Source organism: Peromyscus eremicus, chromosome 4 (assembly GCF_949786415.1).
Source record: "Peromyscus eremicus chromosome 4, PerEre_H2_v1, whole genome shotgun sequence".
In the NCBI taxonomy this organism is placed as follows: Eukaryota; Metazoa; Chordata; class Mammalia; order Rodentia; family Cricetidae; genus Peromyscus; species Peromyscus eremicus.
In genome coordinates, this window is record NC_081419.1 from 127,993,222 (window position 1) to 128,137,400 (window position 144,179).

Consider the following 144,179-nt stretch of genomic DNA (forward strand, 5'->3'; position numbering starts at 1 on the left):
CCAGTGCTGGGATTAAAGGTGTGCCACCACTGCCCAGCTTATGATCATTCTTACGGTTGTATTGGTTAAGCATTGGGCTCAGCAGGGAAGCTGCCATGATTCTCCATGTGGTTTTAGTCTCTTCTTATGTGTTTGCTCTATATGATCTCTCCATCATGGCAACTAGACATCTCATATAGTTGTCCAGGGTTCCTAATTCCAGGAGGACAAGATTTGATGTGCAAACATTTATCTTGCTTCTGTATGACTTATGCTTGCTGAGGTTGCACAGGCCCATTCCCAGCAGATGTCAGGGTGTGAGTACCAGGCTGAAGATGTTGCTCAGTGGTAGAGTCCCTGGTTAATGCGTGCAAGGCCCTGGGTTCGAACCTCAACCTCACAAAATGGACTGTAATACTGGAGCCTAGCACTGGAGGCTACCAGAATAAGAGTCTACCACATTATTTTCATGATGTATAATGGCTAGAGGGAGTTGGCCTTTACTTTTACGGTGAAATTTGATAGTCTATATCTCCTTTCTCAGAGCTTTTTATCTCTGAACCAACCTCGATTTAAATTTTGCAGTTCTGCCTGGAAAGTTCAGGCTTTCAGAGAGCCAGACTAAGTTTGAACTAGTTTTTAATCACTTGGATTGCCATGACTGTGTTCGTGTGGAGAAGGGTTCCACTGTGGGCAAGAGGACAGAATGTTCCGATTGGCAAGGTCTGAATCAGGCACCATCTGAGTCCCCTGACCGGATTCAAAACTGAGAAGTTTTTAGGCTACCTGATCAAGAATTACTGAAGTGCAGCAAAGAGAACCATCTGGGACCCACATCCAGCCACGAGCTCCTAAGGTAATATGGAGAAGTGGGTTTGGAGAAGCAGATGCGGAGTATGATTCGTGAGACCTGCAGACATGTACCTGGAAGGGAGAGCAGAGCTAAGGTAACTGGAGAGTCCCTGGCAGTGTATGTGCCTCTTCTGAACACTAGCAGTGGGCCGGGGCTGGAAGACCTATGTGGCTGTCGTTTCTTGGACACTTGGTCTTTTTCCTTCTCTCTCTCTTTCTCTCTCTCTTTCTTTCTTTCTTTCTTTCTTTCTTTCTTTCTTTCTTTCTTTCTTTCTTTCTTCCTTCCTTCCTTTCTTTTTTTAAATAAGATGCTTCAGAAATGGGTCTTCTAGTTAAAACAAATGCCACAGAATGCAGTGTGTCGTTGTTTGTATTCCTTCTAATGTGCTTCTGCTTGAGCAAGCAAGCCCTTAATGTCCGTTTCAATTAATGCGGCTGCCTCTGATCTGGGTGCTGCCGCTCTTGGATGCAGTGCAGGGCGGGGGAGGTCACTAGGGTGTGGGAGGCAGTACTGCTCTTGTGAGGGCGCTTACAGGCCCTTGGCAAAGAGGGGAAGATGGGGAATGATTTACTGCTTCCTTAATGAAGACCATACTTTAAAGATGCCAGCCTGCCTCCTGTTTGATATAAAATGAATGTGGAGACCATTGGCAGGACAGAACGGAGCAAAGGCTCTGAGAGCCCAGCCAGTGAAGAATGAGAGACACATGCCTTGCTTAACTTAGGAGAACTGTCCCTCTAATCCCGAGACCCCAGCAACCAGTCACAAGGGCGGAGGCTGTGTGCTACAAGTTTGTCATCCTCGGGTGCCCTGATTCTGCCACATACACTGTTTTCTCTCTCAGCCAACATGGCTCAGAGCTGTGGTCTCATACCAGCACGTCTGCCTGTGGCCTGAGGTCAGCATGGTGGTGAGGAGGTTGGGCTGAGAGAACAGAACAAGGTTTGGAGAGAAACAGTCACAACCTGCCAAATCCTCCTCCTCCTCCCCCCTTCCCCTCCCTCCCTTCATCCCAGAGGATTTGTTTAGGAAAAGAATATGGATTTATGCTCTCCAAGAGTCAAGCTTCAGAATGATTTCCCCCTTTAGGAAGTCGGAGCTCTTGCTTTTCAACTCATGACAATCATTACAAGCTCTCGTTTGAGAGCACCTTCTATGTGTCAGGGAATAATTATTTCTAGTTTTAAAAATAACATTTTAGGTAAATGCTATATGTATCCACTTTATATAGAGAGGACAAAATTGGGGTCCACAGAACTACAGGAGCTTGTCCCATAAGTGGCAGGATCGGAGTTTCAGCAGAGGCCTGCTCATTTCGATTTCTGGCTCCAGTGTCATCCATTATTGAACAGTAGGGAGGGCCAAGTTCCTGGCCAAGGCTTGCTAATGGATGCATCTGAAATGAGAAATGTCTTCAAGTTTCAGACATTTACAGTGACAAGGATTCAACACAGACTAGTCTGCATTGTACTAGGAGTCAAGACGTGAAGCTCTTGCCCTGTTCTGTAATTCTTTTGATAGGCAGCTTTCACCCTAAATGAGTTCCCTCCTGTGGACCTCCTATCTCTGTACAATGGGAAAGTTAGACTAAATATTCTAAGGGCGTTTGGAGTTCCAGTTCATCTCAATGCAATCTGACAGCAGTTATCAGCAACATCCTGTGTGATCGTGCTGAAGGACACAAAGAGACTCAAGGCCTTGGTCCTAGGACAGCTGGACACAAATGCTCTATTAGTTGTATATAAAGATTACACAAACTTGGGAAGACAGAGTGTTTCATTTCAATGGAGCCAGAGGCATGTGTGTGGAGGATGGTAAGATGAGATTCCTGCAAGAGGCACCTTTGGCACTTGAACTTGAAAAAGAAGAATCAGAACATATGGAGGTAGCAATAGAAGGGAGGTTTCCCAGCCCAAACCACATGAAACGGAAGATGACCAGCCCATAAATTTTTAAGAAATAACAAATCAGGGGTTAGAGAGATGGCTCAGAGATTGAAAGCACTGATGTCCTTCCGGAGAACCCAGCACCCACATGTGGCTAACAACCATCTGTAACTCCAGTTCCAAGGAGATCTGAGGCCCTCTTTTGCCCTCCAAGGGCACTGCCTGCACATGGTGTACATACATACAAGCCGAACACTCATACACCCATAAAATAAATTTGAAAACAGTAAAAATCACTGTTTTAAGTCACCAAGTTTTGAGGTGGTTTATTGCCAGTTTTTAGACCACAACCTACAATTATTGGTTAGCAGACATTATTTGGCTTGCATAGGGTTATTTTAAAAACATGATCTGATACTTAGAAACTGGGAGATTTCATGTGAAAATCCATATTTAGAGGTTCTCTTGAAAAAATCTCGTATCTCACACCTGCATCCTAGCAACAGCTGGCTAGCTGTCACCTACCTATGTCCGCATTCTCTAGTTTACTATGGTCCCTCCACTCCTTGTTATCTGACTCCTAACATGCTTTCTGACCCCTGCAGGCATTTGAATTTTTGATTCATGCTGTTGGCATGGCAATGGGAAGGCACTGGAGGCTTCTGAGGAGAGGAGAAAGGATAAGAGCTGAGCAGTGAGTAATGCATTGGTGGGGGCGATTCTGGGGCATGTGTAGTAAAAATCTATTCTTTAGTCTGTCCAGAACCATGAACTCCATCTTATGGGAAATGCTCCTTCCCTTTCTCTGATTGTAAGGCTCTAATTGAGCCTCTGAGATCTCCCTGTATCTCCCACTTTCCCATACAGTAGGATAGGTTAATGAATGGCACTCAGATGTTGAGGAGAGAAAGTGGCTGAATGTTTGCCACAGGGCTCAGATGGCTTTGGGTTTAAATCCTGGTTCCCTCACCTACTATCTGTAAGATGCTGGCCATGTCACATTCCCTCATCCTTGAAATAGGGGAGCAACTGACTTTGTAGGGTTGATACGATTTAAAAAGACAGTTGAATAAAATTTATTTTAAATGTTTTCCCACCCTTGACACTTTAGAAACCATTTTTGTATCCAGTTGAATGTAGAAACCAGTCCCTAGAGCTAGTCGACTTTTTATTCTTATTTTCCTCAACCCATATGCCACTCTCTAGAGCCCTGGAGCTCTTTTATGCCCATCTTCACGTTTGCTTTTCCTTCTGTGTGGTGTAGGGAGACTTCTGTAAATGAAATCCTTATAAAAATGTGGATCCTGCCGGGCGGTGGTGGCGCACGCCTTTAATCCCAGCACTCGGGAGGCAGAGCCAGGCGGATCTCTGTGAGTTCGAGGCCAGCCTGGGCTACCAAGTGAGTTCCAGGAGAGGCACAAAGCTACACAGAGAAACCCTGTCTCAAAAAACCAAAAAAAAAAAAAAAAAAAAAAAAAAAAAAAAAAAAAAAAAAAAAAGTGGATCCTACTGGTCCTACTCATCGGTTTTAGTTAGGAAATTACAGCTTCAAGTTAGAAAAACCATTCAGACTTGGAAGGTGTATCCATTATGGCTGAAGCTCAGAGGTGGGCTGGTGAGACGGCCCAGTCACTAGTGTGCTTGGCCTGCAAGCATAGGGACCTAGGTTGAATCTTCCACACCACAGAAAAGCTGGGCACAGCAGCACGTATCTGCAATCCCAGTGCCGGGAGCCAGAGACTATCCAGCCAAATTATGAGCTCCAGGTTGAGAAACTTTATCTCAAAAAATAAGGTGGGGGGGCATTGAAGGTGGCTTAGTCGTTAAGAATACTAGCTGATCTCCCAGAGGACCCTGATTTGATTCCCATCACCTGTAAGGTGGCTCACAACCATCTGTAACTCCAGTTCCAGGGGGATCTGATGCCCTCTTCTAGCCACCGAGGGCACTGCACACATGGAGTGTACAGACCCACAAGCAGGCAAAATGCCCCCACACGTAAAATATAAATAAAGTAAAAATATATCTTTTTAAAAAGTCTCTTCCTATACTTATAGTGTAAGTGGTCCAAGGTGACCTGTGAAATGGTCCGATACCCTCTTAACCAAGAAAACACTACAAACTCATGCAAATCAAGTAGTTCAAGCCTTCATGCATATGATAAGAATACCCATAAAAATGCCCAGGCAGCTGATCAAGGGTATGCATATTTGAAAAGTCACCAAGTCTGAAAGGTGTCACTTTAAAGAAGCAATGTGTGCCATTCTGTCCGTATAATGGGGGAACTAGGGGGTGTGCCAAGGCCAAACACTATGGCTGGACATGATAGCCTGAAAAAGGTGTTGAGATTTTGCTGCACATGTTTAAAAATGCAGAGTAATGCTGAACTTAACTATTTGTATGTGGAGTCTCTGTGGTCTTTGAACATGTCCAGATGAACAAAGTACATAAGATGCAGCCTTGAATTTACAGAGTTCAAGGTCAGATTAACCCATACACAAGCTCCTGGAACAAACAGTTCCTAAGCGAGAAGAAAAAGATATCCCAGAAGAAACAAAAACTTACAGTATGGGAATAAATGCAGCATAAAAGCTGCATTTTTTTTAACGGGGAAGGGGGGGGAGATCTCGGGAAACACCCATGTCAGCCTCTGTACACACACATGAACACATACACATGTACCACTACCAAGTAAAAAGTCCAGAAGTAAGTGAATCTTCTGAACAGTTTCATTAGGTTTTTGGCTCAATTTTTCAGAAATATTGTCTAGGTTCTGTCTTCCAAAACTTCTACAACGTCTTGTGTTTTGCCTCCTGTGATAACTGAGAAAAAAAAAATTCTGCTGCGATGTTGGTATCATACTATGCTATCCAGAAAACAAAAGAATATCTCTTTTTCATTCTTCCCTTTTATTGATCAATTGCCCTGGGTTTTAAACATTTTTTTATTTATTTTTAAGACAGGGTCTCTCCATACACCCTGGCTGTCTTGGAACTCAGTATGTGTACCAGCCTGGCCTTGAACTCACAGAGATCCACCTGCCTCTGACTTTCAAATGCTGGGGTCAAAGGTGTGTGCCACCACCACCTGGTCCTGCCCTGGGTTTTTAAGAATTAGAAAGACTGGAGATCTGGCTCAGCAGTTTAGCACTTGTTGTTCCTGCAGAGGACCTGAGTTCATTTCCCAGTACCCACAAGGTGGCTCACAACCATCTGTAACTCCAGTTCCAGTGGATCTGATGCCCTCTTCTGACCCCTTCAGACAGCAGGCATGTATGTGGTTGCACATTCACACATGCAGGTAAAACACTCATACACATAAAATAAGTGTTCAAAGTAATTAGGCAGGACATAGCACAGTAGACTCTAAAACTGGACGTCATCATTTTCTAGCTGCATGGTTTTGGGAAAGTCAACCTCTTTTGTGACTGCTTCCTCGTCTACGGGGATTTTAGTAATACTTATTTCATAAGGCTGTTATGGGGATTAAGTAAGCTTGAAAAGCAGTCAGTACACTGCCTGGTAACTAGTTAGTGCTCCATAACTGTTAGCTAGTGTTGCCAACATATTTCCTTCGGAACACCTCCCTTCAAATTCTTATTTCGTTAGATTGTTTTAGGCAATACTGAGAGTCTTTCTGACATTTCTTTGTTGAATTTGTTATAGCCAACCATAAAACAAACATTGAATGAGGGGTCTACTATTTTATGCACTGAAGAGCAAATAAAACAGACAGCAGCCTGTCCTTACATTCATCACACTGTAGTGGAAAGTGGGGTATGGCAGACAGGCAATAAGCAAATATTCAGATTGCCTGTGGGACATTGCTGTGAAGAATCCAGCGAGAAAAGGTGTAAGTAGTGAAGGGTTGCTATCTAAAATGTGGGCAGATAAGACTTTTATTATTCATTTATTTTAAGATAGGATTTTGTTATATAGCCTTGGCTGGTCTGAGAGTTGATATGTAGACCAGGCCGACCTCAAACTCCCAGAGATCTTTCTGCCCCTGCCTCCCAAGTGCGGGGTTTAGAAGCATGCACCACCACTCCTGACCACGAAAGACTTCTTTTTACAAAGCCTGAAGATGGTTGGCCATAGTGGCACACGCCTTTAATCCCAGCACTCAGGAGGCAGAGGCAGAGAAATCTCTGGGAGTTGGAGGCCAGCTTGGTCTAAAATAGTGAGTTATGGGACAGCTAGAGAGCTACATAGTGAGACTGTGTCACACAAAAAAAAAAAACTTAAAAAAAAAGAAAAAGAAACTGTTAAGATGGTGAGGCGTGGGCTGTACCAATATCTAGAAGATGATATTTGAGGCCAACGCCACTGCAAAGGCAAAGGCCCAGAAGAAGCAGTGTGTTAGAAGACCAGGAAAAGGGCCAAAATCAAAATGTAGCTGGAGCAAGATAGCAGACTGAAGCTCCTACCACGTCAGAAGGGTAGCCAGTGATAAGTCAGTCACACAGGACCTTGAAGAATGTGAACATGCTCCTCCGTGCCAGTGAGCATCTCCTGCAATGTCTTATAATGGAAGCCATGAACAGAGCAGGGCCACAGCTGCAACTTTCCTAACAGTGGGGTGGAAAGTTCAGATAAGGCGTCTCAGAGGAGGTGGCTCCTGAGCGGAGCGCGGGCGAACTGGAGGTATCGGGAGAGAAGCCGGAAGTGAAAAGGCCACAATAGAAGGTGTTAATGGATTGGTATATTCAAAGCCTGGTGGTGGTGGTGGTGGTGGTGCACACTGTTAATCCTCGGGAGGCAGAGCAGGTGGGCCTCTGACTTCCTGACAACCTGGTCTACAGAGCGAGTTCCAGGACAGCCAGAGCTACACAGAGAAACCATGTTTTGAAAAAAACAAAACAAAACCACAACAAAAATAGACAGATATATTCGAGCAAATACAGTAATAGTGCATAGAGAAGGGAGTGAGGAGCAGGGGTAAAACAAGACCAAGTAGGCTTGACTGACGGATGGAAGTGTTTATTGAACACCAGACATTTCTTACTTAATCTGTGACAGGCACTGTACAGGTTTGAGAACACAGTAAAGTACAAAAATCAGTAAGGATTCCTGGTCTTGGCGCTGGGGAGACAGCTTAGTGGGCAAGAATGATTGTTCTGCAAGGCTGAGACCCTGTTCGAATCACCCATTCCCCACCTAAAAAGGCCTGGCATTGCTGCTTATTCCAGCAACTAGAAGGTAGAGGCAGAAGGATCAGGAGTTCAACATCACCCTTGGCTACAGAGCAAGCACAAGGCCAGACTGAGCTACACCAGTCCCTGGCTCAAACTCCCTGTCTCCTTCCCCAGAAGGTCATTTTTTAAATCACAGGTCTGAAGGGGATGGGAGAATACAGCCTTCTGGGAGGTCTGTAGCTAGAGCTGACAATGGTCCTCTTGTGCTCTCAGAAGACCTCGGATTGTCAGGAGAGGCCAGAGCGGGTATGTGGGTGGGAGACCGAAATGGGAGATCCTGACACAAGCAATATTTAGGAGGGAAAACCAACAGCCAGGTTAAGCAAGAAAACATTTCATCCAGTATGGGCAAAACTACTCCACTAAGCTTCTTTTTTTCCCCCTTTGAGGAGCAAGCACCCAGACCCGGGCCACGAAGCCTCTCCGCCCCACCTACCCCAGCCTTTGCAGAGAGCGGCAGCACTCTAATTCCTAGAAAGTGAAATAACCCGGCTCCAATTCCTGCAGGACCCTGCCCGCACGGCCCGCAGCTACCCCGAGGGCCCCAGCTCCTGGCCTCGCCCACTCAAGCACCACCCCGCCGCTCCTCCGGGAGGATCCTCCTCCTTCCGGCTCCTGCTCGGGGTCCAGCACAGACCCCCCTCCCGCCGGCTCGCCGTGCTTCCAGGCCCGCCTCCTTCAGGCCGGCAGCCACCTCGCGGCGCCTGGGCCGCTCTCGGCACCGCCTCCGCTTCCGTAGGCCGGCGCCCGGGCCCCCGAGGCTCCTCCTCCGGGCACGCTCTCCCGCTCGGCTCCGCCCTCAGCCCGCTCCTCCCCACCCCCGTGTCGTCCGGCCCGGCAGCCCTCGGGACCCCCCGCCAGCCACCTCCGCCCCTCCTCCCGTCAGGCCCCGCCCCGGGCCCGCCCTCCTCCTCTCGGCGCCCAAGCTCGGGACCCTTCCAAAGCCGGGCGCGGGGGTGTGCAAGGAGCCCACGCGTTTGGAGAGCCGGGCCCCGGGCCGGGCGGCGCTGAGGCTCGAGCGCGCGGGTGGCTCCGGTGGCACGATCCGTCCAGGTGGACGCCGCCGAGAACCGGGCCGGAGCCCGAGGCGGCGGGCAGGCCGCGTGCCGAGGCCCGCCTTCCCTTGCCCTCCCCGCGCGCGGCCGAGTGGTGGCGGCCAGGAGAGGGACTCGTGGCTGCGGGGCCCGCGCCTCTGTCAGTGCGGCGGGGCGCGCGAGCGGCGCGGGGCCGAGGGGAGCCGAGGGGGCGGAAGCGGTGGCGAGTCGCGCGCGTGTGCTCCGCCGGCTCCTCACGCGGCGGCCGGGGCCGCCTCCTCCCTCCCTCCCTCCGTCCCTCCCTCCCGGCCTCCGAGAGCGGCCGCGCCGTCGCCTTCCGCGCCGCGCGGCTTCCCCCGGAGCTCAGCGCGGGTGAGTGGGGGCCGCGGGCCGCTCCGGAGGAGTGCGGGCGGGCTGTTCCCGGTGCCTTTTCCTTCCTCCCCTCCTCCGGCAGGCCGTTGCCTATTTTTAGAAACTCTTTTTTTCGGCCGTTCGGGGAGTCCTGGGAGCCGGCGTAAACTCTCGGCCCCCCGTCCCTCTGAGCTTCCCCCTCCCAGGCCCGCCGCCCCGGGGTCGCCTGCCCGGGGCCACCTGCGCTCGCCCCTGGCCGCCTGGCGTTCGCAGCTTGCTTCTGATCGGCCCGCCGGGCCGGGGCCAGGAGTTGGGGGTGGGCGGGCGCCCGCTCGGAAGTTGGAGTCTTTTGTGCTCGCGCCCCGCCCCGACCGGCGAGGGGAGGAGGGGAGGAAGCGGAGGTTGCGCCGGGGAGGCCTCGGGCGGGCTGGGGCCTGGCCCTGGCCTCGGTCGGGGGACCCGGGCTTCTTCCGGCTTCCCAGCCCCGGCCAGTTCTTTGGGTTCCCTTAGGCGCGCCAAACTGGTCCTTCCCTCCCCCCCATCCCCCCCACGGGTGTGAGAGCCTCGCTCGCCACCCTTGTCCAGCCTTCGGTCGTTGTCACCTGGGGCGCGGAAGGGAACGACCAGCCCTCGAACTGGGACCGGGTCCCACACTTTATTACAGTCCTCTACGCGGGAAGCCTCAGTGTTCTCCTCGGTGAAATGGGGTCAAGAATTGATGCGGCCTCGAAGGGTGTTGGTGAATTCAGGGAGGGAGTTAGTACATGAACAGAAGCGTGAAATGCCAACAGGTAACGTCCTATGAGACCGACCCAGGAACTTCGTGAATGTGTCACCTAATGTCCACAGCGCTCTTCCGGAGTTGTCCCTACTCAGAGGAGCGGAAATCGAGGTGCAGAGAAATGAAACAGCCGTAGAAGTGCAAAGCTGTTAGTAACTTATTTGCTGATATGAGTATGTGTCATCTCTTGTGCAGAGGGCATTTTGATTTACCGTTAGGATTAGCACCGTATAGTTAAGAAACCCAGTTAACTCTGGGTTCCTCCCTGACACATTGACCTATCTGCTCCTTTTGTTGCTATCAGAACTCTGAGGGAAAGGTGATTAGGATGATCTCCCCCCCCCCCCCCGCCCCCAGACAGGGTTTCTTTGTGTAGCTTTGGAACCTGTCCTGGAACTCACTCTGTAGCCCAGGCTGGCTTTGAACTCACAGATCCGCCTGCCTCTGAATTTTTTTTTTTTAAATTTTAAATTTTTGCTAGTGTTGTGGTTAGACAGATCCAGAAATCTATAAGCCTCAAGCACAAATGAAGTTCTGAGCTTATGGATCTCACCGAAGTCCACCTTTTACTTTATTGCATGTCTCCCTCTTCTGCCAACCTCAAATGTTGTATGTTCTCCATGATCTTAGTTGGAAGGTCAGGGATGTAGGCAGCTCCAGTCAACTGCTTCAACTCCCTGCCTTCAAATAGTGTTATTTTTGTTTCCAATAAGGCCTAGAGGGGGTAAAGGGAACTAAAATTAACTTTGGTGACTGCTTTCCTTCGGCAGTGAGTTTGATACTGGTTGTGGGGATCATCTGAAAAGTCAGACAGGGCTGAGTCTTGAGGAGACCTCATGTTTGCATTCGTTCTTCGGACCTGGAGGTCTGCTCTGCTTCACCCATCCCTTAAGAGTCTAGATGGGTAGTGGTGGAATATGGGAGGTGGGTGGCTCAGTAGACCACCCCTTCTTTGCTTTTAACTGATCCTCAAAGGGGAAGGTTGTCTAAATAAATTGACTACCTTGGTGATTACTAGACTTTCTGGTAGCCTTTCTATCAGTCAGTTTTTTCCCCCTCCCATATGTTGTCGTTTGTTGAACATGAACTACTTTTTCAGGCCTCAGGATCAGGAGTCTCAGGTTATTGGACATCTCAAAAGACCTTGTGTAGTCTCAGCCTCTTTCTGTACCTCATGTCTAAAGGGCAGGTGTCTGTCTGTGTTTGCTTTAGTTATCACATTTGTTTGTTTCCTACTAGTTTAGGTACTCTTCTGTAACTTATCTGGATTCTAATTTAGTGTGAAGTAGTTTGCAGGGCTTGACTTCTGTCTTTGTGGTGTCAGGCAGTAGAGACAGATTAGGACACTTGCCTTAGGATCCCAGAATTTAATTGGTGGTGACGTCTACAAGGAGCTGAGCCATTCCTTGTGGCCCTTTGAGTCTGTGTGCTGTGGAGACAAAATGATTGTGAAAATGCTTCTTACAGAAGTAACATCTATGAGTCTGTCATAGGACTGAAGATTTTTAGTGGGCCATGTCATCTGATCCTTGTAACAATCTGTGAACTAAGTATTACCCCTGCTTTACAGAAGAAACAGGCTTAGAGAAGGGCTACATGACTTGCCCAGGGCCATGTAATTGGTCAAGCTGGATTCACTTTGGGGACAGTAACATTAAAGTTAGATCCTTTCAGAAATTGTGGTGTCATATATGTATGTATGTCATATTTTAAACAGTTTTACAGTGTGCAAGTCTGTGGGATTAAGTATATTTACATTGTTGTACAGCTGACATCTCCAAATTATCTTAACCTTCCCTAACTGAAACTCTCCTGGTCAAACACTAAGTTCTTGTTGAAGACACCTGGCAAACACCATTCTGTTTTCTGCTGTAAATTTGACTACGAGGACCTTCACACTGAAGTGAAATAATTCAGTCTTTGTCCTTTTGTGAGTGCCAAAGCTAGCATTGCCTGTCTTCATTTCACAGTGTTCGGTAAATGCAGAATGATTTACTAGTTTGCATCTATGACAGAGAATGACATCCCTAAAGCAGGAATCCAGGCCTGGTTGAACTCCAGCAAAGCCCCCTTCTCCACAGTACAGTTTAAGCTTTTTTGCTGAAGCCAGTTCTGGAATTATACTAGCCCCTGTATTTTCAGAGGAGACTTTCTATCCTTGAACTAGAACCCAGACTATTTCATATTCTCTGTGCATGCTTATTTGGCCATTCAGGCTTTGGCATATAACTGTAGTGATCAGGAATAGCAGGACTGTGACAGCAGCTTGGATTACAATTTGTCAGCTGATTAGGTGGATTAATTACCTCAATGACAAGCTCCCCTTTTGTGTCCCTCTTTCCCTAAAGGCACACAGAAAGGATTAGAGTTTGGAGTCTAGATAGAGTCTTAGATGTTCTTATGGTTCCTCACTGCTGTAGGTGGTTAGGGTGGGGTTAGGCATTACATTTAGCCTTTCAAAATTCACTTTGGTTACTGTTTCTGTGTCTTTATTTATTTACTTATTTATTTGTTAGTTTGTTTCTCAGACAGGGTTTCTTTGTGTAGTTTTGGTGTCTGTCCTGGATCTTGTTCTGTAGACCAGGCTGGCCTCAAACTCAGATCTGCTTGGCTCTGCCTCCCAAGTGCTGGGATTAAAGGCGTGTGCCACCAATGCCCGACTATTTCTGTGTCTTGTAGTGAGATTTTTATATTTATGAAAGTTGGCTGGAATTTTGTTCTGATAGTAATGTGGCTTTGGAGTAGGGAGTGTTCCATAGATGGGGAATGGAACAACAGTGATTATGTTATGCTCTCTAAAAATTTGATAGCCCATTTTATCTATCTACTAAAGTCGGAATGTGTTGAATAATATGTTTGATAAAGTGCCATTTTTTTTTTCTTTCTTTTGTGGTGCTTGAGATTGAACGTGGAGTTTATGCATAGATTTGTTTTTATTTTATGTGTTTGGGTGTTTTGTCTGCATATGTCTGTGCACCATGTGCATGCAGTGCCTAAGGAGGCCAGAAGATAATGTCAGATTCCCTAGACAGACTGGAGTTTCAGATAGATATGAGCTACCATGTGGGTGGTGGGTTATTGAACCCGGGTCCTCTGAAGAGCAACCAGTGCTCTTAATCATTGAGCAATCTCCAGACCTTGGATAGACCTTGGATAGGTCTGCTTGGCTATTTAGACCAGACTTCTTTTTAACATTCCAAATGTAATTGTTTCAGTGGACACATCATTATTGGAAAGTTTTTTTTTTTCATTTCCTGAATTAAAATAGTTTTTGAGAAAGGGTTTTACTATGTATAGCTAAGACTGTCTTGGAATTTGGGGTACTTCTCAGCCTGGAGTTACAAGAAGTATCACTGATGATTCCTTCCTTCATAGACTAGTTTTGAGGCATTTACTAAACATAATACTAGGCTTGAGGATTTGGGTACATACAGTCAGGCAAAGAAACAGGCATATGAGAGGTGTTGTGATAAGGATGGGATCATGAAGGCATAGAGGAATGACATTCAGTTCGACATTACTGGGTCAAGAGGGCATCTTTGGAGAAGCTGGCTAGGCCTAAACACAAGCCAGGAAAATGAAATTTGGGGAGCCACAGTAGAGGCAGAGATACGACTATTCAAGGCAGAAAGAACTGTAATTCTAGAAATGGTAATAATATTATATGAGACTTTTGGTTACTTACTGTATCAGGTACAGTTGTAGACATTTAACATTTGTTAACCTCTTCCCTGAGAGGTAGCTAAAATTATCATTGCCATCCTGTAGGCAAGGAAACCATCTCAGAGGGATTAAATGAATTTCTCAAGATTCTCGGATGAGTGGATGTGGTGGTATCGAGACTGGCAAGGTAGAGTAGAAGTCAGCTCACAGAAGGGCCCTGTTGACTGTGTGAAGGACATTGGACCTTCTTAGCTTGAGGTTAGGGGGCCCATGACTTTGTGCATCTTTTGGAGGCTATCTCTGGTGACTTACTAGGGGAGTGGACTGAGAGCTAGAGCACTATGGGTAGAGACCAGTTAGACAGGTGCAGCATCACTGGCCCAAGGTTCTGGTGTTTCAGATGACGGAAACCACAGACTTATGTATATGTGAAAAAAGTGAACCAAGTAATAAGAAAGATTGTTGGAGTGGAGGATATGGAAAGAAGCACATTCTAATCAGTCCTATAGGTGAAATTTTAAGTGGGAACCAAAAAAGGAATACAGAAGGGAAAGGGGAGGATTTGTCATATAAGGTGGTTATCTTATGTCTCCTTTCATTAATCTCTATTATAGACACCAGTTCTTTATCAGAGCTGGGGGCAGTGGTGAAGGGAGATGGGGGTTAGTATGACTTCAAAATCTAGTTTGGCTAAACCAGCAGTCAGAACCATCGGAAATATGTGCTTTCCAATGGTCGTAGGCACTGAGATACCACTTGGAAGCAGAATTAGTTATGAAGTAGCAACGAAAATGGCTGGGGGTCACCATAACACGAGGAACTGTGTTAAAGGTTCAGAGTGTTAGGAAGGTTGAGAACCGCTGGGCTAAACTGAGTGGTGGAAACCCTAGTTGTGGAAAGGGAAATATTAGTTGATAGGCATGTAGATTCTGTCCAGCTGCAAAGACTGCTTTTGTTAAGCCAGGATAATCTTATATTTTCCCTAGACAACATCTTGTAACACACTCTTCTGTTCTGGTGTGCTGTTTCATAAGTTTTATCACCTTAGCTAGGCACCAGAAAACCAAAAAATGAGTAAAAGAGCCCAAGGAACTCCTTTTCTAGAAGAGCAACAGATTTTAGTGATTTTGATAATAGCAGCGGAATAGGGAGAGGAGAGGATGATGGGATTGAACAAGACAGAACAGGATGAGATGGTATCAGGGACTGTTTTTTATTAGGGATAGGAGTCTAGAGACCTGCTTTTCAGACTTTCTATTAGGTGGCAAATTTTCAGGTTTGTTCATCTGAATAACTAAGGTCCTTTCTAGCAGTAACGTTTTATGACTAGGTCGTTTAGACACTATATCTCCAGGAAAGGTATTTCCCTCGCAGACATCTTAGACAGTGTTAGGGCTTGGGTAGGGGAGGAGACAGCAAGAGGGCTTAGGTAGGAAAGGAAAATTTGAGATCTGTGTTCCAGGTGCAGCTCACAGAGAGGACACAGTCATAAATTGGAAGGTTGGTAGCCCCAGAATTATCTGGTTTGTTCCTTTGATCCTAAGTGTGTTGGCTTGAACAGGCCTCTTTATTCACTGATCTTGTTTTCTTCATAAAGTAATCTAGGAGAAAGAGATAGGAAGTGGTGACAGAACAGAACTGGAAGTCCCTTCCGACTCCCCCTCCCTCTTTCCTCTCAGGTGAATACATAGGGCTGTGCCCTGGCACCATCGTTAACTTTCCTCATTGTTTCCACGGCACTTAGGTTAAGTGTCTTGTCATTTCATAATTGCTTTTGTGGTAAAATATGTGCTGTACCTTTTGGGAGGAAAAAGAGGAAAAGGAGATGTGCTCCCTTTTTTCCAGTTCCACCTCTTAGAAGAGCACTTGAAGCTTTCTACTGTGTCCTGCTCTAGATGGTAGGATAAGGAGTCAGGGTTGTGGCTGAATACATAGGTTTCCCAGAAGACATGCGTATTTGGAATGTTCAGAGTTGATGACAGTGCATGTCTAGTGAGTTCTCTTAGGGTTAAAATAGCATTTGGTGGGCTTTTGATGCTGTCTGAACTCATGTTAGTTACAATTACCTAAGACTGGAATTTTAGTCTTCCTTCTGTAAATTTTATTATATACTATGTGTGTGTGTCTGTGTCTGTCTACACACACACACACACACACACAGAGTATGATGTATTTGTGTCAGTTATGGCTCAAGTGTCTTTTGGGAGTTGATTTTTTTTTTTCCTTTCACCCTGCATTCGGAGGATCCAATCATGTCCTCAGGCTCTGCATTGCAGGTACTTTGACTTGCTGAGCCATCTAGCTGGCTCTGGAATAGATACCCCCCCCCCCCTTCCTCTGTAGAGCCCTAGCTGTCCTGTAACTCACTTTGTAAGCAAGGTTGGCCTTCATCTCAGAGATCTGCCTGCCTCTGCCTCCAGAGTACTGGGATTAAAGGTATGTGCCACCACTGCCTGGCTTGAAATAGATAATCTTTTTTTTTTTTTTTTTTGGGAGACAGGGTTTCTCTGTGTAGCTTTGCGCCTTTCCTGGAACTCACTCTGTAGTCCAGGCTGGCCTCGAACTCACAAAGATCCGCCTGCCTCTGCCTCCCGAATGCTGGGATTAAAGGCGTGCACCACCACTGCCCGGCTTGAAATAGATAATCTCTAATGATATTTCTACTACAGTTTTGTGGAAGTGGCTTAGGAATTTTTCTTTGGAAGGAGAAAGGGCTTTACCCAAAGCATTAAAAGATATCTCAGGGTTAAATTATAGGGTCATCAAATAAACCTTTTACTGTATAAACAGGTGGATACTGCTTTTAAGAGTAGACAGATAACTGAAAAAATGAGGTTAATTTATCAAATTATCTGCTGAGTTCTATTATAATCTTGGAGCTGAAATCCTATGTGACAAACTTGGGAGCCTAAAACTCTATAGAATATTAAATTTAAATATGTGACAAACTGTCTGAAAATTCACATAATGAAAGGAAAGTAGAAACAGTAGGAGTGGAAAGTACTAGCTCCAAGACATTTGTTTGTTTATTTGTTATTGAGACAGGGTCTTTGTAGCTCTGGCTGTCCTGAACCTCACTAGGCAGAGCATGCTGGCCTCGAACTCATAGAGATCCATCTGCCTCTGCATCCTCAGTGCTGGGATTAAAGGTGTGTGCCACCATGCCTAGCCCCCAGACAAGCATTTTTGCAGAGCTTTAGCCTTATGAGGTAGGTAACCCTATTTCAGGACACCTGGCCTTTGAAATAACATCTATAGAGAATGAATGTTAAGTTTGTCAAGCCAGGAATGATTGCTTTACTCCAAATATTCTCTTTTAGAAGGCCAAGTTTAGCAACTTAATGTTTTTGGCCAGGTTTTCTTCACTCTGGAGGCATTTATCTGGTATTTAGCTGTCTCCTGTTTATTAAAGATTTTTGTAAGCTTAGTTAAAGGTGATGTTTGCATGGTTACTCTTCATCTGTTTGTCTAGTTTGCTTTGTAATTCTTCGTGCTAGTGAAAGCAAGCCCAGCAGTAGATTTAAAAGGGTCATTTCTGCAACTCATCGTTTTGTAGGTCTAGGTTCTTTGTTAGGTCTGATCACGCTATACTGTGAAGTCAAATGTTGCTTGTTCCCACAGACCATTTTCAGGCTTTTGGACTTTGTTCTTCTAGATAGCTGTAAGCTATCACTGAGAAATGGTGCTGCCATAATAATGAGAGCTGTGCATGAGTCAGTGGAACACAAGATAACTTTGCTTAAAATCTTAAAATCTCACCTTAAATTATTAATTTTTCACAATTAAAATAGCCCCTTTTTTACAGTTAGGGTTGTAAATAGGGCTACTGTGTTACCTTAATGGTGTATCACGATTATGTTTGGAAACCCCAACAGCCTGTGTTCCATCTCTAGCTTAGCTAGTTACTGTAGCAATTTGTGTACTTACTGTGTGTTCTCCTAGTAGAGAACATAAAAACCAAGTAAGACATGATTTCTATCTGCAATATTTTCAATGTTGGGAGGGAAATGGGTAAGTAAAACAAATTGGGTAGGGCTAGATGGCTCATTGGATAAAGAAATTTGCTGCTAAGCCTGATGACCAGAGTTTGATTCCTGGGGTCCACATGTGGTGAAGAACCAGCTCTTGCAGATTGTCCTTTGACCTCCACATGGGTGTCATGGTGAGAACACTGTACGCACATTCCTAATACAATTGAAAAGAGTGACAGTCTATATCCCATTCCTACCTTTGCTTCTCTGGCAAGGTCCTGAGTTGAAGTTCATACTGGAAATAGCATAATTGTTGGATAATACCACTAGGTAAGGAGGCTTTGATTATTTGACTTCTAGTGTATTGATTTGTTTTTGATATTCTCTTCTTTTCCTCTGCCTGTTACTCAGTTGTTTCAATAAGTTTCATATTGAATTACTACTTTCTTTTGATGTGAAGTAGGTCTCTGTTTTGTTTGCAATAGTTGAGTTGTGTTTTTGGAATTTGATCAATTTGTAGTTTACTAATTGTGATTCTCGAAGCCCATCACTGTGACTGCCTTTGACTGCTTTGCTGCATGGAGTCCTAGAAAATGAAAATAGAAATGGAGGGAACATGGAGGTTTCCTCATCTTGAAGGACTCCTTTCTCTTAAGGAAAAAAAAATTACTTAGGATAGTGTATTGTGGTCATGGTTTCTTCCAACAATTTCGCATTGCCTGAGGGGTCTAAAGGAATAAGTGGGTTCTTGAGATGGCTCAGTGGGTAACTGTACAAGCCTGGCATTGCCACCCATGTAAAGATTTAAGGAGAGAACGAGCTTCTAGAAAACACACACACACACACACACACACACACACACACACACCCACACCCACACGCACACGTGTGCGCAGGAGATGGCTCAGTGGTTAAGAACATTTGTTCTTCTAGAGGACCTGGTTTGATTCCCACCACCCACATGCTGTTTACAGCTATCTTGTAAATCCAGTTCCAGGGGGGTCCAGTGCCCTCTTCTGGCCTCTGCATGAAAGTGGCACACAAACATGCAGGCAAAATACTCATACACATAAAATACAATAATAAAATAATTAAAAAATAAATCTTTAAAATTTTTTTTCAAAAAGATTAGTAAGTATGCCTTTGTTAATCCTTGAAGGTTAGGGATAAAGTTGAAGGTAGTGGGCCAAACTGGAGCCCATTCAGGTACTCTCTGGTCTTCAATGACGTTATATTCTCTGTGGGGGAGATAAAAAAAAAAAGCTGATAATGAGGTAGTTAGTGTCTTGGACAACTAAACTTGAGACAAGAAGGTCTACTCTTCTTATATGGTACTGATATGGTAAACTGGAGAAACCATTTTTTCTTACTGAACTTCATTTTCTCATTTATAAGGTGGGGTTAATATTCTGTATCTGCTTTCCTTACCATGTAAAGGGAAAATTAGGTGATGTTACTAAAAGTACACAAAGTAAAATGGTGAGGAAGTTTTAATGTGAAGAATCCATGAGTCATTTGTCAGAAGTAATGGGTAACTGGCAGGGGTTTCATAGGAAAGGAAATCTTTGGCTGTGGTAATGAGCAAGAGTTCTGTGAGCTCGTCTTTAGAATCAGGAGAAATCACTTGAATATCTGAGCTGGTCAGTCTTGTAGTATAAGGATAGTGGCTGTTGTTTGAGATGCACCTTGTTTCTAATATTCTGTCTGACTCTATTTACAAATGATTAAATGCCAGTATTTCTGTTTCTGGACTCTATTCCCCAGACTCTACCCAGAAGCAACACCCACATACTTTTTTTCAGTTAAAGTAAATCCTTTTCCTCCCTTCTTCTTTTAACAGATTCTAGTCCATCAGCCAGGGAAGTCAGGGCAGGAACCTGAAGGCAGGAACGGATACAGAGGCCACAGAGGAACTTACTGACTTGCTCCCACGGCTTGCTCAGCCCCCCTTCTTTCCTGCTTTTTAGTTTCAGGACAGCTAGGGCTACACAAAGAGAAATACTGTCTCAAAAACCAAATATATATTACTTTATGTGTATGACTGTTTTGCTTGCGTGTGTGTATATATATGTGTGTGCTGTGTATATGCATGGAGATCAGAAGAGAGTGAAGGATTGATCCCCTGGATCTGGAGTTACATATGGTTGTGGACCACCACATGGGTGCTGGGAATTGAACCCAGATCCTCTGCAAGAGTGGCAAATGCTTTTAACTGCTGAACCATCCCTCCAGCCCCAAGCCTGCTTTTTTATTACTCTATCTAGGACCAGCTGCACAGAGTGACATCACCCCTAGTGAGCTGGGCCCTCTCACATCACTCATTAATCAAGGTAATGCCCTACAGACTTGCTTATAGGTCAGTCTGTGTAGCTATTTTCTCAGTTAAGATTCCTTCTTCCGTTGTATGTAGAGGGATTGTTTTCTTTTAAAGTGCAGGAGGAGGAAAGGAAACACTGAGACCTAAAGATGCCAGTCTCTCAGCTCACCTATTACTTGTGTATTTGCTCAGGAAAAAATGACCATTTCTTTGTTAGCTTTTATCCTGCCAGTGGAACCTTGCTGGGTGTTTGTTTTCTGTAGTTTTACCAAATCACTTTGAAGGCTGGCATGAACATAGATCATGTCTTAGAGCCTTTTTTCTTTGTTCTATGAGCAAATAGTAGAAAATGTACCTTAAATTACCTGGTTGGGGGAAATAGATGGTCCTGGCTGTTCCCTAATGTTAAACATTAGTCAGCTCTTGGTTCTGTGTCTGTAGGGCATTTGTTAAAAGTCTGGGGCTTCCACTAGAAACATTCACCTGGGTTCTGAATCTGCCTTCATATTAATAGCTACAGTGAATTGTGTGTGCCCATTTTGTAATTATGCCATTATGTTATCATGTATTTGTGTTAGTAGAGCTGATACTTAAAGCTATGTGCTAAGCCCTTTAAAAATCTTTTTGGTTCTACCTCAGCCCTAAGAGGTAGATTCTGTTGAGACCTATAAACCTCTGTGTGTGTGTGTAGTGTAGTGTAGTGTAGTGTGACCATAAATATAGCTTGAGAGACCTAGTAAATTTAAAAAAAAAACACAAATGTTTTTCTAGTAATAAACCTTCCTGGAATTGAGTTACTATTTCATGGCTAACTAATCTTTTTGTCTTGTCGGGCAAAGGTGTTTTTGTTTTTGTTGAGCTATTGAAGGAGTCCAGAGGCAGTAGAATAATGAAGTGCCATCCTGCTTCAAGGGGTAGCAAACATTTAGATGGGACTGTTCACTCCCAAGGGCATCTAATGAAGGCAGTTTGGATCTTTAACCTTGGGGACAACCAAGAGCTTTCTGTTATAGATCTCCTCAGAGTATCTTATTTTCTAGATCAGAGATCATAAACAGGTGGCCCCTAGGTTGTTAGGCCCTGAGTACATGTTGTCTTCGACCTATGGCATTTTTATTTTGAGTTAGATCCTGAGATAGTCCTGGCATATGTGTTACAAGAATGACTGATAACGTGAAGAGAGTTTTTTTTTGTTTTTTGTATTTTGTATACAAAATAGTGAGTGGGTTTCATTATTTCACGTTCATACATATATTGTAATTTGTTCTTACCCTACCTTCCTACTGCCTTCCCTTATGCTCTCTGGCCTCCTTTTCCTGGTCCCTGTCCCTCCCTCAAAGTCCCCATTTCTATGTTCTTCTCTCCCCTGCCCCTTTCTCCCCCTTCCAGTCCCTCCCAGTAAGATCTCTTGGTCTTTCTACTTTTAACACACACACACACACACACACACACACACACACACACACACACACACCCCACTACTCCTACACATAGTCTTTGTATAAGATAAAATGTGGTTATTTGAGTCTTGCTTATCCAAACATAATGATCTCCAGTTGTAGCCATTTTTACTGAAAATGTCATGATTTTACTTTTCTTTGTGGCTGAACAAAATCCCATTGTGTGTATGTAGCACATTTTCTTCATCCATTCATCTATCAATAGCTAGGCTGGTTCCATTTCCTGGCTATTTTTAGTAGTGCAGAAATAAACATGGATGCTCAAGTATCTTTGTAGTATGTTAACTTAAGAGTCCTTTGGGTGTATACCCAAGAGTGATATAGCTGGGCCACATGGTGGTTCTAGTTTTAGGTTTTCCCACCCCCTATGGAACTTCCACGCCGACTTTTGCATAGTGGGTACACCAGTTTACATTTTCACCAGCAGGTTCATCTTTCCCCATACCCTTCTTAGCACTTGTTATCCTTTGATTTCTTTGATGGCTAGGAATCGTTACTACTTCTTCACGTATTTATTGGCCATTTGTATTTGAGAACTTTATTCAGTTCATTGGCTTGCTTATTGAATGGATGTGAGTTTTTTTGTATTTAAAATTTGCAGTTCTTTTATATATTCAAGATATATTTTTGTTTAATGTATAGTTGGCAAAGACTCCCATTTTGTAGGCTGTTCTTTACTCCGATGATTGTTTGCTTTGCAGGAACTTAAAAATTTCATTGTCAATTTTTGGTATTTTTGGAACCTTTCAGGAAGTCATTGTCTATGCTTATATCTTGAAGTCAAACTATGTTTTTAGAACAGGAATTTTCTTTAAAAAGTGTGTGTGTGTGTGTGTGTGTGTGTGTGTGTGTGTGTGTGCGCGCGCGTGCATGCCTACAGAGGATCCATTGGAGCTGGAGTTCCGTGCATTGGGGAGCTGCCTGATAATAGGTGTTGGGATAGAGAGCAGCAGGGGCTGGAGTCTGATGTGAACTATGAGCAGTCCCAGTTAGAAGAGTGGGAATAGGCCCTTCAGAAGGGTTCGTTCCTTGAATCCTCCACCAGGACTTCCTGTCTTGTGATTCTTTATTGCTTTGTCTGTGTATATTTTCACATGGCTTTTTTGGGACCCTGTAAATGTGTTCTTTGGGAAATCTTGTGCCAGCATCACCCTAGCATGGAAGAAGCCTTGAGTTTACAACTTTACAATCTTGGTGTTTTCTCTTACTACTTCTATATGGGTAAGCTTTAGACAGTAACGTGTCTGTCCTCAAGTTTATGAGACCTACACTTACTACTTGTCTCATTGATACCCAAGCTATGTACCAATTGCTCTGTTTTTGTTTTTCTTTCTCTTTTATCTTTGAAACTTGGTGAATTCATATTGTTAACCTGTTTAGCCTCTAATTTGCTTTATAGCCAAGTATAACCCTGAACTTTTTATTTTTCCTCCCTCTACTAAGTACTAGGCTAGGATTATAGGTATGTCTGACTGAACTCTTAACATTAAAGAGACTTCAACTGGTTATTGTGCTGTTAAATCTCCTGGGCCTAAGTGAGATCTCTTTATTTTACGAGGAACGTTCAGTTTGTGTCCTGACCTATCATCATAGGACTTGATAAAAATAGCAAAATAGCCAAGGCTTAGTAGACCTTATCTTTGTTAAAATTGCATTTCCTATCCCTAATATTTGTAAACTAGGAATGTGTAGTGGAGGAAGTGGGTCTGATGCCATGACATCTGATTAAAATAAAACCTGTTTTACTTAGGAGTTAGTACCTGCTTCTTTTTCTCATAGCTGCAATTAGCAGCAGCTCCTATTTGTGAAAAGTAGGCATCTTCTGAGCAAGATGACTTCTTCATGGTCATTGTAGGATGTGGAGTACCTGACAAAGAGGATGCCAATAAATATGTGTAACTCAAGGTATTTGACTAAGTTCTTAGGATGCGAGTTTTCTCAGATTGGGGTACACGATTGCATGTGGCAGATATGTAAAATCACAGCATATCTGAAGAGTCAATGCACTTTGATTTCTTTTGCATTTTAGAACTGGCAATTTTAAAGTTCTTTTTTGAAACAGTGTCTCTCTACATAGCCCTGGCTGTCCTGGAACTGACCAGGATGGCCTAGAACTCACAGAGTGAGCTAGCTCACACAACTTAGCTAGTGGATTGTTTGTCGTCTGAGCCGGTTATGGCAGATCTTTAGAAAATAGGGTAGAGGAGAAGGAAGGTTGGATTAGAACAGTAATTCTCAACTTCTGAGTTGTGACCCTTTTGGAAGTCCCCTTCAACAGGGATGCCATATCAGATAGCCTGCATATCAGATACTTGCATTCATAACTAGCAAAATTACAGTTACAAAATAGCAACAAAAATGATTTTATGCTTGGGGGGTCACCACAACATGAAGTATTAAAGGGTCTCAGCATTAGGAAGGTTGAGAACCACTGTACTATGTAGATCAGCCTGGTTTTGAACTCATATGCCTCTGCTTCCTGGGATTAAATGCATGCACCACCACATCTGACTGCTTTATGAGGAATTTAGTTTGGATTTTTTTTTTTTTTTTCCAGTCTCACTAGAATAGTTGAGAATCTTCAACCTCACAAGATTCTCCTATGGGCAGGGCATTTCAGGACCTTCAACAGAGGCTGTCTAGAGCCTGACTGTCAGAAGTGTTGTAGTGGTTCCTAATTAGAAATGGATCTATATGGGGGAGACTCTTGATTACCATGAAATGGATCTGTTATAATTGTTAGCACTGTGGTTCTGAAAATGTAGTCCTCTCCTGGGATCAGCAGCAGGCAGTGCTGCCCTGAACAAATTGTGAAAAGGTTGGTGAACTTGTATCCGCCTTTGTTATTTTTTTCCCTCACCTTATAAAATCATGCTAGTGCCTAGTTATAGACCACCTCCTCAGATGGAAAAGTCACTTAATACATATTGAGTAGTAGGGTAAGCTCTTTTGCATGTTAATTTCTTCCAAGTTACCAGAGTAGGTTAGGAAAGGAAATGGAAGCTGAGAGAAGTCAGAGCAAAAAGTCTTGACTGTTTATTGTTACGTAGCATATTGTCTGTGGTAACGTTCAACAACATTTGAGACACAATTGTAATTCCAGCTGCTGAATTGTTTTTTTTTTTTTTTTTTTCACCAGGGCCTACCTTTACCCTCAGATATTCAATTGAAGACCAGGTCCTTGTCCTTGTAGCCCTTCAGAGACTGGAGGAAATTTCTTTTAAAACCAGTGGTAATATAGTTATTGGGGGGCTCTGCTTGCTTTTGCTTTCTCATCTCCTTTTCAAGGTCTAAGGAATGAGCAGGCTCTAATGGGAGTGATCAGTCATCATTTGGGATCAGTGGAAGGTCTTTCAGCATGATGCTGAATTGGAAGAGAAAAGGACTCTACTGGATATTTCTAGGCATTGAGGCTTAGCACACTCAGCTACCTGTGTTTTGTCAGACCCAATTCCTCCTGTTGTTCAACAAATATTTGATGAGTCTTTTGTCCTGTGCATTAGGACTCTTGCTAGTACTAAGGATTCCTAGATAACTTCACAATCTAGTATTATTTAGGGAAGGATACAAACCATAGTAGATGGTGTGTGCTTCTTAATAGGATCATGTATAAAGATGAAAACAGGGTTTCCTGGGGAACATAAATGAATTGTGTGTGGTTTTTTTTTTTGTTGTTGTTTTTTTGTTTTGTTTTTTTTGCTTTTTTTGAGATAGAATCTCATGTAGTCCAGGCTAGCCTCAAACTCTTCATCCTTCTACCTTACTTCCCAAAAGCTGGGATGGCAAGTGTATGCCATCATACTTGGCTCTTACCTTTTTGTTTTGTTTTGTTTTAGGATTTATTTTTATTTTATGTACATTGGTAAAGTAAGAGTTAAGGTAGGGAAGGAACCAGTACAAACAAAAACAGAAAGTTATGTTCAAGAACCCAGGGTAAAGGAGTGGGTGCTAGTAGTTCGTAACAGAGCAAATCAGATTGAGTCCTTGCCCTTTGCCACATTTCACCTGTAGCCATTGGATGACAGTGATGTAGGAGGAAGAGTTAGATTTATTAGCAGGTAGAAATTGAAATTTCTAGAATTCTGAAGAGGGAAGGAGGGAGGAAAGCTGAAAACCAGCTATCTTTTGGACTAAGCCTGCCAGAGGTGCTGAGTTCTTGGCAGTGATTTGAAAATTCTGGTCTGGGCAAATTGGTTGGTTTTTCTGGCAAAATCCCATTAGCTCCATATAGTCTACCCCTCCCCTCTGTGTGCTTTTTAAAAAAGAAATTAATGGAATCTGTTCAGAATACCTCTGAAATGAAATTATATTTTTAACTCTAATTACCCTAATTAAAACTTGACAGCCGTAATACTGAAATGGCAGATATAGTAAGTACCCCAGGCCTGTGACAGGCTCACTTACCCAGATGAAATGTTGTTCTGTTCTGGGCTTAGAAAAATTCTTTTATTTTTCTCATCAGCAGCTTAGTCTTTGCTCCCACAGATTCACCAAGCTAGGGGAGGTGTAGTGGTGTGCTGCAGGCTTACCCTGGACACAGTCTCTGTAGAGGTGCGATCAAGATGATTATTACCACATATATCTCATTTTTTTCTTCAGTTGAAATTGGACTTAAGCCTTTGAATGAAATTCTCTGTTTTGAAAATCAAGGAAGTGGCACTTGTTAGAAGACTGTTGATCTAGGCTAGATCTTGTTCTTTGGTAAGTTTATGGCTAGTATTAAGGACACTGTTTAAGCATCTGTGGTAATGAGCATCTGTTAATCCTTTCACTCAGGGGACTAATGGCAAGAGGATCACCAGGAATTCAAGGCTAGTCAAGACCTGTTTTCAAAAGGGCTTAAACAAAACCAACAATTTGAGGTTAGGATCAAGAAAGTCTGAAAGCAGAGGTCTTTTCATGTATCTCCAATTCCTCTAACTTTGTACAATCTTGATGGATGCCTAGTCTTAACTAGTTACCTGGCTAGCTTCAAAAAAGATCTTGGGGTGAGGACTAGGTCCAAGCCCATGAAGCTAACTGAAGAATCAGTTAATACTGAGTCAGGAATTCTGTAGATTCGGAGAAGCCTTTTAAGTCACCAGACACTGGCTGCTTTGTTTTATGATAATAGCTAGAGATATAGTTGAGTAAGACACAGTCCCTGCTCCCGAGAACCTTAGGGAACAGTCATTCGTAGATGACAAATTATGCAGAATAAACCTTTCTCAATGTTAGAAGTTTGAGTGCCTTATGTATATGAGGTACTGAAATGAGTACATAGATATTTCAGATACAAGTTCTACTTTCAAGAGTGCCTAGTAAATTAAAACACATAGGCATGTGAAAAGTTGATTATAACATTCAGCATGTGATGTCTTTCTGTACGCTGTGAATATGTGTTGCTCTGATTGGTTGATAAATAAAGCTGTTTGGCCTATGGCAAGGCAGCTTAGAGGCAGGCAGGAAATTCAAAGAGAGACAGGAAGAAGGTGAGATACCAGCGAGTCGCCCAAGGAGCAACATGTAATGGGATGCAGGTAAGGCCACGGAACATGTGGCAATACATAGATTAATAGTTATGGGCTAATTTTAAGACATAAGAGCTAGCTAGAAAAAAGCTTGAGCCATGGCCATGCAGTTATAATTAATGTAAGCCTCTGTGTGTTTACTTGGGAGACGTGAGTGGGAGAGATTTGTCCTGACCGCTGGCAGGCTGGGACACAGGAAATCTTCTGACTACAAACATGTAGATGGTAACTGCCAGACAGATTTACCTGGAGAAGATGCCGGTCACGAAAGTGAGAAAGGATTAATTTTTCCACTGATCATCCACAAAGACTTTGACAGCCTTTTTCATTGAGGTTGTCCTTGAGTAGGGAATAATGGAGGAATGGAGACAAGCACTGGAGGTGTTAGGAAATAGCTTGGGCAAAGTTAGGAGCTGTCAGGTGATAGCAGTCTGCTATGATTTGAGTAGCGTACAGGGAAAGGATAAGGTAGATGATGAGGTTAGAGTTTAAACTTGCCTGGTAGGCAAGGGGAATCGAATTCATTGAGAAGGTACAGGACTGAGATAGCAGTATATATGGTGTATTTTCTGGTAGAAGAGATAAGTAGATTAGTTAGAACAAGTGTCAGTAAATTATGATCATAGGCTGACACACAGCACAGACCCTTAGAACTTATGTATTCACCTGTGATTGCTTTTGTATTACAGTGATGTGTTGAATACTACAGAAGCTGCTGCTGTAGCCCACAAAGCCTAACCTTCTAGCTGTCCAGCCCTACACAGAAAGGGTTAGCTGATACCTGAGTTAGGCAATTATATAGGATTTGTAAGAGAAGATAAATGTTAGAACTAAGCCTGAAATAGCTTGATAATATTAAAAGAAGTTAGCAATATGATTTAACAGATAACACTTGTCCTATCTGCCTCTCAAGTTTGTAAAAACCAGCTTTGTTGAAATATCACCATAGTCAGAAAAAGGCATTTGATGTGTAGATAAGTACAGATGTACCTTTATTAGCTGCATAACCTTGGCCGAGTCATCTAACTGCTTAGAGGCTCAGATGAACATAATGTAATAAGTAGGATAAAGAAAAGCCTCACCAGTTTGATTCTTCCCTACGGAATTTTGTAAGTCCTCCAGTAGGAAAGACAAGTGTCGTGGTTGGAATTAGGTGAGGGATGGCGGGTATGGTGTCACATTAAATCCCAGCACTTGGGCGGCAGAGGCAGGTGGACCTCTCTTGAGTTCAAGGCCAGCCAGGGATACATAGTGAGACCCTTTCTTAAAAAGAAGTTGGGCAGGGGGTTTGGTGACTGAAAGTGTCTGGATGTGTAGGGGAAGGGCTCATAGTAATTTCAAAATACCATGTACCCTTTTCCTTCATTACTGCTGACATTTGTTGTAGCCAGATTGAATTTGTTTCTATCCTTCAACTGCCAAAAACCAAAGGCTGGATTTATCCCTAGCCAGAAACTAGCATAAGCACTAATTGACATTTGTATTGTTAGTGCAGTCTGTAGTCAGTCATCGGACAGGAGAACCTCAGTTAAGAATTGTCTACATCACATTGGCTTGTGGGCATGCTTGTGGTAGATTGTCTTGTTAATTGATGCAGGAGGGACCAGCCCACCAAGAGCAGCTCCAATACTAGGCTGGTGGTCTTGGGCTGTGTCAGAAAGCTAGTTAAACATGAGCCAGAGTGAGGGCCAGCAAGCAGTGTTCCTCTATGGTTCTGGCCCTGACTTTGCTCAGTGATGGACTGTGACCTGGAAGTATAACCAAACAAATCCTTTCCTCTTTTGTGTTGCTTTTAGTCAGTGTTTTATCATAGCAACAAAAGAAAACTAGCTCACCCAACAAAGGAGCAACTTAAGGTATGAAGAATTTATTTTGCTTAATATTTCAAGGTACAGTTCCATCATGGAAAGGCAGGACCGTGGAAGTGGCTCTCAGCAGAGCAGTGAGTGTTAAGTAACCAGACTAAGCCTTAGGGCCCACATCACAGTCACCCCCTCTTCTAGCTAGGCTCTACCTTCTGAAAGTTCCACGGTCCCCTTAAACAATGCCATCAGATGGGGAGGATCAATGTGAGGATTTTTTTACATTTGAAAATGAGAAATATGGGCTGGAGAGATGGCTCAGTGGTTAAGAGCACTGGCTGCTCTTCCAGAGGTCCTGAGTTCAATTCCCAGCAACTACATGGTGGCTCACAACCATCTGTAATGAGATCTGATGCCCTCTTCTGGTGGCATGAAGACAGAGCATCCATGTACATAAAATACATAAATAAATCTTTTTTAAAAAAATGAGAAATATATCCTGTATAAAAGTCCTTGTAAATCCAAAAGCCTCACATGAGCCATGAGACACACTGTTAGATCTGAGCCCTTGTAAATATTAAAAAACAAAGTTACATACTTCTAATATACAGTGGCACAAAGGAAACATTTACATTCTAAAAGTATAGATTGGGAGGATACCAAGCAATGATGGGCTAAAAGTAAGACTGAAACATAGTCGGGCAAACACCAAACCTTGCAACTCTGTTTAGTATTGGGGTTATGACCTGTGCTTTAGCTGATTTGAGTTTGCACTTTGCAAAATATGTCACCAGTGGGTGACACCAGGTTCTTCCCAGTTTGAGATGTAGCATGGTCCTCTTGATTACAACTGCTGCTTCGGTTCTTGATGGGCAGAAAACACATCCCTAAGTGACACTTGGGCAAGATTGCCCAGAGTTCTCAATAGGCCAAGTCCTGCACTCAGGGCACCTTTCTTTTTTTTTTTTTTTTTGGTTTTTTTTCAAGACAGTGTTTATTTGTGTAGCTTTGCGCCTCTCCTGGAACTCACTTGGTAGCCCAGGCTGGCCTCAAACTCACAGAGATCCGCCTGGCTCTGCCTCCGAGTGCTGGGATTAAAGGCGTGTGCCACCACCGCCCGGCCAGGGCACCTTTCTTATTGTCCCAAGTGCAGAGCATGAGGTTTCTCTTTAAAAGTGCTAATGTTGCCGGGCGGTGGTGGCGCACACCTTTAATCCCAGCACTCGGGAGGCAGAGCCAGGCGGATCTCTGTGAGTTCGAGGCCAGCCTGGGCTACCAAGTGAGTTCCAGGAGAGGCGCAAAGCTACACAGCGAAACCCTGTCTCAAAAAACCAAAAAAAAAAAAAAAAAAAAAAAAAAAAAAAAAAAAAAGTGCTACATTGTCTACATTACTCTGTTCTCAACTTTAACCAGACTCGAGCTCCTTTTCTCATTTTCCATCTTTTTGCTTTACTTGTTGCTTTCTGTTGCTGTAAACAGAACAAGCAGCAACCGTCCCACAGCGTGAGTGTTACACTGTCAGGGAATTTCCTCCACCAAATTAGTCTGTTACCTTTGAATTCACCATATTCATGTTTTTTAGGACATAGAATGCAGCCAGAATCTTTACCAAAGTGAAACATTATGGTTTCTAGTCTGTTCCGGATAGAGGTAACTAATCTTCATTGTCAATTTGGGATTTAGAATCACCGTGGGAACATACCTCTGGGTGTGTTTATGAAGGTGTTTTCAGAAAGACTTAACAGCAGGGAAGAATGTGGATGGCATCATTTCATAGGCTGAGGTCCCAGACTGAATAAGAAGGAAAAAGCGGGGCTGGAGAGATGGCTCAGAGGTTAAGAGCACTGCTTGCTCTTCCAAAGGTCCTGAGTTCAATTCCCAGCAACCACATGGTGGCTCACAACCATCTGTAATGAGATCTGGTGCCCTCTTCTGGCTTGCAGGGATATGTGCAAACAGAACACTGTATTAAAAAAAAGTGAGGGGTTGAGGAGAGAGCTGAGTATGTGAAAAAAAAAAAACTTAAAAATGAAAAAAAAAAAAATAAATAAAAAAAAAAAGAAGGAAAAAGCAAGCTAAGCACCAATATCAGTCTCAGCCCTGCCTGCTGGTTATGGTTATAGTATGTCCTGTTGCCTCATGCTCCTGCTGTAGTGCCTACCCTGAGACTTTGAGAACCAAAACAAATTCTTTAAAAATTATATATATATAATAAAGAGTGGGAGGCGAGGCACGCCCGTAGTCCAAGTGTAGAGGTGAGAGGCAGCTTTGTGGAGTTGGTTCCTATTTCCACTTTTGTGTTGGTTCTGGGAATTAAATTTTGAGTTACCAGGCTTATGTGGCAAATGCCTTGCCTACTGAGACTTTGGCTTTACTATTTGCATTTATGTTTTCTTCCCAGTCTTTGGAGCTCCATTTAGAATAGCCCTTCACTGTAGCTAGAGTTTTCCTGCCTGGCCCACAGTCAGGACAAATCTCACCTGCCAGTCCCACAGCCGCTCAGACCCGAACAAGTAAACACAGAGACTTATATTGCTTACAAACTGTATGGCCGTGGTAGGCTTCTTGCTAACTGTTCTTACAGCTTAAATTAATCCATTTCTATAAATCTATACCTTGCCACGTGGCTCGTGGCTTACTGGCATCTTCACATGCTGTTTGTCATCATGGCGGCTGGCAGTGTCTCTGACTCAGCCTTCCACTTCCCAGCTTTATTCTCCTCCTTGTCCCGCCTATACTTCCTGCCTGGCCACTGGCCAATCAGTGATTTATTTATTGACCAATCAGCAACACACTTGACATACAGACCATCCCACAGCACTTCACAATGACCCATTAAGCTCTGCTATACTATTCTATTCTTTTCTAGTCTTCAGTTCTTTTCCTGTATACCTCCTGCAGATCTCTTCAAAATCCTGCAGACCACATGGGTCAGGTCTAATGCAGCGTTGATTCCATTGGTTTTTTACTTATGTGTACATCTATGTATGTGTATGCACATAAGCATGTGGGTACCCACAGAGGCTAGAAGAGGGTGTTGAATCTCCTAGAGTTGAGGTTATAGGTGGCTGTGAGCTGCCCATTGTGGGTGTTAGGAATTCTAAGTCTGGTCTTCCGGAAGATCTCTTAACTGCCGACATTGCCTCAGCTCCCACCATTTTTTTTTCCCTGTTAGTTTTTGTGTTGCTGTCACCAAGTAGCTGACAAAAAGTAACTTCAGGGAGAAGAGGTATATTTTGGCTCGTGGTTTTAGGGTACATAGTTCATCATGGTGGATGTCTTTGGCTCTTGTAAGTTCCAGTACGGATGGCCACTTTTGGGGATTTGAGATTTCTCTTCAAGGGGTTAGTGTCAAAGCACATCCTTTTTCCTTTTAACCTTTTCCTAAAGTTTCCCTCTCCTTTCAATATAGAGTATGAGTTTGTGTATGCATCTTCATGTGTTTGAAACTCACCACCTTTAACAGTGAAGACTGTAGCCATCTGTAGCTGTTCTTAATAGCAAAGAGTCTAGGAATTGGCAGAATTCAGTTACTGGAGTGGAACCAACCCTCAGAGTCAAATCCAGCTGTTCCTGAGTTTCAGCAAAACTTGTTTCCAGAGTGGGCAGTTTAGTTCAGTGTAGGCAGACACTGGCCTTGGATATCCAAGATACTCTGGAAGAACAACCAGGTACAAATTGGGGCGCACACACACACACACACACACACACACACACACACGCACGCACGCGCGCACGCGCGCACACACACACACACACACATATATAACACGAATCTTAAACAGGTCTTATTAATAAAATCAAACCTGATGCCAGTTATTGGGGTGAATGCTGAATGATCAGGGAAATAGAACAAACCACAGCTAACCTCACCTTGCCATTTCCTCAGCTGATCCTGTTTCCTCAGACTGGAAGCCTCTGAGTCCTCATCCAGAATGGATCTTAGTTGAACTGCTGCTCAAAAGCCTAAAAACTTCCAGTTCCTGGTCTTCACGCCTTATATACCTTTCTGCCATCACTTCCTGGGATTAAAGGCGTGAGTCACCATGCCTGGCTGTTTCCAGTGTGGCTTTGAACTCACAGAGATCCAGATGGATCTCTGCCTTAGGAATGATAGGATTAAAGGCGTGTGTGCCAACATTTTCTGGCCTCTGTATCTAGTGGTTTTCTGTTCTCTGACCTCAGATAAGTTTATTAGGGTGCACAATATTTTGGGGAACACGTATCACCATATATACATATATATATGTATGTATGTATGTATGCGCAGAACTTCATTTTGTAGTTTATCATTTGGTGTAGACAGTGATTTTCAGTGATTGACTCATTGAGAGGAGGGAGAAGTAGTGGAGGAGATAGACAAGAAAACAAGTGATCAAAGCTCTGTCACAGCTCAGGTGCTACAGCCAGGGCTCAAAGGGAGATCTATTTTATTGCTATTTCACCTGTGCTTTTCTGCCTTTGTCTTACAGGAGCTTGGGAATGGAATGAACTCAACGGAAATGGTAGCAAATAAATAGCCTTTGGAGACTGGCCATTGGGGAAGCCTGATCTTGGGTTCAGAGATGTGCTCTTGTCTTAGGAAGGACCCAAGTTCAAGGCAGCTGGCACAGTAGGGGCTTTCAAATGGACCTGAGCCTATTTTAATAGTAAACCTGATTGTCAGCTGATGGTGTCCTGAATGGCTGCAAGAGCCCTACAGATAGCCTAGTATAAGATAACAGGGAGGAAAGGTTGATACCCAGGCCTTACGGGCAGAGGGAGAAATCATAATTCGTTGGATAACTGAATTTTAAATTTCTCAGTCCTAACCTGAAATGATAGAGCTATGGTAGCTAGGGAGAGCACGAAGTGAGTCTCAAGTTAAAAAGCAAAGCACACCCTCCCAGCAAAAACGAACAAAAGAGCCAAGCTTTGTTAAATTATATAAATTATTCCACTTAAACACTTTTAACCATTTTCTTCTCAGCTTAGTATTTGTAAACCTGGTGCTTTTTCCTAAAGACCATGATTTTTTCACTGACTGTGGCTGGCTCTGAGCTATGGTGTCTTTCAGTTTTCTGTTTTACCTTTGACTCTGATCTGTGAAGTTTCTGATAGTTTCTTCTGGGAACAAGCAACCTGAGATCCTAGTATAGACACTTTAGGGCCTTACTATAACTGAGGTTCTTTCTTCCTTTAGGATAATCTTCCCTTCGTATAAATGACCTGAATCCCAACTAAAATCCACACATTCTCTTTCTAATTTTTGTGGAAACTATCCTATTCCCCTGTGGTGTTAATTTGGTGGAGGGGTGTAAGATTATCATTGTCTCAGATCCTGATTGTTTTCTTGGGTTGAGTCCCCATCTACATAACATTGTTTAAAACTGACATGAACTTGAAATCTACATTCTCAGCCTCCACCTTGAGGGAACCCCACATTATTCTACATTACAAGGTCTGGATAATGTAGAAAGCACACTGGTTGGGAATAAGGAGGTTCCTTGTCATTGACTTTCCTCTGATTTTAGACAGATCTCCTAGCTCTGATCTGACCTCTCCTGTCAGGTAGTACAGTCCTTCAGTGCCGCTCTCATCAGAGATAGAAAAGCTATCTTCTATATAGTCTCAGTTGCGCAGAGCATTGTCTGGCATTGTTGGTTTCTGATTATAAAGCCCAAGATTCTCCTTCTAGCTCTAGAGGGGGAAGGGGAACCATCCAACTGTCTCATTAGCATGGAGAAAAGAAAACAGTAATTACTTGTGCCTCCCTTGATAATTTCTGCAGGGTTGGTTCTTAGGGAAGGAGGAGGGGAAAACTGGAGACAGCTTCAGCTGAGGAAGGAGAAATGTTCTTACTTAGTTCCCAGAATATGCAAAGGCAAGAATTTGCACATCTGTTGTATTCTTAGGACATTCCTCCAGGCAGGCTGGAGACTGCCTGGATTGAATTTCAATTGAACTTTTCTGGCATATATTATGTTCTTACTCTCTGACATTAAGTTACTTACTAACTATGCCAGGCATTCTGACACCTGCCTTTGTTAGAGAGTAGGGTGGGATTTTGCTGGACCACTTGACCTGGACACAACATTTGGACTTACTATTTTAGTCAAGGTTAGGTATTTTTGTGAATGGGAGGAGTCTTGTAAGAACTGCAAAGACTGTAAGAACTGTAGTGTTTGGTCAAGGCTAAGAAAAGCAGAACTCATAGAAAGGTTGAGGACAGCTTTGAAAGTGGATGATTAAGGGCAACTGGAATAGAACTAGCAAATCCATATGCAAACTTGGCTATAAACAATGACTTTTAGCTCTGTGTTATTTCATTCCCTGTGTGTGGGTACATTGTGAGCCCAGAAAGTACTGGTTGTATAGCAGAAGTGGATTGGAGGAGGCCCTCTGCTGGTGAGCATTGCTGGAGGGATATTGGAGCTAGTAGGCTGCAATTACCTTCTGTGACTGTTCTCTCCTGCTCTGGTTGCTACTCCAGAGACCAAGCAAACTCAGTCTTTTTTTCCCCTACTTCTTCCCCTTCCCTCAGGAAGATAGCTTCAGTACCTCCTTTGAAGTAGCCCTCTTTTAGACTTTGGAAATCATTTATTGTAAATAACCAAGGGATCTGTAAAGACATGTTGTTTAAAATGGTGTTTACAAATATAGAATATGGTCGGTTGTTTCTGTCAAGTTTATAGTCTTTTACCCCTTGGAGTATTCCCTTTCTCCTTCTTTGGGCCTTTTGCTTGATTATCCCACCTTTGCTGTCCAGGCTCCAGTGTTCTCATGATTTTATATTACTTTGTGACTTATTTTCCTTAGCCTCTAGGTATATATTCCTGGTTTCCTTATACTTTTGTAGAATCTATTCCCTATTTTCAGATGGAATGCTCTAATATAAATAGCGTGGCCTAAGGGAGGAGTCTTAACTTGCAGTTAATTGGGCCATAGTAATGTGGTTCCCAGAAATAGGACACGGTAAATGCTGATTCTCAGAAAGGTCTCCATATCATTGTATACAGTACTTTGATCAGATATTTCAGGACAGCCTACTTGTTAATAATCTCAACCTTATAGTCTCCAGGGGCTGGAGAAATGGTTTAGTGATTAAGTGACTGAGAACACTTGTTACTCTTTCATAGTAACACAGTAAGGCTTCTAGCACCCACATCCAGAGGCTCATAACTACCTGTAACTGTTGCTTCAGGGAATTTGATGTTTTCTGGCTTCCATAAGTACCTGCACACATTTGACATTCACTTACACAAACCCACACAGAAACACATAAATAAAAATAAGAAAAATAAATCTTAATCCTTTATGATCTTTATTTCTGTGTGTGTTAAGATTTATTTTTCTTATTTTTATTTATGTGTGTCTGTTTTTGTGAGCAAATGTCCTATGTGTGCAGGTGTCCATATAGGCCAGAAGAGGGCCTTGGAGCTGCATTTGGCAAGTGTTTATAAGATAGATGTCTTGTGTAGGTGTTAGGAAACAAATGGGTCCTCTGAAAGAACAGCAAGTAAGAACTCCTAACCACCGAGCCACCTCTCCAGCCCCCAAATAAAATCAATCTTTAATTGGTGGGGGAGCGGGGGCAGTAAGATGACTCATTGGGTAGAGGAACTTGCTGTCAAGTGTGACAGCCTGAGTTTAATGCTTGGCGCCCACATCGTGAGAGGAGAGAACTGACTCCTGCAAGTTGTCTTCTGACCTTTCACACATGTACTATAGCATGCTCATGTGCAAGATACCTCCACCCCCACATGAATAAGTAAATGGGGGAAAAATTGCTCCAGTATGGTAAAAGCTTGTGTTGTGGTTTGAAAGTGAAACGTCCCTTGTAAGTTCATGTATTTGAATACTTTGTCCTTAGCTGGTGGTCCTCTTTTGGAAGGATATAGACACTTTTGGAGCTGGACCCCCCCTAGAGGAAGCAGGTTACTGTGGAAGAGCTTGAAGTTGTATAGCCTAGCCTCATTTCCTGTCTGTCCTCTGCTTCCTGACATGATGTGCTGTTATGCCCTCCTCCCTCTCCATGGTGGACTGTATCTCTTCTTACTTGTTTCTAATATTGACTTATTAATTTAATTGTGTATGTACAAGTGTGTGTACAGGTCAGAGGACAGCCCTCTTGGTAAGTCAGTTCCCTTCTGCCTTTTGGATCCTGTGGATGAAACTCAGGTGGTCAGGCTCAGTAAAGTGCTTTTATCCACTGAACCATTATGCCAGTCCTGTATCCCTTCACTATCTACCTTTCTTTCTTTTCAAAAAAATTTACTCATTTTATGTGTGAGAATGTTTTGCTTGCATGTATGTCTGTGTACCATATTGTGCCAGGTTCCTGCTTAAGTCAGAAGAGGGTTTTTGGACTAGAGTTACGGATGATTGTGTGTCACATGTGGGTGTTAGGAATTGAACCTTGACCCCTGCAAGAACAAGTGCTCTTAACCTGTGAGCCATCTCTTCAGTCCCCTGTATTCCATCTTAAAGCCTAAATAGATTCTTCCTCCCATAAGTAGCTTTTAAAAAACAGATTTATTTTCACTTTATTTGTGTCTTAGTCTGCATGTATGTATGTGTACCACAGTATGTGCCTGGTGCCTGCAGAGGCCAGAAGAGGGCGATGGATCACCTGGAACTGGAGTTCCAGGTGGTTGTGAGCTGCCTTGTGGGTGCCAGGAACTAAACACTGGTCCTCTGCAAGAGCAGCAAGTGCTATTAACTGCTGAGCCAGCTCTTAAGTGGCTTTTTGTCAGGTTTTTGTCACAGGAAAGTAAGTTATAGAAAAGTAATGGACCTTTTTGAACTCTTTATGTGACAGTAGGCTGACAGCTGACTGGGCAGTGGTGACAATTTCTTTAATCCCAGCACTTGGGAGGCAGAGGCAGGCGGATCTCTGAGTTCAAGGCCAGTCTGGTCTACAGAGTGAGATCCAGGACAGCCAGGACTGTTTCACAGAGAAACCCATCTCGGGGGAAAAAAACTAAAAAAACAAACGAACAAAAAACCCACCAGAAAACCAAAAACAATAGGCTGACAGCACCAGAACCAGGGTTGGGTATGGTGCATGTCTGCCCAACCAGAGTTGGGAAGTGGGAGGTAGGAGGATCAGGAGTTGAGGGCCACCTTTGGTTACATAGTGAATTGAAACCCAGCCTGAGCTACATGAAATCCTGTCTCCAAAAAATCAGATTTATATAATGGCTCATTACTGCTATTCTTTTAAAAAGAAAAGTTCTTGGTTTTTCCCTCACTCTCCTCTCACGGCATCCTTTGAAAGTCTTTTTCTGGTCATTTTATCTGAAGTAGGTTCTACTCTTACTCCTTGTTTTTTATTTCATGACTGTGTTTAAATTTTCTTCATAGCACCCAGCATGTTCTGAAATGATAAGGAACCAGGATTCAAAATGTGTAAGGGTTAAGACCCTTGACAAACCTCTTTTCTCCGTTACAGGTGAGTCCTGATTCTAGAGATAGCTGCTGTTGACCTGTAACCCTAAGGACGAAATAGCTGGCTAAACTCATTCTTGGTACAGGTGAGTGAGAGTGTTTGGGCAGATTTGGGCGATCTTGGGCTATGGTATAGGGTAACTAGTTTAGGGATTCCTTTTAGCCTTAGTACTGATGTCTTAGGGTTACTGTTTTCTATGTGTTGGATTATTCTAGAGATTGGATGTGAGCCTAGGTGGCCTGCTGGCCTGGGAGGAGGATTGAGGTCACTTTCCTGGAGTTGTCATAAGAATGTTTAGGATCACTTTGTCAGGAAAAAAGGCTTCCTTCCTTGCTTTTGCCAGTGCTGTGGGGAAGGTAAGTCTCAGGACCTGGAACCTCTACCTGTCTTCTCATGAACTCTTTGAATGTGTTCTAACAACCATTGGGGATCTTCTTGACTTCAGTCTCTTTGACCTACCAAGCCCCAGGTTAGCATAAGGAAATTTTAAGTCTTCTCTGTCCTTGCAGAATGTGATCATGAATGGGTAAGGATGATGTGATTCAGTGGAGCTGTGTGAAGTGGGCGTTGGGCAACTCAGATAGGAAGGGAAATCACCACATTGGGAATTTATTATGCTAGCTCTCCCTTTATCTAGACTACTCCATTTTATAGATGAAGAAATGGAGGTCCAGGAAGTGCAAATAATCTAGGGACCTATAAAGCCAATCTTAAGAGTCAGCTCACTGAGTGCCATTATGATGTGACAGACTTCCGTGAACTGCTTGCTAGTTTCCCTGGAATTCTGCTGTTTCTGTTTCTCTGTCTGCTTTTTTCTTTCTCGAAAACTTAAGACAGCCCTTCTCAGAAATTCAAGTTACTTGAGCCCAACAGGACAGGAAGGATTTAGGGTCCCTTGCAATCCGTGAGGGGATCAAAGAATGTAAGACAGGAAGACCTTAAGCAGCAGTTATTTATCTAACTGTGACTGGAAGAAGAAAATACCTAGAACTGAAGGGATCTCAGAAGATGGGCCAACAGGAGTTACAGACCTAGCTAGATAGCTAGGTTGAGGCTGGGAGACAGAGTTTCTCTGTGTAGTCCTGGTGCCCTGGAACTCTGTAGACCAGACTGACCTGGAACTCACAGAGATCCTCCTGCCTCTGCCTCCCGAGTACTGGGATTAAAGGCATGTGCCACCACTGCTTCCAGATACCTGATATCTCCCCCCCCCCCCCCCCCCCCCCCCCCCGAGACAGGGTTTCTCTGTGTAGCTTTGCGCCTTTCCTGGAACTCAATTGGTAGTCAAGGCATGTGCCACCACTGCTTCCAGATACCTGATCCCCCCCCCCCCCCCCCCCCGAGACAGGGTTTCTCTGTGTAGCTTTGCGCCTTTCCTGGAACTCAATTGGTAGTCCAGGCTGGCCTCGAACTCACAGAGATCCGCCTGGCTCTGCCTCCAGAGTGCTGGGATTAAAGGCGTGCGCCATCACCGCCCGGCTGATACCTGAATTTTTAATCTTGTCTCAGCATGTGTCTTTGGCCAGTCTTGACCCCAGTTTATAAAGTTGTAACTTCCTGCTTCCCTGCTGCATTTTTTTTTTTCTTTTGTGCTGAGATCTGAACCTAGGGTATTGCACTTTCTTCGCAAGCACTCTGCTACCAAGCTAAATCCCCAACCCCTGACGGTGTGTGCAACCCCGTCAGTGGTAATGTAGAATCGTGTTCTTTTTTGTAGTCTGAAAATTTGTAAAGAATTAGTATTATTTCTTTAGAAGTTTGGTAGAATTTACCACTGAAGCCACATGGACATGAAATTTTCCTAAAACATCTTAAAATTACTAATTATAAAAATATTTTAGTTTTTTATATAGTTATGCTTAGATTTTTCTATTTCCTTTTTAGTCACTTGATAATTCGTAATTTCTAGATACTTGTTTATATGTTGTCTGATTTGTTTACTTAAAATTATTTAGTGTTTCCTTATATTCCTTTTACATAAAAATCAGAGCATCTCTCTTCCTAGTTTTAGTAATTTGTATTTTCCTAATTTTTTTGTCTGTGTTGGTTTATACATTTTATAATCTTTTCAAAAACTGAATTTTTGGTTTTATTAGTTTGTTATTCCATTGATTTTTCTTACTTTAATCTGTTATTTTCTAATCTCTATTTGCTTTATATACTTTTTTTTTTTTTCTGGTTCTTAAGGCTTGGGCCATTGATTTAAATTGTATTTATTATTATTACTAAGTGTATATGTGCCCCTCCTTTTCTTGTTTTATTAAAACTAAAAATGTCCTTTCTTACTTCATTACTGAACAGTGGGCAGAGAAGAAGACAGCTAAGCAAGACAGGAACTAGTAAGTCCTATAGATCAGATCAGCGAAAGGACACTTCTAGGTAGTCCTGAGCCTAAGAATACTGCTGTGAGGTTGGAATCTAAGTCAGGAAATTGGAAACGACAGTTCAGGAAACCACGGTCTGTTAGCAGCTGTGGTGCTAGGATTATGAGATAAAGCTAGGCCTGGTGGCACAGGCCTATAATCCCAGCTACTTGGGAGGCTGAAGCCAGAGGGTCACAAGTTCAGGGCCTGCTGTGGTTATAGAGATGCAGGGTCGGCCTGGACACTTCCTGAGACCCTTTCTCAAAAAGAAGAAAATGAGTGAATGAACAAATGCATGAAGGTACAAGGCCACTTCTGTCTTAGGTTCAAAGTTCAGTACTGTGATAGAAAGATTTTTGAGATCAGTAAGAGATGCTGTAGGGAATTTACCTAATGGGGGTTAGGTAGAGAAATTGGGAAAACCTATTACAAAAGACTCCATTAACACAAAGCAGAGAGGTAAAGGACTACAGGCCCAGCTACTCCAGAGGATGAGCTTGGAGGGGAAGGAATAGCGTACAAAGGTCTCTGGGGTTTTTTTCCCAGCATTTTTGTCTCATCTGAGTTTCCATTTTTTTACCTTTATTACCATTTCCTTTCATTTCTGCAGTTAGCTGAACTTATCAAGAGCTACAGTAGTGCATAGGGCAAGAGACAAAAGACTCTTGAGGAAATAACTTGGGGGTCAGTTAGTGTTTCTTTTTCCATTGTTGAATGTATTCTTCAAAACCGGAAACCATATAACCTTAAAGGAGTCAGATTTATACTGAGATTTGAGTCTTTGCTGTGACATTTGTCTCCTGAGTGACTAACTTCACTGACCTATAGTTTTCCTCATCTGCAAAGTTAGATCTTATTGTGGTTATTATGATGCTAATGGATGATGGAAAAATACCTGCCCTGGCTAATTGGAGGAAGCAGGTCACTGGAGGTATGTCTTTGGATTGTGTATTCCAGGGTCCTATATTCCCTTCTCTGTTTCCTGTCTGCCATGATGCCAACTGCTCTGCTCTGCCACATTTTCCTTCACAAGATGCAACCTTAAATCAAAAACTTCTTCCTTGAAAGAGAGAGAAAAGGCAGGGAAGAGAGACAGAGAGAGAAAGAAGGACAAGGGAAGAGGCCTGGTACAGAGTGGTGTTCACCCGTCAGTGACTGAAATAAATCCTCAGACCATGTGTTAAATAATTAGATTTAAAAAAGGGAATGTGTGGTACTTGGAGTTCTGAACTTTAGTCTGCCCAACCTTGGGAAAGCAATTCATTCCCGAGTTTCACTTTCCTCAGCTATAAAAGGAGGCACAAGGCAGAAAGCTTTAGAGAGCCACTGTCTTGTTCTCAAGCTGTATTTGTATTCTGGCTTTTGCTCTTGGTTGAGAAGATTTCCTTTGAGCGAAGGCTTTCCTTTTGTTTGTGTTTGTGTGTATGTGGTGTGTATGCCAGAACTGGCGTTGGAGCTAGAGCTACAGGTGGTTGTGAGGTGCCCGATGTGGGTGCTGCAAACCAAACTCTGGTCAGCTGCGCGAACAGCAAGCTCTGTTTACCACGGTATCATCTTCCTAGCCCCGCGAGAAGGCTCTTCAAGAGTTGAGTTTTAGGGGCTGGAGAGATGACACTGGTTGCTTTTCAGAGGTCTCAGACCCTCTTTGTCCTCCACCTGTAATAGGCACACAAGTGGTGCATAGACTTTACGTGTAGGTAAAATGCCTGTATATGGTTTTTGTTTGTTTTGTTTTTTTAAATGGCTTTGTCTAGCCCTAGAATATTTAGAATCTTATTGAAACCAGTTTCAGGCACCAAGAATAGTTTTGTGTTTGTTTGTTTGTTTTTTTAATTTTTAAAATTTTTTATTTATTTATTTTTTGCGGGGGAGGGCGGTTGTTTGTTCGTGTAGCTCTGGAAATGCCTTGGTTTCTCTGATCCAGCCCTTTTGTATAACAGATAATGCAGCAGAATGGAAAGATAGACCCAGAATTCCTCCAGTTCCTGCCAGTATTAGCTTAATCTTTTAGAACCGTACTATTTTCTGAAAGAGGGGATAGTGATAATAGAGTAGACATGTAGAGAAATATGTAGCTAGAGTTTTTTTGTCTGGCCCACAGTCAGGGCAAATCCCTCTCACCTGCCAGTCCCACAGCCTCAGACCCAATCAAGTAAACACAGAGACTTATATTGCTTACAAACTGTATGGCCGTGGCAGGCTTCTTGCTAACTGTTCTTACAGCTTAAATTAATCCATTTCCTTTAATCTATACTTTGCCACATGGCTCGTGGCTTACCGGCATCTTCACAAGCTGTTTCTCATCGTGATAGCTGGCAGTGTCTCTCTGACTCAGCCTTCCACTTCCCAGCTTTATTCTCCTCCTTGTCCCACCTACACTTCCTGCCTAGCCAATGGCCAATCAGCGTTTTATTTATTGACTAATTAGCAACACATTTGCCATACAGAACATCCCACAGCACTTCCCCCCTTTTTTTTTTTCAAAAAGGAAGGTTTTAACCTTAACAAAGTAAAATTACATATAATTTGGGAATTTGGGCGTAGCTTCTCTTACTACTTCCTGCTGGAGGGGGGGCACTGTATCTTATGGGGATACAAAGAAAATTTTAGGATTATGGAATAGTCCATGAGGGTGTATCATCTGAGCCAGTTGCCTTCAAATCGTTCTGGATGTTGGATCATCTGGGCCATGGTGTCATCGGAGACCTTCAGGGGGTCTTGGCTGGTCAAACCTGATGTATCTTAATCTTGAACAAATCCATAGCCTCTGGCATTCTGTGGGAACAAAAGCAGAGACTCTTTTCCAAAGTAACATATTCTTACATCTAAATTTTGAAGTCAAGATATCTTTAAAATATGCATATTGGTTTAACTCAACTTCCTTTACAATCAAATATCTCTCTGAAGTTAAGAATCCCAAAGACAACACAATGCAGATCTCTGTGTAATATTCATCTTTATGTGGCTTATTTTCTATATTAATTTTACTGTCTCTTTAAAGACTTTATTTTTTAAAACTATGTATTTGTTTCTGTAACTGTATATATCACCTTTTTTGTCTCTTTCAAGCCTACGTATATTTTACACACATTTTAAACTATTACATCTGAATCTGTCTTATTGTGAATCTCTTGCTTTAAACTGTAGCAGCTGTGGCTGCTGGCTCAGCCCACCTCAGCTTCCCAACATGGCTACGTTTACCACCAGCTCTGGGAGCTATCGTGAGTCTATGCTTTTATCCAAGCAGCATGTAGTCCAGAAACCTCTTTTTTTGTTTTGTACTAGCAAAGGCTAAATCCACCATGCAGCTTAATGTGCCACTTGCAGAGGCCTCATTCCCGCCATACTGCAGGTTGAGCACTCAAGCTAGGAACCCACAAGTAGCTCAAACCAGCAGCTGCCGCTCCTTTGAGAGAGACAATTAGGAACTGTTTTTAGCTCCGTTTTAGAATCTTTTTTCTCAGTTTTTAGGTGGAAACTCTTGCCACCACGTTGGACGCCCTTTGTAGCTAGAGTTTTTCTTGCCTGGCCCACGGTCAGGGCAAATCCCTCTCACCTGCCAGTCCCACAGCCTCAGACCCAATCAAGTAAACACAGAGACTTATATTGCTTACAAACTGTATGGCCGTGGCAGGCTTCTTGCTAACTGTTCTTACAGCTTAAATTAATCCATTTCTATAAATCTATACCTTGCCACATGGCTCGTGGCTTACCAGCATCTTCACATGCTGTTTCTCATCGTGGTGGCTGGCAGTGTCTCTCTGACTCAGCCTTCCACTTCCCAGCTTTATTCTCCTCCTTGTCCCGCCTACACTTCCTGCCTAGCCAATGGCCAATCAGCGTTTTATTTATTGACTAATTAGCAACACATTTGCCATACAGAACATCCCACAGCAGAAATACTGACAAAAGAAAGAAAAAGTGAGGATCAAGAAGTGAAGCCACTTGCTCAGACTAGATTCCAGATCTCTTCTGTCTCATTCCAGGGTTTTCTTCTCTAGAGCTCAGGCCAATTGCACCCACATATATGTAGTAGCAAAGATTGGAACAGAAAGCACATCAGCTTTCCTAACATCTCCATCAACAGCCTCTCAGGTTCCCTGTGGCGTGTGTCAATAACATAGTCTGTACTTGTTTTAGGAAAAAAACGCTCCATTAAGCGCTCCTGTTTGATTTACTTAGGCTGGTACAAGATCCAGATGCTTTTAGAATAACATAGCAGATTCCATAAATTGGTCCATTCCCAATGTGCTGCACTGTGATCTGCTGGCTGGGGTTTGTCCCTGAGCCCTCTCTACCTGTCATGTGAATCACACAATTTTCTTTTGGTAATTTGCCCTTTCCCTCGTGGTGGCGCACGCCTTTAATCCCAGCACTCGGGAGGCAGAGCCAGGCGGATCTCTGTGAGTTCGAGGCCAGCATGGGCTACCAAGTGAGTCCCAGGAAAGGCGCAAAGCTACACAGAGAAACCCTGTCTCGAAAAACCAAAAAAAAAAAAAAAAAAAAAAAATTTTTTTAGTTAACTTTATGTGCATAGGTGCATGCATGCTATTAGAAATAAGTTTGCAAAGAAAGAGACCACCACTCCAGTAAGAGTCTGAGCAAGGCAAACGTTTACTCTTGGTCAAGAGGATGTGCTGTTCACAACAAGGAGAAGCAAGCATACAGACAGGAAGTGTACTTGGTTTTTATCCGAACACTGGTGGGGACTCTGTCATTTCCCCATTGCCTAGCGCTCAACCTTATAGTCTCTGGAGATTGGCTGGTTTTAAAAGAAAAATGCAAAGGAAATACAGGGGGACAGCACATTGGGAATGGACCAATTTATGGAATCTGCTATGTTATTCTAAAAGCATCTGGATCTTGTACCAGCCTAAGTAAATCAAACAGGAGCGCTTAATGGAGCGTTTTTTTCCTAAAACAAGTACAGACTATGTTATTGACACACGCCACAGGGAACCTGAGAGGCTGTTGATGGAGATGTTAGGAAAGCTGATGTGCTTTCTGTTCCAATCTTTGCTACTACATATATGTGGGTGCAATTGGCCTGAGCTCTAGAGAAGAAAACCCTGGAATGAGACAGAAGAGATCTGGAATCTAGTCTGAGCAAGTGGCTTCACTTCTTTTTGTTTGTTTGTTTGTTTTTGAGACAGTGTCTCACTGTGCAGGTCTGGCAGTCGTGGAACTCACTGGCCTCGAACTCCTGCTTCTGCCTCCGAAGTGCTGGGATCAAAGGTGTGCACCACTATGCCTGGCTAGGAGTTAATAACCACTTTGTGAGAAGTGATTTTATGGAGAATGGGATTAAAACATTTGTATGAAAGTTTTACCAGGTAGGAGAGACAAAAAGATTAGAACTCCTGTCAAAAACACAAGTTTTATAGTATTTTATAGAAAAGACTCAATATACAGCACACATCCTTTGCAGTTGGTTCTTTCCTTTACCATCTAGATCTTGAACTTTAAGATAAGACATCTTTACACACTGAGCCGTGTTGCTAGCCCTCTTTTATTATTAACTCTAGATTAGCATGAGCAACATGTTCCATTATAGCATCTTCATGCATATCACTTTATTTTTTTCTCACCCCCAACTGCTCTCCTGTGCACTTCTCTTTCCCTCTTGAGGAATATTTAATGTATATCTGCTGTGCATTTGTAGCAGGTATTTTAAATAGATTATCTCCCTAATCTTTCTAAAAACACATTAAGCTACCAATATCTCCAGAGGGGAAAGCAAAGGCTTAGTGAAGAAAATGAATGCAGTGGCCACATCGTGTCTAAAACAACTCTGGTTTGAACTCTGACCTCTTGACCCCAGAGACTGAGCTTTCTGATAACCATACTACTTCCCCGGCCTCTGGCCACAATGTTTTTGGAAGAATAGAGTATTTAAAAGTACCCAAGAACGGGCAGGCATTGAGTAGCCTGAGAATTGGAAATACCTCCATGCCCTTTGCTATACGCTCTTTTAAACTACCTTTCCCGGAACTCAGATTTGGGTCCTAGAGATCCAAGAATCAAAAGTTCTTTGATATGGAAGAGTCTCTAGTAAAACATGAACCTGTCATTTTCAAGGTTGAGAGATGGGAATATTTCAGGCAAATAAGCCTCCCTTGTGTACCCACAACTGAAGTGCAGGAAAGGAAAAAAAATAAGTTGTCTATATCAAGCTTAATGAGCCTCCTTCAGGGAGAGTGGGAGATGAGATCTGTAGATTTTAGGAATAAGATTGTTTTAGATTAGGTAGGTCCTCATATCTGTATTCACTTTCAGTTTGACAAAGCCTTCAGAGTCCCATAAGAAAGGGTTCTGCTATTAAGTGATAGAACCAGGGGCTGTAATCCAAATCCATAGTCGCCACAGTGCCATTGAATTTAAGCTTTCTCTGAGAGGGTTCTCTCCTGAGCCTGGGGCCTATCCAGTCTTTAGTTGCAGAAGTGGTAGGACTTTAGCCCTGAGTTCCCATACTTTCTGAGACCTCCTCTGTTTTCATGTTCTGCTTCGCGCTCATTTATGCTTAATTGGTAGGGGCTACTGTGCTTGCTTGCCTGCTTCCTCCCTCTCTCCCTCCCTCCCCAAGATACTCTTGACTGTCCAGGAACATTCTCTGTATACCAAGCTGCTCCTGGACTTGAATATCCACCTGCATCTGCCTTCTAAGTGCTAGGATTAAAGGTGTGTGACACCACAGCCTTGCCCTTACTAGTTTGTTTGGTTTGGTTTGGTTTAGTTTTTCCGAGACAGTGTTTCTCTGTTTAACAATCCTGGCACTTACTTTATAGACCAGCTTGGCCTCAAGCAGAGATCTGCCTGCCTCTGCTTCCCTAGTGCTGGGATTACAGGTGTGAACCACCATCCTCCCACTTCTTAAATTGTCCGTCCCCGTTCCCCGTCCCCCGCGGCCCCCCCCCCCCCCTTTTTTTTTTAAGGATGAGGTTTTATGTCCAGGCCGGCCTCTTGCTTGCTAGGAATCTGAGTCTGGCCTTGAACTGTTATATCCGCTGTTAGGGACTTTTTAATGGGACCCCTTCGTAATGGTATACTTTTTTTTTTTCACCCCCAGAGCTGAGGACCGAACCCAGGGCCTTGCGCTTGCTAGGCAAGCGCTCTACCACTGAGCTAAATCCCCAACCCCATAATGGTATACTTTTAAGAATAGAGTGGAGCCGGGCCGTGGTGGCATGTGCCTTTAATCCCAGCACGTGGGAGGCAGAGCAGGCGGATCTCTGTGACTTCGAGGCCAGCCTGTACAGAGTGAGTTCCAGGAAAGGCTCCAATACTACACAGATTTCTCTGTCTTGAAAAAAACAAAAACAAACAAAAAAAGGAAGAGGTTGGAAAGGATGGATACAGTTTTGTTTCTGCATTTTTTTCCTCACTATTATTTGTCATGAAATGATGTAATTTTTAGGATATTAGAGTCCCCTTAACAGACAATTACCACATTTACAGAAGAGCTCTTTATAGAGATTTAAGGCCCAGCATAACTGCTTTCTTTGTTGTAGCTTTGCAGTAAGTCCAGTGGCTCATTTTCCTACCTTTCTAAAAGATTGTCCCTAAGGCCTTAAACCATCTTAGTTCCAGGGCACTATTTTAAAAACAACAGAGACCTCACACAACATTCACATTTTATAAGTATGAAGCCTAAGCCCAGTAAAGAATTAAGAAATGTATCTTAATTAAAGTTTCACTGTATTTAAGTGACAGATGCCATGACTCTCAGCCCAGGCCCTTTGAACATTACATATGGCTTTATGTCATTGTGCTGTTGCCCAAGTGGCCACCACTAACATTTGATTGACCTCCTTTACTTGGGCTGGGTATCAGGATTCTCTTGTCTTCTGACATCTTGTTCCTGTAAAGTAGGCAGGCCTATGTTTCCTGACAGCATGTAATTTAATACATAATATAATGAGCATGTCAACTTCTAAAATTTCTGTGTGTGTGTGTGTGTGTATGTGTATGTATGTATGTGTATATTTGTATGTGTGTATGGTATATATGTATGGTTTATTTCATGATATATGTTGAGATCAGAAGACAGCTTCGTGGGATTGGATTTCTCCTTCAATTTTTTTGTGGGTTCCAGAAATTGAACTCAAGTTGACAGGCTTGCAGGGCAAGCGCCTTTACCTGCAGCTAGCTCACTTGCCCAAGTTTTTATTTTTAAACATAGTAGTCAGCTTCTTTCACTCTCTAGAATGCTATCACACTTTTTAATAATTTATTTTATGTGCATTGGTGTTTTACCTGCATGTATGTCTGTGTGAGGGTGTCGGGTCCCCTGGAACTGGAGTTACAGACAGTTGTGAGCTGCCATGTGGGTACTGGGAATTGAACCCAGGTTCTCTGAAAGAGCAGTCAGTGCTGTTAACCCCTGAGTCATCTCTCCAGCCCCTGCTACCACTTCTTTTTCTTGGAAGTTAATTTCAGCCTGCTGGGAATACTAACATCCACAATTTCTTTTTGGTCATTTTGCTTTTCTGTTAGTTCATATGAAGAAGCAGAAGTGTTACATAGGGTGCCATGCAGAAGGAATGGGTCTTAGAGATAAAAGGTTTGAAGGGGAGCCAAAGCAAGCAGAAGGTTGAGGAAAGGGTTAGGAGGGGAGGGAAATGCTAGGGTCTGAATTTCCCTAACTAATCTAACCTGTAGAGACCAGCTCCAAAGGCTACAAAACAGGGTTCAAAGAAAAGGTTCACAGCATATCGAAACTTAATTTAGGACTTTTCTGTCTGAGGGATATTTTTTAGGAACAGAATAAATTCATACACGAACTGTTTGGGTCATGCTCTTTTATTCTTCTGCTACAGTTCTAATTATCTACAGCTCTAATTCTTTCTAATTCTAATTCCTTTTAGTTTCAGTTCTCTGTATGCTACTCTGCTCCAATTCTCCACAGCTTATATACACATTCAACAGCAAAACTTTTTGCAATAAAAAAAGTTACAAAAACTGATGGGAGTGAGTAACCGTGGCAACGCCTGGCTTTCAAGATCTCTTGTGTATAGACTGTGACCTGAGGCTGTGGGCACAGTGCCAGGTAAGATAGGTTGCTGAGAGATCTCCACAGGGAGTCAGGTCTTTATTGGCCAGACTTGGCAAACGAAGAATTGGTATAATATTTTAGGTTGCTTTGGTATAGTATTTTAGGTTGCTTTGAGTTAATAACCTTGGTTAGATATCTGCAACTCTGACCTTGTACATATCTGTAGAGTTTTTAGCTTATGATCCGTTTACAGAAACATTCAGTCTAATTTGAAACTGCTCTGAGGTTTCAAATCAGCAAGATATATGTAGCTTGTCTTAGACTGGGGAGAAATTGTTGTTTTCTTATGTTAGTCTGAGTTAAAGGAACAAAGTAGACTTTTAAGTGTCTTACAGGCCTTGTGGGACAATAGATCTAGTTATGAAGCATGTTCTAGTATATTTTCTCTATATCAAAATTATACAGCTTAATGAGAAGTCATCTTCCTGACCATCCACAGATATATGTGCCTATAAGCTTGAGATGCAGTCATGAGATTACATATGCATATCATGAGGTTGCACACTACAGTGCAGGTATTGGGGATACCACAGCTGTTTCTGCACCTGTGAAATCACAGACAGGAGCAACAGTTTTCAAAGTCAGTGGTCCTGTTAGTCTTGCTCGAACAGGATTCTCTTCCATCAGAGAATTATTCATCTGGTGGATTGACATCTGAATTATCAATTGCTATTGCTGTATTTGTGTCATGGCCCACAATAATTCGTAACACCTAACGTCTTATAGTCTCCTAAGTTAAACAACTTTTTCTGGAGATGTCAAGTTTTGTTTAACTCATTAGTGTGAAAATCAGCTGAGTCAAGATTTCTAAATTAGGTCCAAAATTAGTTAATACCTTCTTGAAAATGTAACCAGGAATTATCTTTCTCCTGGGGCCTGGAGGTTGGGTACCATGTGTAACTGGCATTTACTCGGCTCTAGGGATCTGAACTCTGGGCCTCTTCCTTCCTCAGGAAGTACTTTAATTGCTAAGTCATCTCTCCAACCCTGGAGAAATAACTTGATTTCCTTTCTTAGGTTTTCTTTTCTCATAATCTCTGGCTCATAATTCTCTACATACTGTCTCTTTTTAGTCTCTAGTTGTCAACCCACATGGTTGGAAAGAGCAACTAGGGTCTTTTGCCAAATTTCCTTACATTAGCTTTTTATTTGGTCTTTGTCATGGGAACATACTATTTTATTTTAGCCATTGTTTTAGAACTACCACATTGTGCAAAGATAGTAGTAAGTTGCTAGTTTTCCACTCATTCATGCTACCCCCACACTTAAACTAGCAGCTTGCTCTAACACTCCAGTTGATGTGCAGAATTGTTTGAAGCCTGACTCCATTCTTAACCTCCACAGAAGCAATGTGGAAGAGAACTGAGATTTGAAGTTGACTACATCTGGGTTTGAGCGCTAGGAAAACTTCTCAAATGTTCCTTCTAGAATAGCCTCTCCCTTTTCCCTGGTTAGTTACCAACTAATATTAGATGTGCTTTGAGTTAACTTTAAAAAATTTCTTTATTAGCATATACTTTATATAACATTGAGTTTTATGACATTTTCATGCATGTATATAATCATATATTTGACCATATTTATGTCCCATCACTCTATTTTGTTTCCTTCCTACTTTTGCTGATCTCCTCCCTCTTCTTAAGTAGTTTCCTACCCCGAACCCATTGTTGAATCCGTGAGTTTGAGTAGAGTTACTACAGGAGCATGTTTGAGTACTGGCAACGGAGTGTGGCTACACCATTGAAGAAAATGTAGATTTTTTTAAAAAAGCAATTATATAGAGTTATGTGTGTGTGCATTTATATTATATACACACACATATAGTATATTACATATAAACACATGGAGAATAAACATAACTACTGTATAGTTGTTGCTGTGACCCCCCCCCCCCCTTTGCAATGTAAATTTGAGGTCTTAACCTCTGCTTTCCCCATCAGAGTCCTAATAGTCAGCCTCATAGCCATTTGGAAACCTGATTTGATTATGTCTGCTCACATCAAAACATTTCTGGTGATTGAACAGTAGTAATCCAGCTGGCACTGTGCCACTTGGAGAGAACAGGATGAGAAATGATTATCAGGTGCTTGGGAGCTGTTAAATCCACAACTGGATATGCTCCACAAATCAATTAAATAAATGATTTGTAAGAAAGGATTTGGGGTGGGGGGAGTGCTAGTATTTTCTGGGGTTTAGAAATTTCAATTATTAGTGGAATAAACATGTCTTTCTCTGTTGTGCTAGCCAGCTTCCAAATCACCACACAGAGACTTATTAATTATGAATGCTTGACCGATAGCTTAGGGTTGCCCCATTAGCTCTTAATTTAAATGAACCCATTTCTATTAATGTACTTTCTGCCTCGTGGCTTTCCCTTTACTCTGCCCATCTTGCTTTCCTCTTTCCTCCATTTCTGGCTGGCGACTCCTCATGACTGTTCTTCTTCCCAGCATTTTCTCTGCCTTGAAAATTTTGCCTAGCTGTTGGCTGTTCATCTTTTTATTAAACCAATCACAGTGAAATACCTTCACACAGTATAAAGGAATATCCACAACATAAACAAGTGCGCATTTTTACATGTACTTGTGTAAAAGTGAATTAACAAGTGTTCAAATGTTGCTGAGGCTGCTTGGAGGCCACCTCTGTCATTCTGGACATCATCTCGGGTGTCTAAACAAGGTTATTATAGTTTGATAGAAAGAACCCTGTCTTCAGAATTACACTGATAAAAGTTCTGATTCCTGCCTGTAGTTTACTAATTGTGTTCCTAGGTTGGTTCTTTCCCTCTTAAGAGTATCAGTTTTTATGTCTAATAATAATAATAGTACTGTTGATAACTGCTTTTGAGATTGTCACAGTTTTTAGATATGAAGGTGTGGTGGTGAGTCATTCCCTGCCTCCCCAGTGACTTGATGGTTTAGTTCTCTAGCTGATGGCACTATTGAGGTTCTTAGACCATGAAGGTAATGACTTCATCAATGTGTTAAATCCACGGATAGGTTCCTACTAAATGGGCTTTTAGGAAGTAGGCCTGATTGGAAGATGTAGGTCACTGTGAAGACATGATTTTGAAGGATAAAGCTGGCCCCTCTTTCTTCTGCTTCTTAGCTGCCATGAGGTGAGCAGCCTCATTTGTCACAGGCCGGTAGTAGTGGAGCTAGTTAGCCATAGACTGAAACCATAGACCAAAATAAATCTTTGCTCCCTTAGTTGACTTTCTCAGATGATTTGTCATTGTGACAGATAAACTTAACAGATTAGTATGAGAGTTCAAAATACTTTTGGCAAATATCATATCTATAAAACTTGCTTGAGTAAAGGCTAAGGCAAGCTGATCTGTTTCTGTTAGCTCTTTGAAGACTCCGGGAGATGACAGTAAAGTCTGTTCTTCTCTAACCCCACTTATCCTAAGAAATGCTGGGTTCATTTTCCTTCTCAGTTTCATGCCCCAGAGGTATTGGGGGAAAAAAAAAAGAGCCCCTCAGGTCAGGTTCTGTCACAGCATTCGTCACACATGAGTAAGCAGGACTGTTGTTTGGTAGATACCAAGGGCAGGGCAGGTGGCTCTGGAAGCAGCAGCCGATGAACAAAAGGCTTTCTCTCTGTTCCCAATAAATTGGTCCTTGGAGAGCCTAGCTTTGAAATTCTAATTGACACAGGAGGAAAAGATTCATTAGGCCCTGGACTCATTAAAATGCTCTGCTGCTCACCTTCAATTTATTCTTGGCAGTTCATCAGAAGGGATTAAGTAAACCGACAGTCTGTGATGCTGCTGACAGCAGAGTCCTGTGTGCTTGGTGGTTTTGAGGGCTGTGAGTGTTGGTTGTGCCTCCTATATTCTATGGAATAAACAGATGGTTTGAGAAGCACATCATCCCTGGTAAGGGTTCCTGGGGTCTGCTATCCCAAATCCCAAATCTCATGTACCTTTAGCACTGAAAGGACCTTCTGAGATCATAAGTGATAACTCATTTATACAGATAGGTGGTCCAAAGAATGACTGGAGCTTGCTTTCAAGATCACTAAGCACTTTAATGGTAAAATTACAGTTCACATAGCCTGACTTTGGGCCAAGAATATTTCCCTTGAACCCATTTTGAATTTTTAGGATTAAAGTGTCATGTATTCAATTATAAAACATGATGTTTATTTTATTTTTATGTGTATGGGCATTTTGCCTTCATGGTGCTTGAGGAGATCAGAAGAGGGCTTCGAATTCCCTGAACTGGAATTGTAGGCAGTTGGGAGTTGCCATGAGGGTACTGTGACTTGAACCCAGGTCTTCTGGAAAAACAAAACCATTGCTTTTAACCACTGAGCCATCTCTCCAGCTCTTAAAATATAACACATTTTGTGTGCCAAGATTCTGTGATAAAATAAGCATGGGGTTGGGGGAGGGTAGGAGAAGGAAGTCCTGTACCTTTCCCATATTAGAGATTAGAAAGACCCCCACACGGACCGAAGAAATAACTCAGTAAAGTGCTTGCCACGTAAGTATGAGGACCCCAAGTTCAGCTCCCCAAACCAATGTTAAAAAAGAAAAACAAAACAAAACAAAAAACCCTTGCTTGTTGAGGCCAGCCTGGTCTACAGAGCAAGTTCCAGGACAGCTAGGGCTACACAAAGAAACCCAGTCTTGAAAAACAAACACCCCCCTCCCCCCACAAACAAAGAAGCAACAACAACAATAAAAAGAGAACTTGCTGGGCATGGTGGTGGCACATGCCTTTAATTGTGGGGAGAGACAGGCAGATCTCTGAGAGGTCAAGGCCAGCCAGGTCTGCATAACAGCTCCAGGTCAGTCAAGGCTAAGAGTGAGACTATCTCAAAAAGACTGTAAGTAAGTAAGTAAATAAGTAAATAAATGAATTCATAAATACATAAAAGTAAGTGTGGTGGCACGCCTTTATAATCCCAGTGCTAGGGAAGTAGAGATGGGCAGCTGTTGAAGAATGACATCTGAGACTGACTTCCGGTGCCACACTCATCTGTGTACGACTGCTTCCATACATACATACATTCACACCTACAAGAACAAAGTTCACAGCAGGAATGACAGAAAGAAAAAGGAATGACTACTACCAACGAGGAATTTGTTCACTAGAGAAGTAAATAGGGAATGTTAAGGCTGCAGGGCCCGTGTGATTGGCTTCTGGGTCCCAGTCCTGAGATGAGGTATAGTTCCTTCATTAAGAACACAGACTTCAGTTTCTTTACTGTTCCCAGCCAGGGCCTAGATTCAAGAACACTTCGATACAGTTTTTGGCTTTAGTTGCTAAAAGCATGGGAGAACAGATGGCCATTTCGGCAGTTTGGGTCATGAGGGTGTGATCTCAGACAGAGCTAGAAGATACATTGAGAGCTCTATACAGTTTACAGTTACTGCTGTTTTTTTTTTTTTTTTAAGCTAGGCTCCTCCCAAGCTCTTCTCTATCTCAGAACAAAGAAAAATAGCTAATTCAGTCTATTTCCCATCTGTAGCCTCCCACTCCCACCCCCATCCCTTCTCATAGTCCCATATAATTTTCCTATACTGACCTCAATGTAAGGGTTCCTGGGGTCTGCTATCCCAAATGACCCTTTGAACCTATTTCACCGGCATGTCTCAAGGTGAGGTTAATGAGTCTGGTTCCACGGCCATTATGGCATCTACTTTATTTAGATCACTCTGGCTATAGGCCTCCTACCAGGCTCCCATCCACTCTCTGGTTTTTATTCCCAACTTTTTTTTTTTTTTTTTAAATTTATTTATTATGTATACAGTGTTCTGCTTGCGTATATCCCTTCAGGCCAGAAGAGGGCGCCAGATCTCATTACAGATGGTTGTGAGCCACCATGTGGTTGCTGGGAATTGAACTCAGGACCTCTGGAAGAACAGCCAGTGCTCTTAACCTCTGAGCCATCTCTCCAGCCCTATTCCCAACTTCTTAAGAATTAGATTGGCTGCTTAGTATGACTACTAAACAGCGTCAATGATCAATACTGAGAGAAACTGATATTTCTTGATTGTCTAAAATCCTGTCAAATTTCAATGAATATTAATGGGCATATGACTTAATGTTTGTTCTGTTTGGGAGACAGGGTCTCACTCAAGGCTGGCCTTGATCTCATGGTGGTCCCCCTGCCTCTATTTCAGTGTTTTAAACATACATTGTTTATTTATGTTTTTTGAAAATAGATTCTTCTCATACAATATATCCTGATTATAGTTTCCCCTTCTTTTGCTCCTCCCAGTTCCTCCCCATCTTCCCTCCCCTCCAGATCCACTCCCTCTCTGTCTCTCATTAGAAAAGAACAGGCTTCTAAAAGATAACAACCAAACATGACAAAATAAGGTGAAGCAAAAATTATCATATTGAAGTTGGACACAGCAACCCAATAGGAGGAAGAGTCCCAAGAGCAGGCACAAGAGTCAAAGACCCACTTGTTCTTAACAGTCAGTAGTTCCATAAAAATATTAAGCTAATAGCTATAATATATATGCAGAGGACCTGGTGTAGACCCATGTAGGCACTGTGCTTGGTGCTTCATTCTCTGTGAGTTCATATGCGCTTTGCTTAGTTGATTCAGAGGGCCTTGTTCTGCCTGTCCTCCATCCCTTCCGGCTCTTAAAAATCTTTCCACCTCCTCTTCTTCGAGATTCCCTGAGCTCTGAGGGGAGGAATTTAATGGACCTCCAATTTAGACTCTCTGTATAATGTCTGGGTATGGGTCTCTGCATTTGTTCCCATCTGCTGCCCGAGGAAGTCTTTCTGATGATGACTGGACAAGGCACTGAGTATAGCAAGATATCATTAGGAATCATTTTATTTGTTCGTTCATTCATTCATTCATTCATTCATCTATCTATTTTTTAAAGAATCATAGTGTTTGGTTTTAACCTAGGTCTCTGGGCTATCTAGTTTCTGGTTCTTGGTTACCCAAACAGTGCTGGATGTGAGTTCCTTCTCATGGAGTGGCCCATAAGTCGTATCAGATACTGGTTGGATACTCCTACAAGTTCTGTGCCACTATTGCCCTAGTATATTTTACAGGTAGGACAGATAGTAGGTCAAAGGTTTTATGGCTGGGCTGGTGTCCATGTTTCCTTTCAGTAGCCTGCAGAGTACCTTCTCACACCAAAGAGACTAGAATGTGGTGGTGAAGGATTCATGTTCAACTTCTCCATGTTCAGTGAGTTGTGTGGGTGTTGTTCTTGGCAATGGGGTCTTGCTGTCAGTTTGCTGAGAACAACTGTTTTTCTTAACAACAGCTTGGGTTTGGGGATTTCCATGGGACCCCTTGGGCAACAACTCAATTGAATTCAACCCAGTCCAGACACTGGAAGTCTTGCCTGGCTACAAGAAATGGCCAGTTGAGACACCATATGCCCCATTACTAGGAGTCCTCATTAGTATCACTTTCATAGACTCCAGGAAGTTTCCACTGCTCTAGGTTTCCACACCACCCTCCAAATGCACCCCAATTCCAGCTGTCTTTCCCTACACTTCTCCCTCCACCCTATCTCTCCCCCACTTGATCCCCCCCCAGTCAGCCAGTCCGCCTGTAAAATTTATTCTGTTTTCCCCTCCCAGAGAGATCCATGTATCCCCCTAGACCTCTTCTCTTTACCTGACATCTGAGTCTACAGATTGTAGGTTGGTTATCATTTACTTGTCTTTTTGGGTTTGGATTACTGCACTCAGGATGTTTTTTTTTCTCCCCTAGTTGCATCCATTTGCCTGCAAATTTAATTTTTTTTTAAAAACAGTTAAGTAATACTCCATTGTGCGAATGCACCACAGTTTCTTTATGCATTCTTCTGTTGAGAGACATCTAAGTTGTTTCCAGTTTCTGGCTATTATAAAGCTGTGATGAACATGTTTGAGCAAATGTCTTTGTGGTATATAACAAGAGTGGTGGTATAGCTGGATCTTGAGGCTGATCGATTACTATCTTTCTGAGGAACTGCCATACTGATTTCCATAGTTGTTGTTTAAGTTTGCACTTCTACCAGCAATGGAGGAGTGTTCCCCTTGTTCCATATCCTCACCAGCCAGCATGAGCTGTCACTTGTGGTATTGATCTTAGCCATTCTGGCAGATATAAGATGGAACCTCAAAGTCATTTTGATTTGCATTTCTCTGATGGCTAAGGCTGTTGAACATTTCTTTAAGTGTTTCTCAAACCATTTGAGATTCTCCTATTGAGAATTCTCTGTTTAGATCTGTACCCCATTTGTGTTTGTTTTTTTGGTTTTGGTTTTCCAGACAGGGTTTCTCTTTTGTTGTCTTGGAACTCACTTTGTATCCCCAGCTGGCCTTGAACTCAGAGATCCTCCTGCCTCTGCCTCCCAAGTGCTGGAATTAAAGATGTGTGCCACTATGCCTGGCTTGTACCCCATTTTTTAATTGTATTACTTGTTTTTTTTGATATGTAGTTTCCTGAGTTCTGTATATATTTTGGGTATTCGTCCTCTATTGGATGTGGAGTTGGTAAAAATCTTTTCCCATTTTGTAGGATGTCACATTGTCTGATTGACAGTGTCTGTTGCCTTACAGAAGCTTTTCAGTTTCATGAGGTCCTATTTATTAATCGTTGATCTTAGTGCCTGTGCTATCAGTGTTCTGTTCAGAAAATCCTCTCCTGTGCCAATGCGTTCAAGGCTATTCTCCACTTTCTCTTTTACCAAGTTCAGTGTATCTGGCTTTATGTTGAAGTCTTGGATCCACTTGGTCTTGAGTTTGTGCATATTTTGTGATAAATATGGATATATTTACATTCTTCTGCGTGCAGACATTCAGTTATGCCAGCACCATTTGTTGAAGATGCTGTCTTTTTTCCAGTGTGTATTTCTGGCTTCTTTACCAAAAATCAGGTGTCCATATGTGTATGGATTTATGTCTCGGTCTTGAGTTCGATTCCATTGATCAACGTGTCTGTTTAGCTTTGTAGTACATCTTGAAATCAGCAATGGTGGGGACTCCAGCAGTTCTTTGATTGTTCGTGATTGTTTTAGCTATCTATCCTGGGTTTTTTGCTTTTCCATATGAAGTTGAGAATTACTCTTTCAAGGTCTATAAAGAATTGTGTTGGAGTTTTGATGGGGATTACATTGAATCTGTAGATTTCTTTTTCATAGGATGGACATATTTACTATGTTAATCCTATCAATCCATGAGCATGGGAGATCTCTCCATCTTCAATTTCTTTCTTCAAAGAGTTGAAATTTTTATTACACAAGTCTTTCACTTGATTGGTTAGAGTTACCCCAAGATATTTCATATCTGAGGCTATTGTGAAAGGTGTTATTTTCTGATGTTAATCTAGTATCCAGTAACTTTGCTGAAAGTGTTTATCAGCTGTAGGAGTTTCCTGGTAGAACTTTTAGGGTTGCTTATGTATACTATCATATCATCTGCGAATAGTGATACTTTGACTTCTTCCTTTCCAATTTGTATCCCCCTTGCTTTCCTTCAGTTTTCTTATTGCTCTAGCTAAAACTTCAGGTACTATATTGAATAGATATGGAGAGAGTGTAGTGGAATTAATTCAAGTTTCTATTTAATTTAATGTTGGCTATAAGCTTTCTGTAAATTGCCTTTATTATGTTTAGATATGTCCCTTGCATCTCTGATCTCTTCAGGACATTTATCATGAAGGGATACTGGATTTTGCCAAAGGCCTTTTCTGCATAATGAGAACTTTCAGTTTGTTTATGTGGTGGAATTACATTTACTAATTTTCATATATTGAACCATCCTTGCATCTCTGGGATGAAGCCTACTTGATCATGGTAGATAATCTTTTTGATGTGTTCTTGGATTTGGTTTGCAAGTATTTTATTGAGTATTTTTGCATCTATGTTCATGAGAGAAATTGATTTGTAAATCTCTTTCTTTGTTGAGTCTTTATGTAGTTTGAGTATCAGGGTACTTGTGGCCTCATAAAGTGAATTGGGCAGCTGGGCATGCTGATGCATGCCTTTAATCCCAGCCTTGGGACACAGAGGTAGGCTGATCTTGAAAGTCTGGTAGAATTCTGCCCTAAAACATCTGGTCCTGGGCTGCTCCCCCCCCCCCCGATTTTTTCGAGATAGGGTCTCTGTAGCCTTGGCTGTCCTGGAACTCACTCTATAGACTAGGCTAGCTTTGAACTCTGAGAGATCCTCCTGCCTCTGGCTCCCAAATTCTGGGATCACAGGTGTGTGCCACCACCACCTTGAGGTTGGGAGACTTTTAATGACTGCTTCTATGTCACTATTTAAATTGTTTATCTGATCTTGATTTATCTTTGGTAAGTGGTACCTATCAAGAAAGTTATCCATTTCTTTTAGATTGTCTGATTTAGTGGAGTATAGGTTTTTAGAGTATGTCCTTAATGAGTCTCTGGATTTCCTTGGTGTCTGTTATGTCTCTCTCTTTAGTGTTTTTGATTATGTTAATTTGAATATTCTCTTCCTACCTTTTAGTTAGTTTGGATAAGGGCTTGTCTATTTTGTTGATTTATTCCCCCCTACCCCAAACAAAAAATAAAAACGACTCCATGTTTCATTGATTCTTTGTATGAATAATCAGTTTGATTATTATTTGAGGTCTACTCCTTTTGGGTGTGCTTACTTCTTTTTTATTCTAGAGCTTTCAGGTGTGCCTTAGTTGCTGGTATGAGCTATCTCCAGTTGTTTTTTTTATGCAGGCACTTTGTGCTGTGAACTTTGCTGCTTTCATTGTGTCCCGTAAGTTTTGAGTATACTACATATTCATTTTCATTTCTGTCTTGATCCAGTTTTCATTCAGTAGAAAGCTGTTTAGTTTACATGAGTTTGTAAGCTTCCTGTTGTTTCTGTTGATACCCAGCTTTAATCTGTGGTGGCCTGATAGGAAGCAGGGAGTTTTTTTATTTAAGTTTTTTTTTTTTTTTAATCTGTTGACACTTCCTTTGTGTTTGAGTGTAGCCTGATGCCTTTCTCTGTCCCTCTCTGTCCAGAGGTTGTGCAACTACTTATAAAATAATCTCCCAGAGGCTTAATATTAATTACAAACTGTTTAGTCTATGACTCAGGCTTATTGCTAGCTAGCTCTTACATCTTAAATTAACCCATTTCTATTAATCTATATTTTGCCATGTGGCTGTGGTGTTACTGATCTGCTGGCTTCTTGTTCCTTGGGTGGCTGGATGGCATTAGCCCTGACTCCGCCTCTCTTCTCCCTGTATCTCTGCTTAGATTTTTCCCACCTGGCTCTTATCCTGGCTTACCATAGGCTAGAGCAGCTTTATTTATTAACCAGTGGGAGCAACACATATTTACAACATACAGAAAGACCGTCCTATAGCATTTTCCCTTTTCTATCTAATCAAAAAGGAAGGTTTTCATTTTAACACAGTAAAATTACACATAACAAAACAGTTATCAAGTGAGAATTACAGTTATAATGTCTATTTATATTTAGCAAAATTGAAGAAAATATTTGATCCTATTTTTTGTGAGTTAAAAGTTTCATATCTAATTCTAACTAAGTAAAACTATAATTTTAACTATCTAGTCTTCAATTACATCAGAGACCTCAGAAGGATATAATACTACCTGAGTAAACAGGAAGTGCATTGTAAGCAGCTTCCAAAACTCTAGAAATGACCAGAGATGTCTGGTGCCTGGACAGTCACCCAAAGTTCTTTTGTAATGTTGGGGCATCTATCCTTCGCCTGTAGATTTAGAGTATCTGGCAGACTTTTCAGTGAAGCAGGAAATTTGAAGAACTGTCCCACCTATTTTGGCAGAGTTCATCAGTCACTTTGCTCTGTGTCCTGTAGAATGTCTGGCAGATTTTTCTGTGAAGCAGGAACCTGAAGGACCATCCTGCCTTGTTTTGTTTGGCAAAGTTCAGTGGTCATTTTCCTATGGGTCCTGCAGGTCCAGTTTATATAATATACTGTCAAGCAGCTCAGGGAAGAAGAGTTTCTTGCCCAAATGGCTAGCCTTTGCCACATTGAAAGCAAACTCCATAATGAGTTTCCTCAATGCCCATCATCCTCATTGAAGTAATTGGTGCTGCCAGGTGCAAATGTGTTTCATTGTCCAGAAAAGTCTTAAGTTCTTAAAACATTTTAAATGGCATATTCTGTAGGTCTTTGAAGTGTTTGAAGATTACCTATCTGAAATATATCTCTGCATATCTAGAAAATCTAACATGACTATAAATTTGATTATTATAGATGACTATTAATTTGTATTTTTTAACTATACATTTGTAGCTGAAGTTTTCCTGTGTCCCGCCTGGCCCACTGTCAGGACAAATCTCATACCCACAAGTCCTGCAGCCGCTCAGACCCAAGTAAACACACAGAGGCTTGTATTATTTACAAACTGTATGGCCATTAGCTCAAGTTTATTACTGACCAGCTCTTACACTTAAACTAACCCATAATTCTTATTTATGTTTAACCACGTGGCTTGGACCTTTTCTCAGTTCTGCCTTCACATCTTGATTCCTCTGTGTCTGGCTGGTGTCTCCTGACTCAGCCTTCCTCTTCCCAGAATTCTCCTTTCTGCTTATCCCACCTATACTTCCTGCCTGGCTACTGGCCAATCACCATTTTATTTACCATCCAATCAGAGCAACACATTCACACCATCACATTACATTTTTAAATGAGTTGTATAAACATAATACCTTAAATAAGAGTAGAAATATACATATTGTATAACAAAATTGACCTTAAATTTGTATTAGTAAACCAAAATTCATACCAGTGTAAAGTATTTTGAGATTAACAGTTGTTTGCCAATTTGGGGAAAGTTCATGAAGTGCAGAGAAGAGTGTATATTCTTTTGTGTTTGGGTGAAATGTTCTGTAATTATGTTAGGTTAGTTTGGTTTTCTTTATTGATTCTATTCCCAGTTTCAGGTCTTAGTTTTATTAATATCCTTATAGTGATTGTTTGTCTTTTGTGATTGTTTGTCTTTTCCTGGATTTCTTTAAGGGATTTATTAATTTCCTCTTTAAGGACCTCTGTCATATTCATAAAGGCCGTTTTAAGGTCTTTTTCTTTGCTTCAGCTATTTTGGAATATTCAGGGCCTGCTGTGGTAGGATAGCTGGGCACTAGCGGAGACATATTGCCCTGGATGTTACTCTGTGTGTGTGTGTGTGTGTGTGTGTGTGTGTGTGTGTGTGTGTGTTTATTTTATGTTCATTGGTGTTTTGCCAGCATGTATGTCTGTGTGAAGGTATCAGATCCCCTGGAATTAGAGTTATAGACAGTTGTGAGCTGCCATGTAGGTGCTGTGGATTGAATCTGGGTCATCTGGAAGAACAGCCAATGTGCTCTGATTCCTGGATTTGTCTTTGTTGGGTGGGTGTTTTATTCCTTGGTTTCTGTTTCTTGTCTGGATTTTTGGAGAGTGTGCTGTTTTCCTGGCATGTTCAGCTGGTGTGTTCACAGGGAAATGCCTGCTGGTGTTGGAGGATAGGATACTGGGATGATAAGGGGTGACTGCTGGAGTCGGCACTGGGGTACAGCAACGAGTTGAGGGAGAAAGGTTAGGAGGGGAATGGTTGAATCTGACAGGAAGTAGATGAGATGAAGAGTTAATATTTTTTGACATTTTGGCCCTTTCCAGAGGAATGGTCACTAGTATGTTAAAGGGTGCTAGTCTCCATTGAAAAATTACTGCACAATTGATCTTGTCTTGCGTCTTTACTTTCAAGATCAGGTGCGTAAGGTTCAAAATGGAGCTTTTTGAATCACTATTTATATAAAGCTGGGGGAGGTGGCAATTCCCTCTGGACCACAGCATTATTTGTACTGCATCATCCTTCCTTTTCTAACTAGCAGATTCTGAAATTATAGACATTTCTGCAGCCACTAATCAGAGCGCATTGTTTAAGCATCAAACTTTCTGTTTTGATTTGTTTGTTCCAATGAGCAGGAAAATAAATAAACAGATTTAATGGCCACCAAATGTTTCCAAACAGTTGAAGGACCAGAGTCCTGTTAGGTAATTAGCTTAGTGTCTGCAAAAGTGCATCCAACCCCAGGCTGTTTCTCTCATCACTGCATTGCCTCTTCCTCTGCCCTACTAAGCTGAGGGGTGAAGGACTTGGGCACATTCAGTTCTTCCTGTCAGTTCAGATTGTTCCACCATGCAGTTTCCAATGCAGGCCACTCTGGTCTCAGTAATTATAACAACAGTAATTTGAAGAGAATCTACCAGTTTTCTGCTCCTTTGTCATCATTTCTATCAAGTTTATAGGGTGGGAGTGTATTTTCAGAGTCCTCTTCCCCCTCCACATCCCTCAGGATTTCACTATGTAGCTCTGTCTATCCTAGAACTCAGTGAATAGACTAGGCTGGCCCAGACCTACAGAGATCCACCTGCATCTGCCTACCAAGTACAGGGATTAAAGGTATACACCACTATTCCTGTCTATGCTTTCGGATTTTATCCAGCCCCTGGGAGAAGTTGTTTTGGCAATTGGTGGGGACTGTCTTTATAGTTTTCTAAGCCTTCTAGGTTGGATCTAGTTAGTAAAAAATAGTTCCTTAGCTGGTCGGTGGTGGCACACACCTTTAATCCCAGAATTTGGGAGATAGAGGCAAGTGGATCTCTGTGAGTTTGAGACCAGCCTGGTCTACAGAGCGAGATCCAGGGGGAGCCAATGTTACACAGAGAAACCCTGTCTTGAAAAACCAAAACAAACAGAAAAACCTCCCTTATATTGACTCTCCAAAGAAGAGACTCTTCAAAGCCTATCTTTTTTCTCTTTAATTTTAAACTTATTTTTACTGGTTTCCCTGCACATATGTCTGTGTGAGGTTGTAGGGTTCTCTAGAACTGGAGGTATAGGCAATTGTGAGCTGCTATATAGATGCTGGGAATTGAACTCGTGTCCTTTGGAAGGGAAGTCAGTACTCTGAACCATTGAGTCAGATCTCCAGCTCCAAAACCTTAGTGTTCAAAATAATCCAGTAACATTGAAGTTATTATTTCCCTTGTCATAGGCCATTAAGGGGGGAAAGAGTTAGTCATTTATAGGTTTACTATTATTTCACAGTTGCTTAGTATGAGCTTGGTATGTGGTTAATGTCCAAGAAATAGTTAATTGAAAAACCACCCAGCACTCGGGAGGCAGAGCCAGGCAGATCTCTGTGAGTTCAAAGCCAGCCTGGTCTACAGAGCCAGATCCAGGACAGGCACCAAAACTACACAGAGAAACCCTGTCTCTAAGAAAGAGAAAAAGAAAAGAAAAACCATTACAGTCTCAGGAATGAACTTCATGTCTTTTTAAAACATTGCTTTGTATTTGTTTCTGCGTGGTAGGACACCCTGTAGTGTAGTTGGTCATATTGAGGATCACTGAGTAATACAGAGAAGGAGGGCTAGGTCTCCCTCTCTTCGTTAATTGCCGACAGATGGTTTTTTTCTAGCTTTTTCTGTTCTCTGCCTGTTGAAGACCTTGTGCAACTTCCTACCACAGAAAGCCTGGATCCAGAAGTCTGGTCTGAGTACTCAGCCTCTCTTTTCCTTTGCTCAGAATAGTGTAATGAACTCAGCTTATCCTTTTGCTCCAACTCTGTTTTCTCTCATCGCTGTCTTCTACTGAAGGGTGAAGGACTTGGGTACATCTTAGAAACTACAGCTAAGCTGTGAGGACTTGGATAGGATTCTAAAGTGAAAAGACAGGTCTCTGTGTAACCCTGGCTGGCTTGAAACTCACTATGTAGCCCAGATTCTTGAGCTAATAGCTACCTGAGTGCTTTGATTAAAGACATGTACCACCACACCCAGCTTTGGTAGGATTCTTACACATACTTGGCATAAATTTTAGCAAACACCTGCTAAAATTTCAGGGTTTCAGGGTAGTAGCGTTGGAGGCCAGGATTGCAGTGTAGCATAGTAGTCTCTTCTTTTAGACTTTAGAATTTAGTACAGGGAGACAGACAGATGTGTAAATACAGAAGGGCAGCAGATACTGCAGCTGAAATTTGAGGAGGATTTCAGAATCTCGAGGATCTACATGAGAGGAAGCACAGGCTTTTCCCTGTGAAGTTTCCATCAGGGCTGTCAGTTGCATTGAGGGATTGGTACTTGGAAAATTCCTTTGACCTCAGCTTCCATCCCCACACCTGAAATTTGGCTCCAGTCTTGCTTATAGTTACCCAGGTTCTCTTAACCTTATTCAGTACTAATACTGAGATATTGGAGCCATCTAGTAAATGGGAACAACAGCAACTTTTACTAAAAGCAGTCGTTTTTATTTAGAAAATTCCCCCAATACTTAACTTTCTAATATTTTATTAAATTCTCCCAGTGACTTATGTATGAGGCAGATCCTATAATATTTCCATTTTACACATAAGAAAACTGGGCTGACAAGATGGCTTAGTGGGTAAAGTCACTTGCTGCTAAGCCTGATCTGAGTTCAGTCCTCAGCACATGGTAGGAGAGACCCAACTCCTGCAAGTTGTCCTTTGACTTTGTGTGTCCATGTATGTGTGCCCCTCCCCCAGTCTTAATAAATTAACATGTAATAAAAATAAGAAAATTAAGGCACAGAGAGGTTAAATCACTTACCCAGCATCATAAAACTGATACCTGATAAAGCTCATCTTGAACGCAGGTCATTGCCTTAAAAAGGCCCCGGTGAGTATGGTGGGGCATATCTATAGTTTGAGCTGCTTAGACGGCTCAGGTTGTAGGATCATTTCCGCTTACAAGTTCAAGCCTAGGTAATACAGACCTGCCTCAAAAAGGAAAAGGAAAAGCTCCCACGCCCACAAAGGACATTGAGACCATTGACATAATTCTTACCTTCAAGAGCTGTACAGCCAGGGCTAGAGAGATGGCTTCTTGTTAAAAAAAAAAAAAAATGTTATAAAGCTGAGAAGTTAAATATTTAACAAAGCACTTACCATGTTGTTTACTGCTCTAGTGGGCAACAGGAACCTGGGAGAGCAGGAACTAAAAATGAAGCAGACTAAAGTCTCATGCAATAGCCAAGTTTATTTGGAGCATCAGACAATTTATACTCTGAGGGTTAAGAGTCACCCAAAGAAAGTATATAATCACAAGGACAAGCCACAAGTAACAAAAACACATTTTCCCATTAGAGGCATGTAAAACAGGTAACAATAGCCATCTGTAATGAATAATCTAAAGAGAACTCACTTCTATCTGCTACACCTGGGACGGGCACAAAAGCGTTTCCAAGAACAACTCCATGTTTTTGAAGAAACAGAGGTCACAAGATTCTTGTCTTGTTTTCTTCCAAGCATTCAGAATCTCCCCACATGACTCCATTCTTGGATTGTGTTCTGATACCATGTGATAAGGATAATCACTTATATTGAACATTTTCCTAAAGGCTGATGTGGCTTGCTTGAGCTTTTGCAAAGATGTCTCCTCATTTTCTCTCCCCTGCTTCTTTGTTTCTTAAAAAGCAGGGATGGGGAAAGTGGAGAAGTAGGGGTTATGGTGCATGGTTTTCAGCTCAGTTCAGTTAGTAGATAGTCTTTGAGCACCGACTGTGGGTCTGTCCTGAAGGGCAGTGACGGTGCTGAGATGAAGTAGGTGGTGATTGCTCTTGTATTAGGATGAAGTCAGGCTATGAAGAGACAACACTCAACACTGAGACATCGTTTTGATAATAGTCTCCTCAGATGGACTTTAGCCAGCACATCATACCCACAGCCCATATGCTTCATACCACAGCCAGCAAGGCATTCATATTCATTGTTAGAGTAATCACCCTGTTAATATCCTTGCCTTCCTTGAGGTACTGTTATTAATGTAGAAAGCAGTAATACCTTAAGTTATTATTTAAGTCTCCTCAAAAGAGACTTATAACACTCAATTGGTAAATTCTGTTTTAATGCTGGTAAGGCTGAGGAGTGAGTCCTTGGCTTGAGAACTGTGCTTTAGGAAAGGATTTATTTCTCCCTAGGCCTCCTGCCTGGCTATCTGATGTGCTTCTTAGTTATCACGTACTTTATAGTTTCTTTGTACTCAAGCACTTTTTTAAAAAAAATTTGGCAGAATGAACAAGAAGTAGGAAGATTTCTGAGGTCAGACAATGGACTGAGTAGTTCCAAGATTAGAGGCTATGCCAAGGCAGCAAGGGCTTATTCAGTGTTAATGTATGAGGGACTTCCAAATAATTCATCTGTGAGCATTCTTAGCACCCTGCTACGTCTAGCAGTGTGCTGAGTGACGTGGAAGATAGTAGAAAAGTTGTATGCTGCTTCGTGAGAGAAGACTAACATGAGAGAAAGAGAAGTCAGCGTGAAAACAGGGTACTACTCGGCCAGGGCTTGAGTTAGCGGGTCAGACAGAAGAGCACTTAATGTATGCCTTCTTACAGAGCACTGTGGCTTGTCACACAGAAATAAATATTGGCTCTCAGACATACTCTTTGGTGGTCATAAAGCCCTCTTGATATACTGTCATCCAGTTTCTCTGGTGTCATTTTTTGCAGCATGAATCCTTATGCATCTGTGGAGGACCAGCCCCCACACTTATTTACCCCAGGAACTCTTGAGGATTGAGGTATAAGAGACTCAGAAGTAGGAAGGGAGAGAGACAGAGAGAAAATACAGAATAGACTCGGGAGGGCTTGGATCCTTTTCCACCGTACCAGAACTTAATTCCAAAGGTCTATTTATGACAATGCCAAGGGATGGAACAAAAGACTTCCCCCTTGCTAGTTAGGCCCTTACAAACACCTGGTTACACAGGCCTGTGGTCCAATCAACCTCTTATGCAGTCCTGCTGGGTACAGCCACTAGGAAACCTAGTGGGCTCCAACATGCATCCCAGACTATGTACTTATTATTTTCAAGCTACAAAGGAAGTAAACTTATATAACTTTTTGCTGTTTCCACTTCCCTTAGATATAGAGTGACTTCATTTTGTCTCTTAACAAGAGTAGAATTTCTTGATGATTCCTCCCTGGAACTAGAGAATTAGTGGGTTGTGAGCTGCCTGGTGTGGGTACTGGGAATCAAATCTGCACTCTCTGCAAAAGAGTAAGCACACTTAACCCCTGAGCTATCTGTACTGCCCTAATAAATGCCTTCTTGATAAATCAGTAAATAAATCTTTTTGTTGTTCCTTTGCCTAAGGATCTATAATTCTTTCCTTGTAGCATTCAAAACTCTGTGAAGTAAAAAAAACTAGTAAATAAAACCAGACGACTATTCATTTTCACATGGGCAGAACACCAACTAGAATTTGTTTTCCCCTGCTAATTCACACTTCATACAAAAGCACAGTATAATACATGATCCTGTTTGCTGTGAAAGCGGCAGTCATTCAAGGTAGCACTGTAAGTTGGGAAAGCAATTAGGCCGTATATCTCGAGCTGTAAAATTGTTCCTACATATGACAGTTTTTCTGCTTCTGGAAATCTATCCCAAGAAAATACATGTATCTAGAATAAACTCTCCCTCAGATATTATTTATAATAATGAGAAGTTGGAAAAAAGCTGCAGTGACCACCAGTCTAGACTATTATAAATTCATTTAGTTATTAAAGCAGTAGTTCTATAGAATGATGCTTATTAAAAACTATGAACACATAAAGATGCTATTATATGTACATGTCTAAGTATGCTAATTTGGAAAAAAGGTTATGCTGGGTTTGGTTGTGTGTGCCTGTAATCTTAGCAAGGTAGGAAGATTGAGTTTAGTGCCATCTTGGGTGACAGTGCAAAACCATATCTCAAAATAGAACAAATTAAATCGAACAAATGATCTGACTCTGTAACACACAATGAAAAAAACACTGGAAGGAAATAATACCACATTGATTACAGTCATTAATATACTATAAGAAAAGTGGAGGTTTATGTGGGTTTTTTGGGGGCAGGGTGCATGGTAATTTCAAATAATAGGCATTAAATGAAGCAAGTCCTTTCTCAAATGGCTGGATAAGCTGGAGGACGGAGTTAGCCACTAGCCGACCAAAATTAACCACGGAGGTTTTGAAGAGAGGAAGGAGGTTTGAAGGAGGTTTAGGAGAGGAAGTAGTAAGGCAGGGCCGAAAGGGATCTGGTTCTCTGTTTGAAGGAAGGAGTGGAGCAGGTAGGAAGGAGTGGACCAGGAAGGAAGGAGAGGAGCGGGTAGGAAGGAAGGAGTGGAGCGGATAGGAAGGAGTGGAGCGGGTAGGAAGGACTGGTGGCTTCTATGTTTCTCTGATGATCTTTAAGGCTCTTAACCCAGTATCTGACTCCTGAATTTTTTTTGGGGGGGGCGGGGGGGCGGGGGGGGGTTTCGAGACAGGGTTTCTCTGTGTAGTTTTGGTGCCTGTCCTGGATCTCGCTCTTAGACCAGAATGGCCTTGAACTCACAGAGATCCACCTGGCTCTGCCTCCCAAGTGCTGAGATTAACGGCGTGCGCCACCACCATTGGCTTGACTCCTGAAGTTTTATTGATAAAGAATAATTAGAGTAATGCTTCCATCCTTAAAACTTTATTAGGGATTTGGACTTGATTCTTGATAGTGCATGTATTTGTGGCATGAGTTACATAAGGAACAGAAGGAGCTGTAATCCCAGCCCTCTCAGCTGACTGAAACAAAATTGCTACAAATTTAAGGCCATTCTGGGCAGTTATTCTCAGAATAAAACCTAAGGTAAGTTAACTTATTTTTAAAAATGTCTTGAAGTTTGACGGTTCTAACCCATGGTCAGTTGTTCTTTTGCTTTGTGCCCGTGGCGGGAATGCACAATAAACCACAATTGTTGACGGGACAATCCAGGTAGCAAGGATCTCCCATCTCTCAAAAGTTCAGTCACCACCTAGTAATAACCATTCCCAGGACCAAGCCTTTAATGCATGGATCTTTTGGCGAGGGTGGTGGGAGTGGGGCATTCACCATCTAAACTATAGCTGAGTCCTAAATTACATTTGACTCAGCACTCATATCTCCACCTGATTGTGGGAAATCAAAAAACAAAACCATAGCCATGAGTGCATTTGTTGTCTTTAAGATCAGGCTTTTTATGAGGCTGTTAGGGATGGTGGTCAGAATTTTCAAGAAGGATTGTTGTAATGAGGAAAATATTGATTCTACTTGGAAGGATTTTAATCAGCCCTTATACTTGAGAGAGGCAGCACACTTGGTTGCAATGCCAATTTGTACTATCCTGTCTTGCTTCCAACTGCCTGCCTGCCTGCCTGCCTGGGTGGCTCTGGCTTTCCATCCTTAGGGGGTCTTCTTGCCAGCAGCTACCTAGCACACTCAGGTAACACAGCATGAGATCTCTTTCTGCCTTCACAACACCTGTACTGCACTGGGGCAGGACAGAAATTTTACTTCCAAGTCGGGGGACCTTGAGGTTTTTTGAGACAAGGTCACACTGTAGCTGGGTCTGGTAATCTATCTGCCTTAGTCTTGAGGGGGTGGAGTAGGGTAGTAATGGGAGGGGGCACACTGGGATTAGAGTTCTGCACTACCTCACCTGGTGGGGAACCTTGTGCTTTGAAAAAGTGAAAATAGCTTCCCAAGGTCTCTTAGCTAGTAGAGGTGGGATTTGGGCCCTAGGGTTAACCTTCGGCCTGATAAGGGGTGAGTTAGGCACCCTCGCTGTTATTTTTTACTTTCTCTAGTATAGACCCCAAAGGGTTGACGTGCACAACTGTGGCACAGCCCTGTGCAGTAATTGGAGTAGCCACGGACTGTAGAAATTCCAGCAGATTTAGTATACTGAATGAACAGGGATGCCGTACACTTTCAACACTCAAGGCTTTCTTGTCCATATAGAGACTAATCTTTGTGTCTGGCTCTCAAGGCACAAGGAAGCCTTTTGGGGGATCTTGGTTTAAGGGCACTTTTCCTGTTCTCCTCATCTTGGATTCTTTGTAGACTATATATGCTGCTTTTTTAATTTCAGATACTCATTCATTATTTATTCATTGAACACTTGATCGACACCCACTCCTGTGATGTTCAGAACCATCCTTGTGATGTTAGAATATACATTTCTACTAGAATTTGGTGACCCATTTGAAGATTCTTGATTGTACCCAGTGTAGTACTGTTCTTCTTCATCAGAGTTTGATTCTAGATTTCCATTAAAGTAGAGCTGACCACCTGTCTCATCATAATCACAAGGAAAAATTTTTTTATAAGTTCTAGCAGTAATAATCATGGTAGGAGGAGCTAATGTGTGCATGCTTTGTTTGTTTGTTTTTGAGTGCTAGGATTAGAGGCCTGTTCTACCAAACCTAACCTTATTTGCATGCTTTGTAATGTTTTGGAAGCTTACATGAATTCAGTTGTTGTATCTTCCAACAACCCTGTCGATATGTACAGCTACCCCTATTTTAAGGTGAGATATCTGCACAAATAATGTAACATATTTTGGAGGCTGGAAAGATGGCTCAGTAGTTTAGAGTACTTGTCGCTCTTGGAGAGTACCTGGGTTGAGTTCCCAGTACCCACAGGATGGCTCACAAAAGAATTAGCATATTTCTTGAAGGTTACATCACACAACTAGTTCAATAATGGGATGGAAGGATGTGGTTTCAAAGATTACTCTTGGGGGCTGGAGAGATGGTTCAGAGGTTAAGAGCACCGACTGCTCTTCCAGAGGTCCTGAGTTCAATTCTCACCACCCACATGGTGGCTCACAACCATCTGTAATGAGATCTGGCACCCTCTTCTGTGTACATAATAAATAAATAAATCTTTAAAAAAAAAAAAAGGATTACTCTTGACTACAGTTCATGGTTTCTTACAAGGAAAGAGATTCAAGTGTTGACTTTCGCTTGATGGCAGGCTGTGTGGGCTTTTTTGTTTGTTGTTTATTAATCAATTAATTAATTAGTTAATTTTTTGAGACGGTCTCTACATAGCCTGGCTATCTTGGAACTCACTATGTAGATCAGGTTCATCTCAAACTCACAGAGATCTGCTTGTCTCTGCTTCCTGCAGTGCTTGACTTAAAGGCATACACAATCATGGCCAACTTATTTTTATCTATCACCTATCTATCTATCTATCTATCTATCTATCTATCTATCTATCTATCTATCTATCACCTATCTATCTATCATCCATCCATCCATCCATTTATATCTGTCTGAGACAGGGTTTCTCAGTGTAGCTTTTGGAGCCTGTCCTGGAACTCACTTTGTAGACCAGGTTGGCCTCGAGCTCACAGAGATTCACCTGCCTCTGCCTCCCAAATGCTGGGATTAAAGGCATGTACCACCACTGCCTGGCTTTTTTAATTTTTAAAATTAAATTTTTTTAAATACATTTTTTAAAGATTTTCTTTTATGTGCTTGAGTATTTTGCCATCATGTATCTTTACACCACATCTGCAGTGCCCATTGAGGCCAGAAGAGGGCATTGGGCCTCTTGGAACTGGAGTTGTTAGATGCCTTGTGGATGCTGGAAATTGAACCTGGGTCCTCTGGAAGAGGAGCCAGTGCTCTTAACTGCTGAGCCGTTTCCACCCCAGCCGATGCATTTAATACCAACTCAACAGCAAGTTATTCCCGTCCCTTTAATGTGTCGTTAGTTCTGGTTGTACTAAAAATAACACTAGGTATGCTTTGTTAGAGCAAGGGGAAAAGGCAGGGTGTGGTGGTGAGTTCCAGGATAACAAGGGCTGCATAAAGAGGTCCTGTCTTTAAAAAAGAAAAAAAAAGAAAAGAAATTCTTAGAGCAGAAAGAAGTTTGTACACTGAAAATTTAGCCATGTGTAGAGAAGGTACAAGATATACAAGTAGCTTTTGTATACATTCTTGGCTAGCCACACTCTTAGGTATATAGTTGCTTTGGGGAGTTAATTTGGTGTTCCTCTTTTAACTTCCTAGATGAAAAGAGAGGCTGATGTACAAACAGCCATGATACAAGACTGAACATAACAGAGGTTAGAGACAACTCCTTTTTTCTTTTGGTGTAGAGAGATAATCAGGAATATCATTCTTCTGGAATATGTCCTCTTCTCAGGCCTCTGGCACCAGAAGGTTGTTTTAGTCCTTGGTAAACCTAAATCATCTTCCCCATACATGGCCTACAGAGTAGATAACCAAGATAAATTACCTCTCGAAGAACATGTCCCCAGCCTGCCTATTCTCTTTGCTCTTAAAAGGATGGTGATGGCAATTTTTGATGGCAATTTTTATAAAGTAGTCTTGACACCAAAGTCTAAAACATTGAAGCTAAATGACTTGAAAGAAATGAAATTAATTTCTTTCTTTTTTTGCTTTGTTTTCATAAGAGTTTGATAGGGCAGAGCCTGGAACCATTATTTAAATTGTAACCCATCTGTTACTGCTAGTTCACTCTAAGTATGAAAATTAAGAGTAAATACTTAGAAATGTTGGTTGCTTGACATTTTCTTGTATCAGTACTTACATGTAATAGATTAGAATTTTAAAAAACTGATCCTTCATGAATAGTTTTGAGAAATACTGGCTTACTTGGTTTGTGTGATAAAGTGGAAAAGAGCTTCAGTCTTCTTGTCTATTAAACTGTCAATACCTACCTCAAAGAGTGGCTTTATAGATAATTTGATAGTAAATACTTGGGTTACTTAATATATGTGTCTGCCACTGCACTGCGTGCGCATTACTGAATCCTCTCCACCACTCTGAAGCGAGTCTACTCTGACTCATTTTTCTGAGACTGGATAGGTTATAGGGATCTGGATGGAGCTGTGCTATTCTCTGCGTAGAATGTGCAGGAACTCTTCCTTGTCCCTCTCCTTTTTCTGTGTCACCAGAGGTAGAGTTCTGATTCTATCACTAACCTAACTTAGTTTTGACCTTAAGCAAGTCACTTTGTCTGGTTCTTAATTTTCCCTTTTTTTGGTCCGGAGCTGAGGACCGAACCCAGCTCTACCACTGAGCTAAATCCCCAACCCAATAGAGGTTTTTCTAAAGTTTGTTTTATCTGAACATCCTAGGTACTTTATCTTCTACCTTTCCCCTGGAGGATCATGTTTCACATTGTTTACCTGATATATATAGTCTTATTTCCTCATCTGTTTATCTTACGCAGTCTCTAACCTGACTACTTTGAGACAACCAATATGGTATTGTGAAATGTGTCTAAAGTAAACCACCAGGGTTAACTTAAGGTAAGGGTGTAAGGGGCTGACTCAAAAGTCAGGAAAAGTACTCTGGTCTACTCTTACTCTATGGGACGTGGGCCTAGGGCAGCCCTGCCAGGCCTGAGTAATGGTTGCAGCCTGGAGCAAGGTTTTTCATGCGCTGTACTGGGGTCTCCAGTAATTGGAACATGGCACTTTGCAACTTATAATGGATAGCAGAACGAGAGGGGCATTTGTCACTGACTGACTTCCCTGCAGGAGAAAGGCTCATAAGTCACAGCTGACAAACCCTTTGATGACTTTTAAACTTCATTTACAGCAAAGAATAGCTATAATCAAGCAACAGCAAGCAGTGACTAATCTTGCCACATTATCACTGTGAGGAGCCAGCCTCATGAGGCATGAGAAGTGGGAGGGGGCTATTTTGCAATTTCACAGTAAGTGCTGATTGGCTCTCGGGCTTGTAAATATGCTCTAGGAAGAACCGCATGAATTTGCCTAAAGGATCAGAAGCTGACCAACCCTAGACTCAGCATTGAAGCCATCCATTCTTGGCCAAGGTTAAAAGAACCAACTCTGGTCTTACTCAGATTTGTGCCAGCTCTGGCTTAAATAGGACTAAGTACTAACTTATCTTTGGTTACATTGAACATACACCATCATCTGCCTCAGTAAGAGGCTTAAACGACAACACATATGATTACCCATGTATACAGACCTGGAAGCATCTTTTGTGCTCTAAAATCTAATGTTTTATATGTTCCAGAGAATGACCTGTGATAGCCATATTTTTGAACAAGTGAGCTAAGTAATATAGCAGTCTAAAATAAAAGAATAAATAGCAGATGATAGATACATAGATAGATGATAGATAGCCAAGCAAAACATCATATCAGATTCTCAAAACATCCAGTAGAAATTGACTGGGGAAGCCTCTTTTAAGTCAGTCAAGTCAGCTAGAGTTCCCAATAGAGTGAGTCCCTAGTAGTGTCCCCTTGAGTGAGGGTTCCAAGTGAAAGAACAAACAGCAGCAGATAGAGAAAATATTGTCAAATTGGATACTCACAGATCAAGAAGAAATGGATTGGGGAAGTTGAGACAGGCAGCTGTGCTTTCTCTCCATGGCTGGACTTGGGGCTTCTCTTTCCCACTGCAAGTAGTTTTGTATTGTGGGATAAATGGTAGCTACCTCTGTTGGGAATGTTTTACCTTCTAGCTATTCTCAAAGTCAAGTAGCTTTACTTTGGGGTTGTTTTGTCATATTCTTTCTCTTTGTTACAGCAGAGTTAAGGGGACCAACTTATCTCCAGACAAGGGGCCTTGGAGGACACTTTGAGACAAACATGCATGGACCTGAAACAGCAAGGGAACTTGATTCCAGGACTAGCTTCTCAGTGAGCTCAAGTAGCACATGGCAATTTACCAGTTCAATGAGTATTGTATGAGGTCGTATGAACATGACTGGTAAAGCCAAGATCATTCTTGTGGATGGAGAAATCACTGAGCGTGATCTCACGCAGAAGGAAGAACGTCAGTGTTCAGACAAGCTGCAGTCTTCCCACTCTGATCATGCCGATTACTGTGGTTCTGAGACTTAGTTGCTTGTTAGTTTTTTATTTGTCTTCCTTTGTGGTACAGAGGAGAGAACCCAGGACTTCATGTATGCTAAGCAAGTACTCTACTACTGAGTTACATCTCCAGTCAGAGACTCGGCTTTTTAACCTTCAGAGTGAAGAGGATACTGCTCATTTCATTAGGTTGATCAGGATCCATCCTGAGGAGTCACTTGTGTAAAGTTTCCACATGTCTTGGTTGAAGTTGCTGTGTATTGTATTCTTCTTCAAGATAAGAATAAATACTCATCTATCAGGGGAATAGGAGACAATAACAAAGATGTTCTCCCATTTCAAACTTTCTCCAGCCCTACTCTGTATATATATTTACAGAAGTAGGTGAGGGAGGGTGAGTTTGAAAGATACGCTTCTGTATATTGTTCCTACAGTTTCTCTTGCTGCCGCGCCCCCCCCCCCCCCCCAATTCATCTTAGGCAGTCTCCCTTTTGGTAGATCTTTCTCTCGTGTTTCTCCTCTTTGTTTTATTTAGGCTATTTCTGAGGCAGTGGACTTGTACCAGGGCACATCTGCTTTGTGACCATATGAATGTCCCCTGTTTGAGTCTAGTCACCAGACTAATTACTAGATGATTAAACACAGTTTATTTGCTAATATCTAGTCCATAATTAGCTTAGAATTTGAATTTTTAGTGATTATTAGATGGATAGGTAGGTTTGTAAGTGACTTCTTAGTAACCTAAGTCAATTTTAGAGATTATTAAGATTGCTACTTACCCACTATATGTTGCATTTCCCCATAACTGTTAAGGAACACATTTCATAGATTCTAAGCTTCCACCTAAAGCCACAGTCAAAAGTTGAATTTGTGTATAAGATACAAGAGAGGTGGGATATAAAATCTGACCATGGTGTGGAGTGGTGACTGAGGCCTAGACCTGCCTCAGTTTCTGCTTTACATGTTCCTTCAGGGCCTTCTACACACTGACAACAGTGAAATAGTACAGAACTAGGGCCTTACGGCACAGATGAGTGAGGGTGGCCTATGCAAAGGCTGAAATCCCTTCTTATGCTATGACAGTTGGACAGGCATGGAGAGGAAACACTGTTGAAGTTCGTAGGTACAGCTAGACACTAAGACAAGGTATGAGAGCATTAATATAGACTTCCTATTCCAACTCTCTTACTCTGAGGGAGATGACGCAGGTAAAAACCATCAGAACTGGACTATGGCGCACCTTAGAGTGTTAGACTGAATTAATCTGTTTTCATAGGGCATTGGGTTAGCCAAAGTGTTAGTGTATGTCACTGTGACAAAAGACATGAATAAATCAGTTAAGGAAGGTGAGTATTTGTTTTGGCACACAGTTTCAGCCCATGTTTAGTTCTTTGTTTCTAGGTCTGTGGTAAAGCAGAATGTCATGGTAGAGGGCATGGGAAAGCAAAGCTGCTCATCTCTTTTTTTTTTTTTTTTTTTTTTTTCCCCTCTAGAGCTGAGGACCGAACCCAGGGCCTTGTACTTGCTAGGCAAGTGCTCTACCACTGAGCTAAATCCCCAAACCCTTTTTTTGTTTGTTTGGTTTTTTTTTTTAAAGCTGCTCATCTTAAAGTGGCCAGAAGCAAAGAGACAGAAAAGGGCAAGAGATGAGATACACACTTTAAAGACATGCTTGCTGGGGACTTACATCCTCCAACCAGGTGCTGCCTCCTTATAGCTGGTTCGGCCATGAACTCATCAATGGGTGGGGTTAATCCTTGATTGACTGGCTGGCATCCTCACAGTCCAGGCATTAAAAATAGTGCTTCTAAGCCAGGCAGTGGTGGCAATACTCCTTTAATCCCAGCACTCAGGAGGCAGAGCCAGGCGGATCTCTGTGAGTTCGAGGCCAGCCTGGTCTAAGAGTAAGATCCAGGACAGGCACCAAAACTACACAGAGAAACCCTGTCTCGAAAGAAACAAAACAAAATACTGCTTCTAGTTGGGGAATAAGACTTCAGTACATGAACCTTTGGGGCTGTTATATCCAAATCATAACATTCTGTTTTTTTCTTTGTTTTTGTTTCAAGACAGGGTTTCTCTGTGCAGCCCTGACTGTCCTGGAACTCACTCTGTATGTAGACCAGGTTGTCTCAAACTCAGATCCTCCTACCTTTGTCTCGTGAGTGCTGGGATTAAAAGTATGTATTGCTGTCACCACCCAGCTATATTCTATTTCTTAATACCTACAGCACCTGACACTAGACTAGATACTACTTAATTTTTCTATCTCTAACTTTCTTTTTTCTCTCTCTCTCTTTCTCTCTCTTCCTTTCTTCTTTTCATTTGTTTGTTTGTTTTGCTTTTTGAAACAGGATTTCTCTGTGTAGCCCCGAGTGTCCTGGAACTCACTCTATGTACTAGGTAATAGAAGAGCAGAACTTACGTAAAAAGAGGATTTATTAGAATGGCTTCTAGCCTGTGGTCCAGCTAATCCAACAGTGGCTGCCTATGGACAGAAGGTCCAAGAATCCAGTAGTTGTTCCGTCCAAGAGGATGGTTGTCTCAGCTGGTCCCCAGTATACACTGGAATTCCACAGAAGTGGCTCTAATGCCAGTGACGGAATGGACTTGCTAGCAAAAGTGAGAGCAAGGAGGCAAAGAGCAAGTGAGCTTCCTTCCGCGTTATTTGTATAGGCTGCCAGCAGAAGGGGGGCCAGATTAGAAGTGGGTCTTCCCACTTAAGATGATTCAGTTAAGAAAAATCCCTCACAGGTGTGCCCAGCCACTTGAGTTTTTCTAGGTATAGTTAACAACCAAGAATAGCCATCACATTGAACAATAGAACTCAAGAGATCTGCCTTCCTGTGCCTCCAGAGTGCTGAAATTAAAGGCATCTATCACCATGCCTGACTTAATTTTTTTTTATTTTAAGTATTTTTAAGAACATATGGTTTTGTTTTCTTTTATGTTCATTGGTATTTTGCCTGCATGTGTATCTGTGTGAGGTTGTCAGAAGCCCTAGAACTGGAGTTACAAACAGATAATGAGCTCCCATGTGAGTGCTGGGAGTTGGATTTGGGTCATCCAGAAAAGCGGTCTGTGGTGATATTTTGTTTGTGATCTAAAAAATAAAGCTTGTCTGAAGATCAGAGTGCGGCGCTAAGCCACTAGTTAGCCATAGAAGCCAAGCAATGGTGGCACACTCCTTTGATCCCAGTATTCAGGAGGCAGAGGCCGATGGATCTTTGAGTTTAAGGCCACCCTGGGTAACACAAGATTGATCCAGTCTAAAAGGGAAACAGCCAGGCAGTGGTGTCAAGTACCTTCCATCCCAGCCCTGGGGATCTCATTTCTTGAATCCCAGCATTGGGGAGGTGGAGATAGGACGTGATGTGGCTGGGCGGAGAGAGGAATATAAAGGCAGGAGGAGACGGAAGCTCACTCCCCTTCTGCCTGAGGATTCCATAGAAGTAAGAAGTCTCTAGTGGCTGACTCCTTCTCTGATCTTTCAACATTTACCCCAATATCTGACTCCGGGTTTTTATTATTAAGACCAATTAGAATTTGAGCTACAGCAGTCAGTACTTTTTAACTGCTGTGCCGTCTCTCCAGCTCCCTGACTTAAATTTCCTTAAAAATTACATTCATTAATTTATTTAGTCAGTCTGTGGGTGCACATTGGGAGTTCAGAGAACGGGTTCTCTTCCTCTGCTGTAAATGTCCTGTGGATCTCACAAACTCAGGTCTTCAGGCTTGATGGCCAGTGCCATTACCAGCTGAGCCATCTCTCTGCCCGCTGGGTACTATCTCTGGCCATAGCAGAATATCTTAATTCTGCTTGGCAGTTGGGGATTCTGAGGCCTAGCAAGTGTGAGAGACATGGCCAAGCTCATAAATTGACAGGACTAGATTTGGAACTCAGTCCTACCTGACTCCAAAGTTTATGCTGTTTTTGCTATTTCATGTTTTGTTTTTTCGGAAAAACAAAACTAACAACAGTAACAAAAACTGGGTTCCCAAAAAGGCTTCTTTTATTTTTATGTTTTGAGGCAGGGTCTTAACTATGTAGCCTTGGCTGGCCTGGAACTCACTGCGTAAACCAGGCTGGACTTGATTTCAGAAATACACCTGCTTCTTCCTTCCACGTGCTGGGATTAAAGATCCATGCCACCATGTCTGGTGAAAGAGGGCTTCTTGACAACCAAGAGAGCAGCCTCTACTTGGTTTCTCAGCAAGGCCAGTACAGGAAACACTCAAACATGATTGTTGTATGTGAGGAATAGAAATTGGGCAGTAATAGAATAGGTATAATCCTGTATCTTTTCGTAATTTGTTACAGATACAACAGAGTACTTTCAAATTGATTAGCCTATTCAATCACTGTACATATCTGAAAAGATAATCAGGGAGATGCTTTCTATTTCAGAATAAGGGTGTTATTGTTTGTAGAAATCCCATGACTTGTTTCACATGAATAGCCAAGCCAAAGCAGAGTCTTATGGGTCTGGAGCCAGTTCAGCCTGTACTTCCATGCCTCTAGAAGCCTTCTGTGGTTGGCCAGACGAGAGCTGGGAGTTTGTCATGGGAGTGGAAATTGTCAGTGCTATGTGGGAAATTAGTCCTGTCTGGCCAGCAGTGATCATTTGGGCAGTGTTAATGAGTGGGGGCTGACGAGTTTAATGAGATTAATAGATGTTCTGTCATCCATGGCTGCCTGGTAACCAGGATCTCTGGACTAAGGAGTCCCTAGACACTGATCCATCTAATTGCTTGCCTTTCTCCAGAGATAGGCTCCTATCACTGACAGCAAGTTGCTGCTTGCTGTCCTCGGGTTATCTGAGGTCAAAGGCAGAGTGAAACCAGAAGTAACCCAACATGACTGGCTAAAACTGACTAAGTAGCATTGGGGCAACAAGACCAAGAGTAGCAGCTCCTCCTTAGAGGAGACTATTCCATGAGGAACAGGTCCAGTGCTGGGCAAGTTCAAACATTAGACCTAATTTAATGTGAGAGGTGGGATTGGAAGCCTGACGAGGGAGGTGTGGTAGAGTCAGCCAGGATTACAGTAGATGTGTCTAGACTATAGAATGTCAGGTCCCCTCACTAGCTGTTTGCCCTTACCTAAGTCATAAAACTTTGAAAAAATCTTGAGCCTTTAAAGGGGGTGGGGGTGATTAGCAATGATATTATTTTAGTCCTTTCATGGTTTTATGATGAAAATTGATATTTTATGAACAAGAAATTTATTCCTGCCGGGCGGTGGTGGCGCACGCCTTTAATCCCAGCACTCGGGAGGCAGAGCCAGGCAGACCTCTGTGAGTTCGAGGCCAGCCTGGTCTCCAAAGCGAGTTCCAGGAAAGGCGCAAAGCTACACAGAGAAACCCTGTCTCGAAAAAAAAAGAAAAAAGAAATTTATTCCTTCAAGTTCTAGAATCCAAAATGAAGGTATCTGGTAAGTGTGCCTGTGGTTCCAGGACAAGTCATTTTGTTCTGTTCTTACATTGTGGAAAGGGAAAGGTAGTTCTCAGGAGACTCTCTATATAGGTTCTCTCTCTCTCTCTCTCTCTCTCTCTCTCTCTCTCTCTCTCTCTCTCATATATATATATATATGTACTAAAACCCATTTTTGCAGAGTTGGCTCTTACGACCTAATCACCTTCTAAAGACTCCATTGCCTTCTGCCTTTGCATAACGCTGGGGATATCTGAGTGGTTAAGAAAGAAAAGTTGCTATCAGTGATAAAGATAACCAATTCTGGAGAAAGCTAAGCAGTTTGCCCATAAGTATCTACTGCCTCCTTGCCTTAGCTGGTCCTGGTTACCAGGCAGCTAGGGATGGACAGAAGGTCTGTTGATCTCTAAGGTCTGGCTACTATATTTTCACGTTGGGAATTAGGTTTCAACATAGACTTTGAAGGAAGAATGAGATTCTAAATGCAGAGCCTCACAGACATCCATGGCATTCACAAAAGCCCTGTGCAAATTGAAGAATTGGAGGAGCGGGGAAGGACAAGGAGAGTGTGTGTGTTTGATTGAGATGAGTATTCTTGCCCTAGAAACTGTTACCTCAGGAAATTTTGCGCACACACTCTCGTGTGTGGATGCCTGGTTTGTTTGTTGTTTTTTAGTCAGATCTGAATTACAGTTGTGACTTTGTCTTATTAACTAATTACTTTGTCTCATTTTCCTATTTAAAATAAATCCTTGCGTGAAGATCAAATGAAAAGCGATGTATAAAGCACTGTTACTCAGAATCAGAGGCTCCTTTTACTGCCGTGGATTTTGGGGAGATTCTTCATTACCCAAAATTTAGGAGTTGGAGGTACCTTTTAGGACTTTTCTATGTTTGCAAAGCTCTTTGGTTTTTTTTCCTAGTGTTGGCTTTTGTGTTCTAGAACATAGTTTCTGTCTGAAATATTTGAACTTGGGAAAACGGTTTGTTTTTTGCCAAATTTCTGTTTACTAACTTGAAGAAGCTGGTCCATCCCTTTGAGCTGTAATTGCATTTCAAAGCTATTGTCCCTGGTGAGGGTTTAATTAGTTTAAGGCTCCAGCTTTTAAGCAGTTGTTTATCTAGCAAGTGAAAGTGAAGACATTGGCCTAGGAGGCAGCTCCCTCTAGTTTTCCTCCAGCATAGCAGTGTCTTTGAGATTCTGTCTTTGTTTTCTGCTCCATGCTTTCCTGGATGCCCATCTCACTTAAAGGAAAAATAGAATACAAAAACCCTAATCTTGTGGGGTATGATAGCCCATGCTTGTAATTTTATTAGCATTTGGGAAGTGGAAGTAGGGAGATAAATTCAAGGCCAGCTTAAGCTGTATGAGACTCTATCTTTAAAGAGAGAGGTGGTGGGCTGTGGGGGTGGAGAGGGAGAAAGGCAAAAAACAACAACAACAAAAAAAACTAAGAGCTAGAGGACAACCCAAACCTGGGGCCGGCTTTAATCTTGCCTGTTCTGTTTATGAACCAGAGTTCCTGCTAATCTGACATTACAGATAATCTCTAATAACAAATGTGGTTGTTGTATGACCTCCCCAGGCCTACCATCCACCTCTCCTCAGCTTTTGTTTTGTTTTTTGAGACAGGGTTTCTTTGTGTAGTTTTGGTGCCTGTCCTGAATCTTGCTCTGTAGACCAGGCTAGCCTTGAACTCACAGAGGTACGCTTGGCTCTGCTTCCTGAGTACTGGGATTAAAGGCGTGCACCACCGCTGCCCGGCTCAGTTATACAGTTTATAAAACAAGGTTTGGTTGACAGTGGGGAGTAGCTTACCAAGTTAGTTACGTACTTTTTGCTGAAAAGGATATTGGTATTTTTAGGATCCCTACTTTGAGATACATGGAAATCTTGAAAAAATCCAGGAAAAGGCTAGATGTGGTGTTACATGCTGGTGATCCAAGCACTTGAGAAACAAGAAGGTCAGGAATTTAAGGTCATCATCTTTGGCTATATAGCAAGTTCAAGGCCAGCTTTAATTACATTTTATTTTGTCTTTTAGGCAAGGTGGGGGGAATAAAGGAGGAAAATATAAAGTAGGGCTGTTTATGAAGTTGGGGTTTCTTGGTTTGTGAGGATGGGCATTTGGACCAGACAAGAAAACCAGGCCGGAAAGCTAGGGAGTATGGTATACACCTTTAGTACCATTCAGGTATTTTCTACAACTCCCTAAACACGTGTCTGTCCTCTTGGACTTAGGGAGTCTACAGGGTAGCATGCAGCCTACATGCCAAAGCATCATGCAAGACTTAAAAATCAACTGAGAGGATATAGTTTGGGATTTGGGTACCAGAGCATGTTCCATTTAGCAGCCACATGCATATGAAAGCATGTGACTCCTCTTGGTATCCTAAGAGTGTGCTCCAGTCTGATCATGACTCATCTAGAGTGGCCCCCTAGTGGTGGTGTAAATGAAATAGACAAATACATACTAGTTGTACTAGTATTTGGTCTTGTAAAGGCCTCCACAGTTTGCAAAGTTCTTTTATATGTATTGTCCCAAAGCTCAAGTGAGGAGAGAAAAGATTGGCAGAACCAAGCCTGTGAGTGCTGGTCCCTCCACAGTGCTCCTTCGAAGAGGTGCTCAGTGAGTGCTTCCTGGGCAGTTGGGTTGGAGGCTCCTAACAATCTGAGGGACTCCACCACTGTCCTGTCCTTGTCAGGTAAATGCAGAGCCAGCAGCCATTACATCTGAACTATCATCTTTCCTTCCCTCTTTCTCAGTTCACACCCTGGGCCTGGTTGTCTCCCTCCTGCCAAACAAAGCAGCATCTCTCTGCATAGTTTTAAGCAGGATGAGTTAGCATCTAGTGTCACATAGACACCTTATAAAGTTTATTTGTGGATAGACAAGGAATTAACCTTTGGATTACTTACCATCCAGGTAGGAGGATTGTTGTAGCTGAAAAATGGAGAAGCATTAAACATTTCCTGTTGTTTATGGAAAGTGTATTGGATGTGTTTGTTCATGGATATCTCCTTGTGTCCTTCACTGCTTTATAAATGTTGGTGTAAAAGTAAATTTAGTAGCAAGAGCCTGTCTTGTCCAAGTCAGTTCTATAGCTCACACCAGCCTCTTCATTAGTAGAGGCGATATAAGCTCTGAGCCCTTGCTTTAGGATAGTACAAAAAGATAATATTTCTTCAGCTTGCATTCCTACTTAATTCTCTGAAAAGAAGCCCCTATCCCTCAGTATTAGGCAGAATAAACAGGCCGACTGATGAAGGTTTTTATATGTTTTGCTTGGAGACTTATTTAGTACCTTCTGAAACTACCCTAGGAGGTAGGTTGGAGTTGCATGAATACAGGGCCAGGAAGTACAAATGCCAAGACCAGACCACAGACCTTACCTACTGGAATTAACATCCTTTTCCCTTTTTCTTGGTCCTTATGCCAGGGTGCAACTGTTCTGCACAAGGGCTCTGTGGGGTAACAGATTTTATTTATTTTTATTTTTATTTTTTTGAAGACTGAGTCTTTCTGGTTTTCCTGAAATTTACTATGTAGACCAGGTTGGCCTTGAACTCACCTTCCTCTGCCTTCTGAGTGCTGGGATTAAAGACATGCTCCATTGTGACCAACAGGATATACATTTTAAAAAGTTAAGTATAAGGGCATGCACTTGTAATGTCAGTGCTAGAGGAAGCAGACTTAGGCTTGCTGGCTGGTAAGGTCAGCGTACTTAGTAAAGAAAAAGCAGGTGGACTGTACCTAAGACATGATAACTCAGTTTGTCTATGGACCTGCGTATAGACACACTTACAAGAGTAGTTGCAAACTCGTTTATAAGCTGAACTGCTTTTGAGTCGGTATAAAGTGAATAATTAATTCTAAAGACCATTCTCGAGTAAATTTGTTATCTCAACTATTTAAATTGGCTTTAACTCTAGGAAGCAGTGATGAAGCTGACAGAAATGGTCTTTAAAAGTGTTTAGGTGCCTCTTATTAGCAAGTTAACAATCTTAACAAAAAAATTTTAGCAGAGTCTTGGTTTCTGGTAAAATAATCTATATTCATCCATGAGTTCCTTAGCCTACAGTGGCTACCTGGTAAGCTATGTAAGCACACTTTTTACAGAATGGCTAGCTTTAGACTTTCTTTAGGCTTTACTGGCTGAATTAGGAAAGATGAAGTACATCTAGATCAGACTAAGCTTTTTTTGTTTTGTTTTATTTTTCAAGACAGGGTTTCTCTGTGTAGCTTTGTGCCTTTCCTGGAACTCACTCTGTAGCCCAGGCTGGCCTCGAACTCACAGAGATCTGCCTGGCTCTGCCTCCTGAGTGCTGGGATTAAAGGCGTGCGCCACCACCGCCTGGCGCATACATATATATATATATATATATATATATATATATATATATATATTTTTTTTTTTTTTTTTTTTTTTAAATAGGAACTGTTCTCTAGCAAAAATCTCTTGAAATTACCATGTATCCTTTTCATGACAGTTCTGCTTTGGAGGAACAAAAAAAGCTGTAGAAATTATTAAATTTAGTTTTTAAATGGGGTAATATTTGTGATAAATATTTTAAAAGATACAGGGTTAAAAAAAAATGGAGTCAGGCCTGGAGAGATGGCTCAGCAGTTAAGAGCCCTTCCTGTTCTTCCAGAGGACCCGGGTTCTATTCCCAGCAACCACATGGCGGCTCACAACTCTCTGTAATTTCAGTTTCCTGCTGCAAAACACCAATGCACATAAAATAAAAATAAATAATTTTAAAAAATGGCATCAAGAGACTGGTTAATCCCAGCCTTGCTGTTGACTAGCATTGTGACCTTCCAATGTTGATTTTTCCCATATGCACTATCATGTGAGTACCAAATGAGGAGACATTGTAAAACACCTAGCATAAGATTAGCAGCAACTCTTGATAACATAACAAGAAAACAGAGTGCAGGAACAGGAAGGATGGGTGCCATAGGGATGAGAATGTAGTAAGGCAAGGAGCAGTCCAGGTTAGTCAGGATATGGGCCATGAACATTCCTCAAGCCTAGCTTGAGAACCCAGTTTCACATTGGCATTATCTTTTCAGGTGTACACCATGTCCTTGAAGATTCAGACCAGCAATGTAACCAACAAGAATGACCCCAAGTCCATCAACTCTCGGGTCTTCATTGGGAACCTAAACACAGCTGTGGTAAAGAAGTCAGATGTGGAAACCATCTTTTCCAAATATGGCCGTGTGGCCGGCTGCTCTGTGCACAAAGGCTATGCCTTTGTCCAGTATGCCAATGAGCGTCATGCCCGGGCAGCTGTGCTGGGAGAGAATGGACGGGTGCTGGCTGGACAGACTCTGGGTAAGTTATCCTCTTCTGTCCTCTGAGTGGCTACTGTCTGGGAGTTTATGACTTCAATAGTTATAAATTATATTTGTAATTAATTCTTAAATGATTGCCTATAAGGGATTGTTATAGATGCCCCTTTTCTCCTGCCCTTGCTTTCCCAATGCTTCTTTTTTAAAAAATTATTTGTGTTTCTGGGCATGGTGGCATGTACCTTTAATCTCAGCACTTGAGAAGCAGAGGCAAGTGGATCTCTGTAAGTTCAGGGCCAGCCTGGTCTACAGAGTGAATTCCAGGACATCCAGGTCTACACAGAGGGATCCTGTCTCAGAAGGAAAAAAAGTATGTTTGTTTACTCATACACATGTATATATGTAAACCATGGTTCCTGTGTAGAGGTCAGAGGACAACTTTATGGAGTTGGTTCTCTTTCTACCTTTATGTGGGTGCTAAGGATCAAACTCAGGTCAAACTTACTAGGCAAACACCTTTCTCCCTGGTTTTCATAGCCTCTTTTTTTTCTCCCCTTAAATTAAAAACAATATTTTTTCATACAATATATTTTGAGTGTTTTTTTTCCTATCCCCAACTCCTCCCAGTCTTACCAATCTAATTTTGTTTTTTTCTCCCTCTTTCTCTCAAAAAAAGAAAGAAATTAATAAAAACAAGGAAAATCACATAGCAAAAAAGAGCCAGAGAGATAAAAATGCCAAAATGAAACAAAAAGCCCCCCTCTATAAAAAACAAACAGAAACCAACTGGTTTAGTTTTGTGTTGGTCAGCTGCTCCTGGGCGTAGGGCCTGCCCTGGTATGTGATTGATAGACCCACTGGCACTGCGTTGGAGAAAACTTATTTTCCTTTAGCTGGGAGATATCAGTTGCAAATAACTTAACCTCTTGTAGTGCTTCGAACTTGAACCTCTGGGTCCTATGGGTGCTGCCATAGCCTCCGAGTTCATACGTGCATCAGTCCTGTTGTGTCTGGAACACACTGTTTCTTTGGAGTCATCCCTCACCTCTGGTTCTTAGAATCATTTCCATCTCCTTCTGCATAGATCCCTGTGCCTTGAGGGTAGTGGTTTGATGAAGACATCCTATTTAGAACTGTTTTCTGCAAAGTCTCACATTGTTTAGTTCTGGGTCTCTGTGTTAATTCCTGTCTCTTGTAAGAAAAAGCTTCTCAGATATGGGCTGAGCAAGGCACTCACTGATCTACCCTCATAGCCTCCTAATAACAAGTTTTTGGTTCTAGTTAAAATCCAGATTCTCCATAGAAAGAGAACAAAATGGACTAGTATCACCTGTTACCTCAGTCTCAGACGGTATGGGTTAGAACCCTTTCCAAAAGCTGTGAGGAGCTGTGAACACAAGGACTAAAGGGAACTAAAGTGTACTCTTGGATTTATTGATTGCACGTGCATATGAAGTGACTGTTGGTGTCTACCTTACAGGGTTTTTATATGTGTATGCTTGCTTGCTCACATCTTTGTGTGTGCTTTAGAAGGTATATATGTATGTATTAATGAATATTAGATATGCTCATGTGATTGGATGTGTAGAGAATGTGTGAGCACATACTTCTGCATGTGTGTATGACTTTCTTATCTGGATATGTATATGTGAGGATATATGTGTGTTCATATATACCTGATTTATATGAATGTACTTGAAAATATGTATTTATATGGTATGTGAAGATTTATATATGTGCCTGAGCGTATATGATGAATATGTAACCAGGCATATCCACGTGATGTACTGGTTTCTTCTAATGTTTGAAAATTAAATGTCGGAAGACCTTTGGCTACCTCACTTTCGTGTGTGCACTGTGTAAATATAAATACGTGGCGGCACAATGGTGATGTGTGTGGGCATACTGCTGTCATGTCGGCATTCCAACTCGGCTGCTTCTTTCCACACAGATATCAACATGGCTGGGGAGCCCAAGCCCAACAGACCCAAGGGGCTAAAGAGAGCAGCAACTGCCATATACAGGTGAGGCTCTATGTCTGTTTTTTTGTCTGCATTGGTTGAGTCCCTCTTCACAGAGGGCATAAATGCTGACAGTAACAGTGCGCCGAGCTTAGAATTTAGGAAGACATTTGGAGATGAGGACCTATGGAGAAGTGGGCTGAGTGGCCATCTCCCTTTGTTTTCCTAGTGGCTACAGCTTTGACTATGATTACTATCAAGACTACTTCTATGCCAGGTGAGCAGGGAAGGGGCATGTCTAGGCATTAAATAGCCAAACTGGAAGGGTCTTAAGAGATTGCTAGTATAGCTCACAAAGTCCTCCAATTGGGAACTGAAGCATAGAATTATGAATGGGTCTTTGCTTCACAAGTCATGGACAGAGCTAGGACTAGGGTCTCATTTTGTAAGTGCTCATGCCAGAGCACTACTGTCACACCGACTCTCACATTCTGACTGCCTTGCCTCTTCCTAGTCCTGTAGTGTAGGGAGTGTATAGCTAAAGGGTGAACACACCTGGGCAGCTGCAGTACAAAGGCAGGCGCAGTGCTCTCACGGGTAGTTCTTGAGCCCTTAAACTCTTGGTCAGTCTCTGTTTCTGTACGGTGCTCACAGCCAGAAAGGAAGGCCACACAGATAGTTTTGTCTGACCCTAGTGACTAAGAGGTCACAGTTATTTGGAGGCCTGAATTAGTCCCTGATGGGTTGTGATCTGCCTTCTATCCCCATCTATCCCCAATCCTACCTGAACTTCAACCTTGAAGTCCATTTCAGAGGCCCCAGCCACATGTGTTTGTTGAGACATTTTACAAACGCATTATCCTCCTACATCTGCCTGTTGAGTGTGGGCATTACAAGACTAACCACAGTGCCAGCTCCTGGTCATGTGTTTGACTAGAAGTTGTGGTAAAGATTAAATCAAAACCTCTCCTTCCTTCTCCAGATAGCCCAGGGAAAACAACTTTTCTCAACCATTTTCTTTGCTGTCAGTGTTTTCAGGAAATAATGTGGTACAGTGGAAAGTGTCGTAACCCGGAAGTCAGAAGTCTTGCATGCTAATCTCAGTCTTGCCTGAATGGATTATCTGTCTTTGGGCAAATTCTCCTACTGCTAGTCAGTGAGATGGGCTTATACCAAATGGTCTCTCGGGACTCCTGAAGCTCTTGTAGTCCTATGATTCGGTGATCATCACCTCCCCTTGTGGGTCAAAATGAAGGATCAGGGATTTGATTCTTTCCCAGAGACTGAATACTAGCTGCCACCAACTGCAGGACTCTGAACAGGAGCACCAAGAAGTGGGACCTTAAGTTTCCTAGTGATGGCAGGTACTCATCCAAAAAGTAGTTGTAGAGTATATCCTTGACCAAGTCTGTGGTTCCCTTCAGAACCCTGGTCATAGCAGATGTGGGAGAGTTCCCTCCTCAGCCTTCAGTTTGTCTCGTTTTCAGGAAGAGAAGCCCTTCTGGAGAGGGCCAGGTTATGTTAGAGTGACAGCACACAGTCTGGGAACTTTGAGTCTGATTTAGTAACCATCCTTGAAATACTGTGGAGTGCTTGGCCTGTACCTCTGAGAAAAAAAGGTGTTGAAGTGGTCCATAAGGAAAAGGGGGCTTAAGAGTCTGAGGCCATGGGTTCCTCGATTGAGTGTGTCAGTCCACTGGTACCCAGCTGTCACTTGTCACACCTTCTCAGGTGTTTGTAAGCAGGTTCTCAGGCTCTACCCTTACTGCACACTCAGCTAGACAGTGAACTTGGACAGCCCTCCTCATTGAGTAGATGGGACAACTGTGGTTCAAGGGTTGACCACCTATTTCCAAACCCTTCTCTTTCCAGGTGGGGATTTATGCTGTTTTGACATTTACAAATTAATCAAAGGTTGGGGTGGCAGTTATTTGAGTAGAAGGCAGGCCTGGATGTTGCTGACCTCAGAAAAGGCTCCTTTCTGAGAACGTGCTGTTTGTCCCTATACTGCTTCTCCTGGCGTGGCTGGGGATAAGGTGGAAATGGTAAGGCTTTCATTAGCCTTTAGGATCCCAAAAGCCCTTTTCATACCAGGGCTTGTTGGAAGCAGACACTTCTTCCATGGCCCTTTCAGGTTCCACAGGTAAAGCTAGTGTTGTAGTGCCTCCTGGTGGTCACAGGCCATGCTGCAGCCTCTGGTCTATTTGCATTCGCAGGCTGTTTGATTATCGAGGCCGCCTTTCTCCAGTGCCTGTGCCCAGGGCAGTCCCAGTGAAGCGACCCCGTGTCACGGTCCCTTTGGTTCGCCGTGTCAAAACTACAATACCTGTCAAACTCTTTGCCCGTTCCACAGCCATCACTACTGGCTCAGCCAAGATCAAGTGTGAGTGACTTTTATTTATTTTTTTAACTTTGAGACAGGGTCACTGTGTATCTCTGGCTAGTCTGGAACTTACCATGTAAACCAGACTGACGTAAAACTTGTAAGAGTTCTTCTACCTCTGCCTCTTGAGTGCTGGAATTAAAGATGTGTGCCACCACGTCCTGGTGACGTCTTCCAGTCTTTCTAGATCGTTGGATCTTGAACCCCTTTGCATATCAGATATTTACATTATGATTCATAGCAATAGCAAAATTACAGTTATAAAGTAGCAATGAAATAAATTTATAGTTGCGGGTCACCACAACGAGGAACTGTATTAAAGGGTTGCAGCATTAGGAAGGTTGAGAATCACTGTTCTGGATGGTTTGTTTTTTATCATCACTAAAATAATAGAATCACATTTTTTTTAAACAATTGATTTTTAAAATTTTAATCTTTATTTTTGTTTTATGTGTATGGGTGTTTGCATGTATGTCTCTGCACCGTGTATATACAGTACCTGTGGAGGCTAGAAGAGGGTGACGGATCCCCCTTGGACTGGAGTTACAGACAGTTTCGAGCTGTCTTGGAGGTGCTGGCGATCAAAGTTAGTCTTCTGCACAGGCAGCCAGTGCTCTCAGTCACTGAGCCATCTCTCTAGCCCCTAGAATCATACTTTATTAACAGTGAGGAAATAGAGGAGGAAATCTCCAGTAGAAATTACTCATAACAATCAAGTGTTTGGATGCATTTCTAAAAAAAAAAAAAAGTCCAGTGCTCTGGTGTGACACCTACTGAAGTGGTAGCATATTTTTCTCTAGTAAGGATAAGGACAGATTTATTCTGGTCTTTGTATACTGCAGTCAGGAAATCTAATTGCAAAAGACTTTTTTTATGCCTCTAAAAACAGACCCCACCCTGTAACACAGCTAAAGACGTGTCATTACTTAGGTGTCCATAGAACGCACCACAGACCTACATTGTTTTTGTTTTTGAGACAGGATTTCATGATTTAAACCAAATTAACCTTGAACTCACAATCCTCCTGTCTTAGCCTCCCAAATGCTGGAATTGCAGATGTGCTGCACACATGGCCCAAACCTTAGAGGTAGGATTGAGAGGTCTAGGACAAACGGCCAGGTTCATAAGTGTGGACTGGTCACCCCTGGGGATGACCTCTTGGTTCTCTCAAGAAGAGACCTTTTCTCTTGGCTGGAAAAGAACCAAAAAAAAGAATGGCCTCCCCTGTTGACACAGTGAGGCTGGGGTTTTGTTTGCATTGTGCCCCTAAGTGATAACATTGTCTCCTCTCCACTCCTAGTAAAGAGCAGCGAGCTACAGACCATCAAAACAGAGCTGACACAGATCAAGTCCAACATTGATGCCCTGTTGGGTCGCTTGGAACAGATTGCTGAGGAACAAAAGGCCAACCCAGGTCAGCTTTGAGGGCAGTGCTTGGGAAGAGAGTGTGTGTGCCCAAGGGTTAGGGCCCCGAGACCTGCTGCATAGTGACCAGCTTTCACTAAGGTGTGCTGAGTAGCTGCTCTAGCTGAATACTAGTCCCTTTTCTACTTCTGTGTCCTTCAAGATGGCAAGAAGAAGGGTGACAGCAGCAGTGGTGGAGGAGGTGGCAGCGGTGGCGGAGGCACCAGTGGCAATGCTGGTGGTAGTGGCGGCAACGGTGGTGGCAGCGGCGGCGGCAGCAGCCGGCCCCCGGCCCCCCACGAAGACACGGCCTCTGAGGCAGGCACACCCCAAGGAGAAGTCCAAACTCGAGATGATGGCGATGAGGAGGGACTGCTGACACATAGTGAGGAGGAACTGGTAAGGGCCTGGCTAGCCGTGTGACGTGGAAGGGCTGCGGCTGCTCCCCCATAAGCTCCTTCCTTTCTGCTTTCCAGAGCGTCAGTCCTGTGAGGGGTAGGAAGAGTGAGCAGTGTATAGAGTGAGCACTGTTTGAGCTGCTGGTCAGAAGTCCCACTGAAGACTGGGGCAGACCTCAGCAAAGCCAGGGCCCAATCTGTCTTCTAGTCTAGTCTAAGAGGAGGAGACTTGAGCCTAAGAATTTGCACACACAGCCTCTTAGGGAGGGTAGGGGGTGACAAGGGAAGCCACGGAAGGTGGGAATTTTAATTTCACACCAGAATTTTCTAAAGCTGAATACTGGAGTATTCAGGGTAAGGTTAGGAGCCATGAGTGGGCCTAAATTGAGTGGAAAGGTCCGATTCTTTCAACATTCAAGATGCCTGCGACAGTGTGTTCGCTGCTTGTTTAGTGAACACTGAGTTGAATATCATCACACTGTGTAACTTAACAATAGTCCTGAACTACACATTAGATAAGAATGGCCACATTTACCATGAAGAAGCTGAAGTGCAGAGTTGGCAGGTACCTCGTTCAGGACCTTACAGCAAGTAAGAGCAAGACCTGTCTTGAAGCCTAGAACTTGACTGGGTCTGGAGCGCTTTCCTTTACCCACTGCTGGCTTACAGCACGAGGATAGACTGTGATGGGTATAAATCCTCCTTGTGCTCCGCTTGTTTCTATTTTCATTCTTTTTTTAAGCTACCCTGGTGTTTGATCTTATTCTCTTCGGCATAGTACTCTCAGAGAAAGCTCTGAAGACTAAAAAGTACCCCAGAGTTGGGCAGCCCACTGACCTATATGGCTTTAAACTTACTGTAGTCCATGGTCGTTCCATGAATAGAAATGTGTCCCTGATATACCAGCAAATCCCATGACTGGTCCCTTCCATTTCCTGTGGGATCTTCAGATGACCCTCTCAGGATCCTAAGCCAGTTTTTTTTGGCTCGTTTCCTTTCATTAGACCTCTTTTCTAATGGTCCTCCAGGTAGTACTCTGAGCCACAGGACCTTTCTGAACAGATAGCTCAGGGCAGAACTTGGGACCTGCAGTGAATGATCTTCGCTTGTCTTCTTCCTCTCAGGAGCACAGCCAGGACACAGATGCAGAAGATGGGGCCTTGCAGTAAGCAGGTATGGGGGCGCCTAAGGAGCACAGGAAATCAATGAAGTGGAGGTTCAGTTTCTTTCTGACGTGGGTCTAGAGAGCCATATTGTGCCAAGGCTGAAGGTCCTCATGTTCAGCCTTACTCCAGTAGCCACGTATATCAGGGCCACTCAGAAAGTGTTCCCTTGGGAGCAGGATGACAATGGAGGAAAACTGCAGACTGGGGGTGGTGGAAGAAATGCTGTGCAGCAGCTTAGTTTGTGTATTCCAAGAGGGAGAACAGACGGCCTTATTGGAGCACAGCATTCTACAGTCTTCAGCAGGGTACAGGACAGGACAGGAGCTGCCTGTTCTGTAACCCAGCCCTGCGGAGTAGGGGAAAGTTGCCATTCGTTTTCAGAGGGAGTGACTAGGAAGTGTCTCATGGGCTAGAAGTTCAGCTTAATTCTGTTGAGGGAGGAGATGCTCTGCAAGCCTGTATGACAGGAGCTGTTAGTTTATCTGCTTTCCTCTTTGACCCTGCAAGATTAGGATTGTGTATCATAGAAGTGGAAATGCAGATGTTGAAGGGTAGAATGAAATACTAGTATGTCTCATGAAAATCCAAGATAGTAATATGCAGCCCCAAAGCCTCCACTCTGGCCACTGTCTGTTATCCTGTTCTGCTCTACCCTAGAGGTTTACAGGTGACAGAGAGGTGCCTTGATAGATCACACATTTATAATACAGCATCTCTATCAGTAAGAGCTTCCAGGTTAGTTTAGTAAATTCCTCATAAGTCTTTCCTCTTGGAACTTGATGGATTTATTTTTACCCAGAACACTGTTTATTATATATTGTGAAGCTATTTCATGTTAGGTATTGAGGCTCAGGTGGGGAGTTAGCTCACGGAAGGGGTTGAGCCTTTCCCATGCTTAATTACGTGGTCAGAAAATTAGGCAAGGTGCAGACATAGCTCTGCAGACAGTCCACCCCTTTTCCTTACCCCCTATGATCAAAGAGTTTCTCTCTCTCAGTCTTAGTTTCTTCTTTGCCTTGACAGGAGAAATGGCCACCAGCAGAAGGGCATCACTGTCTCAGGCCTCAAGCCAGGCACTCATTTCTGGATGCCAGTTTGTAGCGGGTACCAGAGGAAAGCTGGCAGCAGGCACTCCTCTCCCCATGCATCCCAGCCAGTGAGTGCTACATCCTTTGCAAGTGGAGTTACTGGCCTACCCTTACCCCATGCACTCTTCCTGTCTGCACTGCCTGGGCCAAAGGGCAGAACACATTCTGCCCTTCTTCCCCAGGGCATTCCTAGGCTTGGGGTTTTTCTATAGGTTTGAAAGTAGGGGTGGGGGGGATGGGGGGGGGGAACCTGACAATAAAGAGATTGGATCCAAATATGCTCTGAGATGGAATGGTTTGCTTATTTGGTTGGTTGGTTTTGTTTTGTTTATATTTATTGTTATTGTGCATGTATGGTGTGGGGTGGTAGACCATGTGCATGTCAAACCATATGTGGAGGTTGAAGGACAACTTTGTGGAGACAGTTTGCTCTTTCCACCTTTAGGTGAATTTTGGGGATTGTCAGGCTTGGGCAGGAAACACTTAGCCATTGAGCCTTCTCACTGTCTCTTCTATGATAAAACACTGTGACCAAAAGTTGAGGAGGAAAGAGTTAATTTTATCTTCTACTTCCAGGTAAACAGTCTATCATTTGGGGAAGTCAGGGAAGGAACCTGGAGGCAGGAACTGATACACAGGCCATGGAGGAGGAGTGCTGCTTACTGGCTTGCTCCTCATGGCTTGCTCAGCTGCTTTCTTAAAGCACCCACATTGGGCTAGGCATTCCCACATCAATCTGCAATCAAGAAAATGCAGCATAGGCCAGTGTGGTGGGGGAATTTTCTCACAATTGGTTTTCTTCTTTCCCAAATGACTCTAGCTTGTGTCAATTAGACAGAGCACACTAGCCTGTGGTTTTTCTCAGAGGTATTCTAGCCTTCTGTCCACCAGAGAGCTGGTATGCTCAACCCTTCTGTTCTGCCATCACTAACTTCTCTTCTCCAGGAACAGTCATCAGTGTCCAATACGGATCCATTTGCGCCAGGATTCCTCTGCTAAAATGATTAGAGTTAAGTGTGATGGCACATGCCTATCATCCCAGCACTTGAGTAAGTGGAAGCAGAAAAGATCAGTTCATGGCTGGTCAGGACTCCATGAGACCTTGTCTCGAACAACAAAAAACAAACCCCCACAAATGTACCATTTTTGGAGCATCTATGCAAACTCTAAAATCTAAATAGCTCAAAGCACGAAATAGCTTTCTTTCCTAATGGTATGTTACAGGAGGACTTTTAAAATTTAGACTGGGCAAGGTAGCATGTAACTGTAATCCCTAATTTTTTTTCCTTTTGGTAAACTTAGGCCTTTTGTTTGTAAGACAGCTCAGACACTGCTCTGATCTGGCATATGTCTTGCTCCTGTTCCCTTTTTGGGAAATAGCCTTGATTCAGCTGTTCTTCTGGTCATTTAGGGATGTATTAGGGTTCTGTACTAGTGGACTGCTCTTTAGGAACTAAATGTTCCCTTCTTGGAAAGGCCTCTCCACCTCAGGACCCAAGGGTGGACCTGCGTTCTTACTCAGTTTGCAGGCCTTCCCTGCTGGATTCCTTATTAAACATTTCCAGTTCTAGCTACCAGCCATACAACAGCTTCTGTTCTGGTAGAGGACAGATGCTGAATGTGGAGTGTTCAGGAAACCTCTGGAAAGTAGCTCATGACTCAGCAACTGCTTGTATGAGTGGAGCTTTTTAGATTGTTATGTAGCCCATGGTGGGCTTAAAGTTCTGCCTCGACTTCCGGAGTGCTGGGATCACAGGAATGTGCCTCCACACCTGCCTCACTTGCTTTAGCTATACTCTACTTTTGTAGTATTGGCTCTCTAGAGGGTGTGTGTTGAAAGAGAAGGGAAGATAAGAGATTTCATGGGTATTCTGCTAAATTTCCTGGAACTCACTTGGTAGCCCAGGCTGGCCTCGAACTCAAGAGATCCGCCTGGCTCTGCCTCCCGAGTGCTGGGATTAAAGGCGTGCGCCGCCACCACCGCCTGGCTCTGCTAAATTCTTTACAGGTATAGTTTATCCCTTACAGTCTTCCAGAAGTGGAGATACATCCTGTTAATCTACTGGGAACTGACGTTTTCCCACGCCCATGTCACTTGGGAGTCATGATGCAAATCTGTATTTGTAGCCTAAATGACTGAAGTACTGCTCCTGAGTTTTGAGTCTCTTGGGCTTTCCTCTTCTGTACATTTCCAGTGTTCTTTGCAGACTTCCTCTACTGCCTGTACCTTTCTCCACCCTTTGCCTTGGAACCTAACCTTTGGCATCAGACTCGACTCTGTGGCAGGTGCACTGTGCTATCTTTAATGACCCGAGTCAGATCCTACCCTGTCCAGCCCCAGTTAGTCCTTTTCTTTGTGAACCCTCGTCTGTACAGTTGCCACCATTCCCTACCCTGCCGCCTAGGTCCGTGTCCTCCACTGAGTTTTTCCATGGTAGTCTGGACTTTTAACTCATTAACCTCACTGACTTAAGTTTCAGATATGTTCCTCTCTTGCCATTTCAACAAGAGGTTACCATCTATAAAGAGCCATGTGATAGAATTGCATAAAACACAAAATGTCTTTGTTTTTCGAGGCAGGGTTTCTCTGTAGCTTTGTACCTGTCCTGGAATTCACTCTGTAGCCCAGGCTGGCCTCAAACTCAAGAGATCCACCTGCCTCTGCCTCCTGAGTGCTGGGATTAAAGGTGTCCAGCAAAATGTCCTGTTTTTAAAGTAAGCTTGTAATTTGTGTTGTACCACATTCGCAGTTACCTTTGACTGGCTTGCTTGCTGGTCACAGGTTAAACATGCCTAAGCTTTTTCATGTTACTTAGATTTTTTAAAAAGTTTCATGTTTTTAGGTGTATGACTTTCATTTTACCTGTGAGGGCATTGGGAACTGGAGTTAGATATAGTTGTGAGCTGCCACGTGTGTACTGGGATTCAAACTTGAGTCCTCTCAGAGAGTAGCCACTGTGTTAAATCACTGAGCCACCTTTCCAGCCCTAGACTCTTTACAATAATAACCTGGGCTCTGCTGTTCCCCCTCCCTCCTGTTTTTTGAGGTAGGGATTTAGATAGATTCTAATCTAATCTATACCATCTACATCCAGGCTGGCTATGAGCTCTTGATGGTATTGCCTAGGTCTCCAAAATATTGGGGGTTATAGGTGTGTGCTACCACACACAGCTTTGCCCTTTACCAGTCCCCTAATGTTCACCATTATGAAATTGAGAATTGTGGTTGAAGTCACTAGCAGATGCCAACCAGTCAAACTGTCCCATGCCATCCCCTAAGGAGTCCCACCAAGAAAAGAATTGGACAGAACATACAACACACAAAATCAATGGAGCACTATTTATACAAGAGGCACTGATCCTTGCTTTATTCACGCAATAATAGCCAACATTGGGAATTAGGGGCAGAGGTACAAAAGAAAGAAAAAAAGAAATGAAAAAAAATTGCAGTCATAAACAGTTGTGATCAACATGGCAGTGAGTGGTGGCAGGTCAGTCAGTATATGACTAGCTCATCTCTTGACCTACTTGGTTGAGGGAAAGTTCCCTCTACCACTTCACAGCCAAGTTACTTGGTAACACTTGGCCTATACTTGAAAATTTCAGGGTCACAGTAATTAAAAACAACAATGTCAAGACATCAGGGCTGGCTGAGTGACTGTTCTTGGGCTGTTTAGCAAGATTAACAGTCTGGTGGCAGGAAAGTGAGGAGCATCGTGTATGTCCTTATCCTGATGGATGCTCAAGTAAGGCAGATTACAGCACAGACCCACAAGATGAACCCTCCTGTGCATCGATGGAAAATACCTCGCTAGCTCAGTCCTCAGAAGCAGAGCTGGAGGTAATAGCAAGACCACACGCAGCAGCATCTCTTGGTTTCTTGGCCACATTCAGGTTAGTTTAGTACAGAAAAGCATTTGAGGGGGATCTTTTACTGACCTAGAACACAGGTTGAAGAAGCTTCCTTAAGTGCTGCTATTTAGACCCTAAAAAGACTTCCCTCTACTACACATGCTTTCTCGATAACAGAAAGGCCTAACTAACTTTAGTATGCCAGGTAGAGGACATTACAGGCCTGTAACAAGAATTCCAAGGACAGGGAACCTAGCACCTGGTACTTCCCTTGTGTGACAAAGCTGATTCTTCAGCCAAAGTCAGTTTCAACTGTTGTCACAGGAGGGAAATGAGGAATTGGCAGTGAGGTAGTAGCAACAATCCTCACAAAAGGAAAGAGTCAAAACCTTCATTCTCTGGATACTAAAAACAGGCTGCTGTCCCATGTCTTATGTTCCAACCACTCAAGTCATACCCATTCTAGCTATGTAGCTCAAGAGAAACTGAAAGGGAAAATGGCTGCCCAGCTCCAGTATCTGCCACTATTCAGTTTCTGAGGACAGAGAGAACTTGCCAAAGTCCAGGAACCAAGTTTGTTGTTTTTTTTTTTGCCAAATTCACGAGCATTTTATTGTAGAAAAGAAAACTGAAGGACAGATCAAATTGAAAGAATCACTGTTATAATAACTTTAATTTATCTTGCATTTTACAGAAGTCTATGAACGATTTTAAAAAGCACCTCCTTACCCCATCACGTTTCTCTGACAGTTGTTAAAGTAGGCAACGAGTATGTCAACAGCTTGAGTATCGGCATCTTGCAAGGATTTCAGATCAATCACTCGCCAAAGAACTTGGCGGCTTTTCTATCTTGTTTTTAATCAAATGGTACGTCCACTCTGATGGTAACCTGTTCGGCCAAATCTCCACCACACATTTTGGAAAAATCGATGGTGATTAGCAAATTAGTTAGCTTTGGCACGGAGCTGTGCTCGCTTGCCCGTGACAGCCTGGAAGCCAGTTTTGATACTGGCAACAGAGCATCGAGAATGACAAGTTTCACACTGTAAGAAATAGAGTCGGGTGTCCTTCTGTAGGATTGTGTCCGGTGATCGGCATGTGTGACAAGTGACGTATTCCTCTGCAGGAAAAGCAACACAGAATTACCTGCTAGACACAGTAAGACAGAGGCTCCTGGTTGCCCACAGAAATGCATCTATCTCATAAGCTGAAGCTCAGAGGACAGTTTACCCTAACCAGGCAGGAAAGCCTAGATAAACATAGCTATTCTAGGATAAAATATAAACTAAGCTGTCTGTTATGCTTTTGGCAGTAAGATACATGTTGATAAGGACTTCAGATACCCCAGAGTTAGGGAAGTTTGCCAGATGCCTATTCTTGGTGCCATCTATGGATGATCCACTTTTGCCTTAGGTGAAAACAAGCAGGACATGCCAATTTTAAATGATTAGGTAACAAAAGAAGGCTGAGACAGTCCACGCCAGAATTAGAGGCAGGTTTCTCTGACTTGATCAGCCAACAAAGGCTGCATTAACTGGGCTTTCTACCTCCTCACTGTCATTTTCCATCTTCTCCCCACTTTTGGGAGGTGGGGTGGGGTTTGAGATAGGGTTTCTCTGTGCAGACCAGGCTGGCCTCAAACTCAGATCTCTCAAGTACTGGGACTAAATATGTGTGCTACCATGCCCAGCCCCATTGTCCATCTTTTTAAGGTTTGTTTTCCCAAGTTTATTATAAATGGATTTCAGAACACCACAGCCTAAAGAGAACATTTCAGAATGACAGAATAAAGTCCAATTATATACTTACTGATATATCTTCTCAAGACATTTTCTATCTGTTTCTGTTGGAATCTTCCTTTGATTACAAGTTGGTTATTACCATCTATAGAACCACTATGAAAGAAAAAAAATCCCCATTACTTTTGTTTTCCTGAGGGAGCCCAATTCCAGCACCTGCACACCTTAATGAATTTAAAATATATTCAATAGTGTAGGATAATTTCTAGGGTGTTACACTATCTAGTTCCTCAAATTTTATTTCTTTTTTTTCTTTTTTCTTTTTTTTTTTTGGTGGCAGGAACTTATATGTCCCAGGCTGGCCCAGAACTTCTGATCCTCCTCTGCCTTCCAGGTGCTAACATTACTCGTATGTACTGCTGTACTTTGCCTCAATTTTTTTTTTAAGAATTTATCTTTTGCAAAGATTTTATTCTTAATTTTGTGTATATGTCTGTGTAGAGTTAGTTATGTGCATGTGAGTGCTGGTTCCTGTGGAGGCCAAGTGTTGGATCTCCTGTAATTGGAGTTATAGGTGGTTATGAGCCGCCCTATAAGTGCTAGAACCTAACTCAAGTCCTCTTCCAGAGCAATATCTGCTCTTAACTACTAAGCTATCTCTCCAGCCCCTCAAAATCATTATTGAGATAGGGTATCACTGTGTAGCCCTGGCTGTCCTGGAACTCGCTCTGTAGACCAAGCTGGCCTTGAACTCAGATCCACCTGCCTCTGCCTCCTGAGGGCTGGGATTAAAGATATGTGCTACCATTGCCAGGCTCCTTAAAATTATACTCATATTTCTTCATGTAATCCAACTTCAGCTATCTCTAGTTAACAATCAGATTTCTATGTCCAAAACAAACTGATCCCTCAACTGTGTGGATCTGATTGCCTGTTCAATATAAGAAAAAGACATTTTTACTGAATGTATAAACGAGGGAGGTATAAATGTAAAAAAGGTTGTATGTTATTTTTAAAATTTTGAAGACAAGCATGGAAGTGTACACCTGTACTCTTAGCATGTGGGAGGCAGAAACAGGGTTACCACACCTGTACTCTTAGCATGTGGGAGGCAGAAACAGGGCTACCACAAGTTTAAGGCAACCCGGGGCTACATAGTGAGACCCTTTATCAAAACATCAATACATATATAATAATCTAAGCCAGATAAAATGGTGTGAACCAGTAATTCCAGTCATCAAGTAGCTTAGGCAAGAGGATCCCTATATGAGCCTAGGAGTTCAGAGCCAGCCTTGTTAGATAGACATTATTGCTTATTAAAAACGATAAATCACAAAGTAAAACAATTAAGTCTAGTAGAGTTAAATTTATATTTGTTCCTATCTTAATAAAGTGGATTTTTGCAGATGAAACTGATTTTCCTTTGAGGATTTACTACCACATACCATGAATTGTAACCCTTGATCCCCCTCAACCTAGGGTACCCTGATTCCAAAGTATAGCATTTTTTCACTGTCTAAAAAGGAAGAAAAAGAAATGGGAATTTTTCCAACAACTCTGAAATATTTAACCCACTAACCATAAAGTTCACTAGTCCCAACTTGCCAGAATTTACCCCACCTCTATACCAAGTGCAGGATATTCTGAGAAGTAAAATACATGGCTAGCTTTCCTTCTTATGCTTAAACAATGAGTGTAATGTAAAAACCACAACTGTAAATAATCATCTGGAATTAAGATGAATTTTTTTTCTGAGTATGTTCAAATTACACAAGTGATTCTTTTGAAGTGTCAAACAGTACTCTTTTTGCGTACAGTTTCTTACCTTGTACCCAATTCTGCCAATAAAAATGCAAGGAGATGTTTGGGTTGACGATGTAATCTAAAAAGAAAATCAAATACTTAATTTCATGGAAATCCTAAAACAAAACAGAAACCATGCTGTTTATTATTTTACTGTGATTACTCAGTTATTAGGAGAATCTTAGTGCACAGTTCACTTGTGCATAGAAGTAAGTAGCACTAGCTATAATCCCTATATCCAAGAAGCTGAAGCAGGATCATCAACCTTAAATTTCAAAACCCAGCCTGGGACAGTGAGTGCCTGTTTCAAAAACAAACAGACTGGATAAACAGCTCAGTAGTTAAAAAAATTAGCTGCTTTTCCAGAGGATGAACTAGGTTTGATTCCCAGCACCCACATGGCAGCTCAACCATCTATAACTTCACTTCCAGGGGAGCTGGTTCCCTCTTCTGGCCTTGTTTCCAAGCATACATGTGGTATACAGACATACATACATACAGCAAAACACACATGCACATTAAAAAAATAAAAAACCAGCCAACAAAATGATATATGCTGCTTTACAGTTTGGTACTAATTAAACTATTATGTGCTATTTCTAAACACAAAATACCTAAAAGCATGAAAGCAAAACAAAACATTAAAATCATAGGTAGGCTATGATTATCTGCCTCCTAAGAGTGGATTTACACATAATCTTTCATTTTCTTACTGTATCTTTTCTAATTTCTAGTAAACATATACTATTACCGTCATCAAAAAAGTAAAATATTTTGAATAATGCTGAAAGTCATGAAAATGGGTTACCTCTTCTGTAACAAGCAAGTATGACTTACGAAATTGAAAAACAGTAGATAAAGTGAGTGGATAGAGAAAACCTACCAGAAAGGGCACAGCTGAACAAATCTGAAAAAAGCCAGGCTCAGGCAGTGACCTGGGACTGACCCCAGCACAAGATGCAATGGTGATTAAAAACTAAAAATTTCTTCCATTGGGTCCTGACAATCAAGGAAGCTTACCTTCAGCTACTTGCCCAGTTCACTACTTATTTGGCAGGCCCACCCCTTGCTCGAGGATTATATCCATCCTCTTCACTCCTGACTCTGGTTAGTATCTACTCCAACCCACCATGTGTATGGGTGTTTTGCCTACACATCATAGTCCCTGGAACTGGAGTTATAGACAGACAGTTGTGAGCTGCCATGTGGGTTCGTACCAGAGTCATCTCTCCAGCCCCTAAGATTCCCTCTTATCAGTCAGTATTAAACTTATTCTTCTCATCTTTAGATGCCAAGATAAATGTGCTCTGACGACAGACAGACATGAACTGTGACTTATGTCAACCTATGCCCTACGTACTTTTCCAACCTATAGAACCGTGAAAACATTTAACAATAAAATATGGCTGGTATTTGGAATGAAGGATCTCCACTAGCCCACTTACAGTTTACAGATATCTGTAAAATTGACAAAAGAAGTTTTCTTGGTTCCTACTCGGACAACCTGTGGAGGTTTCATAACAAATTTCCTCTTCTCTCCAGCAACCATATCTGGATTCTTTTCTCTCATGATGTTGAACACTCGGTTCAGCAACTATAAGGAATGGGAATTCAAGCACATTCTTAGTAATAGCAAGAGTATAAAATTTCTATGTGAGCTGGATGGTGGTGGCACAGGCCTTTAATCCTAGTACTTAAGAGGTAGAGGCAGGCAGATCTCAATGAGTTTCAGGACAGCTAGGATGGTTACACAGAGAAACCCTGTCTTGAAATGCCAAAAAAAAAAAAAAAAAAAAAAATCTATTTAAGACACTTTGCTTTAATAAAGCTATTATATTTTTATTAAATGTACACATAAATCTCTACATGTTCTGGGAACTTCTTGAGGGCAGCAGCTCATTACTTACCAATATCTGGGCCTTAATGGATGCTCAATTATTCCTTGTTAAGAGTTAAGAAAATAAGCCCTGATCATTCTGATTTTACAGAAAAACACGTGACACATGGGAAAAAATGACACCACAAATGAGCAAACTCCATACTACCATGACCACAAAGTGGACACTTGTAACCAAAGCCTCACTGATTCCCAGAGGGCTCCATGCCCTCTGGTGAATACTAGTGACAGCCACATTTTGAGCATGCTGCCCCACAAGTTTGGTATCATGAACTGTCATGCACTGGCTACATGGCCTACTGGAATCTGTTTTATTGCCAATCTGTATCTCAGTGGCTCTTCCAATGCAGGGATCTATACCTACTTTTCTCTGAACTCAAATGATAGCCTTAACTCCCTCAAAAAAAAAAAAAAAAAAAAAAAAAAGTCTCACCTCCTCGTATGTGTAGTCTCTTTCTGAGCCTGCCCAAGCAGGCCCAGTCTGGTTACTGAATGAAATGCCATCGTCTTTTTTGCTGTCTTCATCTTCTAAACCTGCAGATGACAAAGAGTACGAATGATCAGTAGGCTTTGATCCAACAAGGGGGAGTACAGATGTAGAGCATGAAAGCTTCACATACTGCTCTTCCCTTTCACAGTGATAGCTGCAATAGCTTCAAGTACAAAAGGACCACAGAGAAGCCCCCTTTCCTTTATAGACAAAAATACTACAACTTCACACAAGATCTTCAATGAGACACCCATGGTAACTATGAAATGTTTCTTACAAACACAAGACAAAATAAAGCATTAAGTACTTAAAGGAGAGTCCAACCGTTTTCAAACCCTATAAAAACCCATCTGTTTAACCGTTAAAAATTTTCTAAAAACCCTACAGCATATTAAACTATAAACATTAAAAATTTTAAATGTGCGGGCAGCAGTGGCACACCGCCTTTAACCCCAGCACTCAGGAGGCAGAGCCAGGCAGATCTGTGAGTTCGAGGCCAGCCTGGTCTACAGAGCAAGATGCGGGACAAGCACCAAAACTTGTCTGAAACCCCATCTCAGAGAAAAAACAAAAAAATTTGTAAATTTTTAAAACTTAATTACAGTAATTTTCCTGTCTGAATCAGAATGATTTTTGTATATAATTTTTACTATACTTTAATAAAATGAATTTTTTTGTCTACCATTATCAAGTTAAGACACTTTTTCTCCCCCCCCCCCCCCCCGACACTTTTTCATTATCACACAGTGGAAATAAAAGGCAGAACAAATATTTTTTTAAAAGCTTCTCAAGTCAGCCAAAGAGACCCAGATCAAAGGCTTATGTAATTTAAAACCAAGATGTTTAGTTCCCAATGTTACCTTCGTCTTTTTCTAGTATTTCATCTTCATCTGGGAATTTGACATTCTTCTTTTTCTTCTTTTTATTGCCAAGCATAATATCCAAGTCATCCTCTGGCTCAGCTGGCTCTTGAGCATCACTTTCAATCTTAAGATCCTAAGAAATTAACGTAAGTCTCAATACTAGAAACTATTTTTAATGACATGGCCAAGTATCATTTTAGAATATTCACACAGTCAAAGCTAAAATTATAGATGAGAAATGCCACTCACAGATAGGCCAAACTGCCTCAGACTCTTTCCAAATACTTAAACTGTACATTCCTCCAGACAATTTTGTAGGGTTGTTCCCCTTTCTTCAGTTCTTCCTTTTTATTAGTCTCAGGATCTTGTTATTAATGTCTGTATTTTAACCAGGCTCTACCTGACTCACTTGAGAAACTTGAATATTCTTCAATCTTCTGACTGGCAATATTTAGCAGGACGAGCAAGGCTCAAGAGTATTTTAAGTTTCTCTGCCATCCCACACTGTATTTTTTTTTTTTTTTTTTTTTTTTTTTTGGTTTTTCGAGACAGGGTTTCTCTGTGTAGCTTTGCGCCTTTCCTGGAACTCGCTTTGGAGACCAGGCTGGCCTCGAACTCACAGAGATCCGCCTGGCTCTGCCTCCCGAGTGCTGGGATTAAAGGCGTGCACCACCACCGCCCGGCCCACACTGTATTTTATTCACATTAAATGTTCAGAACAGGTAAATCTACAGAGGCAGTAGATTAGCAGTAGGCCTCAGGTTGGGGTTTAATGAGAACTAGAGAGTGACAATGATCACGGGCTTTGTTTTCAAGAGGATGTAAGTGTTCAAATTGATGACAGTTACAGAACTCCGAATATGCTAAAAAACATTTACTTTAAATGGATGAATTATATGCTAAGTGAACTGTACCTTAATAAACTTTCTTGCTTCAGTGTAATGGATTTTATTACTGCATTTGCAGATATATTTGTTTTTGCTGATCCTTGTCCTCAACGCCTCCCATCCCTTTTAAGTTTCTAAATATGACAGTCAATGGAAGGAATTTTCCTACTGACACCAAATACATTATTATCTTTTGCACAATTCTCCAACTCCCCAATACAAATTAGGTATAATATTGATTACCTGGAATAATTAATCAGATACCTTATGTGTAAAAACTTGACTTCATAGTTTAAGGGCTTTCATTTCAGACACGAGGTAGTAAGTTTCACTTACACTTTTGCTAAGCTACAAATTCAAAGACCTTTAGCCCCTATTCAGTAATTTACTAAAACTCACAGCACTCAGCAAAGTTTTACTTATCATTTTTTATATATAAGATTAACTGAGGAACAGCCAAATGGAAATAATGTATAGAACAAAAAAAAGCCAAGTATCTAAACATGCTACCCTGTCAGCACTTCTGTGAGGTTACCAACCTGGAAGCCTTTTGAACTCCATCACTTAGGGGTGACAGAACTTAAGTGTCCACACTGTCCATCCACAGAGGTAGCAGGGGGTTGTTCAAAGTTCCAAACTCTAGTAATAGTTTGATTTTTCTAGTGACTAACCGTCCTGAGAAACTATATGGACACTAGATTTCTCAAGAGCAAAAACAAGTATTACCTTTGAAGACTGCAGGGGTTTTCAGGAGTTGAATGTGGGAATACCAGAGGTAAAGATCTAATTATTTTTTATTATATTTATCACATCAGCTTAGCACCAAACTGAAGAAGTTGCTGGGTATCAGTTCAATAGATGACATCATGAAAAGATGAAACTCATGGGGAAAGACAAAACTCATGGGGAATCAGGGTCATGTGATGAATGGATAGACATGATACAGCCTGACTCCAAGGTTACTTGCTGTAGGCTTGAATGTGAAAAAGGCACATTAAGTCTTAAGAGATGAATCATAAGTTCCACAAAAGAACAGAGGCTCAGCATGTTTCTTGGCCTCTAGTTTCTCACCAGCTTATCCTGCTCAAGCATATTGTCAACATGATCACAATTACATTTTTTGTGTGTCTGTCTTGAATGATTGTTGACAATGGCTAATTTCACAGATCTTAGCAGATAAACTGGAATAGGTAGGAATAAGTGAAACTCACATATGAGATCCTAAATCTAGCTGTGTAGTTTGGGTGCCACATCAACCTACAGTATTAACTAAATGCCCTACAAATAAAAGATCAAATAGTGGATCTAGTCTCTCTCTCTGATGATCAGTAAATAAGAAACTTAGAACTGCTGAATATAAGCAAGCACACACACCAGCAAGGTTGTAGTCATCCACACTGTGCCTAACTAGGATACTTGTAACATCCTTTCAGGCTTTAACTCCAGAAGAGAGAAAAAAGTATCACAGCATTTAACAGAAATGGAACTCATCAGTAACCTTTTAGGACAAAAGCTACTAGAGGAAATCAACCAACAAAGTCAGTTATTAACCAAGATCACAACCATCTGTAACTCCCAGTTCCAGGGGAGCTGATGACCGCTTCTGGCCTCTGAGGATGCTGCATGCATGTGGCGCACAATCACAGACAAAACACCCATACACATAAAATAAAATAAAATAAAAAATCCTAAAAATATTTTTTAAATACTCTAAATTATCCTTGAAATACCTCTGAGGAAAAAACAAAACCACCAGTAAAAAAATCTTACTCATTTCAATGCAAATTGAGCACACCAACTCAGTGTAATTACCAATACAATTTGCTGAATGGAATGTCATCTAAATTATGACCTTGTTTCCAAATAGACTAAGTAAATTACCTGTACATGTAGGCTACACTTCACATACTTGGGTTTCAGCAAACTACCAAAAAAACCTTCAGTACATAGTAAAAATCACAGAGCTTTTGATATGATTGTTTATGCTCTTTTCACTATGAACATATATTTATGAATACATACAGACACATACACACAAAATTACTATATGCTCTTTTTATAAATAAATGTGTGAGCTTTGTTAAAGAGATTTCTGCATAGTCTCTGTGTATGTGTGTGTACATATGTGTGTCAGTATACACTTGCCCATGTTTGTGTGTTAGAGGCCTGAGGTTGACTTCTGAATATTTTCAATTGCTGCTCCATGTTATTTTTATTGACTGTCTGGACTAACAGTGAGTCCAGGGAACTACCTGTTTCCACCCTGCCCAATATCAGGGTTACAGGTGCATGCTGCCAGGCAGGCTTTTATGCCAGTCCTGTTGATCCAAATTCAGGTCCTCATGGTTGCCCAGTAGACACCTCAGCCACTGAGTGCTCTCCCTAGCCCCTATCTTTAAAATGGTAGCTCTCGAGCAAGGAAGAATAGTCTTCCAGCTACTCTGTTCATCCATCTACCCTCCTATTTCACCTTCCTGCTTATGTATCTACATTTTATTCAAATAACTTTCAGATTTTTGTATTGGAAATCAATGCAAGAGGATGACAATTATAGAGTTTCAAGTCCCTACAAGATCAAGAGCACTCTACACAGAATTACCAAGAGAATCCTAGTTTTCCTATAGAATTACTGCCATCAGCTACCAACTACCACACTAGGGAATGTTCTTTGCTGGTACTGAAAGTTTAACACAAAAAGCTTTATTAAGATTTGTTTTCAAGATTTCTCAGTTACAAAGATACCTTTTTTTAAAGATTTTTTTATTTATTATGTATACAATGTTCTGCCTGCATATATATCTGCAGGCCAGAAGAGGGCACCAGATCTCATTACAGATGGTTATGAGCCACCATGTGGTTGCTGGGAATTGAACTCAGGACCATCTGGAAGAGCAGTCAGTGCTCTTAACCTCTGAGCCATCTCTCCAGCCCACGGAGATTATCTTTTGTGAGCCAAACAATTTTAGCATGGTTAAAGACAATGGGCATTTTGAGTCCATTTTAATGACACAATATATAAGACCTAAATCCCTCTGACTACACACACACATTTTTTTCTTTTCTTTCCTTTTTTTTGGTTTTTCAAGACAGGGTTTCTCTGTGTAGCCTTGGCTGTCCTGGAACTCAGAGATCAGCCTGCATCTGCCTCCCAAGTGATGGGATTAAAGGCATCCACCACCACTGCCCGACTCCTATTATAATCTTTTATACCACGTAGTCAGATAAGATTCCTAAGAAAATTATCTTAATAGGAGTGGCTAAATGCTAAACAACCAAAGCAAAGATATTAAGAGATGAGATGAAGGAGGAAAACAGCTATTAGCAGTCTTTCCAGAATTCCAATTTTACCTTCAATAAGAAAGCTATACTACCTTTACACCTTCTTCAGCTTCATCGATATCAAATATCTTTTTTGGTTTTTTCTTCTTTTTCTTTTGATTAAAGAAGTTCAAGTCATCTAAGTCATCAGAAGCATCTAAAAACAGATTAAAGATTTCCAATTATTAACAATTAGAAGGCAAGACATCAAGTTATGAGTCACACCAACTCCTTTTATGTATTCCCAGGGTAGTCCTACCACTACCACCAAAGTTATAGTTCTGAAGAAACTAACAAACCAACTCAAAGCTTTCTAGAAAAACCTGGTTAGGGGTCTTGGCTGAGAACATCAAACTCAGTTATCTGACCACGTAATGTCAGAAAGTGCTTTCAGACACCATCTCTGAGACTATCCAACTATACCTCTTTACTTGTGTCTACCCTGTCCCCACCCACCTTCTATGCCTCAATCTCTGGCTCCAGGTCTACCAAACCAGCATGGCAACTAAGGCTTCCACAACAACAGTGAGCGACACAACTACTCACCCTTTTTCCTACTGTCCTCTTCATCAGCTTCCACATCTTTGTCTTCAGCTGGTTCTGGCTCTACTTCTTTTGTTTCTGAAGGCTGGGTTTCTTCTGTCTGGGCATCACCTTCTTCATCTAACATAAAAGGCTTCTTCTTCTTCTTTTTCTTTTTGCTCATAGTAGGATCAAAAATCATCTATTTAAATTTAAAAAGACGAAGTGATTTTTTAATGATGCTCACATTTCAAATATGCTTTATTCTTAAAGAATTGGGCATATTAAAATCCCAAAAAGGGGGGCTTGGGAGATGCCTTGAAATATCAAAGCACTTCCCCCCCCCACGTGCTTGTTTGCATACTCTTTCGAATGCAACAGAAATACAATACAGTTTACAAAAGGTCCATCTAACTTCCTTTACATTATTAAACATGGGAGTACCCCACATGTCTTTTAATTTATAAGATATCATAAGTTATAATAACTTCATTTTTATTTTCATGAGTAAATCCTGAAGTACAGGAAAAGGACCTTAGCCACAACTATGTTGTAGTCCTCATTTATGGGTGAGATCAACAATATCTAGGCAGATAATAAACATTTTATTTAAGGTTGATAATCTAGAGTGGCTAACACCAGGAGACCTGAGACTTAGTTTTTAAAATTATCTGTTGAAGAGTGTTTGGAGGTAAATACAATCAAGATATATTGTACATGTGTATGAAATTGTCCAAGTGCTGAGCATTGGTGGTACACTCCTTTAATCCCAGTACTAGAAAGGCAGAGGCAGGCGGATCTCTGAGTTTGAGGGCGGCCTAGTTTACAGAGTGAGTTCCAGGACAGCCAGGGCTACACAGTGAAACCCTGTCTCAAAGAACAGAAAGAAATTTAAATTAAAAACAAAAAGTATCAAAGAGTAAAATAAAATATTCTAAAAAAAAAAATCTTAAATTTAGCTGAAGTTCATATCAATCTTAACTTTTTTTTTTGTTGTTGTTGTTGTTTTTTGTTTTTTTGTTTTTTTGAGACAGGGTTTCTCTGTGTAGCTTTGCGCCTTTCCTGGAACTCACTTGGTAGCCCAGGCTGGCCTCAACTCACAGAGATCCACCTGGCTCTGCCTCCCGAGTGCTGGGATTAAAGGCATGCGCCACCACCGCCTGGCCAATCTTAACTTTTAAGGAAACCTATCAGCAACCCTTACTGTAAGAAAAATTTCTAAGGAATCCTTTACTGTTTTTTGTTATGAAATGTGAAATGTTCACTGGCTATATAACAAGTGAAAAAAACCTGTAGATTATTTGTACTGATCCCTTGAAATAATTTGAACATATAGGGCATATTCCTGCTAGCGAAGAAAGCAAAGTCTTTAGTCACACAGATTTGGATTTGAGTCCAAAGTATTTTTTTCCCTACCATGCTTAAACTTAGCATTTTGTTCATTGTGTAGTGATCAAAAGCACAGGTCTGGAGCCTAATTACCTTGAGCCCAATCCTGACTCTTAACTTCTATGTGGATTAATCCTATGCTTCATCTGTATGATGGAGATAACTGAAACCAACCAACCAAGTTACCAGGAGAATCAAATATTTGATTGCAATTATAACTTATATAACACTGATTCTGTCATCAAAATTTCCTCAACTTAGGGGGATTTGATTTTCCAAACATAACATAAAACTGTTTTAAAAAAATCTCCAAATTGATTCTAATAATTAACTGTAATTCCTTTATGTCCCAAGTACAGTAAGGAAACTAGTAAGCAGGACTGAAACCAAGCTATAGTGTGTAGTAAGGTGGAGGAGGGTTACTGTCTTCACAGGACAAGGTATTCTGCAAATTTTCATATAGCACCATTACCAAGAGCAAGTCCAGTGCTAACTTACTACAGGGTCTGAGGTCACTCTACATGGAAGGAATGCTGTACTTCAAACCAGAATCACATCAGATGAATTGTGTTCTTGAACTAGGAAGACTTGGCACAAAGGCAAATAAAACTTCAGGCATTCTAAGTTTAATTCTGACAGTCTTACAATCTACTCATTTTCAAGTCTAAGTTTCCCTGACCTACTAGTAGCTTTTTCTGAGTTTGTGATTTGAGATAGTCTTATGTAGAACAGGCTGGTGTTGAACTTGAAATTGAAGTACTGAGATTATAGGCACTCACTAATAATACACCTGGCTTAAATGCCTTGTCACCATTACTACTCAAGAGATCAAAGATGGGAGATATCCTAACATGATCAATGATAGCTTCACAATTACCTTTTCATCCCTGAAGAAAATTCTTATTTAGGTCTATAATAGGTAGACTGAAGCCTAGTAAAGACAAGTAGTAAACAGGCAAAGACTTTATGCTGAAATAACATGTATTGCAATTACTTTCCCCTAGTACTTAACACTTACATGTTTATATACTAATAATTAATTGTGTTCACACAACCCTGTAAAACAGTTACATAAAAAAACCAGAGATCCTAAGTCAGCACCCAAAGCAGAACTCCCCAAATCACCAGATCATACTTGCCAGCTTGGGATATACATTGAGACATTGGCTTAAAAAAGTTTCACATCTGGCCAGGCGGTGGTGGTGCACATCTTTCATTCCAGCGTAGGTAGAGGCAAGTGAATCTCTGTGAGTTCCAGAACAGCCTGGACTATTACAGAGAAACCTTGTCTTGAAAAACCAAAAACTAAAAGTTTCATATCTAACTTTCAAATTAGCCGTTGACTGCATTCCAAATGTTTTAAGACTACTTTAGATTCAAGAAGAAAATGGTTGTTGACAATGTACCATTTAAGCTTTTTTCTTCTTTTTTAAAGTTTAGCTTTGATGACAGTGGGGACTGAGGCCTTGTGCTTAGCACTCCGTGAAGAAGCTACATATTCAACCTTCTTTTTACCCTTTTTTTGAGGGTGAGTGGATAGTGTCTCACTATGTTGTCCTGCTTGGTCTCAAACTCAGAGATCCACCTGTCTTTGTGTACTCCCGAGTTCTGAAATTAAAGGTGTGGTCTGATAATAATCAGAATTTTTAATGTTCAACTTTCTCTTGCAAAAACACCTCACTGGATCTGAAAACTCAATGCTCTAACATCTTGTGAATGGGACTTAGGAGTAAGAAAGGTTTAGATACTGACATGCTTTTTTTGGGGTGGGGTGGGGTGTCTAACTTGATGGTAAATTTGGATCCAGACTGGGTACACAGTAAGATTGTCTCAAAACAATAAAACTTTAAAGTAGTCTGAACATTTCTGAATGCCTGAACATTAGGGAATCCTCCCCTCCTTATCAAGGAGCATCCACATTCCTATGCAATCTTTTAAAGGTAATGGTTTTACTAGGTGAAAAGGAGTCCTGTTTTTACTGAGTTTGGCGCTTAATTATCAGGTTTAAAAAAAATGTCTTCACTTTATATAAAGTTTAAATTGTAACACTTCCCTAGTCAACAGCACTCACTAGGTAAACCAGAATCACTTCCCATGTTCACCTCTCCCTTTACTAGTAAATTCCACTGAGTAAAGCCAAGGCTAGGGTGCTAGTACCATTCAATTCACTGAATGGTCTAACCTCCCTGGGCCCTAATTTTCCATTTATAAAATGAAGTTGTAATGACAGATCTAAGGGCAGAGCTACATACTTCAGACTTTCAAGAGACTACTGCTGGTATAAAGGCAGGTTCCACCATCTTTGCTTGGTAAAATCCTGTTCATCCTCTAGCAATAAATTCTTACCCAATACCTTTCAAAAGATCTTGTTACTAAAAAATGACCTCTCAAACCCACCCCATCACTACAGGTGTTAGCTATCACCTGTTACTACACCATAGAAAAATAGACTACAGCAGTATTATAGGTAGTTATTTTTAAGTTATGAAATTTGGAACATGAGTAGCAAGAAAACTTCCTCTCGGAACTTTTCTAATGCATAATACAGTAGCTAAGAGCAATGTCTACCATGTCGAAAGACCCATCTAGCTCCTTCAGACTGACTAGCTCCTTCAGACTGAACTACTTAGTAAGCTTGGGAGAGCCTCCTGGTCACTTAGATGGAAGCAGTATCGCACAGATCTGGAATTCTACTACTAGCTCAGCCACTTGGAATCTGATTATAGGCACTGTACAACTCCGGTTTTCTCATCTCTAAAATGGACCAACAGGACCTTATTTTATAGAACTGTGAAAATCAGCAAAGGACTTACTTCCCTCAAGAATCAATCTCAAATTCCTTAATGTACTTTTCTAAGCCCTCCATGAACTAGCCAGTATCTACTTCAACCAAACTGGTGAATATGTCACTTTCTTTAAGCACTTTTTCCTTCCGTGACCATAAATGCTTTGCAATCAGTTTTCTCACTGGATGAAAACTTCTAATCATTTCTAGAGCCTACTCAAAAGCCAACTATGAAGAGAGCCTCCAACTGTTCCTCTTATCCCTCTCCAAGGCCCTGTAAGCCAAGTCAATCACAAATTCTTCATAAAGTACTTTTTTAGCGGGGAAAGCAGACTTGCCTCTAGGTCCAATGTTAAGCAATATGTAACTGAGACAACTGCAATCCCTTTTTAAGTTATTTAACTTTATGCGAACTAGGATAAATCTGAAAGAGCAAAAAGTAAAATAAAATTTAAAAAAAAAAAAATGGGGGAAGGGGGCTTGAAATTTTTACTGAGATCCAAGCCCGGTAGAAAAAGACCCAGTCAGCTTCGCTGCCGGACCTCCCTGCTCACCTCGCCTTTTAAAGGAAACTTAGGGACTCGCGCCCGGAAACTTTCCTCGAAGGGTGGTCACTTTTTGAGACTAAATTATCTTCTTCTCTGATCCTCACACCCTGTCTTAAGATATAAAGTCTCGAGCGGGGAAAGGGAGCGAGATATCCGCCCGGAAAAGCCAGCCTACAAAGTTTTTAATCTCGATGCTCCACCGGAACCGAGGGAAGCTTCTTCCCAAGGCACCCTGAGCACTCGGCACCGAGAGCTGCGGCGGTTGTGTTTGAGAGGAACGCCGGGGCCGCCTGCCCTAATTCTGTTGAATCGGGGAAGCTAACTGGGTATCCAAACCCTTCAGAGGGCGACGCAGCGTGCTTTCCATTCCGAAACGCCGATCCCGGTAGGAGGCCGGCCTCGACGCCGTCGCCCTGAGGAGAGCTGGGTGCGGCCAAGTCTGAGGATCCGGAGTCCTCGTCGGCTCCACAGCTCCGAGCCGCCTAGGCCCGGCTGCTCCACATGGCGGCCGCCGACCGCTAGGCCGCAGGCCCGGCTTCCCACACTGGTGTGGGTTCGGCTTCCTGCCTCAGTCCTCAGCACTAGCTCCGGGCTCAGGTTCTCACCTCGTCCCCGGACATGGCTGTGGTTCCAGCGGGTTCGGCACGGATGGAAAGTCAGACCGGGCAGCTTCAGACCCCGGAGTCGGCGCAGCTCCTACCGAAACCTCTCCCAGCACCGCGCTAGGCTCTTGCATCAGCGAAAGGGAACGACACCCCGCCCTCCTCTCAAGCGTTGGAAGTGCGCCTGCGCAGAACTCGCCAAAGCGCAGGCGTGCAGCAGAGACAACCTCGCGTGTTTCTTTAGGCGCGAGTTACCAGGCGACATCCCGGCGCCAGGCATGTTGGGACTTGTAGTTTGCCTAGAGGAAAAGGGCGCTGGAGTTAAAGCACTTCCCGAGGTCGTTAGCGACTGTTTTAGCATCAGTCAGGAGGTTCGGATTCTTGTGCTGCTGGGTACCTCAGCGGTTCGGAAACCCCTGGGTTTCTTGTAGCATGAATTTGGGGCCATTCTTCCGGAGTTAGGTTATGAGACTCTATAATATGAACCCGTGGGGCTAATTTCCCACAAATACCCCTGGGGCGTTCTAGTATTCGAGGAATTCTAAGAGAACTGGAGGCATGCACCTCATTAAAGGCGTTTTACTTCGTGAGACGTTTAAGTTGCTGGCTTTTTACTTCAGAAGTGTCTTCCCTGATTCCCCTGAGGTAGACCGACAAACAACCCAGCAAGCGACAGTCTGTCAGGAAGCTTCGAAACACAGTCATAACTCGCTTAATGAAGGGGATATGTTGAGAAATGTGTCGAGTAGGTAATTAACTTGTTGACGAACCTCACACCACACAAGGAAAGACGCGATATAATCTGGGTCCATGGTCATATATTCTTTTTTCGCGAAAGCTTCCTTATATGATGAGTGACTGCTTGTTTATGAAGTCTTTGCTAGACAATCTGGATGCATCATCCAATTTCCCTGCGGAGACACAGCTGCCACTTAGGGAGGTCTCATTATCTTCAGTGCCATCCAGTCAAAAGATTGAGGATAGCCAGGCGGTGGTGGCACATGCCTTTAATTCCAGCAAGCAGATCTCTGAATTTGTGGCCAGCCTGGTCTACAATGTGAGTTCAAGGAAGCCAAGACTGCTGCACAGAGAAACCCTGTCTCAAAAAAAAACAACCCAAGATCGCGGAAGACTACCCTTGTAGTTAGACAAATTGGGCTTGTAACTATGAGGAACAGCAAGACATCACTGTCCAAAAGAATGCAGTTTGGACTTCTCAGGTGGTTGAGGGGCGGGTTCAAGTGAGCAGATGCTATCAGGAGGTGGGAGTAATTATTAGGGTTTAATGCTTCTTGCATAAGAAGAATCAAGTGAGGATTGGTGAAAAGCCCCTCATTACATGAGATGGGGAATAATTAGTTATTTTTGTGGTTGGCACAAATGTTCTTCTCGGTTTTATTTTTGTATTCATACATGATTGCAGGAGTTGTTTGTCTCTGTTTTTATTTACTGAAACCACAGGGTGGTCTGTCTAAGCTGGGCATGGTGGCACTTACCATTCTAGCACTTGGGAGATAAAGGCAAGAATAATATCAGAATTTCATGGCCAGCCTGGACTATATAAGATCCTGTCTTTAAAAAAAAGGGAGAGGGGAAGAATAAGAAAAAGATCTTCTTATCAATCAGCTTGCTGTGCACTAAGTATTAACTTATCCTAAAAATAAATAAACTAAATTAAAAAATATTCTATGAAATTAGTTAGTTCAGCGCACCCTAGATGATAATATCAGCATACCTCCCCCACTATCCGAGGCCACTCTCCTCCTCATTATGCTTAATATGTTCTCTGCTTTAGGCCTTAAAATAACTGAGATAACCCACAAATTTTTATCTAGTACTCCCTGCTGCATATCCATTCCTAATCTAAGCATAGCATGTCCTTGCCTTGAAGGAGCTTACACTTTAGTGAGAGAGATATTTTATTAGCCTCCTTTTCTGGATGAAGAAACTGTTGTATATATAGCATTGAAAAAATTACCCACAGTTATATACAGACAACAACAACAACAAAAAGAGAACCAAAGACAGTTTGATACTGGTGGCTGCGCTTTTACCTTGAGAAGCTGAGTCTCTGCCACCATACCACAGTCTTCTTCAGCTAGCAGCATCTATGTGTACCAGGATTCCTCCACCAGCAACACTATTGGCGATTTGGACCAGACAACTCTGTCCAGGCTGATGTTCTCCGCAGTGAGGACATTCAGGACCTGCTCTATGGTCATAGATCCTAGCAGCACACTCCTTCCACTCACGGCATTGCCAAATGTCTCCTGGGGGGTGGGGTAAACATCACCCCTGATTGAGAACCACTTGTTTTCATATCTTATCCCTTCCTGGGTTGTTGAGCTAGAACAAATATTCCTGGCTAGTCCTCAACTCACCGGGTTGGGAGGCCTTGAGGAAGAGAGAAGCAAACTGGACTAAGTTTCTGAAAAGCCTGTTTATTCAAAGATTAAAACTGAAAGAAAAGGGGGGAAATAAAGGAAAAGTGATAGAAATGGAGAAAGGAAATTCACACGGAATCACCCTTCCATAATTCAGTTCATGCTAGCAAAGTTAGTTGACTCCAATAAACACACTAAGGTAGTTGTGCTGTCTAGTTTGATGTCAGCTTGACCCAGGCTAGAGTCATCTGAGAGGAGGGAACCCCAACTGAGTAAACCTGCAGAGAATTTTCTTAATTAGTGATTGATGGGGGGGGCAAACCATTGTGGTTGGGCTTATCCCAGGGCTGTCAGTCCTGGGTTCTGTAAGAAAGCAGGCTGAGCAAGCCACATGGAACAAGCCAGTAAGCAGCACTCCCCAATGGCTTCTGCATCAGCTCCTGCCTCCAGGTTCCTGTCCTGTTTGAGTTCTTGTCCTGACTTCCTTCAGTGATGGACTATGATGTGGAAGTACAAGCTGAAATAATCCTTTCCTCTCCAACTTGCTTTAGTCATGGTTTTTCATCATAGCTATAGAAATCCTGACCAAGACAGAAATTACTATGACAGACCTGACCATGTTGGTTTTGGGATGATTGTGGAAGGACTTTGGAACTTTAAAAAGCCACTGAATGTTCCACACTTGGTGGGCTGTTCTGTGGGAGCTTGGAAGACAAAAATGTTGTGAGCAATGCAGACAATGGAGGCCGGACTTGTGAAGTTTCCAGAGAGGAATGTGAACGTCTCTTAAAGATTATCAGGGCTGTGGCATATTTTGAGTTAAGAATCTGTGGTTCTAGTTAGCTGGGGCTGAAGAAACATCAGCTGTGATTAACAAGAGATAAGAAACATTAAAATAAAGTCTTTGCTTTACTGGGGAAATTGATACATATCAGCTGGTGTCAAGAAATTAGGGGTGATGAAGAGCCCAGCATCACTGAGATGAAAACTTCTGGGAAATGTTTCCTGAGAGTTAGCACACAGAAGCCGTGTTCTAGAGGTGGCCTAGGTCGTACTTTGTGTTGGCAGTCAAACTTGGTACTGTGTAAGTCTTCCAGGTGGTACTACTTTGAAGGCATGAAGGGGTCATTGGAGAGCAGCTGAGGCTTGACATTGTGAGAATCCAGGACCATTGGTGAAGTTGCAGACTCAGTAGCAGTTGAAGCTCTAGGATTGAAGAGGCCATGAAGAGAAACTGAGGCATGGCACCATGAAAAGAGCCCAGGAGAGGCTATTGGTGAAAGTGAAGCCCAGTTGCAGCAAGGAACTCCAGCATTTTGGAGATGCCAGTAGTCTGGGGTGACCACCAAGAATAGCAGCAGCAGTGGAGTGGAGCCAGTTGGAGTTTAGAAGACAAGCTGTGTGTGCTGCTGAGGGCAGAGCCAGAGAAGTGACCCAAGCCCCTTGGAGGAGCCCAGTAGATTGTGAATGAATCCCAGATATTGGACATGAAGTTATTTATACTGTTGGAGTTTGGTTTTGCTTTGTTCAGATTGTGACTGTGCCCTGGTGTTTCCTTCTTGAAGAAAGAAAGTATTTAGCTTATTTTTTATTTTATAGAGCCCACAGTTGAGAGACTTTGAAATTTTAAAAGAGATTATGGATTTTTAAAGAGACTTCGGATTTTTTTTTTTTTTTTTTTTTTTTTAGTTTTTCGAGACAGGGTTTCTCTGTGTAGCTTTGCGCCTTTCCTGGAACTCACTTGGTAGCCCAGGCTGGCCTCGAACTCACAGAGATCCGCCTGCCTTTGCCTCCCAAGTGCTGGGATTAAAGGCGTGAGCCACCACCGCCCGGCCGAGACTTCGGATTTTTAAGAAGACTGAACTTTCTTTTTCTTTCTTTCTTTCTTTTTTCTTTCTTTCTTTCTTTCTTTCTTTCTTTCTTTCTTTCTTTCTTTCTTTCTTTTTTTTTGTGGAGCTGAGAATCGAACCCAGGGCCTTGTGCTTGCTAGGCAAGCACTCTACCACTGAGCTAAATACCCAACCCCGAGACTAAACTTTTAAAGTATTTGAATTGATGAAGACTGAGACTTCTAAGTTTATAATATGTCTTATATTTATGATATTTATTAACCTGAGATCTTGGAGATGAACCAAAAAGGAAAAAGGAAAGGTTATGTCTTATAAAGTGCTGTGTGTCAAGTTGAGAAGGAGTCTATTGTGCTGTCTAATTTTATGTCAGCTTGACCCAGGCTGGAGTCATCTGAGAGAAGGAACTCCAACAGAGGAAATGCCTCCATAAGATTGGGCTGTAGTCAAGCCTGCAGAGCATTTTCTTAGTTAGTGACTGAGGTGGGATTGCCCAGCCCATTTTGGTTGGGATTATCCCTGGGCTGGTGGTCCTGGGTTCCAGAGAGCAGGTTGAGCAAGCCTCATGGGGCAAGGCAATAAACAGCACTCCTCCGGGCCTCTACATCAGCTCCTGTCTCTAGGTTCCTGTCCTGTTTGAGTTCCTGTCCTGACTTCTTCAGTGATGGACTACAATGTGGAAGTGTAAGACAAATAAGCCCATTCCTCCCCTAGTTGCTTTGGTCATTTTTTCTTATCATAACAATAGTAATCCCAAGGAAGATAATAGTCTTTATAAGTCCTTCTTGTCCCTCTACTCCCTATTTGGGAGATGTTGGTATACCTCGAAAATGGTCAAATTGCTTCCATGAAAAAGTTTTTCTTTTCAGCATGGTACACAGTGTAACCACCCCCACCTGTCCACTTGAAGGAAGTTTTCCTTCGGAGATTTCATCTTTCTTCCAAGATAGTAGTTTTCTTTCCAAGAAAACTAGCCAAAGTCACAAAGCAATGATAGCTAAACGTTTCTAGTTTTTCTAAGAGATAAGAACCCACTTAGCATCAACACAAATAATCATTTGTAGTTCAATAGCTTTTTTCATTTAGCAATCTCTATAAAACATATAGGACATTTAGTAATTTTCAATTCATGCTGTGAGGGGAATCACTATAGTTTTTCTGTTTTCTAAATAGAGAAGCCAAATTATGGACTCTACAAAAGTAGTGAGAAGTCTGGAAGTAGTCTACTGGACTCTTTACTCTTTATGGCTAGCATCAACTCAGTTCTTCAGCTGCTGAACGGTAAGTTAATGGAGATAATTAATCTGCCCTATACTAAAGTGTATGTTTTCAATGGCTTTGGAACAGTCCTTATTCTCTTTAGTTGACCTGTTGTGCCCAGATCGTGACCCCCAGAGAGACCACTGAAGACAAGCATGCTGGAATGCAAAAGCAAGGTTTAATTTGGGATCTCCTAAAGCATATCCAAAAGCAATACAAGCCTAGGCAGGGACTTTGTCCAATACATCCAACACAGTGGAGGCTGGAGGAAGTGCCCACCTCTCTGCAAGCTCAGTTTTTAAAGGCAAAAACCACAAGGTTACATCATTTAGGGGTGCTAGTACGGGTATAATTCTGATTGGCTCGCTTCTAGGGGCTTTCTAGAAATCATGGCTTAATCTTACTTCTAAGGGGGTGGTTGCCTGCCACTGTTTCTCATTGGCTGCCCTCAGGTGAGGACATTTCTGTGGTCAGTTACCCTGGAAACCAGGGAGAGGACATTCCATAGTCCGGCAGTCATTACCTTATGACTCTGTACTTTTACACTTCCTGGTTTCTGGAATCTGGACTGACTGGTTTCAGTAACTCATGGCCTATCCCTAAAAGGAGAAATCTTAGGCCTTAGTTTTAGGGAGAAAGCATTTTGGTCTTATTTCTAAGATGGCTCATTTTGATCTCACAGACCAATGTTGTATAACTATTTTCTTCTACCTGAAACATCCCCTTGTAAAGGAGAGCAGGAAACTCACAGGACTCAAGGAGTCCAGGAAAAGTAGAAATTTCCAAAAGCCCTACACAGTACAAAGCCCCTCCCCCCAATCTAATAAAGCAAGGGATAGTTTGGGGGAGAGGAAACTTACTTTGACTCCAAGCTCTTCAGGGAGCTCCAGGGATGCAGCTTTTGCAAGTGCTCACCCAGGTTGGGGTGGGTGGGCCTTTCAGTGACCCAGCTGCCTGTGAGTCAACTGTGCTCCTGTTAGTAACTTCAATAAACTTAATGGTTCAACAAACAGGATGTGTGGGATCACTTTTTTTTGTTCTATCATTGGAACCCATTTGGGTTGAATAGATATTGAATAGACATTGTTCATGTGTCCCCAGGAAAAGCTACACAATACACTCACAAAATAGCAGGTCTGTAGAGACTATGACTTAAAGTTGTGACAGTATTTGAATTAGAACCAAGATCTTGGGTTGGCAAGATGGCTTAGAGAGTAAAGAAGCTTGATGGGTGTGGTGGTTTGAATAAGAATGGCCCCCAGCAGGGCAGTGGTGACGCATGCCTTTAATCCCAGTACTTAGGAGGCAGAGATAGGCAGATCTCTGTGAGTTTGAGGCCAGCCTGGTCTACAGAGTGAGTTCTAGGACAGCCAGGGCTACATAGCAACCTTATCTCAAAAAACCAAACAAAACAAAACAAAAACAGAATGGGGGCTGAAGAGATGGCTCAGAGGTTAAGAGCACTGACTGCCTTTCCAGAGGTCCTGAGTTCAATTCCCAGCAACCTGGTGGCTCACAACCATCTGTAATGAGATCTGGTGCCCTCTTCTGGCATGCAGGCATATATGCAGGCAGAACACTACATAATAAATAAATAAATCTTAAAGAGAAAAAAAAGAAAAGAAAGAAAGAAAAGAAAGAAAGAACGGCCTTCATAGGCTCATGTATTTGAATTCTTAGTCATCAGGAGTGGAATTGTTTGAAAGGATTTTAAGGATTAGGAGATATGTGTGACCTTGTTGGAGGAAATGTATCGCTGGGAGTGGGTTGAGGTTTCAAAAGTCCCTGCCAGGTCCAGTCTCTTTGTTGCTTGCTCTGTTTTGTTTGTTTATTGATATAGGATTTCACTATGTATCCTAAGATAGCCTCAAACCCATGATCCTTCAGCCTTCACCTTGAATTATTTTTAAACAGTTTTACATTTATTCACTTACTGGGTGTGTGGGTGTGAGTGCATGCCATACATATCATGTGTGTAGAGGTCAAAGGAAACTTTTATTTTCAAGGAGGGGGTAAAAAGTCCTTTCTTCTATTACTCTGTCACAGCCCTTATCATATGATAGTATAGCTAGCTACCTTTGAGGTCTTGGAAGATAGGATCTGTGTACTACTCAATTTTCTTCATTTTCCCAAAGTCTAGCACATATATGTGAATAAAATCTCTAATGAGGTGATAGATAGATATGAGGACTCATAACTAAATCGCCAGCACACAGCCTAATTTCTAGGACACAATGGGGAACTTCCAGCTAGGTTCTGTTTGGAATAATTGGGTGTGAATGTAGTCAAGAAGGGAATGTGTTTTACATCCTCCCTTCATGACTCATTGTAAAAGGGGATGATAAGATTCTTAACAGTTCAGTGGGCTCTGGAAGGAGTGCTTCAGTATTCCTTGTTCTCACTCAGCACCTTAGATTGTCACTGTTCATAGCTCACAGGTCTCCCTTGCTTTTGAGCGGCAACCCCTATACTCCACACACTGCCCAGTGTGTATTAGGAATTCAATAAGTGGATCTGAAAGAATGTACAAATAAATAAGTCAAATAAAGAATTTTACTCTCTCTCATCTTAGATCATTTAAGTCCACCCTCTCAAAATGAAATTAGGCACTAGTTCCTTTTTATAGCTTTTTACTAATCAACCAAGTCTACCACAGTCTCTCCCTTTTCTGTTATGATTTAATATTTATCAATATTGTTGGATAGGAACTTTAATACTTTTTGGTCATTTTTTTTTTTTGTAAGAGGGTCTGTGTACCATTGGCTGGCCTAGAACTCACTATGCAGTGCAGGCTGGCCTTGAATTCATGGTTAATCCTATTTCTGCCTCCCAAGAGCTGGGATTATAGACATGTACCACAACGCCTAATCAATGCATTATTATTTTAGACCACATCTGTCTCTTCTTTCCAACAAGGTTATAAAATTCTTTTTTCCTTGTTTAGTTTTTTGAGATAGAGTTTCATATTGCTGAAGCTAGCCCCAAACTTAACATGCAGTGAAGGATGATCCTCCTGTTTGATCTGCCTCTCAAGTGCTCACAACTAGCTTTAAAATTACTGACTATAGCCAAGAGTGGTGGCACAACCCTTTAATCCCAGCACTCGGGAAGCAGAGCCAGGTGGATCTCTGTGAGTTCGAGGCCAGCCTGGTGTACAGAGTGAGATCTAGGACAGGCACCAAAACTACACAGAGAAACCCTGTCTTGAAAACAAACAAAAAACAAATACAAACAAACAAACAAAAACCTGAGTATAGTGAACAAGTGTTAAAGGTATGCCGCAAAGTGTCTTAAATCTAATAGGTTTGTAATGTTATAAATAGTTGATGGTATCCGGGCTACTTAATGTTTTGCTATCTTAGAAGATGATTTTTAATAAACCACAATGAGATTCTACATTACACTCATTAGAATGGTCACTATGAAACCAAAAAATCTCATACACCAAAAAATGGCACGTGCTAGCAAGGATGTGGAGAAACTGGAAGCCTTGCACACTGTTGATAGGAAGGCTAAATGCTGTGTCCACTATGGAAAACAGTAAGGCTATTCCTAAAAAAAAAAAAAGTTTGTGGGTATGTACCTGGGAGAACCCAAAGCAGGGTCTACACCCACGTTCATAGCAACACTATTAACAATAGTCAAAAGGATGAAACAATCTCTCACCAGACAGAGAGACAAGCAAAAATGTGGTATGCGCATACAGTGAAATATCACTGAGCTTTTAAAAGGAAGGACCTTGTGCTGTCTGTAACAACATGGATAAACCTTGAGGACAGTCTGCTAAAGGAAACAAACCAGTTATAAAAAGACAAATACTGGGGGGCTGGAGAGTTGGCTGAGCAGTTAAAAGCATAGACTGCACTTGCAGAGGACCTGAGCCTGTTTCCCAGCCCTCATGTCAGATGGCTCAGAGCTATATATAACTCCAGCTCCATGGCATCTGATGCCCTTTTCTGGACACACACACACACACACACACACACACACACACACACACATATTTTTTGAATGATTTTTTGAGATTATATTATTTCTCTCTTCTATTTCCTCCCACACCTTCCCATATGCCACCCCCACACTCTACTCACTCTCAAATTCATGGTCTCTTTTTCTTTAATTGTTGTTACATTATTATACATGTGTGTGTTTCCTAAACACATAAATACAACCTGCTCATTCTGTATAATGTTTCTTGTATGCGTATGTTTTCAAGGCTGACCATTTGGTATTGGGTAACTAATTGGTATGCTCTTCCCTGGGGAAGACTAATTTTCCTGCTCTCAGTACTGCTTAGTTGCCTGTAATTCTTTGTCTAGGATTGAGGCCTCATGAGATTTCACCATCTACATTAGCATATCTATTGATGTCCTCCTTGTTCAGGTCATGATGAGGCAATCATATTGGTGAGACTTCATGGGTGTAGCTTCCGATATTTATAGGAGACACAATATCACAACAAACTCCCTGTTCCTCTGGTTCTTATGATCTTTCTGACCTCTCACTGGTAATGATTTCTGAGCTTCAGGTGCAGGAGTTGTGTGGTAGATGTATCAGTTGGGACTGGGCTCCACAACCCTGCATTTTGATTGGTTGTAGTTTTCTGTAATGGTCTCTGCCTGTTGCAAAGAGAAGTCTCCTTGATGAGGCATGAGGACTCCACTTATCGGTGGGTATAAGTAATATAGTTAGGGATTATGCCGATTTAGTAAAGTGGTGGTTGTAGGTTCTTCAAGATCCATGACTTGACTATGCTGGGTAGTTGGCATGATTTCTTTCTTGTTGTGTGTGTCTTACATCAAACCAGAGAGCTGTAGATTAACTGCCAAGACATGAATGTATCACTACTGCACCCTTAGACACCATGCCCAGAGACCCCCAAGCTGGGTATGACCTGATAGCCTCCTCTTGAGGACTGACTGACTTTTGTGTTACCAAAAGATACCATGCAAGCTTCCAAAAGAGAGAAGCAACCAACAATCCTACCCAGCCATGACACCTATGAACCACAACAAGGACCAGCATGGCATGATAACAACAAATCTTTTTTTTTTTTCCTAGATAGGGTTTCTCTGTGTAGCTTTGTGCCTTTTCCTGGAACTCACTCTGTAGTCCAGGTTGACTTCGAACTCACAGAGATCCCACCTGGCTCTGCTTCCTGAGTGCTGGGATTAAAGGCATGCGCCACCACCGCCCAGCCCAACAAATAAATCTTTTAAAGAGACAAATATCTTCTTGAACCTTTTATATGAGGCATCCAGAGTAATACAGTTCACACTTGTTGACAGGGTCTGATAGGGGATAGTGCTGATTAAGATGCATAGAATTTTAGTTAGTAGGATGAAAAGAATTTGGGGTAAGAAAAACTTAACTGTGCACTTAAAATTGAACAAGATGATAGAGTATGTGTATTGTACCACATTAAAAAATTAAATTTACGTTGTCACTGTGTATTGTGCATGTATGTACGATGTGTGTGAATGTGTGTAAATTCAGGCGTGTGTCAGAGGACAGCTTTCTGGAGCTGCCTGTCATCTCCTCCCTCCTTTATGTGGGTTCTGGGGATTGAATTTAGGTTGTTAGGCTTGTATGGCAAGTACTTTTACACACTGAGCCATCTAGCTGACCACACTTAAAAGGGCACAGAACAAGAGGCTGGAAAGATTGCTCAGTGGTTAAGAACATTTGCTTCTCTTGCAGAAGACCAGAGTTCAGTTCCCAGCATTTACATCAAGTGGTTCACAATTGCCTGTAACTCCAGCTCCCAGGGACCTGATGCCCTCTTCTGGGTGTGCAGCATGTGCACACGGGTGTGCGCGCACACACGCGCACACACACACACAGAGGAATAAATTATATATATATATGTTATATATTATATATATATGTGTGTGTGTTATTTTTTTAAAGGACACGTAACAGGGTGTCAAAAGACCAGGATGGCAGTTCTTGGTTATTCCTTCCTTTACTCGGTGTGCCTGTTGCTTCATTTAAAATCAGGATACTATGCCTGACAGTTTTTTATAAAGATTATATAGATACAAACAAAAACAATTCTTACGGCAATGTTTTGATTAGTAGTTTTTACAGCATTCCAGCATCCCTAGTCTTATACTCATTTCAAGTTTCGCGTCTTATTTCATAACACAGTGTTCCTAAAGGTGCTTCAGCCGAAGCTTCTGACCACTTCAAAGGATGTGTATGCCAAACCCCTCATTTTGGGCTAAACACCTTATAATTTGGCTCTAGGACAACAGCAAATAAACAGTTTTTATGAAGACTATTGATGATCTAAGATACTAATTATCTATGTGGTTTAGCATTAATTGAGGAAATATAAATTTAGGATTCTCATGTTAATGTTTAAAGAGCTAGTCCCGAATTAGGAGGCAAAGAGAGAGAATTGACATCTGTTGAATAGCAGTTGAGTGTCCGGCCCCAGAGCAGGCGTGCGACTGTGCTATGTCACTTAATGGCCACTGTAATCTTTTCAGGTTGGTAAAACAGGGAAAACAAAGTTGAGAGAGGTTGTCACCAACTCAACAATGAACTTGGGATTTAGGTCCCAATGACTGAAGCCTGTGTTCTTTCTACTATGTTACACTGCCCCTAAACAGATATTTCTCTGTCCTCACTTGTATAGAGCTCATGATAAATGATATGTATTTAATGCACATTTATGTCAACTATCCACTTGGTCAAACCTGTGAACTAGACTGTGGGGGGTGATTAGCACCATTTTAGAGATGCGGACACAGGCAGTAGGCAGGCAGTAGGCAGGCAGAACTTGAAGGCAGACACTGCAGTTCTCAGGCTTTCCTTTGCCGAATCAGCCTCATGGGAACAGAATTTCATCTGTATTTCCTTGTCTTCACTCTTTCTAATTGTTTCAATAGGTGTGACGTCTGAGCGTCTTGACAGTCTTGCACTCTGACAGTGTGTGGATAGAACAGTACACATGCTGCTCCCTGCTTGTACTCCAGAATCATTAAAATAACTGTGAATGAATATAGGGGTTTTTTTTTTTGTTTTTTTTTTAAAGATTTATTTATTTATTAGGTACACAGAAGAGGGTGCCAGATCTCATTACAGATGGTTGTGAGCCATCATGTGGTTGCTGGGAATTACTCAGGACCTCTGGAAGAGCAGTCAGTGCTCTTAACCTCTAAGTCATCTCTCCAGCCCGAATATAGTTTTTTAAATATTTAGTTTTCTGCCATGTGGCAGTGGCACACACCTTTAATTCTCCTTGTGGCACACACTCAGGAGGCAGAGGCAGGTAGATCTCTGTGAGTTCGAGTTCAGACTGGTCTACAGAGTTAGTTTCATGACAGCCAGGGCTACACAGAGAAACCCTGTCTTGAAAAAAAATAGTTTTTAACTCTTAAATTATGTTCATTCAGGACTAGAGAGATGGCTTAGAGGCTAAGAGCACTAGTTGCTCTTCCAGAGGTCCTGAGTTCAATTCCCAGCAACCACAAGGTGGCTCACAACCATCTATAATGAGATCTGGTGCCCTCTTCTGGCGTGTAGGCATACATGCAGGCAGAACACTGTCTACATAATAAATAAATCATTGAAAAAAATTATGTTCATTCATTTTATTTTATGCATATTTTGCCTGCATGTATGTGTGTGCACCCCGTGCATGCCTGGTACCTGCAGACAACAGAAGAGGGCATCAGGTCCCATGGAACTGGCATTACAGGTGGTTGTGAACCATCATGTAGGTGCTGGGAATGGAACTCAGGTTCTCTGAAAGAGCAACAAATGCTCTTAACTGCTGAGTCATCGATGGCTCTGGGCCCTTGAATGAATATTTTTAATGTTACTAGCCTACATGGATAAGGAGAGTAAGAAAGAAGACAACAGGAGATGAAGGAGATCAGCATTTTTTATTTTTTATTTTTTTAAGATAGAATGCCATAGTTGAGCTAAGAAAGCTGAATTCTAAAGACTCACAGAATGGTGTAATAATACTTCTTTAAGAGACAGGCGAGATCGTGCTGCATAACACCAAGCCATTGAGAACTGGCTAGAGATGCTACAGGAGCAGACGCGCTGTGAGGTGTTGAAGATGGGCATAGGCAGGCGGAAGGTCTTCATAGGAAGTTAAATCACTGGTCGGTTCTCTCCCTGGCAGAATCCTGAACATTGATTTATTTTCTGAAAAAGTGGAACTCGAGAAGCTCCAGATTCTGAAGCTTCCGGGCATGTTGGGGAAGAAATACTAGGAAGAAAACAGAGATTATATTAATTGTACTTTTGTGGGTGCTGGGGATCCAAACTCAGATCCTCAGTGTTTCCACAGCAGGCACTTGACTCACTGAGCCAGCTCCCTGCCCTAATGTTTTCTTGTCCTCATCCCTGGAAGTGCTGGAGGCTGAACTCAGGGCCTCCTGCCTGCTAAGCAAGCACCCTACTGCTAAGTTGTAGCCTGAGCTCTCATAGAAGTAATTTATAAAACTGGGAAAAATCTCTCAGAAAACAGAATAAAAAAGACAGAAATAAAAAATAAGAGGAAAATATTAGAGGGTAAATCCGTAACTAGATTAACAGGCATTCTAGAAATGGGGAGAAGTGGATGAAAGGAAATTATTATTAAAGAGATATTCCATTGTCCAATAACACAATAAAGAGGAATTGGGGGAGAGACAAAGAGAGATGTGAGGGAAGGGCATGAGTCTCTAGAGTGCAGAGCCTGCTGAGGGCCCAGGGTATGACGGGAAGAGGACAACAGTGACCACACGGGTGTACCATCGCAAACCTAAACACAGTGGATAAATCAGAGAACAATCTTGATGGTAAGAGGTAGGAAAGGAGAAGAGGTTCCTGTGTGATTACTTTCCTATGGCTGTGAGAAGACACCATGAACCGAACAAGACAATTTATAGAAGAAAGAGTTTCTTTGGGGCTTACAGTTTCGGGGGTGAGTCCATGGCCATCACGCCAAGACGCATGGCAGCAGGCAGGCAGCCATGGCTCTGGAGCAATAACTAAGGGCTTACATTTTGATCCACAAGTAGGGGGCAGAGAGCTAACTGGGAATGGCCCAGGCTTTTGAAACCTCAAAGCCAAACCCCCAATAACTCACCTCCTCCAACAAGGCCTTGTCTCCTAATCTTTCCCAAGAAATTCCACCTGCTGGTGAAAAGTATTCAAATATAGAAGCCTATGGGGACCATTATTCTCATTCAAACCACCACAGTTACTTATAAAATAGTGGTAATAAGAGTTAGAACTTGCTATGTAAACCAGACTAGCATCGAACTTATAAAGATACCCTTGCTTTTGCCTCCTGAGTGTTGATATTAAAGGTGTGGGCCACCATGACCAGCCCATTTTTAATTTTTTTTTTTTTTTTTTTTTTTTTTTTTGGTTTTTCGAGACAGGGTTTCTCTGTGTAGCTTTGCGCCTTTCCTGGAACTCACTTGGTAGCCCAGGCTGGCCTCGAACTCACAGAGATCCACCTGGCTCTGCCTCCCGAGTGCTGGGATTAAAGGCGTGCACCACCACCACCTGGCTCCATTTTTAAATTTTTTAATAATGAGTTTATATATATCTGAGTGTAGGTTTGTACATTTGAGTGCAGTACCTGAAGAGGCCAGAAGAGGGCACTGGATCACCTGGAACTGGAGGTGAATGTGGTAGTTGGATGTGGGTGCTGGGATCAGAACTCCAGTCCTGTGCAAGAGTAGTACAGATTCTTTACTGCTGGGCCATCTCACCAGGCCCAAGAGTTATGTATTTCTTAACAGTAACATTGGTCTCCAGGAGACAATGGAGGAAGCGTTTTTATAATTCTGAGAGAAAACTGTTCTTTTTTAATTAATTAATTTATTGTTTTGCCTGTGTGAGGGTGTCGGGTCCCCTTGAACTGTAGTTACAGACAGTTGTGAGCTGCCATGTGGGTGCTGGGAATTGAACCCAGGTCCTCTGGAAGAGCACCCAGTGCTCTTAACCGTTGAGCCATCTCTCCAGCCCTGAAAACTGTTTTTGTTTTTTTTGTTTTTTTTTTGTTTTTTTGTTTTTTTTTTAAACTAGAACTTTACTAGCTGTATTACAGTCAAGCCTGGGAAATAAAGATCTTTTCAGATATTCAATGACTTTGGAAAGTGTCTCCTCCACATACATATAACTTTTCTTTGGGCACTGCTAAATGATGCATTTCACTCAAACAAAACAGGAAGGTAAAGGCCTCAGGGAACAGAATTAACCTAGTGAAGAATGAAAAGCAAGTCCTAAGGTGATGTCCCCACAGCCAGCCCAGAGACAGTCTAGTCAGCCTGGAGGATGACCACCCCTGGGGAAACATCTTGACTGAACCTGATGTAATGCTTGACTACTGAAAAAGTAGCTTAAGCATTTTTACACTTCTCTTTCAGACTCTGAAAGAATTAATGATTAATAACATTAAAAAGTGGCAAATCCGCTGGGCAGTGGTGGCGCATGCCTTTAATCCCAGCACTCGGGAGGCAGAGCCAGGCAGATCTCTGTGAGTTCGAGGCCAGCCTGGTATCCAAAGCGAGTTCTAGAAAAGGCGCAAAGCTACACAGAGAAACCCTGTCTCGAACCCCCCCCCCCAAAAAAAATCATTATGAGCATGAACATGGTGGTGGTTCTACAAGCCCTTTGTACTTTGATAAACATTTAACATGTCAAAGAAACAGGAGAGAGAGAAAATGAATGCCTTGAGTATCTACCTAGACCTATGATATATAATACATACATGACATCGTATTATATATATATATAATTTTATATTTTATATTTTTATAAATTTTATATATATGCCCAGTTATTGGAAGATAATACAATACTAACTAGACTGTTTTATTTGAGGCATCACAAATAAAATTTGTGTTTAGTGTACCACAAGTATTGTCATCCCTGCTGTGGATATCATTCTGTATAAATAAAACATTGATTGGCCAGTGGCCAGGCAGCAAGTATAGGCAGGACAAGGAGAGAAGAGAATTCTGGCAAGTAAAAGGCTGAGGCAGGGAGACACCGCCAGCCACCGCCATGACAAGCAGCATGTGAAGATGCCGGTAAGCCACGAGCCACGTGGCAAGGTATAGATTTATAGAAATGGGTTAATTTAAGATATAAGAACAGTTAGTAAGAAGCCTGCCACGGCCATACAGTTTGTAAATAATATAAGCGTCTGTGTGTTTATTTTATAAGTGGGCTGTCAGACTGCCGGGGCTTGGCGGGACCCAGAGAGAAAACTCCAGCTACACATGCCAGAGAAGGTGGTCTGGTAAATGCCAATGCGTCCTAAGTTTTTGTCAGTCTCTTGACTCATGTTTTAAAATTGTGAACTACTTCAATGTCACAGAGGCTCTGGAACCTCACCAGGATGTTATCTCATGGTCAGTATCATAAAACATATCCTCTATACGGAATTAGGAAATTTAGCCTCCTTTTTTTTACTTATTGGCCAGGTGTCTCCGGCCCTCCTGTTTCTTTATTTACTCCAGACGCCATTATAGTGAATAAAATCCAGAAAGAACTGCTTCCTGCCGCATGCTTCTCAATTGCAAGTATGTCCCAGTGTATTTATTAGGAATGATTCCATCTCTTTTACTAAACTATAAAAACTTTACAAGTTCCAACTTCGTCTCTGCTTCTGAAATTTCCCACACACTATGACTACTATGCTCTACTTTTAATGTCTACTACATAAGTGATGCTTATTTGTTGACTGGTACCATGACAAGGATGTCAATAAATATTCTTGTAATTCCCTTTTTAGAAATGACAAAATTTCTTATTCTCCAGGAAGATTCTATTTTCATCGGAAATTTATAATTAAATTGGAGCTAAAGGACAATGAGAAAAGTTTCCTGAGTGGTTCCTTAATGATTTACTGGTCTATAAAAAGTTAAGATTTTCTTTGTGAGACAGGTCTCACCATGTAGACCAGGCTGGCCTTGAAATCACAGAGATCCTCCTGCCTCTGGCTCTTGTCCTAGTTAGGGTTGCCATTGCTGAGATTATAAAAAAAAAAATGACCAAAAGCAACCTGAGGAGGAAAAGGTTTATTTGGCTTACACTTCCATATCACTGTTCATCATCACAGAAAGTCAGGGCAGGAACTCAAACAGGGCAGGAACCTGGAGGCAGGAGATGATGCAGAGGCCATGGAAGGGTGCTACTTACTGGCTTGCTCCCCATGGCTTGCTCAGCTTGTGTTCTTATGGAACCCAGAACCAACAGCCTCGGGGTGGCCCCACCCACAATGAGTTAATTATCACCAGGAAAATTTCCACCTGTAGCTTGAATCAACACCAGCGACTTAGTTGTGTTGAATTGAATGGCCTTCTTGCCCACCCCCCCCCCCCACGCTGCCCCGTGGACTGTGACTCTGCTGGCCCTGATGGTCACAGAGACACCCACCCACCCACAGGTGCCTACACAGGCCAGAGGTATGGACTCCCTGGAGCTGGAGTTACAGCTAGCTGACTGTTTGTTAGGTTTCTGAGGCAGCGTAAAAAGACAGAAGGTAGAAAAGAGACAGGAGCCTGACTTTCAACAGACAGAGTTGTGTTTATTAGCACACACAGTGAGGGGCAGCCTCTCTCTGGAGGGAAGTGGAGGGGTCTGCCGGGGAGAAAAGCTGGCTGCAACCCTTTATAGGGGAGGGGTGAAGGGCTCAGGGGTGAGGAGAGTGTTGCAGCCTTTCCTGCCGTCCCTCTTTTTCCTGAAATTGTTGGCCCAAGGTGAGACAGGCTGTCCTAACAGGCATTCCTTTCTAGGATATCGAATACAGCTGGGCAAGGAAGGTCATCTGCTTGTCTCCTAGGAACCCTGGTTTACCACCAAGGCCCCTATCAGTTGTGAGCCACCAGACCTGGGTGCTGGAGACCAAACCGGAATCTTCAGCCATAGCAGTACATGTCGTCATACATAGCCCCATAGTCGTCAAAAATAAAAGCCAAACTCTCGTCCTCTAAACCAATTCCTTTGATAAATGTTACTGTCCTAGTTAGGGTTGCTAGTGGCTATGATGAATGAAAATACCATGGGGAGGAAAGGATTTATTTGGCTTACACTTTATCACTGTCCATCAGGATCAGGATCAGGATCAGGATCAGGAGGAGGAGGAGGAGCAGGAGCTCAAGCCGGGCCTGAGACAGAGCTGCTGCATCATTCTTGTTTTGGGCCTTTGTCATTGGTTGGCAGAGTCTATGACCCTTGGTATCACAGGGGTAAACAATTTCCAGGCTTCTTTGTGTGTGTTGGGGGGCAACGAAAGCAGCACCATGGAGCTTGCAGTCACACCATTTGTGATCTTAGACTGAACCTCAGACTGTACAAGGACCTTGGCATGGGCGCCCGCGGCCTTCCACTGTTACCTGAGCCCTCTTAAGGCTCCTTTTGCTGTACTGGAAAAAATGATTTTTTCCGAGGAACGCTTGGGGTTGAACCCCTTAAGAAATTAAAATATTTGTGACCAGGGTTTCTTGATGCCATTTCTGTACTGTACATTTGCAGGACTGGTTGTATATAGTGTGGTTCTTGGATTTGACCATGTTTGCATGGAACCCACAGCTCCTATAACCACTGGAGGGAAAGAGCTATTTTGAAACTTCTTTACAAAATTTTTGAAAATAGCATCAATGCCCATAAACAGACTTGTGACCAGGTTCGTGAGTATATCTCAATTACTCCTACTTAAGCAAAGCTATAAAGTGACCATTAAAAGATGTCGGCCTGCCAGGTTGGTGGCACACTCCTTTAAACCCAGTACTTGGGAGGTGAAGGCAGGTGGATCTCTGTGAGTTCAAGGCCAGCCTGCTCTACATAGTGAGTTCCAGGCCTCCCAGAGCTATATACTAAGACTTTGTTTCCCACAATGAGCCCTGACTCTATTAAAAAAAAAAAAACTGGCAAAATTAACAAGAAACAGAACACATTAAATTATTTTTTAATGCTAGCCCTCTTTAAATTGTATTAAAAGCAGATCGATATTCTAATTGCTTTGAATATGAAGCATTAAAAATATTAACAGCATTTTCATAAAAAGTCACTTTAATTACATATAAACAAATCTTTTCTATAAGGTATATTTCTCTGTAAACCTCATAAATTATAGATAGCATTTATAGATGTGATCACTATATATTTATTAAAAATACAAGCTGGTCCTGGTGGCACAGACCTGTAATCCTAGCTGCTTGGGAGGCTGAGGCAGAAGGGTCACAAGTTCAAGGCCTGTTTGCTCACACAGTGAGTTCAAGTTTAGCCTGAGCAACTCAGTGAGACTTATCTCCAAAAGTTTTTTAAGATGTATTTTTATGCTTATGTATATGTTTGTGTGTCTGTGTACATATCATATGTGCAGTGCCCATGGAGGCCAGAGAGGGTGTGGATTCCCTGGAGGTGGAGTTACAGATGATTGTGAGCCACTCAGCATGGGTGTTGGAAACCAAACTCAGGTCCTATGCAAAAGCTTATTGCTCTTAACCACTGAGCCATCTCACCAATCCAAACGCTCAAAAAGTTTTAAAAGATTATGGTGCTAGGGAGATAGCTCAACTGAAAAAGTGCTTGCCTGAGTTCAATGCCCAGAACCCACATGTAAAAAAGTGCCAGGTGTGGTGGCATGTGCTTATAACTCAGCCCTGGAGAGGAGGAGACAGGCGAATCTCTGGGGCTTGTAGGCCAGCCAGACTAGATTACTTAGCAAGCTGCAGGCCAGGAAGACACACTGTTGTGTCAAAAAGAAAAAAAGGCTGGCTCACAACTTTAATCCCAGTACTTGGGAGGCCAGCCTGGTCTGCATAGAGAGTTCCAGGCCAACCAAGGATATAGTAAGACCCTGTCTCAAACAAAACAAAAACCAGAGTGGATGGCGCCTGAGAAATGATGTCTGAGGTCGACCTCTGCTTCCACACACGTATGTACACGTGCATCTGCATGCACACACAGGAATATTGCCTCTCATACAAGAAGAGGGTCTGAAATTTAGTGTGATGGTATAGCATTTATATAGCATGCTAAGAAAGAAAGAAAAAAAGACCAAAAAACATGTTTTTGAAAACCATACAAAATAAAGTCTTCAATATTTTCATCATGTTGCATCTGTCAGCGACTTATACATCATTATACTATGTAGTATATCATAAGAACATTTTCTGTTACAAGACAAATGTGTCTAATGACCCAATGAACACAGAGATCTAGCTCAAACTGTCTTTTTTGTGAGCAGTACTGGTTTTACCTTGATAATTTCACAATGTACATACATACCAATTTAAATATTAAACTATTCAGCCTTATAACATTACAAAATGTACTATCTACTGGCAATGAATTAATGTTGAGGGACAACTTTATTATTCCAAGAGTTAAATCAGCCGATCTCAACACTGACAAAAAAAAAAAATCAATATTTCACATGGAACAAATCCCAGAAACCATAAAAAAGTTTCTGTGCTTATAGGCCAGTCCTAAATTCATTTCTTAAAATTACATTTTATTTGCATGACAAAAGAATGGGAGCATTTCTGAGCTTTACTTCTTTTTAGAACAAGTCTCGATTTTTATCACATAGCCTCATAGTCATCACTTTCTGACTTGGTGCCTCCAACACTTTCACAATGATTTCCTGCTTCTCAATAAGGAAGCACGCTCGGCCCTGTCTCTGCCCTGTCTGTCTCTGCCCTGTCTCGGCCCTGTCTGAGCCCTGTCTCGAACGTACTGAGCACACACAGGACAATTGCAAGCCCTGGGGACTGCTTCTCTGTTTTAGACAGTCACATAAGGACTTTATGAAACCATCCGAGTCTGCCTGGGCACACACCATGTGCGGATTTTGGTGCTTTCCAACCAGTGGTTCAAGACACCTAATTTTGCTAGAGGCTGAATTGTAGGAAAACCTACAACAATATGTCAAGCACAGGACCATTCCAAGAGCTTCTAAGCACTGTCCCTGGAAGAGGCAATTTCTGAACTTTTAACAAAAGAGATTTTATTTTTATTTGTGTGTGTGTGTGTGTGTGTGTGTGTGTGTGTGTGTAAGTGTGCATTTGTGGACTTGAGTGTCATGACTGCAGATACCAAAAGAGGGTGTCAGATCCCCTGGAGCTGGAGTTATGAGCTACTTGCTCTGGTCATGGGACCTGAACTGTCTGAAAGAGCAGCATATGCTTTTAACCATAGAGTCGTCTCTCCAGCCCCATACTTTAATAATTTAATCACCCTTTAAATGAAAGATATTGACAATCTCTCTTTCCTATAAGACTTAATAACAAAGTCCTTTTTCTCATACACACAGGGTAAGTTCACCTAGATCCTGACTGTTATTGTTTGTACAGAACACATCTCCTATAATTCCCAATATGAAAAGAAAATTTAGTATAAACATATTTGACAAAAATATCTATCATTTTATATGTGCCATAGCCTTAATTTTAAATTTTCATGTTTATCAATAATGTTTATTGATATATTATTCCCAGAGAGTATTCCCAGAAAATAAACACATAAGAATAATCTAATAAAAAGATTTTAATGTCCATTAGAAGTATTTTAATTAATATAAAGCATGTTGTGTCCTCTCATTTTCTATTAAATTTGACTACTTAAAAATAAAAATCTCTTTCTAGAATTTGTTTTGCAAGAAAATTCTAATTAAAATCTATGTAGTCAATACAGAATTTGTAACTAATAGGCCAGGTGTGATGGTTCATGCTGTAATTCCACTCGGAAGGTGGAATTTAAGTCTATCCTCAGATACATAGAATCAAAGGGTGGCTTAGACTGGATAAGGCCCTGTAGCAAACAAACTATATAGCTAAACAAAACTTTTATAATTCTGAGGAATGCTGTTTTATACAAACAAACTGAACTTTCACTAAAGCATTTTAGACATCTGTTGTCTCTCTAAAATACTGGCTTTAGGGGATAGAAAGACGACCTAACAGTTAAGAACGCTTGCTGCTCTGTCATGAGGACCAACCAGAGTTCAGAACAGCAAATACTTCTAACTCCAGCTCTGGGAAATCTTAACACCTCCTTCTAGGCTGCTGGTGTGCACCTGTGTGTGCACTTGCACTTGCACACACACACATATACACTCATGGTCATGCACGTAGAAATAAATAGAATCTTTAAAAATAAAAAATACTTTCTTTAGAAGATCAAATAGCTCTTAATACCTTATTTATTTGTGTATTGTGTGATGTGGGGTGTGTGTGTGTGTGTGTGTGTGTGTGTGTGTATACGTAGGTATGCAGGTATGTGTAGAGACTGGAGTTTGACAACGGGATATCTTCCTTAATCTCCTCTCCACATTATTATTAATATTATGTAATATCACAGGTTCTTTTGCTGAAACTGGAGCTCATTTTTTTTTAAATGTGTGGCCAGAAAATCCCGGGGTCCACCTGTGTCTGCCTCCTCGGCCTGAGGTTATAGTGTGTGCTACCTGCCTGAGGGTCCAAACTCACATCCTCACTCCTGCACAGCAAGTGTTTTATGAACTGAACCATGCCCCTAACCATCTTCATGCTGTGTTTCAATCATATTTTGTGAAACATATCAATAGACCCCTGCTACCATTTTAATAGATTTCAAAGAAATTATGATTTCAAGGCAGTATAGATTTATCAGTATTTAAACACTCAGTTAAATCTGAACTATGTTTATGACAAATTAAGATCATCTGATTTTATTTTAAATCTTTGTTATAAATCATTTTACTTCTTGTAAATCCTGTAGCAATTATTTTTATCAGCTTCAGTTTTTAGAATTAATATTTGAAAGCACAGAATCAAAACACGCCCAGCATCAGACCAGAAGCATTCAGCTGGGAAGCTCAAAATTAACCTTTTAATATCTGCATTTTAGTTAGGCCTGAGTGAGGCAAAGGCCTTGAACCACTAGCTTTTTTTTTCTGTCCCAAATTCTATAGTTAATGCTTACATTTTTTTTTAGCTAACCACCTTTTCAAAGAAAGAGAGAGAGAGAAAACCCAGACATGTGACAGCTCCTCTACATTAATATAGCTTCCAAATCATTCCTAACACACACACACACACACTCACACTCACACTCACAGACCCAGACAGACCCAGACATACACTCATTTTAAATTAAGCATCTAAATAAATTAAAAAATGCAAAAGTGAAATGGCCAGAGATTTGTCACTCAGGTTTTTTTCAGGAACCCTAAGGGCAAATGCACATTAAACATAAAAACTACTGCATTGATACAGAGTACACTCTTAGGTACTCAACTGTAAGTTTACAGAAGATTAATCAGATTCCCTGGGGGTGGGGCAGGTGCATGTGACACACACCAAGATAGTATAAACAATATATCACACAATTAAAGTAGAAGTCTCCTCAACACTCTTATTTCTCTGGGTTTCAAATAGTTCACCAGAATCCCAATAGCTCTGATGAGCCTCAAAAGACCAACACATTCCAACCTTCCCTGTTACACAGCAAACACCTAAACAGTTCATCTGCTGAATTTGCTCAAGAGCTTCCAGATTGACAACATTATATCATAATGACCTAAACGGTTCAACAGAGCCCACTTGGCTCAAATGAGCTTTCAGATGAGAGGAAGACAAAGCCCCAGGCACACCGAACAAGGAGAACTTGGCAAAGCTGAGGCCACAGGGCCTGCAGATACAGGCACGTCTCGGGGCTCTGCTTTACCAGAGGTAGAAAGTTGCTGCTGCCAGCTGAAGTGAAAGAGAAGAAAAAGCTCCCGGAATAAAGTGAGTCGAGCAGCTCTGTGGACTGTTCTTTCGCGCTTCTCCTTCCTGGGTCAACCTGGTAAGTTTGACACCCAAAATGTGTCTTTTTCTTCTGGCTAGGCATGCCAAAATTATTACTGGAGTTTTTAGGATCGAATCCTGAGTTCTGGTAGCTCCAACAAGTGAAGTTTGGCCCTCTGTCCTCAAAATGCCATAATAAAAAGTAGAGAAATGATACCTATTTAATGTGACCCCAAAGTCCACCTTCAGGATGCTAACGTGATGTTTGGCTTAATGAGAGGGCAAGGAATACAGTCCTGATTAGGGTGTGGTCCTGCCCATCATCGACCCACCATCCTCTTATGTTCCATTCTGTCCTGCAAGGTGGTCTGATTCGTCAGAATTGTGAAATCCTTTCCTGGAGTCAGGCTCCTCCTCTGGCTGGCACTAGGTAGGACCCCAGCCTTTCTTGTCCCCTTGCACAAGGTTCCTGGGGAAATTCCAATTCTTCGGGAGGGTCCACTGCTTCTACTAGCCGAAGGGAAGAGTATAAGTGTCTCTTTAGAGTATCTTCACTCCTTCCAGGACTATGAATGACCAAGGCCCCCTTGCTGTCCTCTTTCCTAAATTGTCCTTCGATTCCCTTCAATGGTGTTATACTCATGCCAGTTTAAACTGTTCCAGGTCGAGGCTTCTGGCCTTTGCTTTTTTTCTGCATGTGCAATGACGTCTCCTCTTCTTTAGCTCATGCTTCTCAGGTTCCTGTTTTCCCAACATACAGTATCGCCGTTCCAGTAGGTAATTCTTCTAATTAAAAATAACATTTCAGTTGTTTGATTCTTTTTGAGAATTCCTCCCTTATCGAAGTCCCCACCAGTACCTGCCTGGTGGAGATTTCTTCCCAGAGTCAGGGGGAAGACGCTACAAGCGGCTGGGATCTATGCTGAGGGACATGGAATGAATCTACATGCACTGAGCTCTTTCAGTCCATTCGCTTTATTCTTCTAAGTCAATCCTCTCCATGCAGCTTCTTTTCTGCTCTCATGCTTAGCTCCTCCCTTGCCTGGTTCTCTGTCCCTTCTTCTGCTGCTCTCTCATTGTCCTATCTTAGTTCTTTTCTCTCTCATTTCTCTGTCTTAGTTCTTTCTCTCTTCATTAGTTCCCTAGTCTCTGAAGTTTTCAGTTTCTATACCCATGCAATCAGCAATTCTCTGGCCAAAGCAAGGTCCCAGGGCTTGAATTCTATCAGGGTCATAAAAGCAGATAAGAGTTTACACCAGGCAGCCGGGTGGTGGTGGCGCACGCCTTTAATCCCAGCACTCGGGAGGCAGAGCCAGGTGGATCTCTGTGAGTTCGAGGCCAGCCTGGGCTACCAAGTGAGTTCCAGGAGAGGCGCAAAGCTACACAGAGAAACCCTGTCTCGAAAAACCAAAAACAAACAAACAAACAAAAAAAAAAAAAGAGTTTACACCAGGCAGTGACTGTCAGGCTTCCTTTACCACTCAAGGATGAACTCCTAAAGGGAAAAGGTCAAATGAGAGGGAGAAGGACCTAGAATCAATTAGGGAAAATCCAAGAAGGGAAAAGGGGGGATCCCTATGTAATGCTGCATTCCTAAGTGTGGTTAGATAATAAGCTGACTAGTCAACCAAGGTGAAGGTAAAAGGAGCTAAGAATTTGTTAGTTGAAAGAATGGGGGATGAGAACATAAGGAAATGGGAGGTTCTAGTTGGAACAGAGACAGAGTGGGAGATCAAGGAAGGAGCTACCATGATAAATGAAGACATCATGGGAATAGGGAGAAGCATGGTGCTAGGGAAGTTCCCAGGAATCCACAAAGATGACCCCACCTTAGACTACTAGCAATAGTAGAGAGGGTGCCTGAACTGGTCTACTCTAGTAACCAGATTAGTGAATACCCTGTCATCATAGAGCCCTCATCCAGTTACTGATGGAAGCAGTTGCAGAGACCTAAGGCTGGGTGCCAGGCCGAGCGAGCTCCAGGAATCCAATCGATGAGAGAGAGGAGAGATTCCATAAGCAAGGGACATCGAGATCATGATGGAAAAACGTACAGAGAAGACCAGTCACACTAGTGGAAACCCATGAACTGTGGACCAATAGCTGTGGAGCCCCTATGGTACTGGACTAGGCCCTCTGGATATGTGAGACAGTTGTTTAGTTTGAACTGTTTGGAGGGCCCCCAGTCAGGGGGGTCGGGATCTGTCCCTGGTGCATGAGCGGGCTTTTTGGAGCCCAGTACCTAAGGAGTGATATCTTGCACAGCCTTGGTGCAGGGGGTAGGGGCTTGGACTTGTCTCAATTGAATGTACCAGATTCTGCTGACTCCCTATGGGAGACCTTGATTTGGAGGAGGTTCAAATGGGGGGTGGGTTGGGAGGGAAGGGTGGGGGGGTGAGAAGATGGAGGAGGAGGGATCTGTGGTTGGTATGTAAAATGAATAGAAAATTCATAATAATAAAATAAATAATAAATAATATTTATTAATATTCTTAATAAAAAATAATAAAAATAAATAAATAGAAATTTGTTAGTTGGAAGTTAGCTTGGGGCAGCACTTTCCTATCTGCTGGCAGGGAAGTGTTCTGGGTTGCTAGGCAACCTACATCCCAGCATGATGCACCTGGTTTATAAAAGCCCTTTTGTTCTGAGTTAATGCTAAAGGGGGAATCTTTAGAACTAAGGATAACATTTGGGCTATGGGAAAAAGGAGGAATTTAAGCTAAATTTGCACAAAAACCAAAACTTTGTATCTAACATCTGCCTGGCCTTGGCAGTTGTCTCAGTGAAAATATTTACCTCATCTCAGGAACTAGAAGGTAGTCTAAATGCTTATCTATCTGCAGTCTGTCCTTGGATGGTTGAGAAGTATCTCAGATAAAATACTTTTGTCTGGAGGTGGCCCTGGCCAGATGTTTGCTAATGAAGATAATTACAGAAAGGCAGACTTCTGAGTCTGATGCTAAAAGGGAAAACAAAGGCTTGAAAAAAGGGGTCTTGACTGTGTGACTGTTGGAATTGCAATTGGGGGATGTTACCCAAATACCCCAATAGTATAGGGGAAATTGTGCCCAATGAATGATCAACCATACTGTTAGAAATTCTTGGGAAAAGAATCAAACGGGAAAGCTACAATAGCACACAAGAAATTTGCTGCAGGATACAGCTAATACATTCAAAATAAAATATCACCAAGACTCCTTGAATTTTGGTTTGGTCCTCTGGAAGAGCCCTTGACTCTTCCAGGTATGAGCTTTGCTAGTGTCGGCTAAATTCCTACTTCATATTTCTGCGGCTCACAGCATTCCCTTTTCCTCCTTCAGGTTGCCTTTTTTCCTGTACCTTCAATAGGACAGCATTTTTTCTCTACTGAACTTTCACAGCACATTATTTATGCTTCTATTATCATTTGTGGTAATGTCTTCAGCATCACAATTTTCCTGACCTAGTTATAGAGTACACTCAGGGTTTGACTCACAAATTGTGGGGGTTTTGTTGCACATTTTTTCATTTTGAAGTTGTGTTTTATAATATTTAAAAGCTGATTTTAAAAAAGATTTCCTGTGTTATTTTTATTTTATGTATATGAAGTTTGTCTGCAGGTATGTATATGTAATGTGTGCATGCATGCCTAAAGAGGCCAGAAGAGGGCATTGGACACCCCTGGAACTGGAGTTATAGACAAGCTGTGAGTCACTGGATGAGTGCTGGGAACTGAACCCTGATGCTCTGTAAGAACAGGGAGGGCTCTTAACCAATGAGCTGTTTCTCTGACCTCTATAAGGTTCATTTTGATATGGTTTTATTAGTGTGAATTTTCTGTTATCTGAATTAAGTCTATTCCTCCAGAAAAGTTTGC

At 42.1% G+C, this 144,179-nt stretch overlaps 2 protein-coding genes across 8 annotated transcripts; one reads left to right on the forward strand and one right to left on the reverse strand.

The window, feature by feature from the left end:
* The first annotated feature begins 9,158 nt into the window (after positions 1-9,158).
* On the forward strand, positions 9,159-95,623 carry Raly (RALY heterogeneous nuclear ribonucleoprotein). Of its 7 annotated transcripts, none has more exons than XM_059261697.1 (10): positions 9,159-9,318; positions 38,235-38,316; positions 86,773-87,037; positions 88,946-89,018; positions 89,185-89,232; positions 91,172-91,338; positions 92,639-92,752; positions 92,906-93,141; positions 94,265-94,313; positions 95,330-95,623. In XM_059261697.1, the coding sequence occupies exons 3-9, from the start codon at positions 86,782-86,784 to the stop codon at positions 94,307-94,309; spliced, it is 939 nt and encodes a 312-aa protein (XP_059117680.1). In that variant the 5' UTR covers positions 9,159-9,318; positions 38,235-38,316; positions 86,773-86,781; the 3' UTR covers positions 94,310-94,313; positions 95,330-95,623. The 7 variants fall into 7 exon arrangements, with proteins under 7 accessions (XP_059117680.1, XP_059117683.1, XP_059117679.1 ...); XM_059261696.1 differs by lacking the exon at positions 9,159-9,318 and adding an exon at positions 9,663-10,226; XM_059261695.1 differs by lacking the exon at positions 9,159-9,318 and adding an exon at positions 9,663-10,189.
* A 4,277-nt stretch (positions 95,624-99,900) lies between these two features.
* On the reverse strand, positions 99,901-116,280 carry Eif2s2 (eukaryotic translation initiation factor 2 subunit beta). The gene is made up of 9 exons (XM_059261704.1): positions 116,093-116,280; positions 110,790-110,967; positions 110,297-110,400; positions 106,036-106,171; positions 105,119-105,219; positions 104,234-104,382; positions 102,811-102,867; positions 101,056-101,141; positions 99,901-100,366 (listed from the first exon to the last, which is right to left on the reverse strand). Exons 1-9 carry the CDS (start codon positions 116,105-116,107, stop codon positions 100,191-100,193), a joined length of 1,002 nt encoding a protein of 333 aa, XP_059117687.1. The 5' UTR covers positions 116,108-116,280; the 3' UTR covers positions 99,901-100,190.
* Between the last annotated feature and the right edge of the window lie 27,899 nt (positions 116,281-144,179).

Excerpts from the sequence above, each read along its gene's own strand:
- Raly (XM_059261697.1), top strand. The coding sequence starts at position 86,782 with ATGTCCTTGAAGATTCAGACCAGCAATGTAACCAACAAGAATGACCCC. Across the intron at positions 89,233-91,171 it reads CAAGACTACTTCTATGCCAG|GCTGTTTGATTATCGAGGCC; the intron begins GTGAGCAGGGAA and ends TTGCATTCGCAG. Across the intron at positions 93,142-94,264 it reads CACATAGTGAGGAGGAACTG|GAGCACAGCCAGGACACAGA; the intron begins GTAAGGGCCTGG and ends TCTTCCTCTCAG.
- Eif2s2 (XM_059261704.1), bottom strand. Across the intron at positions 110,401-110,789 it reads AGAGGACAGTAGGAAAAAGG|ATGCTTCTGATGACTTAGAT; the intron begins GTGAGTAGTTGT and ends ATCTGTTTTTAG. Across the intron at positions 102,868-104,233 it reads TTTACAGATATCTGTAAACT|ATTACATCGTCAACCCAAAC; the intron begins GTAAGTGGGCTA and ends TTTTCTTTTTAG.